The sequence below is a fragment of the Pseudophryne corroboree genome, unplaced genomic scaffold (assembly GCF_028390025.1).
Source record: "Pseudophryne corroboree isolate aPseCor3 unplaced genomic scaffold, aPseCor3.hap2 scaffold_798, whole genome shotgun sequence".
NCBI classification, from domain to species: domain Eukaryota; kingdom Metazoa; phylum Chordata; class Amphibia; order Anura; family Myobatrachidae; genus Pseudophryne; species Pseudophryne corroboree.
This window is the reverse complement of record NW_026970377.1, coordinates 3,487-146,959: the sequence shown is the minus strand read 5'-3', so window position 1 is coordinate 146,959 and position 143,473 is coordinate 3,487. Positions and strand designations below refer to the sequence as shown.

General features: G+C 36.5%; 39 non-coding genes and 1 pseudogene across 39 annotated transcripts; 23 read left to right on the top strand and 17 right to left on the bottom strand.

Moving 5' to 3' along the window:
* Window positions 1-5,167: 5,167 nt before the first annotated feature.
* On the bottom strand, window positions 5,168-5,241 carry TRNAN-AUU (transfer RNA asparagine (anticodon AUU)). The gene has a single exon. It is a non-coding gene; the product is annotated as a tRNA-Asn (tRNA).
* A 1,097-nt stretch (window positions 5,242-6,338) lies between these two features.
* TRNAN-AUU (transfer RNA asparagine (anticodon AUU)) lies at window positions 6,339-6,412 on the bottom strand. Its single transcript has one exon. It is a non-coding gene; the product is annotated as a tRNA-Asn (tRNA).
* Window positions 6,413-11,018: 4,606 nt separating this feature from the next.
* Window positions 11,019-11,092, bottom strand: TRNAN-AUU (transfer RNA asparagine (anticodon AUU)). Its single transcript has one exon. It is a non-coding gene; the product is annotated as a tRNA-Asn (tRNA).
* Window positions 11,093-12,189: 1,097 nt separating this feature from the next.
* Window positions 12,190-12,263, bottom strand: TRNAN-AUU (transfer RNA asparagine (anticodon AUU)). Its single transcript has one exon. It is a non-coding gene; the product is annotated as a tRNA-Asn (tRNA).
* A 14,074-nt stretch (window positions 12,264-26,337) lies between these two features.
* Window positions 26,338-26,411, bottom strand: TRNAN-AUU (transfer RNA asparagine (anticodon AUU)). The gene has a single exon. It is a non-coding gene; the product is annotated as a tRNA-Asn (tRNA).
* A 12,774-nt stretch (window positions 26,412-39,185) lies between these two features.
* Window positions 39,186-39,259, bottom strand: TRNAN-AUU (transfer RNA asparagine (anticodon AUU)). Its single transcript has one exon. It is a non-coding gene; the product is annotated as a tRNA-Asn (tRNA).
* Window positions 39,260-43,862: 4,603 nt separating this feature from the next.
* TRNAN-AUU (transfer RNA asparagine (anticodon AUU)) lies at window positions 43,863-43,936 on the bottom strand. The gene has a single exon. It is a non-coding gene; the product is annotated as a tRNA-Asn (tRNA).
* Window positions 43,937-46,200: 2,264 nt separating this feature from the next.
* On the bottom strand, window positions 46,201-46,274 carry TRNAN-AUU (transfer RNA asparagine (anticodon AUU)). Its single transcript has one exon. It is a non-coding gene; the product is annotated as a tRNA-Asn (tRNA).
* Window positions 46,275-47,369: 1,095 nt separating this feature from the next.
* TRNAN-AUU (transfer RNA asparagine (anticodon AUU)) lies at window positions 47,370-47,443 on the bottom strand. Its single transcript has one exon. It is a non-coding gene; the product is annotated as a tRNA-Asn (tRNA).
* A 5,783-nt stretch (window positions 47,444-53,226) lies between these two features.
* TRNAN-AUU (transfer RNA asparagine (anticodon AUU)) lies at window positions 53,227-53,300 on the bottom strand. Its single transcript has one exon. It is a non-coding gene; the product is annotated as a tRNA-Asn (tRNA).
* Window positions 53,301-57,901: 4,601 nt separating this feature from the next.
* Window positions 57,902-57,975, bottom strand: TRNAN-AUU (transfer RNA asparagine (anticodon AUU)). Its single transcript has one exon. It is a non-coding gene; the product is annotated as a tRNA-Asn (tRNA).
* Window positions 57,976-59,070: 1,095 nt separating this feature from the next.
* On the bottom strand, window positions 59,071-59,144 carry TRNAN-AUU (transfer RNA asparagine (anticodon AUU)). Its single transcript has one exon. It is a non-coding gene; the product is annotated as a tRNA-Asn (tRNA).
* Window positions 59,145-63,744: 4,600 nt separating this feature from the next.
* TRNAN-AUU (transfer RNA asparagine (anticodon AUU)) lies at window positions 63,745-63,818 on the bottom strand. The gene has a single exon. It is a non-coding gene; the product is annotated as a tRNA-Asn (tRNA).
* A 2,265-nt stretch (window positions 63,819-66,083) lies between these two features.
* Window positions 66,084-66,157, bottom strand: TRNAN-AUU (transfer RNA asparagine (anticodon AUU)). The gene has a single exon. It is a non-coding gene; the product is annotated as a tRNA-Asn (tRNA).
* A 12,787-nt stretch (window positions 66,158-78,944) lies between these two features.
* On the bottom strand, window positions 78,945-79,018 carry TRNAN-AUU (transfer RNA asparagine (anticodon AUU)). The gene has a single exon. It is a non-coding gene; the product is annotated as a tRNA-Asn (tRNA).
* A 1,085-nt stretch (window positions 79,019-80,103) lies between these two features.
* On the bottom strand, window positions 80,104-80,177 carry TRNAN-AUU (transfer RNA asparagine (anticodon AUU)). Its single transcript has one exon. It is a non-coding gene; the product is annotated as a tRNA-Asn (tRNA).
* Window positions 80,178-83,612: 3,435 nt separating this feature from the next.
* On the bottom strand, window positions 83,613-83,686 carry TRNAN-AUU (transfer RNA asparagine (anticodon AUU)). The gene has a single exon. It is a non-coding gene; the product is annotated as a tRNA-Asn (tRNA).
* A 5,152-nt stretch (window positions 83,687-88,838) lies between these two features.
* On the top strand, window positions 88,839-89,001 carry LOC135041320 (U1 spliceosomal RNA). The gene has a single exon (XR_010235018.1). It is a non-coding gene; the product is annotated as a U1 spliceosomal RNA (small nuclear RNA).
* Window positions 89,002-89,672: 671 nt separating this feature from the next.
* LOC135041307 (U1 spliceosomal RNA) lies at window positions 89,673-89,836 on the top strand. Its single transcript, XR_010235005.1, has one exon. It is a non-coding gene; the product is annotated as a U1 spliceosomal RNA (small nuclear RNA).
* A 152-nt stretch (window positions 89,837-89,988) lies between these two features.
* LOC135041330 (U1 spliceosomal RNA) lies at window positions 89,989-90,151 on the top strand. The gene has a single exon (XR_010235028.1). It is a non-coding gene; the product is annotated as a U1 spliceosomal RNA (small nuclear RNA).
* Window positions 90,152-90,797: 646 nt separating this feature from the next.
* On the top strand, window positions 90,798-90,961 carry LOC135041308 (U1 spliceosomal RNA). Its single transcript, XR_010235006.1, has one exon. It is a non-coding gene; the product is annotated as a U1 spliceosomal RNA (small nuclear RNA).
* A 152-nt stretch (window positions 90,962-91,113) lies between these two features.
* On the top strand, window positions 91,114-91,276 carry LOC135041334 (U1 spliceosomal RNA). The gene has a single exon (XR_010235032.1). It is a non-coding gene; the product is annotated as a U1 spliceosomal RNA (small nuclear RNA).
* A 671-nt stretch (window positions 91,277-91,947) lies between these two features.
* Window positions 91,948-92,111, top strand: LOC135041300 (U1 spliceosomal RNA). Its single transcript, XR_010234998.1, has one exon. It is a non-coding gene; the product is annotated as a U1 spliceosomal RNA (small nuclear RNA).
* Window positions 92,112-92,263: 152 nt separating this feature from the next.
* LOC135041324 (U1 spliceosomal RNA) lies at window positions 92,264-92,426 on the top strand. The gene has a single exon (XR_010235023.1). It is a non-coding gene; the product is annotated as a U1 spliceosomal RNA (small nuclear RNA).
* Window positions 92,427-93,097: 671 nt separating this feature from the next.
* LOC135041316 (U1 spliceosomal RNA) lies at window positions 93,098-93,261 on the top strand. Its single transcript, XR_010235013.1, has one exon. It is a non-coding gene; the product is annotated as a U1 spliceosomal RNA (small nuclear RNA).
* A 152-nt stretch (window positions 93,262-93,413) lies between these two features.
* Window positions 93,414-93,576, top strand: LOC135041322 (U1 spliceosomal RNA). The gene has a single exon (XR_010235020.1). It is a non-coding gene; the product is annotated as a U1 spliceosomal RNA (small nuclear RNA).
* Window positions 93,577-94,247: 671 nt separating this feature from the next.
* Window positions 94,248-94,411, top strand: LOC135041310 (U1 spliceosomal RNA). The gene has a single exon (XR_010235008.1). It is a non-coding gene; the product is annotated as a U1 spliceosomal RNA (small nuclear RNA).
* A 152-nt stretch (window positions 94,412-94,563) lies between these two features.
* LOC135041321 (U1 spliceosomal RNA) lies at window positions 94,564-94,726 on the top strand. The gene has a single exon (XR_010235019.1). It is a non-coding gene; the product is annotated as a U1 spliceosomal RNA (small nuclear RNA).
* Window positions 94,727-95,397: 671 nt separating this feature from the next.
* LOC135041312 (U1 spliceosomal RNA) lies at window positions 95,398-95,561 on the top strand. The gene has a single exon (XR_010235010.1). It is a non-coding gene; the product is annotated as a U1 spliceosomal RNA (small nuclear RNA).
* A 152-nt stretch (window positions 95,562-95,713) lies between these two features.
* On the top strand, window positions 95,714-95,849 carry LOC135041339 (U1 spliceosomal RNA; annotated as a pseudogene).
* A 698-nt stretch (window positions 95,850-96,547) lies between these two features.
* Window positions 96,548-96,711, top strand: LOC135041302 (U1 spliceosomal RNA). Its single transcript, XR_010235000.1, has one exon. It is a non-coding gene; the product is annotated as a U1 spliceosomal RNA (small nuclear RNA).
* Window positions 96,712-96,863: 152 nt separating this feature from the next.
* On the top strand, window positions 96,864-97,026 carry LOC135041331 (U1 spliceosomal RNA). The gene has a single exon (XR_010235029.1). It is a non-coding gene; the product is annotated as a U1 spliceosomal RNA (small nuclear RNA).
* A 673-nt stretch (window positions 97,027-97,699) lies between these two features.
* Window positions 97,700-97,863, top strand: LOC135041297 (U1 spliceosomal RNA). Its single transcript, XR_010234995.1, has one exon. It is a non-coding gene; the product is annotated as a U1 spliceosomal RNA (small nuclear RNA).
* A 152-nt stretch (window positions 97,864-98,015) lies between these two features.
* LOC135041333 (U1 spliceosomal RNA) lies at window positions 98,016-98,178 on the top strand. Its single transcript, XR_010235031.1, has one exon. It is a non-coding gene; the product is annotated as a U1 spliceosomal RNA (small nuclear RNA).
* Window positions 98,179-98,849: 671 nt separating this feature from the next.
* On the top strand, window positions 98,850-99,013 carry LOC135041309 (U1 spliceosomal RNA). The gene has a single exon (XR_010235007.1). It is a non-coding gene; the product is annotated as a U1 spliceosomal RNA (small nuclear RNA).
* A 152-nt stretch (window positions 99,014-99,165) lies between these two features.
* Window positions 99,166-99,328, top strand: LOC135041328 (U1 spliceosomal RNA). The gene has a single exon (XR_010235027.1). It is a non-coding gene; the product is annotated as a U1 spliceosomal RNA (small nuclear RNA).
* Window positions 99,329-99,998: 670 nt separating this feature from the next.
* Window positions 99,999-100,162, top strand: LOC135041299 (U1 spliceosomal RNA). Its single transcript, XR_010234997.1, has one exon. It is a non-coding gene; the product is annotated as a U1 spliceosomal RNA (small nuclear RNA).
* Window positions 100,163-100,314: 152 nt separating this feature from the next.
* Window positions 100,315-100,477, top strand: LOC135041318 (U1 spliceosomal RNA). The gene has a single exon (XR_010235016.1). It is a non-coding gene; the product is annotated as a U1 spliceosomal RNA (small nuclear RNA).
* A 671-nt stretch (window positions 100,478-101,148) lies between these two features.
* Window positions 101,149-101,312, top strand: LOC135041298 (U1 spliceosomal RNA). The gene has a single exon (XR_010234996.1). It is a non-coding gene; the product is annotated as a U1 spliceosomal RNA (small nuclear RNA).
* A 152-nt stretch (window positions 101,313-101,464) lies between these two features.
* LOC135041332 (U1 spliceosomal RNA) lies at window positions 101,465-101,627 on the top strand. The gene has a single exon (XR_010235030.1). It is a non-coding gene; the product is annotated as a U1 spliceosomal RNA (small nuclear RNA).
* The last annotated feature ends 41,846 nt before the right edge of the window (window positions 101,628-143,473 follow it).

The following is a 143,473-nucleotide window of genomic DNA, read 5'->3' as shown; positions in this document are numbered from 1 at the left end:
TTAGATATCACCTTGTTTTCACATTAAACAGACTTCCACATGAGAAAGCAGCAAGGATGCAGTGGCGTTAATGTTTCCTGGTGTCAACCTGTATTATTTCAGTAGACATTGAAATGAGGATACATCTTGCTGCCTTTCCAATGAAGCAAGTTTAATTTAGTAATAGGTGAAAAACCATCCCTACAAAGGTGTTAATCAGAGACTTGGCTTTGTGGACACTTTTCAGAGAACAAATTTGTTAGCATAAAAATAAAGCCAGAAAATGAAGAGCTCTTTAATCACGCAATTTGATTTTTTTGCCAGCATATTTCTTTTTCTCTGCAACCCACTGCTAAATTGTGCTTCCTAGATGTTTTTTATAAAATCACTGAATCAAATCTAACTCTGATTACATCAGAGAAGGCCAGGTACCCTACACCATAACAGGGGGTTTGAAATTTTGACTTGTCTACTTAAAGATCACCAAAATCTGATAACAAGGTCAATTAGGTCCCTGGATGGGATTGAACCACCAACCTTATGGTTAATAGCCGTACATACTAACTGATTGCGCCACAGAGACACTTTGCAAAAGTCCATACTGACAAAGGCTAATAAGCATTCATCTAAAACGTTTCCTAGAAAAACTTTAAAAAGTCAATAATCTGGAGAGTTTTTGTAAGATGTTTCTTCCATCAACCAACGAAGAAACACATTGGTACTTTCCCATGATGAGTGAGTGCTTCAGGATCTCTTGCACTTACATGTGCAGCAGAGTACTGCAATGGAAGCATGCTGGGCCCATAACCCAGAGGTAGGCAGATTGAAACTATCCTCTGCTATATGCATTTTTTTTGTTAATTAAAGTAATCCAAAACTGGGATTGATATTTTGTCTCTTTTATTTTTACTTAAAGTACAATAACTTTTACCACTTTAATTTGTTTTAATAGTATATTGACAGTATTGTTTTCTTTCAAAAATCCACTTCATTTTCTTTACCCTATTATTAAAATGGTAATTGACAAAAACAAACTACATTGTCACCAGAAGAGCAATACAAAATGTACAAGTGATATATTAAAATCATATTTCCAGCTTGAATTTCAATGATGCATTGGGGCAACGATTTTGTGAGAAACATCTTCACCCTTAAATAAAGATTTTCTTAATTCCTTACCTGTGTGCTAATTAGATATCACCTTGTTTTCATATTAAACAGACTTCCACATGAGAAAGCAGCAAGGATGCAGTGGCGTTAATGTTTCCTGGTGTCAACTTGTATTATTTCAGTAGACATTGAAATGAGGATGCATCTTGCTGCCTTTCCAATGAAGCAAGTTTAATTTAGTAATAGGTGAAAAACCATCCTTACAAAGGTGTTAATCAGAGACTTGGCTTTGTGGACACTTTTCAGAGAACAAATTTGTTAGCATAAAAATAAAGCCAGAAAATGAAGAGCTGTTTAATCACTCAATTGGATTTTTCTGCCAGCATATTTTTTTTCTCTGCAACCCACTGCTAAATTGTGCTTCCTAGCTGTTTTTATAAAATCACTGAATCAAATCTAACTCTGATTACATCAGAGAAGGCCAGGTACCCTACACCATAACAGGGGGTTTGAAATTTTGACTTGTCTACTTAAAGATCACCAAAATCTGATAACAAGGTCAATTAGGTCCCTGGGTGGGATTGAACCACCAACCTTATAGTTAATAGCCATACATACTAACTGATTGCGCCACAGAAACACTTTGCAAAAGTCCATACTGACAAAGGCTAATAAGCATTCATCTAAAACGTTTCCTAGAAAAACTTTAAAAAGTCAATAATCTGGAGAGTTTTTGTAAGATGTTTCTTCCATCAACCAACGAAGAAACACATTGGTACTTTCCCATGATGAGTGAGTGCTTCAGGATCTCTTGCACTTACATGTGCAGCAGAGTACTGCAATGGAAGCATGCTGGGCCCATAACCCAGAGGTAGGCAGATTGAAACTATCCTCTGCTATATGCATTTTTTTGTTTGTTAATTAAAGTAATCCAAAACTGGGATTGATATTTTGTCTCTTTTATTTTTACTTTAAGTACAATAACTTTTACCATTTTAATTTGTTTTAATAGTATATTGACAGTATTGTTTTCTTTCAAAAATCCACTTCATTTTCTTTACCCTATTATTAAAATGGTAATTGACAAAAACAAACTACATTGTCACCAGAAGAGCAATACAAAATGTACAAGTGATATATTAAAATCATCTTTCCAGCTTGAATTTCAATGATGCATTGGGGCAACGATTTTGTGAGAAACATCTTCACCCTTAAATAAAGATTTTCTTAATTCCTTACCTGTGTGCTAATTAGATATCACCTTGTTTTCACATTAAACAGACTTCCACATGAGAAAGCAGCAAGGATGCAGTGGCGTTAATGTTTCCTGGTGTCAACCTGTATTATTTCAGTAGACATTGAAATGAGGATACATCTTGCTGCCTTTCCAATGAAGCAAGTTTAATTTAGTAATAGGTGAAAAACCATCCCTACAAAGGTGTTAATCAGAGACTTGGCTTTGTGGACACTTTTCAGAGAACAAATTTGTTAGCATAAAAATAAAGCCAGAAAATGAAGAGCTGTTTAATCACGCAATTTGGTTTTTTTGCCAGCATATTTCTTTTTCTCTTCAACCCACTCCTAAATTGTGCTTCCTAGATGTTTTTATAAAATCACTGAATCAAATCTAACTCTGATTACATCAGAGAAGGCCAGGTACCCTACACCATAACAGGGGGTATGAAATTTGACTTGTCTACTTAAAGATCACCAAAATCTGATAACAATGTCAATTACGTCCCTGGGTGGGATTGAACCACCAACCTTTTGGTTAATAGCCGTACACACTAACTGATTGCGCCACAGAGACACTTTGCAAAAAGTACTTACTGACAAATGCTAATAAGCATTCATCTAAAACGTTTCCTAGAAAAACTTAAAAAAGTCAATAATCTGGAGAGTTTTTGTAAGATGTTTCTTCTATCAACCAACGAAGAAACACATTGGTACTTTCCCATGATGAGTGAGTGCTTCAGGATCTCTTGCACTTACATGTGCAGCAGAGTACAGCAATGGAAGCATGCTGGGCCCATAACCCAGAGGTAGGCAGATTGAAACTATCCTCTGCTATATGCATTTTTTTGTTTGTTAATTAAAGTAATCCAAAACTGGGATTGATATTTTGGCTCTTTTATTTTTACTTAAAGTACAATAACTTTTACCATTTTAATTTGTTTTAATAGTATATTGACAGTATTGTTTTCTTTCAAAAATCCACTTCATTTTCTTTACCCTATTATTAAAATGGTAATTGACAAAAACAAACTACATTGTCACCAGAAGAGCAATACAAAATGTACAAGTGATATATTAAAATCATCTTTCCAGCTTGAATTTCAATGATGCATTGGGTCAACAATTTTGTGAGAAACATCTTCACCCTTAAATAAAGATTTTCTTAATTCCTTACCTGTGTGCTAATTAGATATCACCTTGTTTTCACATTAAACAGACTTCCACATGAGAAAGCAGCAAGGATGCAGTGGCGTTAATGTTTCCTGGTGTCAACCTGTATTATTTCAGTAGACATTGAAATGAGGATGCATCTTGCTGCCTTTCCAATGAAGCAAGTTTAATTTAGTAATAGGTGAAAAACCATCCTTACAAAGGTGTTAATCAGAGACTTGGCTTTGTGGACACTTTTCAGAGAACAAATTTGTTAGCATAAAAATAAAGCCAGAAAATAAAGAGCTGTTTAATCACTCAATTGGATTTTTCTGCCAGCATATTTTTTTTCTCTGCAACCCACTGCTAAATTGTGCTTCCTAGCTGTTTTTATAAAATCACTGAATCAAATCTAACTCTGATTACATCAGAGAAGGCCAGGTACCCTACACCATAACAGGGGGTTTGAAATTATGACTTGTCTACTTAAAGATCACCAAAATCTGATAACAAGGTCAATTAGGTCCCTAGGTGGGATTGAACCACCAACCTTTTGGTTAATAGCCGTACACACTAACTGATTGCGCCACAGAGACACTTTGCAAAAAGCCCATACTGACAAAGGCTAATAAGCATTCATCTAAAACGTTTCCTAGAAAAACTTTAAAAAGTCAATAATCTGGAGAGTTTTTGTAAGATGTTTCTTCCATCAACCAACGAAGAAACACATTGGTACTTTCCCATGATGAGTGAGTGCTTCAGGATCTCTTGAACTTACATGTGCAGCAGAGTACTGCAATGGAAGCATGCTGGGCTCATAACCGAGAGGTAGGCAGATTGAAACTATCCTCTGCTATATGCATTTTTTTTTTGTTAATTAAAGTAATCCAAAACTGGGATTGATATTTTGTCTCTTTTATTTTTACTTAAAGTACAATAACTTTTACCATTTTAATTTGTTTTAATAGTGTATTGACAGTATTGTTTTCTTTCAAAAATCCACTTCATTTTCTTTACCCTATTATTAAAATGGTAATTGACAAAAACAAACTACATTGTCACCAGAAGAGCAATACAAAATGTACAAGTGATATATTAAAATCATCTTTCCAGCTTGAATTTCAATGTTGCATTGGGTCAACAATTTTGTGAGAAACATCTTCACCCTTAAATAAAGATTTTCTTAATTCCTTACCTGTGTGCTAATTAGATATCACCTTGTTTTCACATTAAACAGACTTCCACATGAGAAAGCAGCAAGGATGCAGTGGCGTTAATGTTTCCTGGTGTCAACTTGTATTATTTCAGTAGACATTGAAATGAGGATGCATATTGCTGCCTTTCCAATGAAGCAAGTTTAATTTAGTAATAGGTGATAAACCATCCTTACAAAGGTGTTAATCAGAGACTTGGCTTTGTGGACACTTTTCAGAGAACAAATTTGTTAGCATAAAAATAAAGCCAGAAAATGAAGAGCTGTTTAATCACTCGATTGGATTTTTCTGCCAGCATATTTTTTTTCTCTGCAACCCACTGCTAAATTGTGCTTCCTAGCTGTTTTTTATAAAATCACTGAATCAAATCTAACTCTGATTACATCAGAGAAGGCCATGTACCCTACACCATAAGAGGAGGTTTGAAATTTTGACTTGTCTACTTAAATATCACCAAAATCTGATCACAAGGTTAATTACGTCCCTGGGTGGGATTGAACCACCAACCTTTTGGTTAATAGCCAAACACACTAACCGATTGCGCCACAGAGACACTTTGCAAAAGTCCATACTGACAAAGGCTAATAAGCATTCATCTAAAACGTTTCCTAGAAAAACTTTAAAAAGTCAATAATCTGGAGAGTTTTTGTAAGATGTTTCTTCCATCAACCAACGAAGAAACACATTGGTACTTTCCCATGATGAGTGAGTGCTTCATGATCTCTTGCACTTACATGTGCAGCAGAGTACAGCAATGGAAGCATGCTGGGCCCATAACCCAGAGGTAGGCAGATTGAAACTATCCTCTGCTATATGCATTTTTTTGTTTGTTAATTAAAGTAATCCAAAACTGGGATTGATATTTTGGCTCTTTTATTTTTACTTAAAGTACAATAACTTTTACCATTTTAATTTGTTTTAATAGTATATTGACAGTATTGTTTTCTTTCAAAAATCCACTTCATTTTCTTTACCCTATTATTAAAATGGTAATTGACAAAAACAAACTACATTGTCACCAGAAGAGCAATACAAAATGTACAAGTGATATATTAAAATCATCTTTCCAGCTTGAATTTCAATGATGCATTGGGTCAACAATTTTGTGAGAAACATCTTCACCCTTAAATAAAGATTTTCTTAATTCCTTACCTGTGTGCTAATTAGATATCACCTTGTTTTCACATTAAACAGACTTCCACATGAGAAAGCAGCAAGGATGCAGTGGCGTTAATGTTTCCTGGTGTCAACCTGTATTATTTCAGTAGACATTGAAATGAGGATACATCTTGCTGCCTTTCCAATGAAGCAAGTTTAATTTAGTAATAGGTGAAAAACCATCCCTACAAAGGTGTTAATCCGAGACTTGGCTTTGTGGACACTTTTCAGAGAACAAATTTGTTAGCATAAAAATAAAGCCAGAAAATGAAGAGCTGTTTAATCACTCAATTGGATTTTTCTGCCAGCATATTTTTTTTCTCTGCAACCCACTGCTAAATTGTGCTTCCTAGCTGTTTTTTATAAAATCACTGAATCAAATCTAACTCTGATTACATCAGAGAAGGCCATGTACCCTACACCATAAGAGGAGGTTTGAAATTTTGACTTGTCTACTTAAATATCACCAAAATCTGATCACAAGGTTAATTACGTCCCTGGGTGGGATTGAACCACCAACCTTTTGGTTAATAGCCAAACACACTAACCGATTGCGCCACAGAGACACTTTGCAAAAGTCCATACTGACAAAGGCTAATAAGCATTCATCTAAAACGTTTCCTAGAAAAACTTTAAAAAGTCAATAATCTGGAGAGTTTTTGTAAGATGTTTCTTCCATCAACCAACGAAGAAACACATTGGTACTTTCCCATGATGAGTGAGTGCTTCATGATCTCTTGCACTTACATGTGCAGGAGAGTACTGCAATGGAAGCATGCTGGGCTCATAACCCAGAGGTAGGCAGATTGAAACTATCCTCTGCTATATGCATTTTTTTTTGTTAATTAAAGTAATCCAAAACTGGGATTGATATTTTGTCTCTTTTATTTTTACTTAAAGTACAATAACTTTTACCATTTTAATTTGTTTTAATAGTATATTGACAGTATTGTTTTCTTTCAAAAATCCACTTCATTTTCTTTACCCTATTATTAAAATGGTAATTGACAAAAACAAACTACATTGTCACCAGAAGAGCAATACAAAATGTACAAGTGATATATTAAAATCATCTTTCCAGCTTGAATTTCAATGATGCATTGGGTCAACAATTTTGTGAGAAACATCTTCACCCTTAAATAAAGATTTTCTTAATTCCTTACCTGTGTGCTAATTAGATATCACCTTGTTTTCACATTAAACAGACTTCCACATGAGAAAGCAGCAAGGATGCAGTGGCGTTAATGTTTCCTGGTGTCAACCTGTATTATTTCAGTAGACATTGAAATGAGGATACATCTTGCTGCCTTTCCAATGAAGCAAGTTTAATTTAGTAATAGGTGAAAAACCATCCCTACAAAGGTGTTAATCAGAGACTTGGCTTTGTGGACACTTTTCAGAGAACAAATTTGTTAGCATAAAAATAAAGCCAGAAAATGAAGAGCTCTTTAATCACGCAATTTGATTTTTTTGCCAGCATATTTCTTTTTCTCTGCAACCCACTGCTAAATTGTGCTTCCTAGATGTTTTTTATAAAATCACTGAATCAAATCTAACTCTGATTACATCAGAGAAGGCCAGGTACCCTACACCATAACAGGGGGTTTGAAATTTTGACTTGTCTACTTAAAGATCACCAAAATCTGATAACAAGGTCAATTAGGTCCCTGGATGGGATTGAACCAACAACCTTATGGTTAATAGCCGTACATACTAACTGATTGCGCCACAGAGACACTTTGCAAAAGTCCATACTGACAAAGGCTAATAAGCATTCATCTAAAACGTTTCCTAGAAAAACTTTAAAAAGTCAATAATCTGGAGAGTTTTTGTAAGATGTTTCTTCCATCAACCAACGAAGAAACACATTGGTACTTTCCCATGATGAGTGAGTGCTTCAGGATCTCTTGCACTTACATGTGCAGCAGAGTACTGCAATGGAAGCATGCTGGGCCCATAACCCAGAGGTAGGCAGATTGAAACTATCCTCTGCTATATGCATTTTTTTTGTTAATTAAAGTAATCCAAAACTGGGATTGATATTTTGTCTCTTTTATTTTTACTTTAAGTACAATAACTTTTACCATTTTAATTTGTTTTAATAGTATATTGACAGTATTGTTTTCTTTCAAAAATCCACTTCATTTTCTTTACCCTATTATTAAAATGGTAATTGACAAAAACAAACTACATTGTCACCAGAAGAGCAATACAAAATGTACAAGTGATATATTAAAATCATCTTTCCAGCTTGAATTTCAATGATGCATTGGGGCAACGATTTTGTGAGAAACATCTTCACCCTTAAATAAAGATTTTCTTAATTCCTTACCTGTGTGCTAATTAGATATCACCTTGTTTTCACATTAAACAGACTTCCACATGAGAAAGCAGCAAGGATGCAGTGGCGTTAATGTTTCCTGGTGTCAACCTGTATTATTTCAGTAGACATTGAAATGAGGATACATCTTGCTGCCTTTCCAATGAAGCAAGTTTAATTTAGTAATAGGTGAAAAACCATCCCTACAAAGGTGTTAATCAGAGACTTGGCTTTGTGGACACTTTTCAGAGAACAAATTTGTTAGCATAAAAATAAAGCCAGAAAATGAAGAGCTGTTTAATCACGCAATTTGGTTTTTTTGCCAGCATATTTCTTTTTCTCTTCAACCCACTCCTAAATTGTGCTTCCTAGATGTTTTTATAAAATCACTGAATCAAATCTAACTCTGATTACATCAGAGAAGGCCAGGTACCCTACACCATAACAGGGGGTATGAAATTTGACTTGTCTACTTAAAGATCACCAAAATCTGATAACAATGTCAATTACGTCCCTGGGTGGGATTGAACCACCAACCTTTTGGTTAATAGCCGTACACACTAACTGATTGCGCCACAGAGACACTTTGCAAAAAGTACTTACTGACAAATGCTAATAAGCATTCATCTAAAACGTTTCCTAGAAAAACTTAAAAAAGTCAATAATCTGGAGAGTTTTTGTAAGATGTTTCTTCTATCAACCAACGAAGAAACACATTGGTACTTTCCCATGATGAGTGAGTGCTTCAGGATCTCTTGCACTTACATGTGCAGCAGAGTACAGCAATGGAAGCATGCTGGGCCCATAACCCAGAGGTAGGCAGATTGAAACTATCCTCTGCTATATGCATTTTTTTGTTTGTTAATTAAAGTAATCCAAAACTGGGATTGATATTTTGTCTCTTTTATTTTTACTTAAAGTACAATAACTTTTACCATTTTAATTTGTTTTAATAGTATATTGACAGTATTGTTTTCTTTCAAAAATCCACTTCATTTTCTTTACCCTATTATTAAAATGGTAATTGACAAAAACAAACTACATTGTCACCAGAAGAGCAATACAAAATGTACAAGTGATATATTAAAATCATCTTTCCAGCTTGAATTTCAATGATGCATTGGGGCAACGATTTTGTGAGAAACATCTTCACCCTTAAATAAAGATTTTCTTAATTCCTTACCTGTGTGCTAATTAGATATCACCTTGTTTTCACATTAAACAGACTTCCACATGAGAAAGCAGCAAGGATGCAGTGGCGTTAATGTTTCCTGGTGTCAACCTGTATTATTTCAGTAGACATTGAAATGAGGATGCATCTTGCTGCCTTTCCAATGAAGCAAGTTTAATTTAGTAATAGGTGAAAAACCATCCTTACAAAGGTGTTAATCAGAGACTTGGCTTTGTGGACACTTTTCAGAGAACAAATTTGTTAGCATAAAAATAAAGCCAGAAAATAAAGAGCTGTTTAATCACTCAATTGGATTTTTCTGCCAGCATATTTTTTTTCTCTGCAACCCACTGCTAAATTGTGCTTCCTAGCTGTTTTTATAAAATCACTGAATCAAATCTAACTCTGATTACATCAGAGAAGGCCAGGTACCCTACACCATAACAGGGGGTTTGAAATTATGACTTGTCTACTTAAAGATCACCAAAATCTGATAACAAGGTCAATTAGGTCCCTAGGTGGGATTGAACCACCAACCTTTTGGTTAATAGCCGTACACACTAACTGATTGCGCCACAGAGACACTTTGCAAAAAGTCCATACTGACAAAGGCTAATAAGCATTCATCTAAAACGTTTCCTAGAAAAACTTTAAAAAGTCAATAATCTGGAGAGTTTTTGTAAGATGTTTCTTCCATCAACCAACGAAGAAACACATTGGTACTTTCCCATGATGAGTGAGTGCTTCAGGATCTCTTGAACTTACATGTGCAGCAGAGTACTGCAATGGAAGCATGCTGGGCTCATAACCGAGAGGTAGGCAGATTGAAACTATCCTCTGCTATATGCATTTTTTTTTTTGTTAATTAAAGTAATCCAAAACTGGGATTGATATTTTGTCTCTTTTATTTTTACTTAAAGTACAATAACTTTTACCATTTTAATTTGTTTTAATAGTGTATTGACAGTATTGTTTTCTTTCAAAAATCCACTTCATTTTCTTTACCCTATTATTAAAATGGTAATTGACAAAAACAAACTACATTGTCACCAGAAGAGCAATACAAAATGTACAAGTGATATATTAAAATCATCTTTCCAGCTTGAATTTCAATGTTGCATTGGGTCAACAATTTTGTGAGAAACATCTTCACCCTTAAATAAAGATTTTCTTAATTCCTTACCTGTGTGCTAATTAGATATCACCTTGTTTTCACATTAAACAGACTTCCACATGAGAAAGCAGCAAGGATGCAGTGGCGTTAATGTTTCCTGGTGTCAACTTGTATTATTTCAGTAGACATTGAAATGAGGATGCATATTGCTGCCTTTCCAATGAAGCAAGTTTAATTTAGTAATAGGTGATAAACCATCCTTACAAAGGTGTTAATCAGAGACTTGGCTTTGTGGACACTTTTCAGAGAACAAATTTGTTAGCATAAAAATAAAGCCAGAAAATGAAGAGCTGTTTAATCACTCGATTGGATTTTTCTGCCAGCATATTTTTTTTCTCTGCAACCCACTGCTAAATTGTGCTTCCTAGCTGTTTTTTATAAAATCACTGAATCAAATCTAACTTTGATTACATCAGAGAAGGCCATGTACCCTACACCATAAGAGGAGGTTTGAAATTTTGACTTGTCTACTTAAATATCACCAAAATCTGATCACAAGGTTAATTACGTCCCTGGGTGGGATTGAACCACCAACCTTTTGGTTAATAGCCAAACACACTAACCGATTGCGCCACAGAGACACTTTGCAAAAGTCCATACTGACAAAGGCTAATAAGCATTCATCTAAAACGTTTCCTAGAAAAACTTTAAAAAGTCAATAATCTGGAGAGTTTTTGTAAGATGTTTCTTCCATCAACCAACGAAGAAACACATTGGTACTTTCCCATGATGAGTGAGTGCTTCATGATCTCTTGCACTTACATGTGCAGCAGAGTACAGCAATGGAAGCATGCTGGGCCCATAACCCAGAGGTAGGCAGATTGAAACTATCCTCTGCTATATGCATTTTTTTGTTTGTTAATTAAAGTAATCCAAAACTGGGATTGATATTTTGGCTCTTTTATTTTTACTTAAAGTACAATAACTTTTACCATTTTAATTTGTTTTAATAGTATATTGACAGTATTGTTTTCTTTCAAAAATCCACTTCATTTTCTTTACCCTATTATTAAAATGGTAATTGACAAAAACAAACTACATTGTCACCAGAAGAGCAATACAAAATGTACAAGTGATATATTAAAATCAACTTTCCAGCTTGAATTTCAATGATGCATTGGGTCAACAATTTTGTGAGAAACATCTTCACCCTTAAATAAAGATTTTCTTAATTCCTTACCTGTGTGCTAATTAGATATCACCTTGTTTTCACATTAAACAGACTTCCACATGAGAAAGCAGCAAGGATGCAGTGGCGTTAATGTTTCCTGGTGTCAACCTGTATTATTTCAGTAGACATTGAAATGAGGATACATCTTGCTGCCTTTCCAATGAAGCAAGTTTAATTTAGTAATAGGTGAAAAACCATCCCTACAAAGGTGTTAATCCGAGACTTGGCTTTGTGGACACTTTTCAGAGAACAAATTTGTTAGCATAAAAATAAAGCCAGAAAATGAAGAGCTGTTTAATCACTCAATTGGATTTTTCTGCCAGCATATTTTTTTTCTCTGCAACCCACTGCTAAATTGTGCTTCCTAGCTGTTTTTTATAAAATCACTGAATCAAATCTAACTCTGATTACATCAGAGAAGGCCATGTACCCTACACCATAAGAGGAGGTTTGAAATTTTGACTTGTCTACTTAAATATCACCAAAATCTGATCACAAGGTTAATTACGTCCCTGGGTGGGATTGAACCACCAACCTTTTGGTTAATAGCCAAACACACTAACCGATTGCGCCACAGAGACACTTTGCAAAAGTCCATACTGACAAAGGCTAATAAGCATTCATCTAAAACGTTTCCTAGAAAAACTTTAAAAAGTCAATAATCTGGAGAGTTTTTGTAAGATGTTTCTTCCATCAACCAACGAAGAAACACATTGGTACTTTCCCATGATGAGTGAGTGCTTCATGATCTCTTGCACTTACATGTGCAGGAGAGTACTGCAATGGAAGCATGCTGGGCTCATAACCCAGAGGTAGGCAGATTGAAACTATCCTCTGCTATATGCATTTTTTTTGTTAATTAAAGTAATCCAAAACTGGGATTGATATTTTGTCTCTTTTATTTTTACTTAAAGTACAATAACTTTTACCATTTTAATTTGTGTTAATAGTATATTGACAGTATTGTTTTCTTTCAAAAATCCACTTCATTTTCTTTACCCTATTATTAAAATGGTAATTGACAAAAACAAACTACATTGTCACCAGAAGAGCAATACAAAATGTACAAGTGATATATTAAAATCATCTTTCCAGCTTGAATTTCAATGATGCATTGGGGCAACGATTTTGTGAGAAACATCTTCACCCTTAAATAAAGATTTTCTTGATTCCTTACCTGTGTGCTAATTAGATATCACCTTGTTTTCACATTTAACAGACTTCCACATGAGAAAGCAGCAAGGATGCAGTGGCGTTAATGTTTCCTGGTGTCAACCTGTATTATTTCAGTAGACATTGAAATGAGGATGCATCTTGCTGCCTTTCCAATGAAGCAAGTTTAATTTAGTAATAGGTGAAAAACCATCCTTACAAAGGTGTTAATCAGAGACTTGGCTTTGTGGACACTTTTCAGAGAACAAATTTGTTAGCATAAAAATAAAGCCAGAAAATAAAGAGCTGTTTAATCACTCAATTGGATTTTTCTGCCAGCATATTTTTTTTCTCTGCAACCCACTGCTAAATTGTGCTTCCTAGCTGTTTTTATAAAATCACTGAATCAAATCTAACTCTGATTACATCAGAGAAGGCCAGGTACCCTACACCATAACAGGGGGTTTGAAATTTTGACTTGTCTACTTAAAGATCACCAAAATCTGATAACAAGGTCAATTAGGTCCCTGGGTGGGATTGAACCACCAACCTTTTGGTTAATAGCCGTACATACTAACTGATTGCGCCACAGAGACACTTTGCAAAAGTCCATACTGACAAAGGCTAATAAGCATTCATCTAAAACGTTTCCTAGAAAAACTTTAAAAAGTCAATAATCTGGAGAGTTTTTGTAAGATGTTTCTTCCATCAACCAACGAAGAAACACATTGGTACTTTCCCATGATGAGTGAGTGCTTCAGGATCTCTTGAACTTACATGTGCAGCAGAGTACTGCAATGGAAGCATGCTGGGCTCATAACCGAGAGGTAGGCAGATTGAAACTATCCTCTGCTATATGCATTTTTTTTTTTGTTAATTAAAGTAATCCAAAACTGGGACTTCCGGTTCCGGCATGGGAGAGTGAGCAGCTTCTCCTCGCGGCTCCGCTCTCAACACTGACCCCTTACCGCAAACACGCTGTCAGCATCGGGGAAACACCGCTCCCGGTCCCCTCGACGGACAGAGGAGACTATGGAGAAATTTTTAGCGTCACCAGCCGCCCCGAAGACGCTCCTTCCGCCACAGCCACCGAGACAGGAGAAGCGCAGGGGGGAACACAACATGGCGCCGGACGCCGATACAGCCCCTGGAACTCCGGTCAGTAAAAAACCCATTGCAGCGGCGGCTAGCACGGGGGACTCTAAATCTAGTATACCTACACACTCCTCTGCACATGAGGACATGGTACTGGCGTTGCAGGAGGCAATGGCGCCATTATTGCAAAAAGCTGTGGTGGACATAACAACACAGATAAAAAACTTGGCTGGCAGGATGACTGAAGCTGAGCAGCGCATTAGTGACAACACTGACAATGTAACAGGGCTACAGAAAACTATCTCCGCTCTGGTTCTAGATAATAAACGTCTATCAGAGAAGATAGATAGCATCGAAAACAGAACCAGAAGAAATAATTTAAGAATCATTGGCCTGCCTGAAACACTTAAAGGGGCCGCCTTAGAGCACTTTGTCCATACTACACTCCCCGCTCTGTTAAAGATAGACAGGGACTGTGCTGACATGGTGATTGAAAGAGTGCACCGTTTGGGAGATCTGGCCAGAGACTCTTCTCAACGTCCAAGAGTGGTGATCTTTAAGACATTGAACTATCTGCATACATTGGCGATTTGGAAGGCGTCCCGCAAATATAACCCTATTTTATGGGAAGGGCATTCTCTACGTATTTTCCAAGACTTTTCTGTCGAGCTATCGAGACTGCGACGTGCCTTTTCCCCAATCTGTTCCATGCTTGCTAAATCTAACCGAAGATTCATGATGCTATTCCCGGCGCGCCTACGCATCTACACTGGTGCAGAATTTTCCGAGTTTACCACACCTGCTGACGCGGAGGCATTTCTCAAAGAGGAAGCTGAGGGGAGAAATAATATGGATCTGTCCCAGGCCCCAGATGACTGAGTCAAGTCAGGCTGCATTTGTCTATAAGGGGCGATAACGAGAAATCAAACAAACCAACAAACAAACTGTCCCCTGAGTAATAACGCACCAGTAAAATTTACTGCTCATATGCTGACACATTATTGTTCCTTTACGTTGTTATCTAAAGCAATATGTTGTATCCCTGAGTTTCAATGTGCTTAAGTCCGTGCCCTGAGTAGATAGGGACAAATGGTTAATAGTTACAAGGGGTGGTGTTCTGAGCGGAGACCGAGCCGTAGGGTCTTATTTTCATTGTCGTTACTACAGAATTCAGCCCTCGGAGCACTGGCTGCACGAGGCCTGGATTCCCACTGGAAGTCTAAGTGGAAGATGAATAGTTGCTGCTCATGGTGGCTTGTATCTGTTTTTCTTATGTTCTTTATCGGTTTATATGTTTTTATTTTTAATGTCTGCTTGTCCCTCATGTGTGATCCCTCCCCATCCCTTCCTAGACTAGGTTTAAAAGTGCTGGTGTTTAGAGTGATGATTCCCTACCTGTGTTATGATGTCTCTTAAGGTTGGGTCTCTTAATGTACGGGGTATACACACTCCTGCCAAAAGGCGGCGTCTCTTGACATATTTAAATAAACATATGATAGATGTAATCTGCCTGCAAGAAACACATCTACAGCCCGAAGAGGTTAAAAAATTGAACATGATGGGCTGGGGAGTATTGGGTTCTTCATCCTATAATAATAAATCACGGGGTGTGGTGATATTAGCTAAGAAATCCCTAAATATTAATGTGTCTAATATGGATTCTGATACGGAGGGCAGGGTTTTAATAGTGAAGCTAGATTTCCGAGGTGTGGTCTTTCATATATGCAATATCTATGCACCAAATGTATATAGCAAAACCTTCTTCACCTCCCTGATAGCAAGATTGCATGTTTTGGATCCTGCCACATTGGTAGTCTGCGGTGACTTTAACTTACTCTCATCTTCCTTCCTGGACAGGACTCCCCCTCCGAAACGAGAAATGACACTGCCTAAAATTGGTATACCTTTTTTTCTTAAGACACTTAACTTAATAGACACTTGGAGGGCTACGCACCCTATAGAGAGGGAATATTCATGCCTCTCTCTGACTCATAACACGTGGTCAAGAATTGATTATATCCTGGTAGCGGAACAGTTTTTTCCGAGAATAGAATCGGTGGAAATGGAGCCCCCTGTTGTAGCGGATCATGGTTTGGTTCACATGGTGGTGAGTTTTGGAAAGACGGGGAGCTCTGTTCCCACTTGGAGATTCCCTTCCCACTTAGTGCAATCTCAATATCTGAAGTCTCAACTGGAGACTTGGTGGGGGGAGTATCTGAGTGAGAATGAGGCATATGCGAGTTCCAATCCCACAGTCTTCTGGCAGGCTGCCAAGACTGTAATTAGGGGTAAATTGATTGCCTATGTGTCTTCCCTTAAAAAACAACGTAATGCCTCCTACCTAGAACTGCAAGCTAATCTATCTAATGCCTTTCAGACCTATAAATTATCCCCTTCCCCAGAACATAAAACTTCCTACCTATCAGCCAAATTGCATTTCAGTGAATTATTACAAAAAAGTGGTGATCACCACCACTTTCAAGTTAACGCTAAGTTTTATAAATTTGGTAATAAAACAGGACGGCTTTTGACCAACCTGTTACAGGGTTCAAGGGGCCAGTCTGTGGTCCACCCGCTGTTACAAGCGGATGGATCTCTCACCACTTCAGATAAACAAATTGCAGAAGTCATGAAGTCCTTCTATGAAACCCTCTATTCTGTACCAGCAGAGAATCCTGATCTAACCTCCTCTCCTACTACTACTGACCCCCCTCTTCCCTCCCCCTCTTCTCAATTTCCCTTTGCCTATTGGGACTCGCTCTCACTTCCTCAGCTCCCTGACTCTCTTTGTTCATCCTTAACTGCACCCATTACCACTGCAGAAATCTTATTAGCTATAAAACAATTGAAACTTGCCAAGTCCCCAGGACCTGACGGCTATACTAACGAATTTTACAAGATGTTGGACTCACAGGTTGCCCAACCCTTAGCTGCATGCTTTAATCATATAATCAGTACTGGGTCTCTTCCTCTTCACTTCTCGGATGCCTTTATTAAAATTTTACCGAAAGCAGGCAGAAATCTAGCCCTCCCCGGGTCATACAGACCTATTTCGCTGCTAAATTCTGATTATAAGCTTTTTACAAAAATTTTAGCTGAAAGATTGAAACCCATTTTGCCCCTTATAATCCACAAAGACCAAACGGGGTTTATAACTGGGAGGCATTCAGTAGTGAACGTGCGAAGAGTCCTAGCTGCAATACATCAAGCTACTGTCGTAACCCCATCTTCTTCCCCTTCAATTCTAATCACGTTAGATGCGGAAAAGGCCTTCGATCTTGTATTATGGCCTCACCTGTTCCGCACTTTAGAAAAATTTGGCTTCCCTACTCAATTCATTGATATTATCCGCCTGTTCTACTCTACTCCTAACTCCCAGGTAGTCTGCAATGGACTCTTTTCTCCTGCATTCACTCTACAAAGAGGCACGAGACAAGGATGCCCTTTATCGCCCCTTTTGTTTGCCATTGCAATAGAACCATTAGCAGTGGCAATAAGATCGTCCCCTTTAATAACTGGTATAGGAGTAGGAGCTGAGGAACTGAGGGTGAGCTTGTTTGCAGATGACACTCTTATCTTTCTATCTAATCCTCAACGCTCTTTGCCAGCTCTACTACATCTGCTACACTCTTTTGGCTTGGTTTCAGGATACCGAGTCAATTTGTCCAAATCAGAGATACTACCTCTGGGTAAGATACCCCCTGACTTGCAGACCGATCCTTCCTTCCCCTTTTCAATTGCATTGTCACAGATTAAATATTTGGGCATACAAATTTGTTCTGATTTAAAAAAGCTATACTCGGCTAATTTTCACCCTATAATAGCAAAATTAGCAACGAAAATGGAGGCATGGAGAGACCTTCCTCTATCCCTTCTGGGCCGTCTAACTGTTATACATTCAATTCTCTTCCCTAAGCTGTTCTATTGTATGCAGATGTTGCCTACTGTGTTGGTAAAGTCTGACATGCAAAAAATAGATGCCTTATTTTCCAAATTTCTCTGGCAGGGCAAGCGCCCCAGGATTTCGAAGGCCAAACTTATACTGCCCAGGAAGGAGGGGGGGATGGGTTATCCCGATTTAAAGATGTATTCACACGCTGTTATCTTTAGATACATCCAAGATTGGATATTATCCAAATCTCATTACACTGACCTATCTCTCGATATGGAAGTTTTCGCACCCTATTCACCTAGTGCCCTTCTACAATCACCACCCTCCCTTATACCCACAGAAATACGCACTCATATCTTATTTGCAGATACACACAAGACTTGGATCGCAGTTAATAAACATTGCAACAGTGACTCATACACTACGTCCTTCATCCCCTTATGGGGTAATCCCTCCTTTTCCCCATCGCTAACAAATCCTTGGTTTAAAATGTGGCGTTCCAAGGGGCTGGATCTATCTTACAAGGTCTTTGACCCGGGAGGCCATCTGGCTTCTTTTGAAACGTTAGCTAATCACTTCTCGTTACCTAACTCACATCTATTCATGTTCCTACAAGTCCGCCATTTCTTGATGAAAAAGAAAGTAACCCCCTTCCTACTACATACAACACAAATCACAATAGCCCAGATCGATTCTTTGGAGAAATTGTTCTACTTTCTTTTAAACACTAACTATAAAGTGAAACATTTATACGCCCTGCTTATTACCTTTAATAGCCGTAAACAATGGGAGATATTGGTATCAAAATGGAAAACAGATATTCCTCTACTGACCACATTACAAGATTTGACAGCTTCCTCCTCCCTCTCTCTGAAAATATTAAAATCTGCTTATTTGCAAGAGGTACATATTCGCACTATACATAGGGCATATATCACCCCATATCAACGTAGACATATGGTCAAGGGAGAACTTGGTGAATGTGGAAAATGTACAGCTGTTAAAGCAGATTTTATGCATTGTATGTGGGATTGCTACAAACTTAGGCAGTTTTGGTGTAAAGTCATACGATTTACTAATGATATGCTTCATCTCCATCTCTGTCCAGACCCAGCTGCCTGTCTGGGTATTAATTTCTCCAATTGGGACCTGGGCAGGAATAAGAAAAATATCTTACCTTTATTAATCACTCTACTAGCGGTGTGTAAGAAATGTATATTGCTCCACTGGATTAAAAAAACTGCTCCTAGACTGGGAGACGTTAAATGCAAACTTTTACAATTATTGTATTATGAAAGGAAATATGTTTGCCAGGACCTTGCGCATGGAGTCAGATCATTCTTTACTAAATGGGCTCCATTCATAAATACTCTTGACTTGGAGACTCAGCAACATATAACTAAAGTTTTCAACGACTATGAGCCTATCCAACCAAAAAGGCGACAAAAGTAGATTAATACGCTTGCACTGGTATAGACTGTACCTTACAACATAAGTCTAGGATACCTCTCTCCCCCCTCCCTCCCCTCCCTTTCCCCTTTGTCTTACCATCACCCTTCTGTCTTTTTTTTTTTTTTTTTTTTTTTTTTCTGTCCAATTGGTATATTATGTTTTATACTGTAACATTTCAACTGTTATGGATGGTCAGACGATGGAGCGATCACAATTCAGGCTCCTGCTAAACCACATGGGAACATATAATGATACGCGGAATGACGGTGTCCTACGCATATATTTCCTTTATTAATGGTTACCTTTATTGTGATCTCACGCCCACCAGGGCTGTAATGGTTATTGTACAATGTCTGATTGTTCTGCAATGTTTACTCTCTGATGTATATGGAAAATTCGAATAAATAAATATTAAAAAAAAAAAAAAAGTAATCCAAAACTGGGATTGATATTTTGTCTCTTTTATTTTTACTTAAAGTACAATAACTTTTACCATTTTAATTTGTTTTAATAGTATATTGACAGTATTGTTTTCTTTCAAAAATCCACTTCATTTTCTTTACCCTATTATTAAAATGGTAATTGACAAAAACAAACTACATTGTCACCAGAAGAGCAATACAAAATGTACAAGTGATATATTAAAATCATCTTTCCAGCTTGAATTTCAATGTTGCATTGGGTCAACAATTTTGTGAGAAACATCTTCACCCTTAAATAAAGATTTTCTTAATTCCTTACCTGTGTGCTAATTAGATATCACCTTGTTTTCACATTAAACAGACTTCCACATGAGAAAGCAGCAAGGATGCAGTGGCGTTAATGTTTCCTGGTGTCAACTTGTATTATTTCAGTAGACATTGAAATGAGGATGCATCTTGCTGCCTTTCCAATGAAGCAAGTTTAATTTAGTAATAGGTGAAAAACCATCCTTACAAAGGTGTTAATCAGAGACTTGGCTTTGTGGACACTTTTCAGAGAACAAATTTGTTAGCATAAAAATAAAGCCAGAAAATGAAGAGCTGTTTAATCACTCGATTGGATTTTTCTGCCAGCATATTTTTTTTCTCTGCAACCCACTGCTAAATTGTGCTTCCTAGCTGTTTTTTATAAAATCACTGAATCAAATCTAACTCTGATTACATCAGAGAAGGCCAGGTACCCTACACCATAAGAGGAGGTTTGAAATTTTGACTTGTCTACTTAAATATCACCAAAATTTGATCACAAGGTTAATTACATCCCTGGGTGAGATTGAACCACCAACCTTTTGGTTAATAGCCAAACACACTAACCGATTGCGCCACAGAGACACTTTGCAAAAGTCCATACTGACAAAGGCTAATAAGCATTCATCTAAAACGTTTCCTAGAAAAACTTTAAAAAGTCAATAATCTGGAGAGTTTTTGTAAGATGTTTCTTCCATCAACCAACGAAGAAACACATTGGTACTTTCCCATGATGAGTGAGTGCTTCAGGATCTCTTGCACTTACATGTGCAGCAGAATACTGCAATGGAAGCATGCTGGGCCCATAACCCAGAGGTAGGCAGATTGAAACTATCCTCTGCTATATGCATTTTTTTTGTTAATTAAAGTAATCCAAAACTGGGATTGATATTTTGTCTCTTTTATTTTTACTTAAAGTACAATAACTTTTACCATTTTAATTTGTTTTAATAGTATATTGACAGTATTGTTTTCTTTCAAAAATCCACTTCATTTTCTTTACCCTATTATTAAAATGGTAATTGACAAAAACAAACTACATTGTCACCAGAAGAGCAATACAAAATGTACAAGTGATATATTAAAATCATCTTTCCAGCTTGAATTTCAATGATGCATTGGGTCAACAATTTTGTGAGAAACATCTTCACCCTTAAATAAAGATTTTCTTAATTCCTTACCTGTGTGCTAATTAGATATCACCTTGTTTTCACATTAAACAGACTTCCACATGAGAAAGCAGCAAGGATGCAGTGGCGTTAATGTTTCCTGGTGTCAACCTGTATTATTTCAGTAGACATTGAAATGAGGATACATCTTGCTGCCTTTCCAATGAAGCAAGTTTAATTTAGTAATAGGTGAAAAACCATCCCTACAAAGGTGTTAATCAGAGACTTGGCTTTGTGGACACTTTTCAGAGAACAAATTTGTTAGCATAAAAATAAAGCCAGAAAATGAAGAGCTGTTTAATCACGCAATTTGATTTTTTTGCCAGCATATTTCTTTTTCTCTGCAACCCACTGCTAAATTGTGCTTCCTAGATGTTTTTATAAAATCACTGAATCAAATCTAACTCTGATTACATCAGAGAAGGCCAGGTACCCTACACCATAACAGGGGGTATGAAATTTGACTTGTCTACTTAAAGATCACCAAAATCTGATAACAAGGTCAATTACGTCCCTGGGTGGGATTGAACCACCAACCTTTTGGTTAATAGCCGTACACACTAACTGATTGCGCCACAGAGACACTTTGCAAAAGTACATACTGACAAATGCTAATAAGCATTCATCTAAAACGTTTCCTAGAAAAACTTAAAAAAGTCAATAATCTGGAGAGTTCTTGTAAGATGTTTCTTCTATCAACCAACGAAGAAACACATTGGTACTTTCCCATGATGAGTGAGTGCTTCAGGATCTCTTGCACTTACATGTGCAGCAGAGTACAGCAATGGAAGCATGCTGGGCCCATAACCCAGAGGTAGGCAGGTTGAAACTATCCTCTGCTATATGCATTTTTTTGTTTGTTAATTAAAGTAATCCAAAACTGGGATTGATATTTTGGCTCTTTTATTTTTACTTAAAGTACAATAACTTTTACCATTTTAATTTGTTTTAATAGTATATTGACAGTATTGTTTTCTTTCAAAAATCCACTTCATTTTCTTTACCCTATTATTAAAATGGTAATTGACAAAAACAAACTACATTGTCACCAGAAGAGCAATACAAAATGTACAAGTGATATATTAAAATCATATTTCCAGCTTGAATTTCAATGATGCATTGGGGCAACGATTTTGTGAGAAACATCTTCACCCTTAAATAAAGATTTTCTTAATTCCTTACCTGTGTGCTAATTAGATATCACCTTGTTTTCATATAAAACAGACTTCCACATGAGAAAGCAGCAAGGATGCAGTGGCGTTAATGTTTCCTGGTGTCAACTTGTATTATTTTAGTAGACATTGAAATGAGGATGCATCTTGCTGCCTTTCCAATGAAGCAAGTTTAATTTAGTAATAGGTGAAAAACCATCCTTACAAAGGTGTTAATCAGAGACTTGGCTTTGTGGACACTTTTCAGAGAACAAATTTGTTAGCATAAAAATAAAGCCAGAAAATGAAGAGCTGTTTAATCACTCAATTGGATTTTTCTGCCAGCATATTTTTTTTCTCTGCAACCCACTGCTAAATTGTGCTTCCTAGCTGTTTTTATAAAATCACTGAATCAAATCTAACTCTGATTACATCAGAGAAGGCCAGGTACCCTACACCATAACAGGGTGTTTGAAATTTTGACTTGTCTACTTAAAGATCACCAAAATCTGATAACAAGGTCAATTAGGTCCCTGGATGGGATTGAACCACCAGCCTTATGGTTAATAGCTGTACATACTAACTGATTGCGCCACAGAGACACTTTGCAAAAGTCCATACTGACAAAGGCTAATAAGCATTCATCTAAAACGTTTCCTAGAAAAACTTTAAAAAGTCAATAATCTGGAGAGTTTTTGTAAGATGTTTCTTCCATCAACCAACGAAGAAACACATTGGTACTTTCCCATGATGAGTGAGTGCTTCAGGATCTCTTGCACTTACATGTGCAGCAGAGTACTGCAATGGAAGCATGCTGGGCCCATAACCCAGAGGTAGGCAGATTGAAACTATCCTCTGCTATATGCATTTTTTTTGTTAATTAAAGTAATCCAAAACTGGGATTGATATTTTGTCTCTTTTATTTTTACTTAAAGTACAATAACTTTTACCATTTTAATTTGTTTTAATAGTATATTGACAGTATTGTTTTCTTTCAAAAATCCAATTCATTTTCTTTACCCTATTATTAAAATGGTAATTGACAAAAACAAACTACATTGTCACCAGAAGAGCAATACAAAATGTACAAGTGATATATTAAAATCATATTTCCAGCTTGAATTTCAATGATGCATTGGGGCAACGATTTTGTGAGAAACATCTTCACCCTTAAATAAAGATTTTCTTAATTCCTTACCTGTGTGCTAATTAGATATCACCTTGTTTTCATATTAAACAGACTTCCACATGAGAAAGCAGCAAGGATGCAGTGGCGTTAATGTTTCCTGGTGTCAACTTGTATTATTTCAGTAGACATTGAAATGAGGATGCATCTTGCTGCCTTTCCAATGAAGCAAGTTTAATTTAGTAATAGGTGAAAAACCATCCTTACAAAGGTGTTAATCAGAGACTTGGCTTTGTGGACACTTTTCAGAGAACAAATTTGTTAGCATAAAAATAAAGCCAGAAAATGAAGAGCTGTTTAATCACTCAATTGGATTTTTCTGCCAGCATATTTTTTTTCTCTGCAACCCACTGCTAAATTGTGCTTCCTAGCTGTTTTTATAAAATCACTGAATCAAATCTAACTCTGATTACATCAGAGAAGGCCAGGTACCCTACACCATAACAGGGGGTTTGAAATTTTGACTTGTCTACTTAAAGATCACCAAAATCTGATAACAAGGTCAATTAGGTCCCTGGGTGGGATTGAACCACCAACCTTATGGTTAATAGCCGTACATACTAACTGATTGCGCCACAGAAACACTTTGCAAAAGTCCATACTGACAAAGGCTAATAAGCATTCATCTAAAACGTTTCCTAGAAAAACTTTAAAAAGTCAATAATCTGGAGAGTTTTTGTAAGATGTTTCTTCCATCAACCAACGAAGAAACACATTGGTACTTTCCCATGATGAGTGAGTGCTTCAGGATCTCTTGCACTTACATGTGCAGCAGAGTACTGTAATGGAAGCATGCTGGGCCCATAACCCAGAGGTAGGCAGATTGAAACTATCCTCTGCTATATGCATTTTTTTGTTTGTTAATTAAAGTAATCCAAAACTGGGATTGATATTTTGGCTCTTTTATTTTTACTTAAAGTACAATAACTTTTACCATTTTAATTTGTTTTAATAGTATATTGACAGTATTGTTTTCTTTCAAAAATCCACTTCATTTTCTTTACCCTATTATTAAAATGGTAATTGACAAAAACAAACTACATTGTCACCAGAAGAGCAATACAAAATGTACAAGTGATATATTAAAATCATCTTTCCAGCTTGAATTTCAATGTTGCATTGGGTCAACAATTTTGTGAGAAACATCTTCACCCTTAAATAAAGATTTTCTTAATTCCTTACCTGTGTGCTAATTAGATATCACCTTGTTTTCACATTAAACAGACTTCCACATGAGAAAGCAGCAAGGATGCAGTGGCGTTAATGTTTCCTGGTGTCAACCTGTATTATTTCAGTAGACATTGAAATGAGGATGCATCTTGCTGCCTTTCCAATGAAGCAAGTTTAATTTAGTAATAGGTGAAAAACCATCCTTACAAAGGTGTTAATCAGAGACTTGGCTTTGTGGACACTTTTCAGAGAACAAATTTGTTAGCATAAAAATAAAGCCAGAAAATAAAGAGCTGTTTAATCACTCAATTGGATTTTTCTGCCAGCATATTTTTTTTCTCTGCTTCCTAGCTGTTTTTATAAAATCACTGAATCAAATCTAACTCTGATTACATCAGAGAAGGCCAGGTACCCTACACCATAACAGGGGGTTTGAAATTTTGACTTGTCTACTTAAAGATCACCAAAATCTGATAACAAGGTCAATTAGGTCCCTGGGTGGGATTGAACCACCAACCTTTTGGTTAATAGCCGTACACACTAACTGATTGCGCCACAGAGACACTTTGCAAAAAGTCCATACTGACAAAGGCTAATAAGCATTCATCTAAAACGTTTCCTAGAAAAACTTTAAAAAGTCAATAATCTGGAGAGTTTTTGTAAGATGTTTCTTCCATCAACCAACGAAGAAACACATTGGTACTTTCCCATGATGAGTGAGTGCTTCAGGATCTCTTGAACTTACATGTGCAGCAGAGTACTGCAATGGAAGCATGCTGGGCCCATAACCGAGAGGTAGGCAGATTGAAACTATCCTCTGCTATATGCATTTTTTTTTTGTTAATTAAAGTAATCCAAAACTGGGATTGATATTTTGTCTCTTTTATTTTTACTTAAAGTACAATAACTTTTACCATTTTAATTTGTTTTAATAGTATATTGACAGTATTGTTTTCTTTCAAAAATCCACTTCATTTTCTTTACCCTATTATTAAAATGGTAATTGACAAAAACAAACTACATTGTCACCAGAAGAGCAATACAAAATGTACAAGTGATATATTAAAATCATCTTTCCAGCTTGAATTTCAATGTTGCATTGGGTCAACAATTTTGTGAGAAACATCTTCACCCTTAAATAAAGATTTTCTTAATTCCTTACCTGTGTGCTAATTAGATATCACCTTGTTTTCACATTAAACAGACTTCCACATGAGAAAGCAGCAAGGATGCAGTGGCGTTAATGTTTCCTGGTGTCAACTTGTATTATTTCAGTAGACATTGAAATGAGGATGCATCTTGCTGCCTTTCCAATGAAGCAAGTTTAATTTAGTAATAGGTGATAAACCATCCTTACAAAGGTGTTAATCAGAGACTTGGCTTTGTGGACACTTTTCAGAGAACAAATTTGTTAGCATAAAAATAAAGCCAGAAAATGAAGAGCTGTTTAATCACTCGATTGGATTTTTCTGCCAGCATATTTTTTTTCTCTGCAACCCACTGCTAAATTGTGCTTCCTAGCTGTTTTTTATAAAATCACTGAATCAAATCTAACTCTGATTACATCAGAGAAGGCCATGTACCCTACACCATAAGAGGAGGTTTGAAATTTTGACTTGTCTACTTAAATATCACCAAAATCTGATCACAAGGTTAATTACGTCCCTGGGTGGGATTGAACCACCAACCTTTTGGTTAATAGCCAAACACACTAACCGATTGCGCCACAGAGACACTTTGCAAAAGTCCATACTGACAAAGGCTAATAAGCATTCATCTAAAACGTTTCCTAGAAAAACTTTAAAAAGTCAATAATCTGGAGAGTTTTTGTAAGATGTTTCTTCCATCAACCAACGAAGAAACACATTGGTACTTTCCCATGATGAGTGAGTGCTTCATGATCTCTTGCACTTACATGTGCAGGAGAGTACTGCAATGGAAGCATGCTGGGCTCATAACCCAGAGGTAGGCAGATTGAAACTATCCTCTGCTATATGCATTTTTTTTTGTTAATTAAAGTAATCCAAAACTGGGATTGATATTTTGTCTCTTTTATTTTTACTTAAAGTACAATAACTTTTACCATTTTAATTTGTGTTAATAGTATATTGACAGTATTGTTTTCTTTCAAAAATCCACTTCATTTTCTTTACCCTATTATTAAAATGGTAATTGACAAAAACAAACTACATTGTCACCAGAAGAGCAATACAAAATGTACAAGTGATATATTAAAATCATCTTTCCAGCTTGAATTTCAATGATGCATTGGGTCAACAATTTTGTGAGAAACATCTTCACCCTTAAATAAAGATTTTCTTAATATCTTACCTGTGTGCTAATTAGATATCACCTTGTTTTCACATTAAACAGACTTCCACATGAGAAAGCAGCAAGGATGCAGTGGCGTTAATGTTTCCTGGTGTCAACCTGTATTATTTCAGTAGACATTGAAATGAGGATACATCTTGCTGCCTTTCCAATGAAGCAAGTTTAATTTAGTAATAGGTGAAAAACCATCCCTACAAAGGTGTTAATCAGAGACTTGGCTTTGTGGACACTTTTCAGAGAACAAATTTGTTAGCATAAAAATAAAGCCAGAAAATGAAGAGCTGTTTAATCACGCAATTTGATTTTTTTGCCAGCATATTTCTTTTTCTCTGCAACCCACTGCTAAATTGTGCTTCCTAGATGTTTTTATAAAATCACTGAATCAAATCTAACTCTGATTACATCAGAGAAGGCCAGGTACCCTGCACCATAACAGGGGGTATGAAATTTAACTTGTCTACTTAAAGATCACCAAAATCTGATAACAAGGTCAATTACGTCCCTGGGTGGGATTGAACCACCAACCTTTTGGTTAATAGCCGTACACACTAACTGATTGCGCCACAGAGACACTTTGCAAAAGCACATACTGACAAATGCTAATAAGCATTCATCTAAAACGTTTCCTAGAAAAACTTAAAAAAATCAATAATCTGGAGAGTTTTTGTAAGATGTTTCTTCTATCAACCAACGAAGAAACACATTGGTACTTTCCCATGATGAGTGAGTGCTTCAGGATCTCTTGCACTTACATGTGCAGCAGAGTACAGCAATGGATGCATGCTGGGCCCATAACCCAGAGGTAGGCAGATTGAAACTATCCTCTGCTATATGCATTTTTTTGTTTGTTAATTAAAGTAATCCAAAACTGGGATTGATATTTTGGCTCTTTTATTTTTACTTAAAGTACAATAACTTTTACCATTTTAATTTGTTTTAATAGTATATTGACAGTATTGTTTTCTTTCAAAAATCCACTTAATTTTCTTTACCCTATTATTAAAATGGTAATTGACAAAAACAAACTACATTGTCACCAGAAGAGCAATACAAAATGTACAAGTGATATATTAAAATCATCTTTCCAGCTTGAATTTCAATGATGCATTGGGGCAACGATTTTGTGAGAAACATCTTCACCCTTAAATAAAGATTTTCTTAATTCCTTACCTGTGTGCTAATTAGATATCACCTTGTTTTCACATTTAACAGACTTCCACATGAGAAAGCAGCAAGGATGCAGTGGCGTTAATGTTTCCTGGTGTCAACCTGTATTATTTCAGTAGACATTGAAATGAGGATGCATCTTGCTGCCTTTCCAATGAAGCAAGTTTAATTTAGTAATAGGTGAAAAACCATCCTTACAAAGGTGTTAATCAGAGACTTGGCTTTGTGGACACTTTTCAGAGAACAAATTTGTTAGCATAAAAATAAAGCCAGAAAATAAAGAGCTGTTTAATCACTCAATTGGATTTTTCTGCCAGCATATTTTTTTTCTCTGCAACCCACTGCTAAATTGTGCTTCCTAGCTGTTTTTATAAAATCACTGAATCAAATCTAACTCTGATTACATCAGAGAAGGCCAGGTACCCTACACCATAACAGGGGGTTTGAAATTTTGACTTGTCTACTTAAAGATCACCAAAATCTGATAACAAGGTCAATGAGGTCCCTGGGTGGGATTGAACCACCAACCTTTTGGTTAATAGCCGTACATACTAACTGATTGCGCCACAGAGACACTTTGCAAAAGTCCATACTGACAAAGGCTAATAAGCATTCATCTAAAACGTTTCCTAGAAAAACTTTAAAAAGTCAATAATCTGGAGAGTTTTTGTAAGATGTTTCTTCCATCAACCAACGAAGAAACACATTGGTACTTTCCCATGATGAGTGAGTGCTTCAGGATCTCTTGAACTTACATGTGCAGCAGAGTACTGCAATGGAAGCATGCTGGGCTCATAACCGAGAGGTAGGCAGATTGAAACTATCCTCTGCTATATGCATTTTTTTTTTTGTTAAAGTAATCCAAAACTGGGATTGATATTTTGTCTCTTTTATTTTTACTTAAAGTACAATAACTTTTACCATTTTAATTTGTTTTAATAGTATATTGACAGTATTGTTTTCTTTCAAAAATCCACTTCATTTTCTTTACCCTATTATTAAAATGGTAATTGACAAAAACAAACTACATTGTCACCAGAAGAGCAATACAAAATGTACAAGTGATATATTAAAATCATCTTTCCAGCTTGAATTTCAATGTTGCATTGGGTCAACAATTTTGTGAGAAACATCTTCACCCTTAAATAAAGATTTTCTTAATTCCTTACCTGTGTGCTAATTAGATATCACCTTGTTTTCACATTAAACAGACTTCCACATGAGAAAGCAGCAAGGATGCAGTGGCGTTAATGTTTCCTGGTGTCAACTTGTATTATTTCAGTAGACATTGAAATGAGGATGCATCTTGCTGCCTTTCCAATGAAGCAAGTTTAATTTAGTAATAGGTGAAAAACCATCCTTACAAAGGTGTTAATCAGAGACTTGGCTTTGTGGACACTTTTCAGAGAACAAATTTGTTAGCATAAAAATAAAGCCAGAAAATGAAGAGCTGTTTAATCACTCGATTGGATTTTTCTGCCAGCATATTTTTTTTCTCTGCAACCCACTGCTAAATTGTGCTTCCTAGCTGTTTTTTATAAAATCACTGAATCAAATCTAACTCTGATTACATCAGAGAAGGCCAGGTACCCTACACCATAAGAGGAGGTTTGAAATTTTGACTTGTCTACTTAAATATCACCAAAATCTGATCACAAGGTTAATTACGTCCCTTGGTGGGATTTGAACCACCAACCTTTTGGTTAATAGCCAAACACACTAACCGATTGCGCCACAGAGACACTTTGCAAAAGTCCATACTGACAAAGGCTAATAAGCATTCATCTAAAACGTTTCCTAGAAAAACTTTAAAAAGTCAATAATCTGGAGAGTTTTTGTAAGATGTTTCTTCCATCAACCAACGAAGAAACACATTGGTACTTTCCCATGATGAGTGAGTGCTTCAGGATCTCTTGCACTTACATGTGCAGCAGAATACTGCAATGGAAGCATGCTGGGCCCATAACCCAGAGGTAGGCAGATTGAAACTATCCTCTGCTATATGCATTTTTTTTGTTAATTAAAGTAATCCAAAACTGGGATTGATATTTTGTCTCTTTTATTTTTACTTAAAGTACAATAACTTTTACCATTTTAATTTGTTTTAATAGTATATTGACAGTATTGTTTTCTTTCAAAAATCCACTTCATTTTCTTTACCCTATTATTAAAATGGTAATTGACAAAAACAAACTACATTGTCACCAGAAGAGCAATACAAAATGTACAAGTGATATATTAAAATCATCTTTCCAGCTTGAATTTCAATGTTGCATTGGGTCAACAATTTTGTGAGAAACATCTTCACCCTTAAATAAAGATTTTCTTAATTCCTTACCTGTGTGCTAATTAGATATCACCTTGTTTTCACATTAAACAGACTTCCACATGAGAAAGCAGCAAGGATGCAGTGGCGTTAATGTTTCCTGGTGTCAACCTGTATTATTTCAGTAGACATTGAAATGAGGATGCATCTTGCTGCCTTTCCAATGAAGCAAGTTTAATTTAGTAATAGGTGAAAAACCATCCTTACAAAGGTGTTAATCAGAGACTTGGCTTTGTGGACACTTTTCAGAGAACAAATTTGTTAGCATAAAAATAAAGCCAGAAAATAAAGAGCTGTTTAATCACTCAATTGGATTTTTCTGCAATGCATATTTTTTTTCTCTGCAACCCACTGCTAAATTGTGCTTCCTAGCTGTTTTTATAAAATCACTGAATCAAATCTAACTCTGATTACATCAGAGAAGGCCAGGTACCCTACACCATAACAGGGGGTTTGAAATTTTGACTTGTCTACTTAAAGATCACCAAAATCTGATAACAAGGTCAATTAGGTCCCTGGGTGGGATTGAACCACCAACCTTTTGGTTAATAGCCGTACATACTAACTGATTGCGCCACAGAGACACTTTGCAAAAGTCCATACTGACAAAGGCTAATAAGCATTCATCTAAAACGTTTCCTAGAAAAACTTTAAAAAGTCAATAATCTGGAGAGTTTTTGTAAGATGTTTCTTCCATCAACCAACGAAGAAACACATTGGTACTTTCCCATGATGAGTGAGTGCTTCAGGATCTCTTGAACTTACATGTGCAGCAGAGTACTGCAATGGAAGCATGCTGGGCTCATAACCGAGAGGTAGGCAGATTGAAACTATCCTCTGCTATATGCATTTTTTTTTTTGTTAATTAAAGTAATCCAAAACTGGGATTGATATTTTGTCTCTTTTATTTTTACTTAAAGTACAATAACTTTTACCATTTTAATTTGTTTTAATAGTATATTGACAGTATTGTTTTCTTTCAAAAATCCACTTCATTTTCTTTACCCTATTATTAAAATGGTAATTGACAAAAACAAACTACATTGTCACCAGAAGAGCAATACAAAATGTACAAGTGATATATTAAAATCATCTTTCCAGCTTGAATTTCAATGTTGCATTGGGTCAACAATTTTGTGAGAAACATCTTCACCCTTAAATAAAGATTTTCTTAATTCCTTACCTGTGTGCTAATTAGATATCACCTTGTTTTCATATAAAACAGACTTCCACATGAGAAAGCAGCAAGGATGCAGTGGCGTTAATGTTTCCTGGTGTCAACTTGTATTATTTCAGTAGACATTGAAATGAGGATGCATCTTGCTGCCTTTCCAATGAAGCAAGTTTAATTTAGTAATAGGTGAAAAACCATCCTTACAAAGGTGTTAATCAGAGACTTGGCTTTGTGGACACTTTTCAGAGAACAAATTTGTTAGCATAAAAATAAAGCCAGAAAATGAAGAGCTGTTTAATCACTCGATTGGATTTTTCTGCCAGCATATTTTTTTTCTCTGCAACCCACTGCTAAATTGTGCTTCCTAGCTGTTTTTTATAAAATCACTGAATCAAATCTAACTCTGATTACATCAGAGAAGGCCAGGTACCCTACACCATAAGAGGAGGTTTGAAATTTTGACTTGTCTACTTAAATATCACCAAAATTTGATCACAAGGTTAATTACATCCCTGGGTGAGATTGAACCACCAACCTTTTGGTTAATAGCCAAACACACTAACCGATTGCGCCACAGAGACACTTTGCAAAAGTCCATACTGACAAAGGCTAATAAGCATTCATCTAAAACGTTTCCTAGAAAAACTTTAAAAAGTCAATAATCTGGAGAGTTTTTGTAAGATGTTTCTTCCATCAACCAACGAAGAAACACATTGGTACTTTCCCATGATGAGTGAGTGCTTCAGGATCTCTTGCACTTACATGTGCAGCAGAATACTGCAATGGAAGCATGCTGGGCCCATAACCCAGAGGTAGGCAGATTGAAACTATCCTCTGCTATATGCATTTTTTTTGTTAATTAAAGTAATCCAAAACTGGGATTGATATTTTGTCTCTTTTATTTTTACTTAAAGTACAATAACTTTTACCATTTTAATTTGTTTTAATAGTATATTGACAGTATTGTTTTCTTTCAAAAATCCACTTCATTTTCTTTACCCTATTATTAAAATGGTAATTGACAAAAACAAACTACATTGTCACCAGAAGAGCAATACAAAATGTACAAGTGATATATTAAAATCATCTTTCCAGCTTGAATTTCAATGATGCATTGGGTCAACAATTTTGTGAGAAACATCTTCACCCTTAAATAAAGATTTTCTTAATTCCTTACCTGTGTGCTAATTAGATATCACCTTGTTTTCACATTAAACAGACTTCCACATGAGAAAGCAGCAAGGATGCAGTGGCGTTAATGTTTCCTGGTGTCAACCTGTATTATTTCAGTAGACATTGAAATGAGGATACATCTTGCTGCCTTTCCAATGAAGCAAGTTTAATTTAGTAATAGGTGAAAAACCATCCCTACAAAGGTGTTAATCAGAGACTTGGCTTTGTGGACACTTTTCAGAGAACAAATTTGTTAGCATAAAAATAAAGCCAGAAAATGAAGAGCTGTTTAATCACGCAATTTGATTTTTTTGCCAGCATATTTCTTTTTCTCTGCAACCCACTGCTAAATTGTGCTTCCTAGATGTTTTTATAAAATCACTGAATCAAATCTAACTCTGATTACATCAGAGAAGGCCAGGTACCCTACACCATAACAGGGGGTATGAAATTTGACTTGTCTACTTAAAGATCACCAAAATCTGATAACAAGGTCAATTACGTCCCTGGGTGGGATTGAACCACCAACCTTTTGGTTAATAGCCGTACACACTAACTGATTGCGCCACAGAGACACTTTGCAAAAGTACATACTGACAAATGCTAATAAGCATTCATCTAAAACGTTTCCTAGAAAAACTTAAAAAGTCAATAATCTGGAGAGTTCTTGTAAGATGTTTCTTCTATCAACCAACGAAGAAACACATTGGTACTTTCCCATGATGAGTGAGTGCTTCAGGATCTCTTGCACTTACATGTGCAGCAGAGTACAGCAATGGAAGCATGCTGGGCCCATAACCCAGAGGTAGGCAGGTTGAAACTATCCTCTGCTATATGCATTTTTTTGTTTGTTAATTAAAGTAATCCAAAACTGGGATTGATATTTTGGCTCTTTTATTTTTACTTAAAGTACAATAACTTTTACCATTTTAATTTGTTTTAATAGTATATTGACAGTATTGTTTTCTTTCAAAAATCCACTTCATTTTCTTTACCCTATTATTAAAATGGTAATTGACAAAAACAAACTACATTGTCACCAGAAGAGCAATACAAAATGTACAAGTGATATATTAAAATCATATTTCCAGCTTGAATTTCAATGATGCATTGGGGCAACGATTTTGTGAGAAACATCTTCACCCTTAAATAAAGATTTTCTTAATTCCTTACCTGTGTGCTAATTAGATATCACCTTGTTTTCATATAAAACAGACTTCCACATGAGAAAGCAGCAAGGATGCAGTGGCGTTAATGTTTCCTGGTGTCAACTTGTATTATTTTAGTAGACATTGAAATGAGGATGCATCTTGCTGCCTTTCCAATGAAGCAAGTTTAATTTAGTAATAGGTGAAAAACCATCCTTACAAAGGTGTTAATCAGAGACTTGGCTTTGTGGACACTTTTCAGAGAACAAATTTGTTAGCATAAAAATAAAGCCAGAAAATGAAGAGCTGTTTAATCTTTCTGCCAGCATATTTTTTTTCTCTGCAACCCACTGCTAAATTGTGCTTCCTAGCTGTTTTTATAAAATCACTGAATCAAATCTAACTCTGATTACATCAGAGAAGGCCAGGTACCCTACACCATAACAGGGTGTTTGAAATTTTGACTTGTCTACTTAAAGATCACCAAAATCTGATAACAAGGTCAATTAGGTGCCTGGATGGGATTGAACCACCAGCCTTATGGTTAATAGCCGTACATACTAACTGATTGCGCCACATAGACACTTTGCAAAAGTCCATACTGACAAAGGCTAATAAGCATTCATCTAAAACGTTTCCTAGAAAAACTTTAAAAAGTCAATAATCTGGAGAGTTTTTGTAAGATGTTTCTTCCATCAACCAACGAAGAAACACATTGGTACTTTCCCATGATGAGTGAGTGCTTCAGGATCTCTTGCACTTACATGTGCAGCAGAGTACTGCAATGGAAGCATGCTGGGCCCATAACCCAGAGGTAGGCAGATTGAAACTATCCTCTGCTATATGCATTTTTTTTGTTAATTAAAGTAATCCAAAACTGGGATTGATATTTTGTCTCTTTTATTTTTACTTAAAGTACAATAACTTTTACCATTTTAATTTGTTTTAATAGTATATTGACAGTATTGTTTTCTTTCAAAAATCCAATTCATTTTCTTTACCCTATTATTAAAATGGTAATTGACAAAAACAAACTACATTGTCACCAGAAGAGCAATACAAAATGTACAAGTGATATATTAAAATCATATTTCCAGCTTGAATTTCAATGATGCATTGGGGCAACGATTTTGTGAGAAACATCTTCACCCTTAAATAAAGATTTTCTTAATTCCTTACCTGTGTGCTAATTAGATATCACCTTGTTTTCATATTAAACAGACTTCCACATGAGAAAGCAGCAAGGATGCAGTGGCGTTAATGTTTCCTGGTGTCAACTTGTATTATTTCAGTAGACATTGAAATGAGGATGCATCTTGCTGCCTTTCCAATGAAGCAAGTTTAATTTAGTAATAGGTGAAAAACCATCCTTACAAAGGTGTTAATCAGAGACTTGGCTTTGTGGACACTTTTCAGAGAACAAATTTGTTAGCATAAAAATAAAGCCAGAAAATGAAGAGCTGTTTAATCACTCAATTGGATTTTTCTGCCAGCATATTTTTTTTCTCTGCAACCCACTGCTAAATTGTGCTTCCTAGCTGTTTTTATAAAATCACTGAATCAAATCTAACTCTGATTACATCAGAGAAGGCCAGGTACCCTACACCATAACAGGGGGTTTGAAATTTTGACTTGTCTACTTAAAGATCACCAAAATCTGATAACAAGGTCAATTAGGTCCCTGGGTGGGATTGAACCACCAACCTTATGGTTAATAGCCGTACATACTAACTGATTGCGCCACAGAAACACTTTGCAAAAGTCCATACTGACAAAGGCTAATAAGCATTCATCTAAAACGTTTCCTAGAAAAACTTTAAAAAGTCAATAATCTGGAGAGTTTTTGTAAGATGTTTCTTCCATCAACCAACGAAGAAACACATTGGTACTTTCCCATGATGAGTGAGTGCTTCAGGATCTCTTGCACTTACATGTGCAGCAGAGTACTGTAATGGAAGCATGCTGGGCCCATAACCCAGAGGTAGGCAGATTGAAACTATCCTCTGCTATATGCATTTTTTTGTTTGTTAATTAAAGTAATCCAAAACTGGGATTGATATTTTGTCTCTTTTATTTTTACTTTAAGTACAATAACTTTTACCATTTTAATTTGTTTTAATAGTATATTGACAGTATTGTTTTCTTTCAAAAATCCACTTCATTTTCTTTACCCTATTATTAAAATGGTAATTGACAAAAACAAACTACATTGTCACCAGAAGAGCAATACAAAATGTACAAGTGATATATTAAAATCATCTTTCCAGCTTGAATTTCAATGATGCATTGGGGCAACGATTTTGTGAGAAACATCTTCACCCTTAAATAAAGATTTTCTTAATTCCTTACCTGTGTGCTAATTAGATATCACCTTGTTTTCACATTAAACAGACTTCCACATGAGAAAGCAGCAAGGATGCAGTGGCGTTAATGTTTCCTGGTGTCAACCTGTATTATTTCAGTAGACATTGAAATGAGGATACATCTTGCTGCCTTTCCAATGAAGCAAGTTTAATTTAGTAATAGGTGAAAAACCATCCCTACAAAGGTGTTAATCAGAGACTTGGCTTTGTGGACACTATTCAGAGAACAAATTTGTTAGCATAAAAATAAAGCCAGAAAATGAAGAGCTGTTTAATCACGCAATTTGGTTTTTTTGCCAGCATATTTCTTTTTCTCTGCAACCCACTCCTAAATTGTGCTTCCTAGATGTTTTTATAAAATCACTGAATCAAATCTAACTCTGATTACATCAGAGAAGGCCTGGTACCCTACACCATAACAGGGGGTATGAAATTTGACTTGTCTACTTAAAGATCACCAAAATCTGATAACAATGTCAATTACGTCCCTGGGTGGGATTGAACCACCAACCTTTTGGTTAATAGCCGTACACACTAACTGATTGCGCCACAGAGACACTTTGCAAAAAGTACTTACTGACAAATGCTAATAAGCATTCATCTAAAACGTTTCCTAGAAAAACTTAAAAAAGTCAATAATCTGGAGAGTTTTTGTAAGATGTTTCTTCTATCAACCAACGAAGAAACACATTGGTACTTTCCCATGATGAGTGAGTGCTTCAGGATCTCTTGCACTTACATGTGCAGCAGAGTACAGCAATGGAAGCATGCTGGGCCCATAACCCAGAGGTAGGCAGATTGAAACTATCCTCTGCTATATGCATTTTTTTGTTTGTTAATTAAAGTAATCCAAAACTGGGATTGATATTTTGGCTCTTTTATTTTTACTTAAAGTACAATAACTTTTACCATTTTAATTTGTTTTAATAGTATATTGACAGTATTGTTTTCTTTCAAAAATCCACTTAATTTTCTTTACCCTATTATTAAAATGGTAATTGACAAAAACAAACTACATTGTCACCAGAAGAGCAATACAAAATGTACAAGTGATATATTAAAATCATCTTTCCAGCTTGAATTTCAATGATGCATTGGGGCAACGATTTTGTGAGAAACATCTTCACCCTTAAATAAAGATTTTCTTAATTCCTTACCTGTGTGCTAATTAGATATCACCTTGTTTTCACATTAAACAGACTTCCACATGAGAAAGCAGCAAGGATGCAGTGGCGTTAATGTTTCCTGGTGTCAACCTGTATTATTTCAGTAGACATTGAAATGAGGATGCATCTTGCTGCCTTTCCAATGAAGCAAGTTTAATTTAGTAATAGGTGAAAAACCATCCTTACAAAGGTGTTAATCAGAGACTTGGCTTTGTGGACACTTTTCAGAGAACAAATTTGTTAGCATAAAAATAAAGCCAGAAAATAAAGAGCTGTTTAATCACTCAATTGGATTTTTCTGCCAGCATATTTTTTTTCTCTGCAACCCACTGCTAAATTGTGCTTCCTAGCTGTTTTTATAAAATCACTGAATCAAATCTAACTCTGATTACATCAGAGAAGGCCAGGTACCCTACACCATAACAGGGGGTTTGAAATTTTGACTTGTCTACTTAAAGATCACCAAAATCTGATAACAAGGTCAATTAGGTCCCTGGGTGGGATTGAACCACCAACCTTTTGGTTAATAACCGTACACACTAACTGATTGCGCCACAGAGACACTTTGCAAAAAGTCCATACTGACAAAGGCTAATAAGCATTCATCTAAAACGTTTCCTAGAAAAACTTTAAAAAGTCAATAATCTGGAGAGTTTTTGTAAGATGTTTCTTCCATCAACCAACGAAGAAACACATTGGTACTTTCCCATGATGAGTGAGTGCTTCAGGATCTCTTGAACTTACATGTGCAGCAGAGTACTGCAATGGAAGCATGCTGGGCCCATAACCGAGAGGTAGGCAGATTGAAACTATCCTCTGCTATATGCATTTTTTTTTTTGTTAATTAAAGTAATCCAAAACTGGGATTGATATTTTGTCTCTTTTATTTTTACTTAAAGTACAATAACTTTTACCATTTTAATTTGTTTTAATAGTATATTGACAGTATTGTTTTCTTTCAAAAATCCACTTCATTTTCTTTACCCTATTATTAAAATGGTAATTGACAAAAACAAACTACATTGTCACCAGAAGAGCAATACAAAATGTACAAGTGATATATTAAAATCATCTTTCCAGCTTGAATTTCAATGTTGCATTGGGTCAACAATTTTGTGAGAAACATCTTCACCCTTAAATAAAGATTTTCTTAATTCCTTACCTGTGTGCTAATTAGATATCACCTTGTTTTCACATTAAACAGACTTCCACATGAGAAAGCAGCAAGGATGCAGTGGCGTTAATGTTTCCTGGTGTCAACTTGTATTATTTCAGTAGACATTGAAATGAGGATGCATCTTGCTGCCTTTCCAATGAAGCAAGTTTAATTTAGTAATAGGTGATAAACCATCCTTACAAAGGTGTTAATCAGAGACTTGGCTTTGTGGACACTTTTCAGAGAACAAATTTGTTAGCATAAAAATAAAGCCAGAAAATGAAGAGCTGTTTAATCACTCGATTGGATTTTTCTGCCAGCATATTTTTTTTCTCTGCAACCCACTGCTAAATTGTGCTTCCTAGCTGTTTTTTATAAAATCACTGAATCAAATCTAACTCTGATTACATCAGAGAAGGCCATGTACCCTACACCATAAGAGGAGGTTTGAAATTTTGACTTGTCTACTTAAATATCACCAAAATCTGATCACAAGGTTAATTACGTCCCTGGGTGGGATTGAACCACCAACCTTTTGGTTAATAGCCAAACACACTAACCGATTGCGCCACAGAGACACTTTGCAAAAGTCCATACTGACAAAGGCTAATAAGCATTCATCTAAAACGTTTCCTAGAAAAACTTTAAAAAGTCAATAATCTGGAGAGTTTTTGTAAGATGTTTCTTCCATCAACCAACGAAGAAACACATTGGTACTTTCCCATGATGAGTGAGTGCTTCATGATCTCTTGCACTTACATGTGCAGGAGAGTACTGCAATGGAAGCATGCTGGGCTCATAACCCAGAGGTAGGCAGATTGAAACTATCCTCTGCTATATGCATTTTTTTTGTTAATTAAAGTAATCCAAAACTGGGATTGATATTTTGTCTCTTTTATTTTTACTTAAAGTACAATAACTTTTACCATTTTAATTTGTGTTAATAGTATATTGACAGTATTGTTTTCTTTCAAAAATCCACTTCATTTTCTTTACCCTATTATTAAAATGGTAATTGACAAAAACAAACTACATTGTCACCAGAAGAGCAATACAAAATGTACAAGTGATATATTAAAATCATCTTTCCAGCTTGAATTTCAATGATGCATTGGGTCAACAATTTTGTGAGAAACATCTTCACCCTTAAATAAAGATTTTCTTAATATCTTACCTGTGTGCTAATTAGATATCACCTTGTTTTCACATTAAACAGACTTCCACATGAGAAAGCAGCAAGGATGCAGTGGCGTTAATGTTTCCTGGTGTCAACCTGTATTATTTCAGTAGACATTGAAATGAGGATACATCTTGCTGCCTTTCCAATGAAGCAAGTTTAATTTAGTAATAGGTGAAAAACCATCCCTACAAAGGTGTTAATCAGAGACTTAGCTTTGTGGACACTTTTCAGAGAACAAATTTGTTAGCATAAAAATAAAGCCAGAAAATGAAGAGCTGTTTAATCACGCAATTTGATTTTTTTGCCAGCATATTTCTTTTTCTCTGCAACCCACTGCTAAATTGTGCTTCCTAGATGTTTTTATAAAATCACTGAATCAAATCTAACTCTGATTACATCAGAGAAGGCCAGGTACCCTGCACCATAACAGGGGGTATGAAATTTGACTTGTCTACTTAAAGATCACCAAAATCTGATCACAAGGTCAATTACGTCCCTGGGTGGGATTGAACCACCAACCTTTTGGTTAATAGCCGTACACACTAACTGATTGCGCCACAGAGACACTTTGCAAAAGTACATACTGACAAATGCTAATAAGCATTCATCTAAAACGTTTCCTAGAAAAACTTAAAAAAATCAATAATCTGGAGAGTTTTTGTAAGATGTTTCTTCTATCAACCAACGAAGAAACACATTGGTACTTTCCCATGATGAGTGAGTGCTTCAGGATCTCTTGCACTTACATGTGCAGCAGAGTACAGCAATGGAAGCATGCTGGGCCCATAACCCAGAGGTAGGCAGATTGAAACTATCCTCTGCTATATGCATTTTTTTGTTTGTTAATTAAAGTAATCCAAAACTGGGATTGATATTTTGGCTCTTTTATTTTTACTTAAAGTACAATAACTTTTACCATTTTAATTTGTTTTAATAGTATATTGACAGTATTGTTTTCTTTCAAAAATCCACTTAATTTTCTTTACCCTATTATTAAAATGGTAATTGACAAAAACAAACTACATTGTCACCAGAAGAGCAATACAAAATGTACAAGTGATATATTAAAATCATCTTTCCAGCTTGAATTTCAATGATGCATTGAGGCAACGATTTTGTGAGAAACATCTTCACCCTTAAATAAAGATTTTCTTAATTCCTTACCTGTGTGCTAATTAGATATCACCTTGTTTTCACATTTAACAGACTTCCACATGAGAAAGCAGCAAGGATGCAGTGGCGTTAATGTTTCCTGGTGTCAACCTGTATTATTTCAGTAGACATTGAAATGAGGATGCATCTTGCTGCCTTTCCAATGAAGCAAGTTTAATTTAGTAATAGGTGAAAAACCATCCTTACAAAGGTGTTAATCAGAGACTTGGCTTTGTGGACACTTTTCAGAGAACAAATTTGTTAGCATAAAAATAAAGCCAGAAAATAAAGAGCTGTTTAATCACTCAATTGGATTTTTCTGCCAGCATATTTTTTTTCTCTGCAACCCACTGCTAAATTGTGCTTCCTAGCTGTTTTTATAAAATCACTGAATCAAATCTAACTCTGATTACATCAGAGAAGGCCAGGTACCCTACACCATAACAGGGGGTTTGAAATTTTGACTTGTCTACTTAAAGATCACCAAAATCTGATAACAAGGTCAATTAGGTCCCTGGGTGGGATTGAACCACCAACCTTTTGGTTAATAGCCGTACATACTAACTGATTGCGCCACAGAGACACTTTGCAAAAGTCCATACTGACAAAGGCTAATAAGCATTCATCTAAAACGTTTCCTAGAAAAACTTTAAAAAGTCAATAATCTGGAGAGTTTTTGTAAGATGTTTCTTCCATCAACCAACGAAGAAACACATTGGTACTTTCCCATGATGAGTGAGTGCTTCAGGATCTCTTGAACTTACATGTGCAGCAGAGTACTGCAATGGAAGCATGCTGGGCTCATAACCGAGAGGTAGGCAGATTGAAACTATCCTCTGCTATATGCATTTTTTTTTTTGTTAATTAAAGTAATCCAAAACTGGGATTGATATTTTGTCTCTTTTATTTTTACTTAAAGTACAATAACTTTTACCATTTTAATTTGTTTTAATAGTATATTGACAGTATTGTTTTCTTTCAAAAATCCACTTCATTTTCTTTACCCTATTATTAAAATGGTAATTGACAAAAACAAACTACATTGTCACCAGAAGAGCAATACAAAATGTACAAGTGATATATTAAAATCATCTTTCCAGCTTGAATTTCAATGTTGCATTGGGTCAACAATTTTGTGAGAAACATCTTCACCCTTAAATAAAGATTTTCTTAATTCCTTACCTGTGTGCTAATTAGATATCACCTTGTTTTCACATTAAACAGACTTCCACATGAGAAAGCAGCAAGGATGCAGTGGCGTTAATGTTTCCTGGTGTCAACTTGTATTATTTCAGTAGACATTGAAATGAGGATGCATCTTGCTGCCTTTCCAATGAAGCAAGTTTAATTTAGTAATAGGTGAAAAACCATCCTTACAAAGGTGTTAATCAGAGACTTGGCTTTGTGGACACTTTTCAGAGAACAAATTTGTTAGCATAAAAATAAAGCCAGAAAATGAAGAGCTGTTTAATCACTCGATTGGATTTTTCTGCAAGCATATTTTTTTTCTCTGCAACCCACTGCTAAATTGTGCTTCCTAGCTGTTTTTTATAAAATCACTGAATCAAATCTAACTCTGATTACATCAGAGAAGGCCAGGTACCCTACACCATAAGAGGAGGTTTGAAATTTTGACTTGTCTACTTAAATATCACCAAAATCTGATCACAAGGTTAATTACGTCCCTTGGTGGGATTGAACCACCAACCTTTTGGTTAATAGCCAAACACACTAACCGATTGCGCCACAGAGACACTTTGCAAAAGTCCATACTGACAAAGGCTAATAAGCATTCATCTAAAACGTTTCCTAGAAAAACTTTAAAAAGTCAATAATCTGGAGAGTTTTTGTAAGATGTTTCTTCCATCAACCAACGAAGAAACACATTGGTACTTTCCCATGATGAGTGAGTGCTTCAGGATCTCTTGCACTTACATGTGCAGCAGAATACTGCAATGGAAGCATGCTGGGCCCATAACCCAGAGGTAGGCAGATTGAAACTATCCTCTGCTATATGCATTTTTTTTGTTAATTAAAGTAATCCAAAACTGGGATTGATATTTTGTCTCTTTTATTTTTACTTAAAGTACAATAACTTTTACCATTTTAATTTGTTTTAATAGTATATTGACAGTATTGTTTTCTTTCAAAAATCCACTTCATTTTCTTTACCCTATTATTAAAATGGTAATTGACAAAAACAAACTACATTGTCACCAGAAGAGCAATACAAAATGTACAAGTGATATATTAAAATCATCTTTCCAGCTTGAATTTCAATGTTGCATTGGGTCAACAATTTTGTGAGAAACATCTTCACCCTTAAATAAAGATTTTCTTAATTCCTTACCTGTGTGCTAATTAGATATCACCTTGTTTTCACATTAAACAGACTTCCACATGAGAAAGCAGCAAGGATGCAGTGGCGTTAATGTTTCCTGGTGTCAACTTGTATTATTTCAGTACACATTGAAATGAGGATGCATCTTGCTGCCTTTCCAATGAAGCAAGTTTAATTTAGTAATAGGTGAAAAACCATCCTTACAAAGGTGTTAATCAGAGACTTGGCTTTGTGGACACTTTTCAGAGAACAAATTTGTTAGCATAAAAATAAAGCCAGAAAATGAAGAGCTGTTTAATCACTCAATTGGATTTTTTTGCCAGCATATTTCTTTTTCTCTGCAACCCACTGCTAAATTGTGCTTCCTAGCTGTTTTTTATAAAATCACTGAATCAAATCTAACTCTGATTACATCAAAGAAGGCCATGTACCCTACACCATAAGAGGAGGTTTGAAATTTTGACTTGTCTACTTAAATATCACCAAAATCTGATCACAAGGTTAATTACGTCCCTGGGTGGGATTGAACCACCAACCTTTTGGTTAATAGCCAAACACACTAACCGATTGCGCCACAGAGACACTTTGCAAAAGTCCATACTGACAAAGGCTAATAAGCATTCATCTAAAACGTTTCCTAGAAAAACTTTAAAAAGTCAATAATCTGGAGAGTTTTTGTAAGATGTTTCTTCCATCAACCAACGAAGAAACACATTGGTACTTTCCCATGATGAGTGAGTGCTTCAGGATCTCTTGCACTTACATGTGCAGCAGAGTACTGCAATGGAAGCATGCTGGGCCCATAACCCAGAGGTAGGCAGATTGAAACTATCCTCTGCTATATGCATTTTTTTTGTTAATTAAAGTAATCCAAAACTGGGATTGATATTTTGTCTCTTTTATTTTTACTTAAAGTACAATAACTTTTACCATTTTAATTTGTTTTAATAGTATATTGACAGTATTGTTTTCTTTCAAAAATCCACTTCATTTTCTTTACCCTATTATTAAAATGGTAATTGACAAAAACAAACTACATTGTCACCAGAAGAGCAATACAAAATGTACAAGTGATATATTAAAATCATCTTTCCAGCTTGAATTTCAATGATGCATTGGGGCAACGATTTTGTGAGAAACATCTTCACCCTTAAATAAAGATTTTCTTAATTCCTTACCTGTGTGCTAATTAGATATCACCTTGTTTTCACATTAAACAGACTTCCACATGAGAAAGCAGCAAGGATGCAGTGGCGTTAATGTTTCCTGGTGTCAACCTGTATTATTTCAGTAGACATTGAAATGAGGATGCATCTTGCTGCCTTTCCAATGAAGCAAGTTTAATTTAGTAATAGGTGAAAAACCATCCTTACAAAGGTGTTAATCAGAGACTTGGCTTTGTGGACACTTTTCAGAGAACAAATTTGTTAGCATAAAAATAAAGCCAGAAAATAAAGAGCTGTTTAATCACTCAATTGGATTTTTCTGCCAGCATATTTTTTTTCTCTGCAACCCACTGCTAAATTGTGCTTCCTAGCTGTTTTTATAAAATCACTGAATCAAATCTAACTCTGATTACATCAGAGAAGGCCAGGTACCCTACACCATAACAGGGGGTTTGAAATTTTGACTTGTCTACTTAAAGATCACCAAAATCTGATAACAAGGTCAATTAGGTCCCTGGGTGGGATTGAACCACCAACCTTTTGGTTAATAACCATACACACTAACTGATTGCGCCACAGAGACACTTTGCAAAAAGTCCATACTGACAAAGGCTAATAAGCATTCATCTAAAACGTTTCCTAGAAAAACTTTAAAAAGTCAATAATCTGGAGAGTTTTTGTAAGATGTTTCTTCCATCAACCAACGAAGAAACACATTGGTACTTTCCCATGATGAGTGAGTGCTTCAGGATCTCTTGAACTTACATGTGCAGCAGAGTACTGCAATGGAAGCATGCTGGGCCCATAACCGAGAGGTAGGCAGATTGAAACTATCCTCTGCTATATGCATTTTTTTTTTGTTAATTAAAGTAATCCAAAACTGGGATTGATATTTTGTCTCTTTTATTTTTACTTAAAGTACAATAACTTTTACCATTTTAATTTGTTTTAATAGTATATTGACAGTATTGTTTTCTTTCAAAAATCCACTTCATTTTCTTTACCCTATTATTAAAATGGTAATTGACAAAAACAAACTACATTGTCACCAGAAGAGCAATACAAAATGTACAAGTGATATATTAAAATCATCTTTCCAGCTTGAATTTCAATGTTGCATTGGGTCAACAATTTTGTGAGAAACATCTTCACCCTTAAATAAAGATTTTCTTAATTCCTTACCTGTGTGCTAATTAGATATCACCTTGTTTTCACATTAAACAGACTTCCACATGAGAAAGCAGCAAGGATGCAGTGGCGTTAATGTTTCCTGGTGTCAACTTGTATTATTTCAGTAGACATTGAAATGAGGATGCATCTTGCTGCCTTTCCAATGAAGCAAGTTTAATTTAGTAATAGGTGATAAACCATCCTTACAAAGGTGTTAATCAGAGACTTGGCTTTGTGGACACTTTTCAGAGAACAAATTTGTTAGCATAAAAATAAAGCCAGAAAATGAAGAGCTGTTTAATCACTCGATTGGATTTTTCTGCCAGCATATTTTTTTTCTCTGCAACCCACTGCTAAATTGTGCTTCCTAGCTGTTTTTTATAAAATCACTGAATCAAATCTAACTCTGATTACATCAGAGAAGGCCATGTACCCTACACCATAAGAGGAGGTTTGAAATTTTGACTTGTCTACTTAAATATCACCAAAATCTGATCACAAGGTTAATTACATCCCTGGGTGGGATTGAACCACCAACCTTTTGGTTAATAGCCAAACACACTAACCGATTGCGCCACAGAGACACTTTGCAAAAGTCCATACTGACAAAGGCTAATAAGCATTCATCTAAAACGTTTCCTAGAAAAACTTTAAAAAGTCAATAATCTGGAGAGTTTTTGTAAGATGTTTCTTCCATCAACCAACGATGAAACACATTGGTACTTTCCCATGATGAGTGAGTGCTTCATGATCTCTTGCACTTACATGTGCAGGAGAGTACTGCAATGGAAGCATGCTGGGCTCATAACCCAGAGGTAGGCAGATTGAAACTATCCTCTGCTATATGCATTTTTTTTGTTAATTAAAGTAATCCAAAACTGGGATTGATATTTTGTCTCTTTTATTTTTACTTAAAGTACAATAACTTTTACCATTTTAATTTGTGTTAATAGTATATTGACAGTATTGTTTTCTTTCAAAAATCCACTTCATTTTCTTTACCCTATTATTAAAATGGTAATTGACAAAAACAAACTACATTGTCACCAGAAGAGCAATACAAAATGTACAAGTGATATATTAAAATCATCTTTCCAGCTTGAATTTTAATGATGCATTGGGTCAACAATTTTGTGAGAAACATCTTCACCCTTAAATAAAGATTTTCTTAATATCTTACCTGTGTGCTAATTAGATATCACCTTGTTTTCACATTAAACAGACTTCCACATGAGAAAGCAGCAAGGATGCAGTGGCGTTAATGTTTCCTGGTGTCAACCTGTATTATTTCAGTAGACATTGAAATGAGGATACATCTTGCTGCCTTTCCAATGAAGCAAGTTTAATTTAGTAATAGGTGAAAAACCATCCCTACAAAGGTGTTAATCAGAGACTTGGCTTTGTGGACACTTTTCAGAGAACAAATTTGTTAGCATAAAAATAAAGCCAGAAAATGAAGAGCTGTTTAATCACTCAATTGGATTTTTTTGCCAGCATATTTCTTTTTCTCTGCAACCCACTGCTAAATTGTGCTTCCTAGCTGTTTTTTATAAAATCACTGAATCAAATCTAACTCTGATTACATCAAAGAAGGCCATGTACCCTACACCATAAGAGGAGGTTTGAAATTTTGACTTGTCTACTTAAATATCACCAAAATCTGATCACAAGGTTAATTACGTCCCTGGGTGGGATTGAACCACCAACCTTTTGGTTAATAGCCAAACACACTAACCGATTGCGCCACAGAGACACTTTGCAAAAGTCCATACTGACAAAGGCTAATAAGCATTCATCTAAAACGTTTCCTAGAAAAACTTTAAAAAGTCAATAATCTGGAGAGTTTTTGTAAGATGTTTCTTCCATCAACCAACGAAGAAACACATTGGTACTTTCCCATGATGAGTGAGTGCTTCAGGATCTCTTGCACTTACATGTGCAGCAGAGTACTGCAATGGAAGCATGCTGGGCCCATAACCCAGAGGTAGGCAGATTGAAACTATCCTCTGCTATATGCATTTTTTTTGTTAATTAAAGTAATCCAAAACTGGGATTGATATTTTGTCTCTTTTATTTTTACTTAAAGTACAATAACTTTTACCATTTTAATTTGTTTTAATAGTATATTGACAGTATTGTTTTCTTTCAAAAATCCACTTCATTTTCTTTACCCTATTATTAAAATGGTAATTGACAAAAACAAACTACATTGTCACCAGAAGAGCAATACAAAATGTACAAGTGATATATTAAAATCATCTTTCCAGCTTGAATTTCAATGATGCATTGGGTCAACAATTTTGTGAGAAACATCTTCACCCTTAAATAAAGATTTTCTTAATTCCTTACCTGTGTGCTAATTAGATATCACCTTGTTTTCACATTAAACAGACTTCCACATGAGAAAGCAGCAAGGATGCAGTGGCGTTAATGTTTCCTGGTGTCAACCTGTATTATTTCAGTAGACATTGAAATGAGGATACATCTTGCTGCCTTTCCAATGAAGCAAGTTTAATTTAGTAATAGGTGAAAAACCATCCCTACAAAGGTGTTAATCAGAGACTTGGCTTTGTGGACACTTTTCAGAGAACAAATTTGTTAGCATAAAAATAAAGCCAGAAAATGAAGAGCTGTTTAATCACGCAATTTGATTTTTTTGCCAGCATATTTCTTTTTCTCTGCAACCCAATGCTAAATTGTGCTTCCTAGATGTTTTTATAAAATCACTGAATCAAATCTAACTCTGATTACATCAGAGAAGGCCAGGTACCCTACACCATAACAGGGGGTATGAAATTTGACTTGTCTACTTAAAGATCACAAAAATCTGATAACAAGGTCAATTAGGTCCCTGGGTGGGATTGAACCACCAACCTTTTGGTTAATAGCCGTACATACTAACTGATTGCACCACAGAGACACTTTGCAAAAGTCCATACTGACAAAGGCTAATAAGCATTCATCTAAAACGTTTCCTAGAAAAACTTTAAAAAGTCAATAATCTGGAGAGTTTTTGTAAGATGTTTCTTCCATCAACCAACGAAGAAACACATTGGTACTTTCCCATGATGAGTGAGTGCTTCAGGATCTCTTGAACTTACATGTGCAGCAGAGTACTGCAATGGAAGCATGCTGGGCTCATAACCGAGAGGTAGGCAGATTGAAACTATCCTCTGCTATATGCATTTTTTTTTTGTTAATTAAAGTAATCCAAAACTGGGATTGATATTTTGTCTCTTTTATTTTTACTTAAAGTACAATAACTTTTACCATTTTAATTTGTTTTAATAGTATATTGACAGTATTGTTTTCTTTCAAAAATCCACTTCATTTTCTTTACCCTATTATTAAAATGGTAATTGACAAAAACAAACTACATTGTCACCAGAAGAGCAATACAAAATGTACAAGTGATATATTAAAATCATCTTTCCAGCTTGAATTTCAATGTTGCATTGGGTCAACAATTTTGTGAGAAACATCTTCACCCTTAAATAAAGATTTTCTTAATTCCTTACCTGTGTGCTAATTAGATATCACCTTGTTTTCACATTAAACAGACTTCCACATGACCACATGAGAAAGCAGCAAGGATGCAGTGGCGTTAATGTTTCCTGGTGTCAACTTGTATTATTTCAGTACACATTGAAATGAGGATGCATCTTGCTGCCTTTCCAATGAAGCAAGTTTAATTTAGTAATAGGTGAAAAACCATCCTTACAAAGGTGTTAATCAGAGACTTGGCTTTGTGGACACTTTTCAGAGAACAAATTTGTTAGCATAAAAATAAAGCCAGAAAATGAAGAGCTGTTTAATCACTCAATTGGATTTTTTTGCCAGCATATTTCTTTTTCTCTGCAACCCACTGCTAAATTGTGCTTCCTAGCTGTTTTTTATAAAATCACTGAATCAAATCTAACTCTGATTACATCAAAGAAGGCCATGTACCCTACACCATAACAGGGGGTATGAAATTTGACTTGTCTACTTAAAGATCACCAAAATCTGATAACAAGGTCAATTACGTCCCTGGGTGGGATTGAACCACCAACCTTTTGGTTAATAGCCGTACACACTAACTGATTGCGCCACAGAGACACTTTGCAAAAGTACATACTGACAAATGCTAATAAGCATTCATCTAAAACGTTTCCTAGAAAAACTTAAAAAAATCAATAATCTGGAGAGTTTTTGTAAGATGTTTCTTCTATCAACCAACGAAGAAACACATTGGTACTTTCCCATGATGAGTGAGTGCTTCAGGATCTCTTGCACTTACATGTGCAGCAGAGTACAGCAATGGAAGCATGCTGGGCCCATAACCCAGAGGTAGGCAGATTGAAACTATCCTCTGCTATATGCATTTTTTTGTTTGTTAATTAAAGTAATCCAAAACTGGGATTGATATTTTGGCTCTTTTATTTTTACTTAAAGTACAATAACTTTTACCATTTTAATTTGTTTTAATAGTATATTGACAGTATTGTTTTCTTTCAAAAATCCACTTAATTTTCTTTACCCTATTATTAAAATGGTAATTGACAAAAACAAACTACATTGTCACCAGAAGAGCAATACAAAATGTACAAGTGATATATTAAAATCATCTTTCCAGCTTGAATTTCAATGATGCATTGGGGCAACGATTTTGTGAGAAACATCTTCACCCTTAAATAAAGATTTTCTTAATTCCTTACCTGTGTGCTAATTAGATATCACCTTGTTTTCACATTAAACAGACTTCCACATGAGAAAGCAGCAAGGATGCAGTGGCGTTAATGTTTCCTGGTGTCAACCTGTATTATTTCAGTAGACATTGAAATGAGGATGCATCTTGCTGCCTTTCCAATGAAGCAAGTTTAATTTAGTAATAGGTGAAAAACCATCCTTACAAAGGTGTTAATCAGAGACTTGGCTTTGTGGACACTTTTCAGAGAACAAATTTGTTAGCATAAAAATAAAGCCAGAAAATAAAGAGCTGTTTAATCACTCTATTGGATTTTTCTGGCAGCATATTTTTTTTTTCTGCAACCCACTGCTAAATTGTGCTTCCTAGCTGTTTTTATAAAATCACTGAATCAAATCTAACTCTGATTACATCAGAGAAGGCCAGGTACCCTACACCATAACAGGGGGTTTGAAATTTTGACTTGTCTACTTAAAGATCACCAAAATCTGATAACAAGGTCAATTAGGTCCCTCGGTGGGATTGAACCACCAACCTTTTGGTTAATAGCCGTACATACTAACTGATTGCGCCACAGAGACACTTTGCGAAAGTCCATACTGACAAAGGCTAATAAGCATTCATCTAAAACGTTTCCTAGAAAAACTTTAAAAAGTCAATAATCTGGAGAGTTTTTGTAAGATGTTTCTTCCATCAACCAACGAAGAAACACATTGGTACTTTCCCATGATGAGTGAGTGCTTCAGGATCTCTTGAACTTACATGTGCAGCAGAGTACTGCAATGGAAGCATGCTGGGCCCATAACCCAGAGGTAGGCAGATTGAAACTATCCTCTGCTATATGCATTTTTTTTTTTGTTAATTAAAGTAATCCAAAACTGGGATTGATATTTTATCTCTTTTATTTTTACTTAAAGTACAATAACTTTTACCATTTTAATTTGTTTTAATAGTATATTGACAGTATTGTTTTCTTTCAAAAATCCACTTCATTTTCTTTACCCTATTATTAAAATGGTAATTGACAAAAACAAACTACATTGTCACCAGAAGAGCAATACAAAATGTACAAGTGATATATTAAAATCATCTTTCCAGCTTGAATTTCAATGATGCATTGGGTCAACAATTTTGTGAGAAACATCTTCACCCTTAAATAAAGATTTTCTTAATTCCTTACCTGTGTGCTAATTATATATCACCTTGTTTTCACATTAAACAGACTTCCACATGAGAAAGCAGCAAGGATGCAGTGGCGTTAATGTTTCCTGGTGTCAACTTGTATTATTTCAGTAGACATTGAAATGAGGATGCATCTTGCTGCCTTTCCAATGAAGCAAGTTTAATTTAGTAATAGGTGAAAAACCATCCATACAAAGGTGTTAATCAGAGACTTGGCTTTGTGGACACTTTTCAGAGAACAAATTTGTTAGCATAAAAATAAAGCCAGAAAATAAAGAGCTGTTTAATCACTCAATTGGATTTTTCTGCCAGCATATATTTTTTCTCTGCAACCCACTGCTAAATTGTGCTTCCTAGCTGTTTTTATAAAATCACTGAATCAAATCTAACTCTGATTACATCAGAGAAGGCCAGGTACCCTACACCATAACAGGGGGTTTGAAATTTTGACTTGTCTACTTAAAGATCACCAAAATCTGATAACAAGGTCAATTAGGTCCCTGGGTGGGATTGAACCACCAACCTTTTGGTTAATAGCCGTACATACTAACTGATTGCGCCACAGAGACACTTTGCAAAAAGTACATACTGACAAATGCTAATAAGCATTCATCTAAAACGTTTCCTAGAAAAACTTAAAAAAGTCAATAATCTGGAGAGTTTTTGTAAGATGTTTCTTCTATCAACCAACGAAGGAACACATTGGTACTTTCCCATGATGAGTGAGTGCTTCAGGATCTCTTGCACTTACATGTGCAGCAGAGTACAGCAATGGAAGCATGCTGGGCCCATAACCCAGAGGTAGGCAGATTAAAACTATCCTCTGCTATATGCATTTTTTTGTTTGTTAATTAAAGTAATCCAAAACTGGGATTGATATTTTGGCTCTTTTATTTTTACTTAAAGTACAATAACTTTTACCATTTTAATTTGTTTTAATAGTATATTGACAGTATTGTTTTCTTTCAAAAATCCACTTAATTTTCTTTACCCTATTATTAAAATGGTAATTGACAAAAACAAACTACATTGTCACCAGAAGAGCAATACAAAATGTACAAGTGATATATTAAAATCATCTTTCCAGCTTGAATTTCAATGATGCATTGGGGCAACGATTTTGTGAGAAACATCTTCACCCTTAAATAAAGATTTTCTTAATTCCTTACCTGTGTGCTAATTAGATATCACCTTGTTTTCACATTAAACAGACTTCCACATGAGAAAGCAGCAAGGATGCAGTGGCGTTAATGTTTCCTGGTGTCAACCTGTATTATTTCAGTAGACATTGAAATGAGGATGCATCTTGCTGCCTTTCCAATGAAGCAAGTTTAATTTAGTAATAGGTGAAAAACCATCCTTACAAAGGTGTTAATCAGAGACTTGGCTTTGTGGACACTTTTCAGAGAACAAATTTGTTAGCATAAAAATAAAGCCAGAAAATGAAGAGCTGTTTAATCACTCGATTGGATTTTTCTGCCAGCATATTTTTTTTCTCTGCAACCCACTGCTAAATTGTGCTTCCTAGCTGTTTTTTATAAAATCACTGAATCAAATCTAACTCTGATTACATCAGAGAAGGCCATGTACCCTACACCATAAGAGGAGGTTTGAAATTTTGACTTGTCTACTTAAATATCACCAAAATCTGATCACAAGGTTAATTACGTCCCTGGGTGGGATTGAACCACCAACCTTTTGGTTAATAGCCAAACACACTAACCGATTGCGCCACAGAGACACTTTGCAAAAGTCCATACTGACAAAGGCTAATAAGCATTCATCTAAAACGTTTCCTAGAAAAACTTTAAAAAGTCAATAATCTGGAGAGTTTTTGTAAGATGTTTCTTCCATCAACCAACGAAGAAACACATTGGTACTTTCCCATGATGAGTGAGTGCTTCAGGATCTCTTGCACTTACATGTGCAGCAGAGTACTGCAATGGAAGCATGCTGGGCCCATAACCCAGAGGTAGGCAGATTGAAACTATCCTCTGCTATATGCATTTTTTTTGTTAATTAAAGTAATCCAAAACTGGGATTGATATTTTGTCTCTTTTATTTTTACTTAAAGTACAATAACTTTTACCATTTTAATTTGTTTTAATAGTATATTGACAGTATTGTTTTCTTTCAAAAATCCACTTCATTTTCTTTACCCTATTATTAAAATGGTAATTGACAAAAACAAACTACATTGTCACCAGAAGAGCAATACAAAATGTACAAGTGATATATTAAAATCATCTTTCCAGCTTGAATTTCAATGATGCATTGGGTCAACAATTTTGTGAGAAACATCTTCACCCTTAAATAAAGATTTTCTTAATTCCTTACCTGTGTGCTAATTAGATATCACCTTGTTTTCACATTAAACAGACTTCCACATGAGAAAGCAGCAAGGATGCAGTGGCGTTAATGTTTCCTGGTGTCAACCTGTATTATTTCAGTAGACATTGAAATGAGGATACATCTTGCTGCCTTTCCAATGAAGCAAGTTTAATTTAGTAATAGGTGAAAAACCATCCCTACAAAGGTGTTAATCAGAGACTTGGCTTTGTGGACACTTTTCAGAGAACAAATTTGTTAGCATAAAAATAAAGCCAGAAAATGAAGAGCTGTTTAATCACGCAATTTGATTTTTTTGCCAGCATATTTCTTTTTCTCTGCAACCCACTGCTAAATTGTGCTTCCTAGATGTTTTTATAAAATCACTGAATCAAATCTAACTCTGATTACATCAGAGAAGGCCAGGTACCCTACACCATAACAGGGGGTATGAAATTTGACTTGTCTACTTAAAGATCACCAAAATCTGATAACAAGGTCAATTACGTCCCTGGGTGGGATTGAACCACCAACCTTTTGGTTAATAGCCGTACACACTAACTGATTGCGCCACAGAGACACTTTGCAAAAGTCCATACTGACAAATGCTAATAAGCATTCATCTAAAACGTTTCCTAGAAAAACTTAAAAAAATCAATAATCTGGAGAGTTTTTGTAAGATGTTTCTTCTATCAACCAACGAAGAAACACATTGGTACTTTCCCATGATGAGTGAGTGCTTCAGGATCTCTTGCACTTACATGTGCAGCAGAGTACAGCAATGGAAGCATGCTGGGCCCATAACCCAGAGGTAGGCAGATTGAAACTATCCTCTGCTATATGCATTTTTTTGTTTGTTAATTAAAGTAATCCAAAACTGGCATTGATATTTTGGCTCTTTTATTTTTACTTAAAGTACAATAACTTTTACCATTTTAATTTGTTTTAATAGTATATTGACAGTATTGTTTTCTTTCAAAAATCCACTTCATTTTCTTTACCCTATTATTAAAATGGTAATTGACAAAAACAAACTACATTGTCACCAGAAGAGCAAAACAAAATGTACAAGTGATATATTAAAATCATCTTTCCAGCTTGAATTTCAATGTTGCATTGGGTCATCAATTTTGTGAGAAACATCTTCACCCTTAAATAAAGATTTTCTTAATTCCTTACCTGTGTGCTAATTAGATATCACCTTGTTTTCACATTAAACAGACTTCCACATGAGAAAGCAGCAAGGATGCAGTGGCGTTAATGTTTCCTGGTGTCAACCTGTATTATTTCAGTAGACATTGAAATGAGGATACATCTTGCTGCCTTTCCAATGAAGCAAGTTTAATTTAGTAATAGGTGAAAAACCATCCCTACAAAGGTGTTAATCAGAGACTTGGCTTTGTGGACACTTTTCAGAGAACAAATTTGTTAGCATTAAAATAAAGCCAGAAAATGAAGAGCTGTTTAATCACGCAATTTGGTTTTTTTGCCAGCATATTTCTTTTTCTCTGCAACCCACTGCTAAATTGTGCTTCCTAGATGTTTTTATAAAATCACTGAATCAAATCTAACTCTGATTACATCAGAGAAGGCCAGGTACCCTACACCATAACAGGGGGTATGAAATTTGACTTGTCTACTTAAAGATCACCAAAATCTGATAACAAGGTCAATTACGTCCCTGGGTGGGATTGAACCACCAACCTTTTGGTTAATAGCCGTACACACTAACTGATTGCGCCACAGAGACACTTTGCAAAAAGTACATACTGACAAATGCTAATAAGCATTCATCTAAAACGTTTCCTAGAAAAACTTAAAAAAGTCAATTATCTGGAGAGTTTTTGTAAGATGTTTCTTCTATCAACCAACGAAGAAACACATTGGTACTTTCCCATGATGAATGAGTGCTTCAGGATCTCTTGCACTTACATGTGCAGCAGAGTACAGCAATGGAAGCATGCTGGGCCCATAACCCAGAGGTAGGCAGATTGAAACTATCCTCTGCTATATGCATTTTTTTGTTTGTTAATTAAAGTAATCCAAAACTGGGATTGATATTTTGGCTCTTTTATTTTTACTTAAAGTACAATAACTTTTACCATTTTAATTTGTTTTAATAGTATATTGACAGTATTGTTTTCTTTCAAAAATCCACTTCATTTTCTTTACCCTATTATTAAAATGGTAATTGACAAAAACAAACTACATTGTCACCAGAAGAGCAAAACAAAATGTACAAGTGATATATTAAAATCATCTTTCCAGCTTGAATTTCAATGATGCATTGGGGCAACGATTTTGTGAGAAACATCTTCACCCTTAAATAAAGATTTTCTTAATTCCTTACCTGTGTGCTAATTAGATATCACCTTGTTTTCACATTTAACAGACTTCCACATGAGAAAGCAGCAAGGATGCAGTGGCGTTAATGTTTCCTGGTGTCAACCTGTATTATTTCAGTAGACATTGAAATGAGGATGCATCTTGCTGCCTTTCCAATGAAGCAAGTTTAATTTAGTAATAGGTGAAAAACCATCCTTACAAAGGTGTTAATCAGAGACTTGGCTTTGTGGACACTTTTCAGAGAACAAATTTGTTAGCATAAAAATAAAGCCAGAAAATAAAGAGCTGTTTAATCACGCAATTGGATTTTTCTGCCAGCATATTTTTTTTCTCTGCAACCCACTGCTAAATTGTGCTTCCTAGCTGTTTTTATAAAATCACTGAATCAAATCTAACTCTGATTACATCAGAGAAGGCCAGGTACCCTACACCATAACAGGGGGTTTGAAATTTTGACTTGTCTACTTAAAGATCACCAAAATCTGATAACAAGGTCAATTAGGTCCCTGGGTGGGATTGAACCACCAACCTTTTGGTTAATAGCCGTACATACTAACTGATTGCGCCACAGAGACACTTTGCAAAAGTCTATACTGACAAAGGCTAATAAGCATTCATCTAAAACGTTTCCTAGAAAAACTTTAAAAAGTCAATAATCTGGAGAGTTTTTGTAAGATGTTTCTTCCATCAACCAACGAAGAAACACATTGGTACTTTCCCATGATGAGTGAGTGCTTCAGGATCTCTTGAACTTACATGTGCAGCAGAGTACTGCAATGGAAGCATGCTGGGCTCATAACCGAGAGGTAGGCAGATTGAAACTATCCTCTGCTATATGCATTTTTTTTTTTGTTAAAGTAATCCAAAACTGGGATTGATATTTTGTCTCTTTTATTTTTACTTAAAGTACAATAACGTTTACCATTTTAATTTGTTTTAATAGTATATTGACAGTATTGTTTTCTTTCAAAAATCCACTTCATTTTCTTTACCCTATTATTAAAATGGTAATTGACAAAAACAAACTACATTGTCACCAGAAGAGCAATACAAAATGTACAAGTGATATATTAAAATCATCTTTCCAGCTTGAATTTCAATGTTGCATTGGGTCAACAATTTTGTGAGAAACATCTTCACCCTTAAATAAAGATTTTCTTAATTCCTTACCTGTGTGCTAATTAGATATCACCTTGTTTTCACATTAAACAGACTTCCACATGAGAAAGCAGCAAGGATGCAGTGGCGTTAATGTTTCCTGGTGTCAACTTGTATTATTTCAGTAGACATTGAAATGAGGATGCATCTTGCTGCCTTTCCAATGAAGCAAGTTTAATTTAGTAATAGGTGAAAAACCATCCTTACAAAGGTGTTAATCAGAGACTTGGCTTTGTGGACACTTTTCAGAGAACAAATTTGTTAGCATAAAAATAAAGCCAGAAAATGAAGAGCTGTTTAATCACTCGATTGGATTTTTCTGCCAGCATATTTTTTTTCTCTGCAACCCACTGCTAAATTGTGCTTCCTAGCTGTTTTTTATAAAATCACTGAATCAAATCTAACTCTGATTACATCAGAGAAGGCCATGTACCCTACACCATAAGAGGAGGTTTGAAATTTTGACTTGTCTCCTTAAATATCACCAAAATCTGATCACAAGGTTAATTACATCCCTGGGTGGGATTGAACCACCAACCTTTTGGTTAATAGCCAAACACACTAACCGATTGCGCCACAGAGACACTTTGCAAAAGTCCATACTGACAAAGGCTAATAAGCATTCATCTAAAACGTTTCCTAGAAAAACTTTAAAAAGTCAATAATCTGGAGAGTTTTTGTAAGATGTTTCTTCCATCAACCAACGAAGAAACACATTGGTACTTTCCCATGATGAGTGAGTGCTTCAGGATCTCTTGCACTTACATGTGCAGCAGAGTACTGCAATGGAAGCATGCTGGGCCCATAACCCAGAGGTAGGCAGATTTAAACTATCCTCTGCTATATGCGTTTTTTTTTGTTAATTAAAGTAATCCAAAACTGGGATTGATATTTTGTCTCTTTTATTTTTACTTAAAGTACAATAACTTTTACCATTTTAATTTGTTTTAATAGTATATTGACAGTATTGTTTTCTTTCAAAAATCCACTTCATTTTCTTTACCCTATTATTAAAATGGTAATTGACAAAAACAAACTACATTGTCACCAGAAGAGCAATACAAAATGTACAAGTGATATATTAAAATCATCTTTCCAGCTTGAATTTCAATGATGCATTGGGGCAACGATTTTGTGAGAAACATCTTCACCCTTAAATAAAGATTTTCTTAATTCCTTACCTGTGTGCTAATTAGATATCACCTTGTTTTCACATTAAACAGACTTCCACATGAGAAAGCAGCAAGGATGCAGTGGCGTTAATGTTTCCTGGTGTCAACCTGTATTATTTCAGTAGACATTGAAATGAGGATGCATCTTGCTGCCTTTCCAATGAAGCAAGTTTAATTTAGTAATAGGTGAAAAACCATCCTTACAAAGGTGTTAATCAGAGACTTGGCTTTGTGGACACTTTTCAGAGAACAAATTTGTTAGCATAAAAATAAAGCCAGAAAATGAAGAGCTGTTTAATCACTCGATTGGATTTTTCTGCCAGCATATTTTTTTTCTCTGCAACCCACTGCTAAATTGTGCTTCCTAGCTGTTTTTTATAAAATCACTGAATCAAATCTAACTCTGATTACATCAGAGAAGGCCATGTACCCTACACCATAAGAGGAGGTTTGAAATTTTGACTTGTCTACTTAAATATCACCAAAATCTGATCACAAGGTTAATTACGTCCCTGGGTGGGATTGAACCACCAACCTTTTGGTTAATAGCCAAACACACTAACCGATTGCGCCACAGAGACACTTTGCAAAAGTCCATACTGACAAAGGCTAATAAGCATTCATCTAAAACGTTTCCTAGAAAAACTTTAAAAAGTCAATAATCTGGAGAGTTTTTGTAAGATGTTTCTTCCATCAACCAACGAAGAAACACATTGGTACTTTCCCATGATGAGTGAGTGCTTCAGGATCTCTTGCACTTACATGTGCAGCAGAGTACTGCAATGGAAGCATGCTGGGCCCATAACCCAGAGGTAGGCAGATTGAAACTATCCTCTGCTATATGCATTTTTTTTGTTAATTAAAGTAATCCAAAACTGGGATTGATATTTTGTCTCTTTTATTTTTACTTAAAGTACAATAACTTTTACCATTTTAATTTGTTTTAATAGTATATTGACAGTATTGTTTTCTTTCAAAAATCCACTTCATTTTCTTTACCCTATTATTAAAATGGTAATTGACAAAAACAAACTACATTGTCACCAGAAGAGCAATACAAAATGTACAAGTGATATATTAAAATCATCTTTCCAGCTTGAATTTCAATGATGCATTGGGTCAACAATTTTGTGAGAAACATCTTCACCCTTAAATAAAGATTTTCTTAATTCCTTACCTGTGTGCTAATTAGATATCACCTTGTTTTCACATTAAACAGACTTCCACATGAGAAAGCAGCAAGGATGCAGTGGCGTTAATGTTTCCTGGTGTCAACCTGTATTATTTCAGTAGACATTGAAATGAGGATACATCTTGCTGCCTTTCCAATGAAGCAAGTTTAATTTAGTAATAGGTGAAAAACCATCCCTACAAAGGTGTTAATCAGAGACTTGGCTTTGTGGACACTTTTCAGAGAACAAATTTGTTAGCATAAAAATAAAGCCAGAAAATGAAGAGCTGTTTAATCACGCAATTTGATTTTTTTGCCAGCATATTTCTTTTTCTCTGCAACCCACTGCTAAATTGTGCTTCCTAGATGTTTTTATAAAATCACTGAATCAAATCTAACTCTGATTACATCAGAGAAGGCCAGGTACCCTACACCATAACAGGGGGTATGAAATTTGACTTGTCTACTTAAAGATCACCAAAATCTGATAACAAGGTCAATTACGTCCCTGGGTGGGATTGAACCACCAACCTTTTGGTTAATAGCCGTACACACTAACTGATTGCGCCACAGAGACACTTTGCAAAAGTCCATACTGACAAATGCTAATAAGCATTCATCTAAAACGTTTCCTAGAAAAACTTAAAAAAATCAATAATCTGGAGAGTTTTTGTAAGATGTTTCTTCTATCAACCAACGAAGAAACACATTGGTACTTTCCCATGATGAGTGAGTGCTTCAGGATCTCTTGCACTTACATGTGCAGCAGAGTACAGCAATGGAAGCATGCTGGGCCCATAACCCAGAGGTAGGCAGATTGAAACTATCCTCTGCTATATGCATTTTTTTGTTTGTTAATTAAAGTAATCCAAAACTGGGATTGATATTTTGGCTCTTTTATTTTTACTTAAAGTACAATAACTTTTACCATTTTAATTTGTTTTAATAGTATATTGACAGTATTGTTTTCTTTCAAAAATCCACTTCATTTTCTTTACCCTATTATTAAAATGGTAATTGACAAAAACAAACTACATTGTCACCAGAAGAGCAAAACAAAATGTACAAGTGATATATTAAAATCATCTTTCCAGCTTGAATTTCAATGTTGCATTGGGTCATCAATTTTGTGAGAAACATCTTCACCCTTAAATAAAGATTTTCTTAATTCCTTACCTGTGTGCTAATTAGATATCACCTTGTTTTCACATTAAACAGACTTCCACATGAGAAAGCAGCAAGGATGCAGTGGCGTTAATGTTTCCTGGTGTCAACCTGTATTATTTCAGTAGACATTGAAATGAGGATACATCTTGCTGCCTTTCCAATGAAGCAAGTTTAATTTAGTAATAGGTGAAAAACCATCCCTACAAAGGTGTTAATCAGAGACTTGGCTTTGTGGACACTTTTCAGAGAACAAATTTGTTAGCATTAAAATAAAGCCAGAAAATGAAGAGCTGTTTAATCACGCAATTTGGTTTTTTTGCCAGCATATTTCTTTTTCTCTGCAACCCACTGCTAAATTGTGCTTCCTAGATGTTTTTATAAAATCACTGAATCAAATCTAACTCTGATTACATCAGAGAAGGCCAGGTACCCTACACCATAACAGGGGGTATGAAATTTGACTTGTCTACTTAAAGATCACCAAAATCTGATAACAAGGTCAATTACGTCCCTGGGTGGGATTGAACCACCAACCTTTTGGTTAATAGCCGTACACACTAACTGATTGCGCCACAGAGACACTTTGCAAAAAGTACATACTGACAAATGCTAATAAGCATTCATCTAAAACGTTTCCTAGAAAAACTTAAAAAAGTCAATTATCTGGAGAGTTTTTGTAAGATGTTTCTTCTATCAACCAACGAAGAAACACATTGGTACTTTCCCATGATGAGTGAGTGCTTCAGGATCTCTTGCACTTACATGTGCAGCAGAGTACAGCAATGGAAGCATGCTGGGCCCATAACCCAGAGGTAGGCAGATTGAAACTATCCTCTGCTATATGCATTTTTTTGTTTGTTAATTAAAGTAATCCAAAACTGGGATTGATATTTTGGCTCTTTTATTTTTACTTAAAGTACAATAACTTTTACCATTTTAATTTGTTTTAATAGTATATTGACAGTATTGTTTTCTTTCAAAAATCCACTTCATTTTCTTTACCCTATTATTAAAATGGTAATTGACAAAAACAAACTACATTGTCACCAGAAGAGCAAAACAAAATGTACAAGTGATATATTAAAATCATCTTTCCAGCTTGAATTTCAATGATGCATTGGGGCAACGATTTTGTGAGAAACATCTTCACCCTTAAATAAAGATTTTCTTAATTCCTTACCTGTGTGCTAATTAGATATCACCTTGTTTTCACATTTAACAGACTTCCACATGAGAAAGCAGCAAGGATGCAGTGGCGTTAATGTTTCCTGGTGTCAACCTGTATTATTTCAGTAGACATTGAAATGAGGATGCATCTTGCTGCCTTTCCAATGAAGCAAGTTTAATTTAGTAATAGGTGAAAAACCATCCTTACAAAGGTGTTAATCAGAGACTTGGCTTTGTGGACACTTTTCAGAGAACAAATTTGTTAGCATAAAAATAAAGCCAGAAAATAAAGAGCTGTTTAATCACGCAATTGGATTTTTCTGCCAGCATATTTTTTTTCTCTGCAACCCACTGCTAAATTGTGCTTCCTAGCTGTTTTTATAAAATCACTGAATCAAATCTAACTCTGATTACATCAGAGAAGGCCAGGTACCCTACACCATAACAGGGGGTATGAAATTTGACTTGTCTACTTAAAGATCACCAAAATCTGATAACAAGGTCAATTAGGTCCCTGGGTGGGATTGAACCACCAACCTTTTGGTTAATAGCCGTACATACTAACTGATTGCGCCACAGAGACACTTTGCAAAAGTCCATACTGACAAAGGCTAATAAGCATTCATCTAAAACGTTTCCTAGAAAAACTTTAAAAAGTCAATAATCTGGAGAGTTTTTGTAAGATGTTTCTTCCATCAACCAACGAAGAAACACATTGGTACTTTCCCATGATGAGTGAGTGCTTCAGGATCTCTTGAACTTACATGTGCAGCAGAGTACTGCAATGGAAGCATGCTGGGCTCATAACCGAGAGGTAGGCAGATTGAAACTATCCTCTGCTATATGCATTTTTTTTTTTGTTAAAGTAATCCAAAACTGGGATTGATATTTTGTCTCTTTTATTTTTACTTAAAGTACAATAACGTTTACCATTTTAATTTGTTTTAATAGTATATTGACAGTATTGTTTTCTTTCAAAAATCCACTTCATTTTCTTTACCCTATTATTAAAATGGTAATTGACAAAAACAAACTACATTGTCACCAGAAGAGCAATACAAAATGTACAAGTGATATATTAAAATCATCTTTCCAGCTTGAATTTCAATGTTGCATTGGGTCAACAATTTTGTGAGAAACATCTTCACCCTTAAATAAAGATTTTCTTAATTCCTTACCTGTGTGCTAATTAGATATCACCTTGTTTTCACATTAAACAGACTTCCACATGAGAAAGCAGCAAGGATGCAGTGGCGTTAATGTTTCCTGGTGTCAACTTGTATTATTTCAGTAGACATTGAAATGAGGATGCATCTTGCTGCCTTTCCAATGAAGCAAGTTTAATTTAGTAATAGGTGAAAAACCATCCTTACAAAGGTGTTAATCAGAGACTTGGCTTTGTGGACACTTTTCAGAGAACAAATTTGTTAGCATAAAAATAAAGCCAGAAAATGAAGAGCTGTTTAATCACTCGATTGGATTTTTCTGCCAGCATATTTTTTTTCTCTGCAACCCACTGCTAAATTGTGCTTCCTAGCTGTTTTTTATAAAATCACTGAATCAAATCTAACTCTGATTACATCAGAGAAGGCCATGTACCCTACACCATAAGAGGAGGTTTGAAATTTTGACTTGTCTCCTTAAATATCACCAAAATCTGATCACAAGGTTAATTACATCCCTGGGTGGGATTGAACCACCAACCTTTTGGTTAATAGCCAAACACACTAACCGATTGCGCCACAGAGACACTTTGCAAAAGTCCATACTGACAAAGGCTAATAAGCATTCATCTAAAACGTTTCCTAGAAAAACTTTAAAAAGTCAATAATCTGGAGAGTTTTTGTAAGATGTTTCTTCCATCAACCAACGAAGAAACACATTGGTACTTTCCCATGATGAGTGAGTGCTTCAGGATCTCTTGCACTTACATGTGCAGCAGAGTACTGCAATGGAAGCATGCTGGGCCCATAACCCAGAGGTAGGCAGATTTAAACTATCCTCTGCTATATGCGTTTTTTTTTGTTAATTAAAGTAATCCAAAACTGGGATTGATATTTTGTCTCTTTTATTTTTACTTAAAGTACAATAACTTTTACCATTTTAATTTGTTTTAATAGTATATTGACAGTATTGTTTTCTTTCAAAAATCCACTTCATTTTCTTTTCCCTATTATTAAAATGGTAATTGACAAAAACAAACTACATTGTCACCAGAAGAGCAATACAAAATGTACAAGTGATATATTAAAATCATCTTTCCAGCTTGAATTTCAATGATGCATTGGGGCAACGATTTTGTGAGAAACATCTTCACCCTTAAATAAAGATTTTCTTAATTCCTTACCTGTGTGCTAATTAGATATCACCTTGTTTTCACATTAAACAGACTTCCACATGAGAAAGCAGCAAGGATGCAGTGGCGTTATTGTTTCCAGGTGTCAACCTGTATTATTTCAGTAGACATTGAAATGAGGATGCATCTTGCTGCCTTTCCAATGAAGCAAGTTTAATTTAGTAATAGGTGAAAAACCATCCTTACAAAGGTGTTAATCAGAGACTTGGCTTTGTGGACACTTTTCAGAGAACAAATTTGTTAGCATAAAAATAAAGCCAGAAAATAAAGAGCTGTTTAATCACTCAATTGGATTTTTCTGCCAGCATATTTTTTTTCTCTGCAACCCACTGCTAAATTGTGCTTCCTAGCTGTTTTTATAAAATCACTGAATCAAATCTAACTCTGATTACATCAGAGAAGGCCAGGTACCCTACACCATAACAGGGGGTTTGAAATTTTGACTTGTCTACTTAAAGATCACCAAAATCTGATAACAAGGTCAATTAGGTCCCTGGGTGGGATTGAACCACCAACCTTTTGGTTAATAGCCGTACATACTAACTGATTGCACCACAGAGACACTTTGCAAAAGTCCATACTGACAAAGGCTAATAAGCATTCATCTAAAACGTTTCCTAGAAAAACTTTAAAAAGTCAATAATCTGGAGAGTTTTTGTAAGATGTTTCTTCCATCAACCAACGAAGAAACACATTGGTACTTTCCCATGATGAGTGAGTGCTTCAGGATCTCTTGAACTTACATGTGCAGCAGAGTACTGCAATGGAAGCATGCTGGGCTCATAACCGAGAGGTAGGCAGATTGAAACTATCCTCTGCTATATGCATTTTTTTTTTGTTAATTAAAGTAATCCAAAACTGGGATTGATATTTTGTCTCTTTTATTTTTACTTAAAGTACAATAACTTTTACCATTTTAATTTGTTTTAATAGTATATTGACAGTATTGTTTTCTTTCAAAAATCCACTTCATTTTCTTTACCCTATTATTAAAATGGTAATTGACAAAAACAAACTACATTGTCACCAGAAGAGCAATACAAAATGTACAAGTGATATATTAAAATCATCTTTCCAGCTTGAATTTCAATGTTGCATTGGGTCAACAATTTTGTGAGAAACATCTTCACCCTTAAATAAAGATTTTCTTAATTCCTTACCTGTGTGCTAATTAGATATCACCTTGTTTTCACATTAAACAGACTTCCACATGAGAAAGCAGCAAGGATGCAGTGGCGTTAATGTTTCCTGGTGTCAACTTGTATTATTTCAGTACACATTGAAATGAGGATGCATCTTGCTGCCTTTCCAATGAAGCAAGTTTAATTTAGTAATAGGTGAAAAACCATCCTTACAAAGGTGTTAATCAGAGACTTGGCTTTGTGGACACTTTTCAGAGAACAAATTTGTTAGCATAAAAATAAAGCCAGAAAATGAAGAGCTGTTTAATCACTCAATTGGATTTTTTTGCCAGCATATTTCTTTTTCTCTGCAACCCACTGCTAAATTGTGCTTCCTAGCTGTTTTTTATAAAATCACTGAATCAAATCTAACTCTGATTACATCAGGGAAGGCCATGTACCCTACACCATAAGAGGAGGTTTGAAATTTTGACTTGTCTACTTAAATATCACCAAAATCTGATCACAAGGTTAATTACGTCCCTGGGTGGGATTGAACCACCAACCTTTTGGTTAATAGCCAAACACACTAACCGATTGCGCCACAGAGACACTTTGCAAAAGTCCATACTGACAAAGGCTAATAAGCATTCATCTAAAACGTTTCCTAGAAAAACTTTAAAAAGTCAATAATCTGGAGAGTTTTTGTAAGATGTTTCTTCCATCAACCAACGAAGAAACACATTGGTACTTTCCCATGATGAGTGAGTGCTTCAGGATCTCTTGCACTTACATGTGCAGCAGAGTACTGCAATGGAAGCATGCTGGGCCCATAACCCAGAGGTAGGCAGATTGAAACTATCCTCTGCTATATGCATTTTTTTTGTTAAAGTAATCCAAAACTGGGATTGATATTTTGTCTCTTTTATTTTTACTTAAAGTACAATAACTTTTACCATTTTAATTTGTTTTAATAGTATATTGACAGTATTGTTTTCTTTCAAAAATCCACTTCATTTTCTTTACCCTATTATTAAAATGGTAATTGACAAAAACAAACTACATTGTCACCAGAAGAGCAATACAAAATGTACAAGTGATATATTAAAATCATCTTTCCAGCTTGAATTTCAATGATGCATTGGGTCAACAATTTTGTGAGAAACATCTTCACCCTTAAATAAAGATTTTCTTAATTCCTTACCTGTGTGCTAATTAGATATCACCTTGTTTTCACATTAAACAGACTTCCACATGAGAAAGCAGCTAGGATGCAGTGGCGTTAATGTTTCCTGGTGTCAACCTGTATTATTTCAGTAGACATTGAAATGAGGATACATCTTGCTGCCTTTCCAATGAAGCAAGTTTAATTTAGTAATAGGTGAAAAACCATCCCTACAAAGGTGTTAATCAGAGACTTGGCTTTGTGGACACTTTTCAGAGAACAAATTTGTTAGCATAAAAATAAAGCCAGAAAATGAAGAGCTGTTTAATCACGCAATTTGATTTTTTTGCCAGCATATTTCTTTTTCTCTGCAACCCAATGCTAAATTGTGCTTCCTAGATGTTTTTATAAAATCACTGAATCAAATCTAACTCTGATTACATCAGAGAAGGCCAGGTACCCTACACCATAACAGGGGGTATGAAATTTGACTTGTCTACTTAAAGATCACCAAAATCTGATAACAAGGTCAATTAGGTCCCTGGGTGGGATTGAACCACCAACCTTTTGGTTAATAGCCGTACATACTAACTGATTGCACCACAGAGACACTTTGCAAAAGTCCATACTGACAAAGGCTAATAAGCATTCATCTAAAACGTTTCCTAGAAAAACTTTAAAAAGTCAATAATCTGGAGAGTTTTTGTAAGATGTTTCTTCCATCAACCAACGAAGAAACACATTGGTACTTTCCCATGATGAGTGAGTGCTTCAGGATCTCTTGAACTTACATGTGCAGCAGAGTACTGCAATGGAAGCATGCTGGGCTCATAACCGAGAGGTAGGCAGATTGAAACTATCCTCTGCTATATGCATTTTTTTTTGTTAATTAAAGTAATCCAAAACTGGGATTGATATTTTGTCTCTTTTATTTTTACTTAAAGTACAATAACTTTTACCATTTTAATTTGTTTTAATAGTATATTGACAGTATTGTTTTCTTTCAAAAATCCACTTCATTTTCTTTACCCTATTATTAAAATGGTAATTGACAAAAACAAACTACATTGTCACCAGAAGAGCAATACAAAATGTACAAGTGATATATTAAAATCATCTTTCCAGCTTGAATTTCAATGTTGCATTGGGTCAACAATTTTGTGAGAAACATCTTCACCCTTAAATAAAGATTTTCTTAATTCCTTACCTGTGTGCTAATTAGATATCACCTTGTTTTCACATTAAACAGACTTCCACATGACCACATGAGAAAGCAGCAAGGATGCAGTGGCGTTAATGTTTCCTGGTGTCAACTTGTATTATTTCAGTACACATTGAAATGAGGATGCATCTTGCTGCCTTTCCAATGAAGCAAGTTTAATTTAGTAATAGGTGAAAAACCATCCTTACAAAGGTGTTAATCAGAGACTTGGCTTTGTGGACACTTTTCAGAGAACAAATTTGTTAGCATAAAAATAAAGCCAGAAAATGAAGAGCTGTTTAATCACTCAATTGGATTTTTTTGCCAGCATATTTCTTTTTCTCTGCAACCCACTGCTAAATTGTGCTTCCTAGCTGTTTTTTATAAAATCACTGAATCAAATCTAACTCTGATTACATCAAAGAAGGCCATGTACCCTACACCATAAGAGGAGGTTTGAAATTTTGACTTGTCTACTTAAATATCACCAAAATCTGATCACAAGGTTAATTACGTCCCTGGGTGGGATTGAACCACCAACCTTTTGGTTAATAGCCAAACACACTAATCGATTGCGCCACAGAGACACTTTGCAAAAGTCCATACTGACAAAGGCTAATAAGCATTCATCTAAAACGTTTCCTAGAAAAACTTTAAAAAGTCAATAATCTGGAGAGTTTTTGTAAGATGTTTCTTCCATCAACCAACGAAGAAACACATTGGTACTTTCCCATGATGAGTGAGTGCTTCAGGATCTCTTGCACTTACATGTGCAGCAGAGTACTGCAATGGAAGCATGCTGGGCCCATAACCCAGAGGTAGGCAGATTGAAACTATCCTCTGCTATATGCATTTTTTTTGTTAATTAAAGTAATCCAAAACTGGGATTGATATTTTGTCTCTTTTATTTTTACTTAAAGTACAATAACTTTTACCATTTTAATTTGTTTTAATAGTATATTGACAGTATTGTTTTCTTTCAAAAATCCACTTCATTTTCTTTACCCTATTATTAAAATGGTAATTGATAAAAACAAACTACATTGTCACCAGAAGAGCAATACAAAATGTACAAGTGATATATTAAAATCATCTTTCCAGCTTGAATTTCAATGATGCATTGGGTCAACAATTTTGTGAGAAACATCTTCACCCTTAAATAAAGATTTTCTTAATTCCTTACCTGTGTGCTAATTAGATATCACCTTGTTTTCACATTAAACAGACTTCCACATGAGAAAGCAGCTAGGATGCAGTGGCGTTTATGTTTCCTGGTGTCAACCTGTATTATTTCAGTAGACATTGAAATGAGGATACATCTTGCTGCCTTTCCAATGAAGCAAGTTTAATTTAGTAATAGGTGAAAAACCATCCCTACAAAGGTGTTAATCAGAGACTTGGCTTTGTGGACACTTTTCAGAGAACAAATTTGTTAGCATAAAAATAAAGCCAGAAAATGAAGAGCTGTTTAATCACGCAATTTGATTTTTTTGCCAGCATATTTCTTTTTCTCTGCAACCCAATGCTAAATTGTGCTTCCTAGATGTTTTTATAAAATCACTGAATCAAATCTAACTCTGATTACATCAGAGAAGGCCAGGTACCCTACACCATAACAGGGGGTATGAAATTTGGCTTGTCTACTTAAAGATCACCAAAATCTGATAACAAGGTCAATTAGGTCCCTGGGTGGGATTGAACCACCAACCTTTTGGTTAATAGCCGTACATACTAACTGATTGCACCACAGAGACACTTTGCAAAAGTCCATACTGACAAAGGCTAATAAGCATTCATCTAAAACGTTTCCTAGAAAAACTTTAAAAAGTCAATAATCTGGAGAGTTTTTGTAAGATGTTTCTTCCATCAACCAACGAAGAAACACATTGGTACTTTCCCATGATGAGTGAGTGCTTCAGGATCTCTTGAACTTACATGTGCAGCAGAGTACTGCAATGGAAGCATGCTGGGCTCATAACCGAGAGGTAGGCAGATTGAAACTATCCTCTGCTATATGCATTTTTTTTTGTTAATTAAAGTAATCCAAAACTGGGATTGATATTTTGTCTCTTTTATTTTTACTTAAAGTACAATAACTTTTACCATTTTAATTTGTTTTAATAGTATATTGACAGTATTGTTTTCTTTCAAAAATCCACTTCATTTTCTTTACCCTATTATTAAAATGGTAATTGACAAAAACAAACTACATTGTCACCAGAAGAGCAATACAAAATGTACAAGTGATATATTAAAATCATATTTCCAGCTTGAATTTCAATGATGCATTGGGGCAACGATTTTGTGAGAAACATCTTCACCCTTAAATAAAGATTTTCTTAATTCCTTACCTGTGTGCTAATTAGATATCACCTTGTTTTCACATTAAACAGACTTCCACATGAGAAAGCAGCAAGGATGCAGTGGCGTTAATGTTTCCTGGTGTCAACTTGTATTATTTCAGTAGACATTGAAATGAGGATGCATCTTGCTGCCTTTCCAATGAATCAAGTTTAATTTAGTAATAGGTGAAAAACCATCCTTACAAAGGTGTTAATCAGAGACTTGGCTTTGTGGACACTTTTCAGAGAACAAATTTGTTAGCATAAAAATAAAGCCAGAAAATGAAGAGCTGTTTAATCACTCAATTGGATTTTTCTGCCAGCATATTTTTTTTCTCTGCAACCCACTGCTAAATTGTGCTTCCTAGCTGTTTTTATAAAATCACTGAATCAAATCTAACTCTGATTACATCAGAGAAGGCCAGGTGCCCTACACCATAACAGGGGGTTTGAAATTTTGACTTGTCTACTTAAAGATCACCAAAATCTGATAACAAGGCCAATTAGGTCCCTGGGTGGGATTGAACCACCAACCTTATGGTTAATAGCCGTACATACTAACCGATTGCGCCACAGAGACACTTTGCGAAAGTCCATACTGACAAAGGCTAATAAGCATTCATCTAAAACGTTTCCTAGAAAAACTTTAAAAAGTCAATAATCTGGAGAGTTTTTGTAAGATGTTTCTTCCATCAACCAACGAAGAAACACATTGGTACTTTCCCATGATGAGTGAGTGCTTCAGGATCTCCTGCACTTACATGTGCAGCAGAGTACTGCAATGGAAGCATGCTGGGCCCATAACCCAGAGGTAGGCAGATTGAAACTATCCTCTGCTATATGCATTTTTTTTTGTTAATTAAAGTAATCCAAAACTGGGATTGATATTTTGTCTCTTTTATTTTTACTTAAAGTACAATAACTTTTACTATTTTAATTTGTTTTAATAGTATATTGACAGTATTGTTTTCTTTCAAAAATCCACTTCATTTTCTTTACCCTATTATTAAAATGGTGATTGACAAAAACAAACTACATTGTCACCAGAAGAGCAATACAAAATGTACAAGTGATATATTAAAATCATCTTTCCAGCTTGAATTTCAATGATGCATTGGGGCAACGATTTTGTGAGAAACATCTTCACCCTTAAATAAAGATTTTCTTAATTCCTTACCTGTGTGCTAATTAGATATCACCTTGTTTTCACATTAAACAGACTTCCACATGAGAAAGCAGCAAGGATGCAGTGGCGTTAATGTTTCCTGGTGTCAACCTGTATTATTTCAGTAGACATTGAAATGAGGATACATCTTGCTGCCTTTCCAATGAAGCAAGTTTAATTTAGTAATAGGTGAAAAACCATCCCTACAAAGGTGTTAATCAGAGACTTGGCTTTGTGGACACTTTTCAGAGAACAAATTTGTTAGCATAAAAATAAAGCTAGAAAATGAAGAGCTGTTTAATCACGCAATTTGGTTTTTTTGCCAGCATATTTCTTTTTCTCTGCAACCCACTGCTAAATTGTGCTTCCTAGATGTTTTTATAAAATCACTGAATCAAATCTAACTCTGATTACATCAGAGAAGGCCAGGTACCCTACACCATAACAGGGGGTATGAAATTTGACTTGTCTACTTAAAGATCACCAAAATCTGATAACAATGTCAATTACGTCCCTGGGTGGGATTGAACCACCAACCTTTTGGTTAACAGCCGTACACACTAACTGATTGCGCCACAGAGACACTTTGCAAAAAGTACATACTGACAAATGCTAATAAGCATTCATCTAAAACGTTTCCTAGAAAAACTTAAAAAAGTCAATAATCTGGAGAGTTTTTGTAAGATGTTTCTTCTATCAACCAACGAAGAAACACATTGGTACTTTCCCATGATGAGTGAGTGCTTCAGGATCTCTTGCACTTACATGTGCAGCAGAGTACAGCAATGGAAGCATGCTGGGCCCATAACCCAGAGGTAGGCAGATTGAAACTATCCTCTGCTATATGCATTTTTTTGTTTGTTAATTAAAGTAATCCAAAACTGGGATTGATATTTTGGCTCTTTTATTTTTACTTAAAGTACAATAACTTTTACCATTTTAATTTGTTTTAATAGTATATTGACAGTATTGTTTTCTTTAAAAAATCCACTTAATTTTCTTTACCCTATTATTAAAATGGTAATTGACAAAAACAAACTACATTGTCACCAGAAGAGCAATACAAAATGTTCAAGTGATATATTAAAATCATCTTTCCAGCTTGAATTTCAATGATGCATTGGGGCAACGATTTTGTGAGAAACATCTTCACCCTTAAATAAAGATTTTCTTAATTCCTTACCTGTGTGCTAATTAGATATCACCTTGTTTTCACATTAAACAGACTTCCACATGAGAAAGCAGCAAGGATGCAGTGGCGTTAATGTTTCCTGGTGTCAACCTGTATTATTTCAGTAGACATTGAAATGAGGATGCATCTTGCTGCCTTTCCAATGAAGCAAGTTTAATTTAGTAATAGGTGAAAAACCATCCCTACAAAGGTGTTAATCAGAGACTTGGCTTTGTGGACACTTTTCAGAGAACAAATTTGTTAGCATAAAAATAAAGCCAGAAAATGAAGAGCTGTTTAATCACGCAATTTGATTTTTTTGCCAGCATATTTCTTTTTCTCTGCAACCCACTGCTAAATTGTGCTTCCTAGATGTTTTTATAAAATCACTGAATCAAATCTAACTCTGATTACATCAGAGAAGGCCAGGTACCCTACACCATAACAGGGGGTATGAAATTTGACTTGTCTACTTAAAGATCACCAAAATCTGATAACAAGGTCAATTAGGTCCCTGGGTGGGATTGAACCACCAACCTTTTGGTTAATAGCCATACATACTAACTGATTGCGCCACAGAGACACTTTGCAAAAGTTCATACTGACAAAGGCTAATAAGCATTCATCTAAAACGTTTCCTAGAAAAACTTAAAAAAGTCAATAATCTGGAGAGTTTTTGTAAGATGTTTCTTCTATCAACCAACGAAGAAACACATTGGTACTTTCCCATGATGAGTGAGTGCTTCAGGATCTCTTGCACTTACATGTGCAGCAGAGTACAGCAATGGAAGCATGCTGGGCCCATAACCCAGAGGTAGGCAGATTGAAACTATCCTCTGCTATATGCATTTTTTGTTTGTTAATTAAAGTAATCCAAAACTGGGATTGATATTTTGTCTCTTTTATTTTTACTTAAAGTACAATAACTTTTACCATTTTAATTTGTTTTAATAGTATATTGACAGTATTGTTTTCTTTCAAAAATCCACTTCATTTTCTTTACCCTATTATTAAAATGGTAATTGACAAAAACAAACTACATTGTCACCAGAAGAGCAATACAAAATGTACAAGTGATATATTAAAATCATCTTTCCAGCTTGAATTTCAATGATGCATTGGGGCAACGATTTTGTGAGAAACATCTTCACCCTTAAATAAAGATTTTCTTAATTCCTTACCTGTGTGCTAATTAGATATCACCTTGTTTTCACATTAAACAGACTTCCACATGAGAAAGCAGCAAGGATGCAGTGGCGTTAATGTTTCCTGGTGTCAACCTGTATTATTTCAGTAGACATTGAAATGAGGATGCATCTTGCTGCCTTTCCAATGAAGCAAGTTTAATTTAGTAATAGGTGAAAAACCATCCTTACAAAGGTGTTAATCAGAGACTTGGCTTTGTGGACACTTTTCAGAGAACAAATTTGTTAGCATAAAAATAAAGCCAGAAAATGAAGAGCTGTTTAATCACGCAATTTGATTTTTTTGCCAGCATATTTCTTTTTCTCTGCAACCCACTGCTAAATTGTGCTTCCTAGATGTTTTTATAAAATCACTGAATCAAATCTAACTCTGATTACATCAGAGAAGGCCAGGTACCCTACACCATAACAGGGGGTATGAAATTTGACTTGTCTACTTAAAGATCACCAAAATCTGATAACAATGTCAATTACGTCCCTGGGTGGGATTGAACCACCAACCTTTTGGTTAATAGCCGTACACACTAACTGATTGCGCCACAGAGACACTTTGCAAAAAGTACATACTGACAAATGCTAATAAGCATTCATCTAAAACGTTTCCTAGAAAAACTTAAAAAAGTCAATAATCTGGAGAGTTTTTGTAAGATGTTTCTTCCATCAACCAACGAAGAAACACATTGGTACTTTCCCATGATGAGTGAGTGCTTCAGGATCTCTTGCACTTACATGTGCAGCAGAGTACTGCAATGGAAGCATGCTGGGCCAATAACCCAGAGGTAGGCAGATTGAAACTATCCTCTGCTATATGCATTTTTTTTTGTTAATTAAAGTAATCCAAAACTGGGATTGATATTTTGGCTCTTTTATTTTTACTTAAAGTACAATAACTTTTACCATTTTAATTTGTTTTAATAGTATATTGACAGTATTGTTTTCTTTCAAAAATCCACTTCATTTTCTTTACCCTATTATTAAAATGGTAATTGACAAAAACAAACTACATTGTCACCAGAAGAGCAATACAAAATGTACAAGTGATATATTAAAATCATCTTTCCAGCTTGAATTTCAATGATGCATTGGGGCAACGATTTTGTGAGAAACATCTTCACCCTTAAATAAAGATTTTCTTAATTCCTTACCTGTGTGCTAATTAGATATCACCTTGTTTTCACATTAAACAGACTTCCACATGAGAAAGCAGCAAGGATGCAGTGGCGTTAATGTTTCCTGGTGTCAACCTGTATTATTTCAGTAGACATTGAAATGAGGATGCATCTTGCTGCCTTTCCAATGAAGCAAGTTTAATTTAGTAATAGGTGAAAAACCATCCTTACAAAGGTGTTAATCAGAGACTTGGCTTTGTGGACACTTTTCAGAGAACAAATTTGTTAGCATAAAAATAAAGCCAGAAAATAAAGAGCTGTTTAATCACTCAATTGGATTTTTCTGCCAGCATATTTTTTTTCTCTGCAACCCACTGCTAAATTGTGCTTCCTAGCTGTTTTTATAAAATCACTGAATCAAATCTAACTCTGATTACATCAGAGAAGGCCAGGTACCCTACACCATAACAGGGGATTTGAAATTTTGACTTGTCTACTTAAAGATCACCAAAATCTGATAACAAGGTCAATTAGGTCCCTGGGTGCGATTGAACCACCAACCTTTTGGTTAATAGCCGTACATACTAACTGATTGCGCCACAGAGACACTTTGCGAAAGTCCATACTGACAAAGGCTAATAAGCATTCATCTAAAACGTTTCCTAGAAAAACTTTAAAAAGTCAATAATCTGGAGAGTTTTTGTAAGATGTTTCTTCCATCAACCAACGAAGAAACACATTGGTACTTTCCCATGATGAGTGAGTGCTTCAGGATCTCTTGCACTTACATGTGCAGCAGAGTACTGCAATGGAAGCATGCTGGGCCCATAACCCAGAGGTAGGCAGATTGAAACTATCCTCTGCTATATGCATTTTTTTTTGTTAATTAAAGTAATCCAAAACTGGGATTGATATTTTGTCTCTTTTATTTTTACTTAAAGTACAATAACTTTTACCATTTTAATTTGTTTTAATAGTATATTGACAGTATTGTTTTCTTTCAAAAATCCACTTCATTTTCTTTACCCTATTATTAAAATGGTAATTGACAAAAACAAACTACATTGTCACCAGAAGAGCAATACAAAATGTACAAGTGATATATTAAAATCATCTTTCCAGCTTGAATTTCAATGATGCATTGGGGCAACGATTTTGTGAGAAACATCTTCACCCTTAAATAAAGATTTTCTTAATTCCTTACCTGTGTGCTAATTAGATATCACCTTGTTTTCACATTAAACAGACTTCCACATGAGAAAGCAGCAAGGATGCAGTGGCGTTAATGTTTCCTGGTGTCAACCTGTATTATTTCAGTAGACATTGAAATGAGGATGCATCTTGCTGCCTTTCCAATGAAGCAAGTTTAATTTAGTAATAGGTGAAAAACCATCCTTACAAAGGTGTTAATCAGAGACTTGGCTTTGTGGACACTTTTCAGAGAACAAATTTGTTAGCATAAAAATAAAGCCAGAAAATGAAGAGCTGTTTAATCACGCAATTTGATTTTTTTGCCAGCATATTTCTTTTTCTCTGCAACCCACTGCTAAATTGTGCTTCCTAGATGTTTTTATAAAATCACTGAATCAAATCTAACTCTGATTACATCAGAGAAGGCCAGGTACCCTACACCATAACAGGGGGTATGAAATTTGACTTGTCTACTTAAAGATCACCAAAATCTGATAACAATGTCAATTACGTCCCTGGGTGGGATTGAACCACCAACCTTTTGGTTAATAGCCGTACACACTAACTGATTGCGCCACAGAGACACTTTGCAAAAAGTACATACTGACAAATGCTAATAAGCATTCATCTAAAACGTTTCCTAGAAAAACTTAAAAAAGTCAATAATCTGGAGAGTTTTTGTAAGATGTTTCTTCCATCAACCAACAAAGAAACACATTGGTACTTTCCCATGATGAGTGAGTGCTTCAGGATCTCTTGCACTTACATGTGCAGCAGAGTACTGCAATGGAAGCATGCTGGGCCAATAACCCAGAGGTAGGCAGATTGAAACTATCCTCTGCTATATGCATTTTTTTTTGTTAATTAAAGTAATCCAAAACTGGGATTGATATTTTGGCTCTTTTATTTTTACTTAAAGTACAATAACTTTTACCATTTTAATTTGTTTTAATAGTATATTGACAGTATTGTTTTCTTTCAAAAATCCACTTCATTTTCTTTACCCTATTATTAAAATGGTAATTGACAAAAACAAACTACATTGTCACCAGAAGAGCAATACAAAATGTACAAGTGATATATTAAAATCATCTTTCCAGCTTGAATTTCAATGATGCATTGGGGCAACGATTTTGTGAGAAACATCTTCACCCTTAAATAAAGATTTTCTTAATTCCTTACCTGTGTGCTAATTAGATATCACCTTGTTTTCACATTAAACAGACTTCCACATGAGAAAGCAGCAAGGATGCAGTGGCGTTAATGTTTCCTGGTGTCAACCTGTATTATTTCAGTAGACATTGAAATGAGGATGCATCTTGCTGCCTTTCCAATGAAGCAAGTTTAATTTAGTAATAGGTGAAAAACCATCCTTACAAAGGTGTTAATCAGAGACTTGGCTTTGTGGACACTTTTCAGAGAACAAATTTGTTAGCATAAAAATAAAGCCAGAAAATGAAGAGCTGTTTAATCACGCAATTTGATTTTTTTGCCAGCATATTTCTTTTTCTCTGCAACCCACTGCTAAATTGTGCTTCCTAGATGTTTTTATAAAATCACTGAATCAAATCTAACTCTGATTACATCAGAGAAGGCCAGGTACCCTACACCATAACAGAGGGTATGAAATTTGACTTGTCTACTTAAAGATCACCAAAATCTGATAACAAGGTCAATTACGTCCCTGGGTGGGATTGAACCACCAACCTTTTGGTTAATAGCCGTACACACTAACTGATTGCGCCACAGAGACACTTTGCAAAAGTACATACTGACAAATGCTAATAAGCATTCATCTAAAACGTTTCCTAGAAAAACTTAAAAAAGTCAATAATCTGGAGAGTTTTTGTAAGATGTTTCTTCCATCAACCAACGAAGAAACACATTGGTACTTTCCCATGATGAGTGAGTGCTTCAGGATCTCTTGCACTTACATGTGCAGCAGAGTACAGCAATGGAAGCATGCTGGGCCCATAACCCAGAGGTAGGCAGATTGAAACTATCCTCTGCTATATGCATTTTTTTGTTTGTTAATTAAAGTAATCCAAAACTGGGATTGATATTTTGGCTCTTTTATTTTTACTTAAAGTACAATAACTTTTACCATTTTAATTTGTTTTAATAGTATATTGACAGTATTGTTTTCTTTCAAAAATCCACTTAATTTTCTTTACCCTATTATTAAAATGGTAATTGACAAAAACAAACTACATTGTCACCAGAAGAGCAATACAAAATGTACAAGTGATATATTAAAATCATCTTTCCAGCTTGAATTTCAATGATGCATTGGGGCAACGATTTTGTGAGAAACATCTTCACCCTTAAATAAAGATTTTCTTAATTCCTTACCTGTGTGCTAATTAGATATCACCTTGTTTTCACATTAAACAGACTTCCACATGAGAAAGCAGCAAGGATGCAGTGGCGTTAATGTTTCCTGGTGTCAACTTGTATTATTTCAGTAGACATTGAAATGAGGATGCATCTTGCTGCCTTTCCAATGAAGCAAGTTTAATTTAGTAATAGGTGAAAAACCATCCTTACAAAGGTGTTAATCAGAGACTTGGCTTTGTGGACACTTTTCAGAGAACAAATTTGTTAGCATAAAAATAAAGCCAGAAAATGAAGAGCTGTTTAATCACTCGATTTGATTTTTCTGCCAGCATATTTTTTTTCTCTGCAACCCACTGCTAAATTGTGCTTCCTAGCTGTTTTTTATAAAATCACTGAATCAAATCTAACTCTGATTACATCAGAGAAGGCCATGTACCCTACACCATAAGAGGAGGTTTGACATTTTGACTTGTCTACTTAAATATCACCAAAATCTGATCACAAGGTTAATTACGTCCCTGGGTGGGATTGAACCACCAACCTTTTGGTTAATAGCCAAACACACTAACCGATTGCGCCACAGAGACACTTTGCAAAAAGTACATACTGACAAAGGCTAATAAGCATACATCTAGAACGTTTCCTAGAAAAACATAAAAAAATCAATAATCTGGAGAGTTTTTGTAAGATGTTTCTTCCATCAACCAACGAATAAACACATTGGTACTTTCCCATGATGAGTGAGTGCTTCAGGATCTCTTGCACTTACATGGGCAGCAGAGTACTGCAATGGAAGCATGCTGGACCCATAACCCAGAGGTAGGCAGATTGAAACTATCCTTTGCTATATGCATTTTTTTTGTTAATTTAAGTAATCAAAACTGGGATTGATATTTTTGCTCTTTTATTTTTACTTAAAGTACAATAACTTTTACCATTTTAATTTGTTTTAATAGTATATTGACAGTATAGTTTTCTTTCAAAAATCCACTTAATTTTCTTTACCCTGTTATTAAAATGGTAATTGACAAAAAAACTACATTGTCACCAGAAGAGCAATACAAAATGTACAAGTGATATATTAAAATCATCTTTCCAGCTTGAATTTCAATGATGCATTGGGGCAACAATTTTGTGAGAAACATCTTCACCCTTAAATAAAGATTTTCGTAATTCCTTACCTGTGTGCTAATTAGATATCACCTTGTTTTCACATTAAACAGACTTCCACATGAGAAAGCAGCAAGGATGCAGTGGCGTTAATGTTTCCTGGTGTCAACCTGTATTATTTCAGTAGACATTGAAATGAGGATGCATCTTGCTGCCTTTCCAATGAAGCAAGTTTAATTTAGTAATAGGTGAAAAACCATCCTTACAAAGGTGTTAATCAGAGACTTGGCTTTGTGGACACTTTTCAGAGAACAAATTTGTTAGCATAAAAATAAAGCCAGAAAATGAAGAGCTGTTTAATCACGCAATTTGATTTTTTTGCCAGCATATTTCTTTTTCTCTGCAACCCACTGCTAAATTGTGCTTCCTAGATGTTTTTATAAAATCACTGAATCAAATCTAATTACATCAGAGAAGGCCAGGTACCCTACACCATAACAGGGGGTATGAAATTTGACTTATCTACTTAAAGATCACCAAAATCTGATAACAAGGTCAATTTGGTCCCTGGGTGGGATTGAACCACCAACCTTTTGGTTAATAGCCAAACACACTAACCGATTGCGCCACAGAGACACTTTGCAAAAGTCCATACTGACAAAGGCTAATAAGCATTCATCTAAAACGTTTCCTAGAAAAACTTTAAAAAGTCAATAATCTGGAGAGTTTTTGTAAGATGTTTCTTCCATCAACCAACGAAGAAACACATTGGTACTTTCCCATGATGAGTGAGTGCTTCAGGATCTCTTGCACTTACATGTGCAGCAGAGTACTGCAATGGAAGCATGCTGGGCCCATAACCCAGAGGTAGGCAGATTGAAACTATCCTCTGCTATATGCATTTTTTTTTTGTTAATTAAAGTAATCCAAAACTGGGATTGATATTTTGTCTCTTTTATTTTTACTTAAAGTACAATAACTTTTACCATTTTAATTTGTTTTAATAGTATATTGACAGTATTGTTTTCTTTCAAAAATCCACTTCATTTTCTTTACCCTATTATTAAAATGGTAATTGACAAAAACAAACTACATTGTCACCAGAAGAGCAATACAAAATGTACAAGTGATATATTAAAATCATCTTTCCAGCTTGAATTTCAATGATGCATTGGGTCAACGATTTTGTGAGAAACATCTTCACCCTTAAATAAAGATTTTCTTAATTCCTTACCTGTGTGCTAATTAGATATCACCTTGTTTTCACATTAAACAGACTTCCACATGAGAAAGCAGCAAGGATGCAGTGGCGTTAATGTTTCCTGGTGTCAACCTGTATTATTTCAGTAGACATTGAAATGAGGATGCATCTTGCTGCCTTTCCAATGAAGCAAGTTTAATTTAGTAATAGGTGAAAAACCATCCCTACAAAGGTGTTAATCAGAGACTTGGCTTTGTGGACACTTTTCAGAGAACAAATTTGTTAGCATAAAAACAAAGCCAGAAAATGAAGAGCTGTTTAATCACGCAATTTGATTTTTTTGCCAGCATATTTCTTTTTCTCTGCAACCCACTGCTAAATTGTGCTTCCTAGATGTTTTTATAAAATCACTGAATCAAATCTAACTCTGATTACATCAGAGAAGGCCAGGTACCCTACACCATAACAGGGGGTATGAAATTTGACTTGTCTACTTAAAGATCACCAAAATCTGATAACAAGGTCAATTAGGTCCCTGGGTGGGATTGAACCACCAACCTTTTGGTTAATAGCCATACATACTAACTGATTGCACCACAGAGACACTTTGCAAAAGTTCATACTGACAAAGGCTAATAAGCATTCATCTAAAACGTTTCCTAGAAAAACTTTAAAAAGTCAATAATCTGGAGAGTTTTTGTAAGATGTTTCTTCCATCAACCAACGAAGAAACACATTGGTACTTTCCCATGATGAGTGAGTGCTTCAGGATCTCTTGCACTTACATGTGCAGCAGAGTACAGCAATGGAAGCATGCTGGGCCCATAACCCAGAGGTAGGCAGATTGAAACTATCCTCTGCTATATGCATTTTTTTGTTTGTTAATTAAAGTAATCCAAAACTGGGATTGATATTTTGGCTCTTTTATTTTTACTTAAAGTACAATAACTTTTACCATTTTAATTTGTTTTAATAGTATATTGACAGTATTGTTTTCTTTCAAAAATCCACTTAAATTTCTTTACCCTATTATTAAAATGGTAATTGACAAAAACAAACTACATTGTCACCAGAAGAGCAATACAAAATGTACAAGTGATATATTAAAATCATCTTTCCAGCTTAAATTTCAATGATGCATTGGGGCAACGATTTTGTGAGAAACATCTTCACCCTTAAATAAAGATTTTCTTAATTCCTTACCTGTGTGCTAATTAGATATCACCTTGTTTTCACATTAAACAGACTTCCACATGAGAAAGCAGCAAGGATGCAGTGGCGTTAATGTTTCCTGGTGTCAACCTGTATTATTTCAGTAGACATTGAAATGAGGATGCATCTTGCTGCCTTTCCAATGAAGCAAGTTTAATTTAGTAATAGGTGAAAAACCATCCTTACAAAGGTGTTAATCAGAGACTTGGCTTTGTGGACACTTTTCAGAGAACAAATTTGTTAGCATAAAAATAAAGCCAGAAAATAAAGAGCTGTTTAATCACTCAATTGGATTTTTCTGCCAGCATATTTTTTTTCTCTGCAACCCACTGCTAAATTGTGCTTCCTAGCTGTTTTTATAAAATCACTGAATCAAATCTAACTCTGATTACATCAGAGAAGGCCAGGTACCCTACACCATAACAGGGGGTTTGAAATTTTGACTTGTCTACTTAAAGATCACCAAAATCTGATAACAAGGTCAATTAGGTCCCTGGGTGGGATTGAACCACCAACCTTTTGGTTAATAGCCATACATACTAACTGATTGCGCCACAGAGACACTTTGCAAAAGTCCATACTGACAAAGGCTAATAAGCATTCATCTAAAACGTTTCCTAGAAAAACTTTAAAAAGTCAATAATCTGGAGAGTTTTTGTAAGATGTTTCTTCCATCAACCAACGAAGAAACACATTGGTACTTTCCCATGATGAGTGAGTGCTTCAGGATCTCTTGAACTTACATGTGCAGCAGAGTACTGCAATGGAAGCATGCTGGGCCCATAACCCAGAGGTAGGCAGATTGAAACTATCCTCTGCTATATGCATTTTTTTTTTGTTAATTAAAGTAATCCAAAACTGGGATTGATATTTTGTCTCTTTTATTTTTACTTAAAGTACAATAACTGTTACCATTTTAATTTGTTTTAATAGTATATTGACAGTATTGTTTTCTTTCAAAAATCCACTTCATTTTCTTTACCCTATTATTAAAATGGTAATTGACAAAAACAAACTACATTGTCACCAGAAGAGCAATACAAAATGTACAAGTGATATATTAAAATCATCTTTCCAGCTTGAATTTCAATGATGCATTGGGTCAACAATTTTGTGAGAAACATCTTCACCCTTAAATAAAGATTTTCTTAATTCCTTACCTGTGTGCTAATTAGATATCACCTTGTTTTCACATTAAACAGACTTCCACATGAGAAAGCAGCAAGGATGCAGTGGCGTTTATGTTTCCTGGTGTCAACTTGTATTATTTCAGTAGACATTGAAATGAGGATGCATCTTGCTGCCTTTCCAATGAAGCAAGTTTAATTTAGTAATAGGTGAAAAACCATCCTTACAAAGGTGTTAATCAGAGACTTGGCTTTGTGGACACTTTTCAGAGAACAAATTTGTTAGCATAAAAATAAAGCCAGAAAATGAAGAGCTGTTTAATCACTCGATTGGATTTTTCTGCCAGCATATTTTTTTTCTCTGCAACCCACTGCTAAATTGTGCTTCCTAGCTGTTTTTTATAAAATCACTGAATCAAATCTAACTCTGATTACATCAGAGAAGGCCATGTACCCTACACCATAAGAGGAGGTTTGAAATTTTGACTTGTCTACTTAAATATCACCAAAATCTGATCACAAGGTTAATTACGTCCCTGGGTGGGATTGAACCACCAACCTTTTGGTTAATAACCAAACACACTAACCGATTGCGCCACAGAGACACTTTGCAAAAAGTACATACTGACAAAGGCTAATAAGCATACATCTAGAACGTTTCCTAGAAAAACATTAAAAAATCAATAATCTGGAGAGTTTTTGTAAGATGTTTCTTCCATCAACCAACGAATAAACACATTGGTACTTTCCCATGATGAGTGAGTGCTTCAGGATCTCTTGCACTTACATGTGCAGCAGAGTACTGCAATGGAAGCATGCTGGACCCATAACCCAGAGGTAGGCAGATTGAAACTATCCTTTGCTATATGCATTTTTTTTGTTAATTTAAGTAATCAAAACTGGGATTGATATTTTTGCTCTTTTATTTTTACTTAAAGTACAATAACTTTTACCATTTTAATTTGTTTTAATAGTATATTGACAGTATACTTTTCTTTCAAAAATCCACTTAATTTTCTTTACCCTATTATTAAAATGGTAATTGACAAAAAAAACTACATTGTCACCAGAAGAGCAATACAAAATGTACAAGTGATATATTAAAATCATCTTTCCAGCTTGAATTTCCATGATGCATTGGGGCAACAATTTTGTGAGAAACATCTTCACCCTTAAATAAAGATTTTCGTAATTTCTTACCTGTGTGCTAATTAGATATCACCTTGTTTTCACATTAAACAGACTTCCACATGAGAAAGCAGCAAGGATGCAGTGGCGTTAATGTTTCCTGGTGTCAACCTGTATTATTTCAGTAGACATTGAAATGAGGATGCATCTTGCTGCCTTTCCAATGAAGCAAGTTTAATTTAGTAATAGGTGAAAAACCATCCCTACAAAGGTGTTAATCAGAGACTTGGCTTTGTGGACACTTTTCAGAGAACAAATTTGTTAGCATAAAAATAAAGCCAGAAAATGAAGAGCTGTTTAATCACGCAATTTGATTTTTTTGCCAGCATATTTCTTTTTCTCTGCAACCCACTGCTAAATTGTGCTTCCTATATGTTTTTATAAAATCACTGAATCAAATCTAACTCTGATTACATCAGAGAAGGCCAGGTACCCTACACCATAACAGGGGGTATGAAATTTGACTTGTCTACTTAAAGATCACCAAAATCTGATAACAAGGTCAATTAGGTCCCTGGGTGGGATTGAACCACCAACCTTTTGGTTAATAGCCATACATACTAACTGATTGCGCCACAGAGACACTTTGCAAAAGTTCATACTGAAAAAGGCTAATAAGCATTCATCTAAAACGTTTCCTAGAAAAACTTTAAAAAGTCAATAATCTGGAGAGTTTTTGTAAGATGTTTCTTCCATCAACCAACGAAGAAACACATTGGTACTTTCCCATGATGAGTGAGTGCTTCAGGATCTCTTGCACTTACATGTGCAGCAGAGTACTGCAATGGAAGCATGCTGGGCCCATAACCCAGAGGTAGGCAGATTGAAACTATCCTCTGCTATATGCATTTTTTTTTGTTAATTAAAGTAATCCAAAACTGGGATTGATATTTTGGCTCTTTTATTTTTACTTAAAGTACAATAACTTTTACCATTTTAATTTGTTTTAATAGTATATTGACAGTATTGTTTTCTTTCAAAAATCCACTTCATTTTCTTTACCCTATTATTAAAATGGTAATTGACAAAAACAAACTACATTGTCACCAGAAGAGCAATACAAAATGTACAAGTGATATATTAAAATCATCTTTCCAGCTTGAATTTCAATGATGCATTGGGGCAACGATTTTGTGAGAAACATCTTCACCCTTAAATAAAGATTTTCTTAATTCCTTACCTGTGTGCTAATTAGATATCACCTTGTTTTCATATTAAACAGACTTCCACATGAGAAAGCAGCAAGGATGCAGTGGCGTTAATGTTTCCTGGTGTCAACCTGTATTATTTCAGTAGACATTGAAATGAGGATGCATCTTGCTGCCTTTCCAATGAAGCAAGTTTAATTTAGTAATAGGTGAAAAACCATCCTTACAAAGGTGTTAATCAGAGACTTGGCTTTGTGGACACTTTTCAGAGAACAAATTTGTTAGCATAAAAATAAAGCCAGAAAATAAAGAGCTGTTTAATCACTCAATTGGATTTTTCTGCCAGCATATTTTTTTTCTCTGCAACCCACTGCTAAATTGTGCTTCCTAGCTGTTTTTATAAAATCACTGAATCAAATCTAACTCTAATTACATCAGAGAAGGCCAAGTACCCTACACCATAACAGGGGGTTTGAAATTTTGACTTGTCTACTTAAAGATCACCAAAATCTGATAACAAGGTCAATTAGGTCCCTGGGTGGGATTGAACCACCAACCTTTTGGTTAATAGCCGTACATACTAACTGATTGCGCCACAGAGACACTTTGCAAAAGTCCATACTGACAAAGGCTAATAAGCATTCATCTAAAACGTTTCCTAGCAAAACTTTAAAAAGTCAATAAACGGGAGAGTTTTTGTAAGATGTTTCTTCCATCAACCAACGAAGAAACACATTGGTACTTTCCCATGATGAGTGAGTGCTTCAGGATCTCTTGCACTTACATGTGCAGCAGAGTACTGCAATGGAAGCATGCTGGGCCCATAACCCAGAGGTAGGCAGATTGAAACTATCCTCTGCTATATGCATTTTTTTTTGTTAATTAAAGTAATCCAAAACTGGGATTGATATTTTGTCTCTTTTATTTTTACTTAAAGTACAATAACGTTTACCATTTTAATTTGTTTTAATAGTATATTGACAGTATTGTTTTCTTTCAAAAATCCACTTCATTTTCTTTACCCTATTATTAAAATGGTAATTGACAAAAACAAACTACATTGTCACCAGAAGAGCAATACAAAATGTACAAGTGATATATTAAATTCATCTTTCCAGCTTGAATTTCAATGATGCATTGGGTCAACAATTTTGTGAGAAACATCTTCACCCTTAAATAAAGATTTTCTTAATTCCTTACCTGTGTGCTAATTAGATATCACCTTGTTTTCACATTAAACAGACTTCCACATGAGAAAGCAGCAAGGATGCAGTGGCGTTAATGTTTCCTGGTGTCAACTTGTATTATTTCAGTAGACATTGAAATGAGGATGCATCTTGCTGCCTTTCCAATGAAGCAAGTTTAATTTAGTAATAGGTGAAAAACCATCCTTACAAAGGTGTTAATCAGAGACTTGGCTTTGTGGACACTTTTCAGAGAACAAATTTGTTAGCATAAAAATAAAGCCAGAAAATGAGGAGCTGTTTAATCACTCAATTGGATTTTTCTGCCAGCATATTTTTTTTCTCTGCAACCCACTGCTAAATTGTGCTTCCTAGCTCTTTTTTATAAAATCACTGAATCAAATCTAACTCTGATTACATCAGAGAAGGCCAGGTACCCTACACAATAAGAGGGGGTTTGAAATTTTGACTTGTCTACTTAAATATCACCAAAATCTGATCACAAGGTCAATTACGTCCCTGGGTGGGATTGAACCACCAACCTTTTGGTTAATAGCCGAACACACTAACCGATTGCGCCACAGAGACACTTTGCAAACAGTACATACTGACAAAGGCTAATAAGCATACATCTAGAACGTTTCCTAGAAAAACATTAAAAAATCAATAATCTGGAGAGTTTTTGTAAGATGTTTCTTCCATCAACCAATGAATAAACACATTGGTACTTTCCCATGATGAGTGAGTGCTTCAGGATCTCTTGCACTTACATGTGCAGCAGAGTACTGCAATGGAAGCATGCTGGACCCATAACCCAGAGGTAGGCAGATTGAAACTATCCTTTGCTATATGCATTTTTTTTTGTTAATTTAAGTAATCAAAACTGGGATTGATATTTTTGCTCTTTTATTTTTACTTAAAGTACAATAACTTTTACCATTTTAATTTGTTTTAATAGTATATTGACAGTATACTTTTCTTTCAAAAATCCACTTAATTTTCTTTACCCTATTATTAAAATGGTAATTGACAAAAAAAACTACATTGTCACCAGAAGAGCAATACAAAATGTACAAGTGATATATTAAAATCAACTTTCCAGCTTGAATTTCAATGATGCATTGGGGCAACAATTTTGTGAGAAACATCTTCACCCTTAAATAAAGATTTTCGTAATTTCTTACCTGTGTGCTAATTAGATATCACCTTGTTTTCACATTAAACAGACTTCCACATGAGAAAGCAGCAAGGATGCAGTGGCGTTAATGTTTCCTGGTGTCAACCTGTATTATTTCAGTAGACATTGAAATGAGGATGCATCTTGCTGCCTTTCCAATGAAGCAAGTTTAATTTAGTAATAGGTGAAAAACCATCCCTACAAAGGTGTTAATCAGAGACTTGGCTTTGTGGACACTTTTCAGAGAACAAATTTGTTAGCATAAAAATAAAGCCAGAAAATGAAGAGCTGTTTAATCACGCAATTTGATTTTTTTGCCAGCATATTTCTTTTTCTCTGCAACCCACTGCTAAATAGTGCTTCCTACATGTTTTTATAAAATCACTGAATCAAATCTAACTCTGATTACATCAGAGAAGGCCAGGTACCCTACACCATAACAGGGGGTATGAAATTTGACTTGTCTACTTAAAGATCACCAAAATCTGATAACAAGGTCAATTAGGTCCCTGGGTGGGATTGAACCACCAACCTTTTGGTTAATAGCCGTACATACTAACTGATTGCGCCACATAGACCCTTTTACTTGCCTTATAGAGCAGCTCTGGAGCTGTTACAGTGCCCGGCTGCTGCAAGAAATCAGCTTGAATGCTTAAGCGGCTGGGGCATAGCCAACATGAGCCCCACACCGAAGGAGGGTGGAGGTGTTTAATGCGAACTAGGGGTCATCCAAGCGCCGCATAAGGCCGCCATGCCCTGCACGCCCCTTTTCTCTTTTCATATGCAGACGAGGGTTGATGTGATGACATCACCATATGCAAATCCATCTGCTGCAGGCCTTCCCCCAGGAATGCTTGCACTAGTTGTTGCATTTGGTTTGTTGTTTGGGGGTGCTTCAGTATTAGGCAGCCTTCTGCCCTCCCATGTTCATCTGAAAATATGTGTTCTCCCTGCAGTTGTTGTCCCCAGATGAGAGTTCCCTTGTGCTGCCTCAGTTGGATCTCCTTCACTTGACAGGGGGGTACCCGAGCAGCAACCCTCCCCAGCTCTAGCCCAACTCCTACTTACCTGCCAGGTGAGATACTATGATCATGAAGGTGCTTCTCCCAGGGCAAGGCTCACCCATTGCACTCTGGGTGTGCTGCTCCTGCGATTTCCCCAAATGTGGGAAACTTGACTGCATAATTTGTGTTTCCCCTGGTCGGCTCTCGTATAATTCAGATCTCTTTGTCTCAGGTCTCTCTCCAGCCTAGTTTGCTGTCTGTTTCCACTTCTCTTTTCTTGAGCCGCTCCCTTCTATGCCCTTGCGCACTATCCTGACTTCTCCCGTCTGCTTACTTTGTGCTTTCCAATGCACAATGCAAACTACAGGTAGTACTGCAGGGCCCACACCCTTTTACTTGCCTTACAGAGCAGCTCTGGGGCTGTTACAGTGCCCAGCTGCTGCAAGAAATCAGCTTGAATGCTTCAGGGGCTGGGGCATAGCCAACATGAGCCCCACACCGAAGAAGGGTGGAGGTGTTTAATGCGAACTAGGGGTCATCCAAGCGCCGCAAAAGGCCGCCATGCCCTGCACGCCCCTTTTCTCTTTTCATATGCAGACGAGGGTTGAAGCCAACTTTGACCCACTGCTTGGATGGCATTACCATATGCAAATCAATCTGCTGCAGGCCTTCCCCCAGGAATGCTTGTACTAGTTGTTGCATTTGGTTTGTTGTTTGGGGGTGCTTCAGTATTAGGCAGCCTTCTGCCCTCCCATGTTCATCTGAAAATATGTGTTCTCCCTGCAGTTGTTGTCCCCAGATGAGAGTTCCCTTGTGCTGCCTCAGTTGAATCTCCTTTACTTGACAGAGATGTGCCTGAGCAGCGGCCCTCCCCAGCCCTATCTCAAATCATACTTATTTTGCATAGGAGATACCATGGTCATGAAGATTGTTCTCCCAGGGTGAGGTTCATTCATTGCATTCTGGGGATGCTGACCCCTGTGATTTCCCCAAATGTGGGAAACTCGACTGCATTATTTGTGGTAGTGGGGGACTGTGTTTGTGCTTTCCTCTGGTCAGCTCTGGTAAAAGTCAGATTTCTTTGTCTCAGATCTTCCTCTAACCTTGTTCTTCTTTCGAGAGTTCCCTTGTGCTGCCTCAGTTGGATCTCCTTCACTTGACAGGGGGGTGCACGAGCAGCGACCCTCCCCAGCTCTAGCCCAACTCCTATTTACCTGCCAGGTGAGATACTATGATCAGGAAGGTGCTTCTCCCAGGGTAAGGCTCACCCATTGCACTCTGGGTGTGCTGCTCCTGCGATTTCCCCAAATGTGGGACACTTGACTGCATAATTTGTGTTTCTTCTGGTCGGCTCTCATATAATTCAGATCTCTTTGTCTCAGGTCTTTCTCCAGCCTAGTTTGCTGTCTGTTTCCACTTCTCTTTTCTTGAGCCGCTCCCTTCTATGCAGTTGCGCACTATCCTGACCTCTCCCGTCTGCTTACTTTGTGCCTTCCAACGCACAATGCATACTACAGGTAGTGCTGCAGGGCCCACACCCTTTTACATGCTTTACAGAGCAACTCTGGAGCTGTTACAGTTCCCAGCTGCTGCAAGAAATCATCTTGAATGCTTCAGGGGCTGGGGCATAGCCAACATGAGCCCCACACCGAAGGAGGGGTCATCCAAGCGCCACAAAAGGACACCATGCCCTGCACATCCCTTTTTTCTTTTCATATGCAGACGAGGGTTGAAGCCAACTTTGACCCACTGCTTGGATGACATCACCATATACAAATCCATCTGCTGCAGGCCTTCCCCCAGGAATGCTTGCACTAGTTGTTGCATTTGGTTTGTTGTTTGGGGGTGCTTCAGTATTAGGCAGCCTTCTGCCCTCCCATGTTCATCTGAAAATATGTGTTCTCCCTGCAGTTGTTGTCCCCAGATGAGAGTTCCCTTGTGCTGCCTCAGTTGAATCTCCTTTACTTGACAGAGATGTGCCTGAGCAGCGGCCCTCCCCAGCCCTATCCCAAATCATACTTATTTTGCATAGGAGATACCATGGTCATGAAGATTGTTCTCCCAGGGTGAGGTTCATTCATTGCATTCTGGGTATGCTGACCCCTGTGATTTCCCCAAATGTGGGAAACTCGACTGCATTATTTGTGGTAGTGGGGGACTGTGTTTGTGCTTTCTTCTGGTCAACTCTGGTAAAAATCAGATTTCTTTGTCTCAGATCTTCCTCTAGCCTTGTTCCTCTTTCGAGAGTTCCCTTGTGCTGCCTCAGTTGGATCTCCTTCACTTGACAGGGGGGTACCCGAGCAGCGACCCTCCCCAGCTCTAGCCCAACTCCTACTTACCTGCCAGGTGAGATACTATGATCATGTTGGTGCTTCTCCCAGGGCAAGGCTCACCCATTGCACTCTGGGTGTGCTGCCCCTGTGATTTCCCCAAATGTGGGAAACTTGACTGCATAATTTGTGTTTCCCCTGGTCGTCTCTCGTATAATTCAGATCTCTTTGTCTCAGGTCTCTCTCCAGCCTAGTTTGCTGTCTGTTTCCACTTCTCTTTTCTTGAGCCGCTCCCTTCTATGCCCTTGCGCACTATCCTGACTTCTCCCGTCTGCTTACTTTGTGCCTTCCAACACACAATGCAAACTACAGGTAGTGCTGCAGGGCCCACACCCTTTTACTTGCCTCACAGAGCAGCTCTGGAGCTGTTACAGTACCCAGCTGCTGCAAGAAATCAGCTTGAATGCTTCAGGGGCTGGGGCATTGCCAACATGAGCCCCACACCGAAGGAGGGTGGGGGTGTTTAATGCGAACTAAGGGTCACCCAAGCGCCGCAAAAGGCCGCCATGCCCTGCACGCCCCTTTTCTCTTTTCATATGCAGACGAGGGTTGAAGCCAACTTTGACCCACTGCTTGGATGGCATTACCATATGCAAATCAATCTGCTGCAGGCCTTCCCCCAGGAATGCTTGCACTAGTTGTTGCATTTGGTTTGTTGTTTGGGGGTGCTTCAGTATTAGGCAGCCTTCTGCCCTCCCATGTTCATCTGAAAATATGTGTTCTCCCTGCAGTTGTTGTCCCCAGATGAGAGTTCCCTTGTGCTGCCTCAGTTGAATCTCCTTTACTTGACAGAGATGTGCCTGAGCAGCGGCCCTCCCCTGCCCTATCCCAAATCATACTTATTTTGCATAGGAGATACCATGGTCATGAAGATTGTTCTCCCAGGGTGAGGTTCATTCATTGCATTCTGGGTATGCTGACCCCTGTGATTTCCCCAAATGTGGGAAACTCGACTGCATTATTTGTGGTAGTGGGGGACTGTGTTTGTGCTTTCCTCTGCTCAGCTCTGGTAAAAGTCAGATTTCTTTGTCTCAGATCTTCCTCTAGCCTTGTTCTTCTTTCGAGAGTTCCCTTGTGCTGCCTCAGTTGGATCTCCTTCACTTGACAGGGGGGTGCCCGAGCAGCGACCCTCCCCAGCTCTAGCCCAACTCCTACTTACCTGCCAGGTGAGATACTATGATCATGTAGGTGCTTCTCCCAGGGCAAGGCTCACCCATTGCACTCTGGGTGTGCTGCTCCTGCGATTTCCCCCAATGTGGGAAACTTGACTGCATAATTTGTGTTTCCTCTGGTCGGCTCTCGTATAATTCAGATCTCTTTGTCTCAGGTCTTTCTCCAGCCTAGTTTGCTGTCTGTTTCCACTTCTCTTTTCTTGAGCCGCTCCCTTCTATGCCCTTGCGCACTATCCTGACCTCTCCCGTCTGCTTACTTTGTGCCTTCCAACGCACAATGCATACTACAGGTAGTGCTGCAGGGCCCACACCCTTTTACATGCTTTACAGAACAGCTCTGGAGCTGTTACAGTGCCCAGCTGCTGCAAGAAATCATCTTGAATGCTTCAGGGGCTGGGGCATAGCCAACATGAGCCCCACACCGAAGGAGGGTGGAGATGTTTAATGCGAATTAAGGGTCATCCAAGCGCCACAAAAGGACGCCATGCCCTGCACATCCCTTTTTTCTTTTCATATGCAGACGAGGGTTGAAGCCAACTTTGACCCACTGCTTGGATGACATCACCATATGCAAATCCATCTGCTGCAGGCCTTCCCCCAGGAATGCTTGTACTAGTTGTTGCATTTGGTTTGTTGTTTGGGGGTGCTTCAGTATTAGGCAGCCTTCTGCCCTCCCATGTTCATCTGAAAATATGTGTTCTCCCTGCAGTTGTTGTCCCCAGATGAGAGTTCCCTTGTGCTGCCTCAGTTGAATCGCCTTTACTTGACAGAGATGTGCCTGAGCAGCGGCCCTCCCCAGCCCTATCCCAAATCATACTTATTTTGCATAGGAGATATCATGGTCATGAAGATTGTTCTCCCAGGGTGAGGTTCATTCATTGCATTCTGGGTATGATGACCCCTGTGATTTCCCCAAATGTGGGAAACTCGACTGCATTATTTGTGGTAGAGGTGGACTGTGTTTGTGCTTTCCTCTGGTCAGCTCTGGTAAAAGTCAGATTTCTTTGTCTCAGATCTTCCTCTAGCCTTGTTCTTCTTTCGAGAGTTCCCTTGTGCTGCCTCAGTTGGATCTCCTTCACTTGACAGGGGGGTGCCCGAGCAGCGACCCTCCCCAGCTCTAGCTCAACTCCTACTTACCTGCCAGGTGAGATACTATGATCAGGAAGGTGCTTCTCCCAGGGCAAGGCTCACCCATTGCACTCTGGGTGTGCTGCTCCTGCGATTTCCCCAAATGTGGGACACTTGACTGCATAATTTGTGTTTCCTCTGGTCGGCTCTCGTATAATTCAGATCTCTTTGTCTCAGGTCTCTCTCCAGCCTAGTTTGCTGTCTGTTTCCACTTCTCTTTTCTTGAACCGCTCCCTTCTATGCCCTTGCGCACTATCCTGACTTCTCCCGTCTGCTTACTTTGTGCCTTCCAACGCACAATGCGAACTACAGGCAGTGCTGCAGGGCCCACACCCTTTTAGATGCCTTACAGAGCAGCTCTGGAGCTGTTACAGTGCCCAGCTGCTGCAAGAAATCAGCTTGAATGCTTCAGGTACTGGGGCATAGCCAACATGAGCCCCACACCGAAGGAGGGTGGAGGTGTTTAATGCGAATTAGGGGTCATGCAAGCGCCGCAAAAGGCCGCCATGCCCTGCACATCCCTTTTTTCTTTTCATATGCAGACGAGGGTTGAAGCCAACTTTGACCCACTGCTTGGATGACATCACCATATGCAAATCCATCTGCTGCAGGCCTTCCCCCAGGAATGCTTGTACTAGTTGTTGCATTTGGTTTGTTGTTTGGGGGTGCTTCAGTATTAGGCAGCCTTCTGCCCTCCCATGTTCATCTGAAAATATGTGTTCTCCCTGCAGTTGTTGTCCCCAGATGAGAGTTCCCTTGTGCTGCCTCAGTTGAATCGCCTTTACTTGACAGAGATGTGCCTGAGCAGCGGCCCTCCCCAGCCCTATCCCAAATCATACTTATTTTGCATAGGAGATATCATGGTCATGAAGATTGTTCTCCCAGGGTGAGGTTCATTCATTGCATTCTGGGTATGATGACCCCTGTGATTTCCCCAAATGTGGGAAACTCGACTGCATTATTTGTGGTAGAGGGGGACTGTGTTTGTGCTTTCCTCTGGTCAGCTCTGGCAAAAGTCAGATTTCTTTGTCTCAGATCTTCCTCTAGCCTTGTTCTTCTTTCGAGAGTTCCCTTGTGCTGCCTCAGTTGGATCTCCTTCACTTGACAGGGGGGTGCCCGAGCAGCGACCCTCCCCAGCTCTAGCTCAACTCCTACTTACCTGCCAGGTGAGATACTATGATCAGGAAGGTGCTTCTCCCAGGGCAAGGCTCACCCATTGCACTCTGGGTGTGCTGCTCCTGCGATTTCCCCAAATGTGGGACACTTGACTGCATAATTTGTGTTTCCTCTGGTCGGCTCTCGTATAATTCAGATCTCTTTGTCTCAGGTCTCTCTCCAGCCTAGTTTGCTGTCTGTTTCCACTTCTCTTTTCTTGAACCGCTCCCTTCTATGCCCTTGCGCACTATCCTGACTTCTCCCGTCTGCTTACTTTGTGCCTTCCAACGCACAATACGAACTACAGGTAGTGCTGCAGGGCCCACACCCTTTTAGTTGCCTTACAGAGCAGCTCTGGAGCTGTTACAGTGCCCAGCTGCTGCAAGAAATCAGCTTGAATGCTTCAGGTGCTGGGGCATAGCCAACATGAGCCCCACACCAAAGGAGGGTGGAGGTGTTTAATGCGAATTAGGGGTCATGCAAGCGCCGCAAAAGGCCGCCATGCCCTGCACATCCCTTTTTTCTTTTCATATGCAGACGAGGGTTGAAGCCAACTTTGACCCACTGCTTGGATGACATCACCATATGCAAATCCATCTGCTGCAGGCCTTCCCCCAGGAATGCTTGCACTAGTTGTTGCATTTGGTTTGTTGTTTGGGGGTGCTTCAGTATTAGGCAGCCTTCTGCCCTCCCATGTTCATCTGAAAATATGTGTTCTCCCTGCAGTTGTTGTCCCCAGATGAGAGTTCCCTTGTGCTGCCTCAGTTGAATCGCCTTTACTTGACAGAGATGTGCCTGAGCAGCGGCCCTCCCCAGCCCTATCCCAAATCATACTTATTTTGCATAGGAGATTTCATGGTCATGAAGATTGTTCTCCCAGGGTGAGGTTCATTCATTGCATTCTGGGTATGATGACCCCTGTGATTTCCCCAAATGTGGGAAACTCGACTGCATTATTTGTGGTAGTGGGGGACTGTGTTTGTGCTTTCCTCTGGTCAGCTCTGGTAAAAGTCAGATTTCTTTGTCTCAGATCTTCCTCTAGCCTTGTTCTTCTTTCGAGAGTTCCCTTGTGCTGCCTCAGTTGGATCTCCTTCACTTGACAGGGGGGTGCCCAAGCAGCGACCCTCCCCAGCTCTAGCCCAACTCCTACTTACCTGCCAGGTGAGATACTATGATCATGTAGGTGCTTCTCCCAGGGCAAGGCTCACCTATTGCACTCTGGGTGTGCTGCCCCTTTGATTTCCCCAAATGTGGGAAACTTGACTGCATAATTTGTGTTTCCCTTGGTCGGCTCTCATATAATTCAGATCTGTTTGTCTCAGGTCTCTCTCCAGCCTAGTTTGCTGTCTGTTTCCACTTCTCTTTTCTTGAGCCGCTCCCTTCTATGCCCTTGCGCACTATCCTGACTTCTCCCGTCTGCTTACTTTGTGCCTTCCAACGCACAATGCGAACTACAGGTAGTGCTGCAGGGCCCACACCCTTTTACTTGCCTTACAGAGCAGCTCTGGAGCTGTTACAGTGCCCAGCTGCTGCAAGAAATCAGCTTGAATGCTTCAGGGGCTGGGGCATAGCCAACATGAGCCCCACACCGAATGAGGGTGGAAGTGTTTAATGCGAACTAGGGGTCATCCAAGCGCCGCAAAAGGCCGCCATGCCCTGCACGCCCCTTTTCTCTTTTCATATGCAGATGAGGGTTGAAGCCAACTTTGACCCACTGCTTGGATGACATCACCCTATACAAATCCATCTGCTGCAGGCCTTCCCCCAGGAATGCTTGTACTAGTTGTTGCATTTGGTTTGTTGTTTGGGGGTGCTTCAGTATTAGGCAGCCTTCTGCCCTCCCATGTTCATCTGAAAATATGTGTTCTCCCTGCAGTTGTTGTCCCCAGATGAGAGTTCCCTTGTGCTGCCTCAGTTGAATCTCCTTTACTTGACAGAGATGTGCCTGAGCAGCGGCCCTCCCCAGCCCTATCCCAAATCATACTTATTTTGCATAGGAGATACCATGGTCATGAAGATTGTTCTCCCAGGGTGAGGTTCATTCATTGCATTCTGGGTATGCTGACCCCTGTGATTTCCCCAAATGTGGGAAACTCGACTGCATTATTTGTGGTAGAGGGGGACTGTGTTTGTGCTTTCCTCTGGTCAGCTCTGGTAAAAGTCAGATTTCTTTGTCTCAGATCTTCCTCTAGCCTTGTTCCTCTTTCAAGAGTTCCCTTGTGCTGCCTCAGTTGGATCTCCTTCACTTGACAGGGGGGTGCCCGAGCAGCGACCCTCCCCAGCTCTAGCCCAACTCCTACTTACCTGCCAGGTGAGATACTATGATCATGAAGGTGCTACTCCCAGGGCAAGGCTCACCCATTGCACTCTGGGTGTGCTGCTCCTGCAATTTCCCCAAATGTGGGACACTTGACTGCATAATTTGTGTTTCCCCTGGTCGGCTCTCGTATAATTCAGATCTCTTTGTCTCAGGTCTCTCTCCAGCCTAGTTTGTTGTCTGTTTCCACTTCTCTTTTCTTGAGCCGCTCCCTTCTATGCCCTTGCGCACTATCCTGACTTCTCCCGTCTGCTTACTTTGTGCCTTCCAATGCACAATGCAAACTACAGGTAGTGCTGCAGGGCCCACACCCTTTTACTTGCCTTACAGAGCAGCTCTTGAGCTGTTACAGTGCCCAGCTGCTGCAAGAAATCAGCTTGAATGCTTCAGGGGCTGGGGCATAGCCAACATGAGCCCCACACCGAAGGAGGGTGGAGGTGTTTAATGCAAACTAGGGGTCATCCAAGCGCCGCAAAAGGCCGCCATGCCCTGCACGCCCCTTTTCTCTTTTTTGATATGCAGACGAGGGTTGAAGCCAACTTTGACCCACTGCTTGGATGGCATTACCATATGCAAATCAATCTGCTGCAGGCCTTCCCCCAGGATTGCTTGCACTAGTTGTTGCATTTGGTTTGTTGTTTGGGGGTGCTTCAGTATTAGGCAGCCTTCTGCCCTCCCATGTTCATCTGAAAATATGTGTTCTCCCTGCAGTTGTTGTCCCCAGATGAGTGTTCCCTTGTGCTGCCTCAGTTGAATCTCCTTTACTTGACAGAGATGTGCCTGAGCAGCGGCCCTCCCCAGCCCTATCCCAAATCATACTTATTTTGCATAGGAGATACCATGGTCATGAAGATTGTTCTCCCAGGGTGAGGTTCATTCATTGCATTCTGGGTATGCTGACCCCTGTGATTTCCCCAAATGTGGGAAACTCAACTGCATTATTTGTGGTAGTGGGGGACTGTGTTTGTGCTTTCCTCTGGTCAGCTCTGGTAAAAGTCAGATTTCTTTGTCTCAGATCTTCCTCTAGCCTTGTTCTTCTTTCGAGAGTTCCCTTGTGCTGCCTCAGTTGGATCTCCTTCACTTGACAGGGGGGTGCATGAGCAGCGACCCTCCCCAGCTCTAGCCCAACTCCTATTTACCTGCCAGGTGAGATACTATGATCAGGAAGGTGCTTCTCCCAGGGCAAGGCTCACCCATTGCACTCTGGGTGTGCTGCTCCTGCGATTTCCCCAAATGTGGGACACTTGACTGCATAATTTGTGTTTCCTCTGGTCGGCTCTCATATAATTCAGATCTCTTTGTCTCAGGTCTTTCTCCAGCCTAGTTTGCTGTCTGTTTCCACTTCTCTTTTCTTGAGCCGCTCCCTTCTATGCCCTTGCGCACTATCCTGACCTCTCCCGTCTGCTTACTTTGTGCCTTCCAACGCACAATGCATACTACAGGTAGTGCTACAGGGCCCACACCCTTTTACATGCTTTACAGAGCAGCTCTGGAGCTGCTACAGTGCCCAGCTGCTGCAAGAAATCATCTTGAATGCTTCAGGGGCTGGGGCATAGCCAACATGAGCCCCACACCGAAGGAGGGTGGAGATGTTTAATGCGAATTAGGGGTCATCCAAGCGCCACAAAAGGACGCCATGCCCTGCACATCCCTTTTTTCTTTTCATATGCAGACGAGGGTTGAAGCCAACTTTGACCCACTGCTTGGATGACATCACCATATGCAAATCCATCTGCTGCAGGCCTTCCCCCAGGAATGCTTGCACTAGTTGTTGCATTTGGTTTGTTGTTTGGGGGTGCTTCAGTATTAGGCAGCCTTCTGCCCTCCCATGTTCATCTGAAAATATGTGTTCTCCCTGCAGTTGTTGTCCCCAGATGAGAGTTCCCTTGTGCTGCCTCAGTTGAATCTCCTTTACTTGACAGAGATGTGCCTGAGCAGCGGCCCTCCCCAGCCCTATCCCAAATCATACTTATTTTGCATAGGAGATACCATGGTCATGAAGATTGTTCTCCCAGGGTGAGGTTCATTCATTGCATTCTGGGTATGCTGACCCCTGTGATTTCCCCAAATGTGGGAAACTCAACTGCATTATTTGTGGTAGTGTGGGACTGTGTTTGTGCTTTCTTCTGGTCAACTCTGGTAAAAATCAGATTTCTTTGTCTCAGATCTTCCTCTAGCCTTGTTCCTCTTTCGAGAGTTCCCTTATGCTGCCTCAGTTGGATCTCCTTCACTTGACAGGGGGGTACCCGAGCAGCGACCCTTCGCAGCTCTAGCCCAACTCCTACTTACCTGCCAGGTGAGATACTATGATCATGTAGGTGCTTCTCCCAGGGCAAGGCTCACCCATTGCACTCTGGGTGTGCTGCCCCTGTGATTTCCCCAAATGTGGGAAACTTGACTGCATAATTTGTGTTTCCTCTGGTCGGCTCTCGTATAATTCAGATCTCTTTGTCTCAGGTCTCTCTCCAGCCTAGTTTGCTGTCTGTTTCCACTTCTCTTTTCTTGAGCCGCTCCCTTCTATGCCCTTGCGCACTATCCTGACTTCTCCCGTCTGCTTACTTTGTGCCTTCCAACACACAATGCAAACTACAGGTAGTGCTGCAGGGCCCACACCCTTTTACTTGCCTCACAGAGCAGCTCTGGAGCTGTTACAGTGCCCAGCTGCTGCAAGAAATCAGCTTGAATGCTTCAGGGGCTGGGGCATTGCCAACATGAGCCCCACACCGAAGGAGGGTGGGGGTGTTTATGCGAACTAAGGGTCACCCAAGCGCCGCAAAAGGCCGCCATGCCCTGCACGCCCCTTTTCTCTTTTCATATGCAGACGAGGGTTGAAGCCAACTTTGACCCACTGCTTGGATGGCATTACCATATGCAAATCAATCTGCTGCAGGCCTTCCCCCAGGAATGCTTGCACTAGTTGTTGCATTTGGTTTGTTGTTTGGGGGTGCTTCAGTATTAGGCAGCCTTCTGCCCTCCCATGTTCATCTGAAAATATGTGTTCTCCCTGCAGTTGTTGTCCCCAGATGAGAGTTCCCTTGTGCTGCCTCAGTTGAATCTCCTTTACTTGACAGAGATGTGCCTGAGCAGCGGCCCTCCCCAGCCCTATCCCAAATCATACTTATTTTGCATAGGAGATACCATGGTCATGAAGATTGTTCTCCCAGGGTGAGGTTCATTCATTGCATTCTGGGTATGCTGACCCCTGTGATTTCCCCAAATGTGGGAAACTCGACTGCATTATTTGTGGTAGTGGGGGACTGTGTTTGTGCTTTCCTCTGCTCAGCTCTGGTAAAAGTCAGATTTCTTTGTCTCAGATCTTCCTCTAGCCTTGTTCTTCTTTCGAGAGTTCCCTTGTGCTGCCTCAGTTGGATCTCCTTCACTTGACAGGGGGGTGCACGAGCAGCGACCCTCCCTAGCTCTAGCCCAACTCCTACTTACCTGCCAGGTGAGATATTATGATCAGGAAGGTGCTTCTCCCAGGGAAAGGCTCACCCATTGCACTCTGGGTGTGCTGCTCCTGCGATTTCCCCAAATGTGGGAAACTTGACTGCATAATTTGTGTTTCCTCTGGTCGGCTCTCGTATAATTCAGATCTCCTTGTCTCAGGTCTTTCTCCAGCCTAGTTTGCTGTCTGTTTCCACTTCTCTTTTCTTGAGCCGCTCCCTTCTATGCCCTTGCGCACTATCCTGACCTCTCCCGTCTGCTTACTTTGTGCCTTCCAACGCACAATGCATACTACAGGTAGTGCTGCAGGGCCCACACCCTTTTACATGCTTTACAGAACAGCTCTGGAGCTGTTACAGTGCCCAGCTGCTGCAAGAAATCATCTTGAATGCTTCAGGGGCTGGGGCATAGCCAACATGAGCCCCACACCGAAGGAGGGTGGAGATGTTTAATGCGAATTAAGGGTCATCCAAGCGCCACAAAAGGATGCCATGCCCTGCACATCCCTTTTTTCTTTTCATATGCAGACGAGGGTTGAAGCCAACTTTGACCCACTGCTTGGATGACATCACCATATGCAAATCCATCTGCTGCAGGCCTTCCCCCAGGAATGCTTGTACTAGTTGTTGCATTTGGTTTGTTGTTTGGGGGTGCTTCAGTATTAGGCAGCCTTCTGCCCTCCCATGTTCATCTGAAAATATGTGTTCTACCTGCAGTTGTTGTCCCCAGATGAGAGTTCCCTTGTGCTGCCTCAGTTGAATCTCCTTTACTTGACAGAGATGTGCCTGAGCAGCGGCCCTCCCCAGCCCTATCCCAAATCATACTTATTTTGCATAGGAGATACCATGGTCATGAAGATTGTTCTCCCAGGGTGAGGTTCATTCATTGCATTCTGGGTATGCTGACCCCTGTGATTTCCCCAAATGTGGGAAACTCGACTGCATTATTTGTGGTAGTGGGGGACTGTGTTTGTGCTTTCCTCTGGTCAGCTCTGGTAAAAGCCAGATTTCTGTGTCTCAGATCTTCCTCTAGCCTTGTTCTTCTTTCAAGAGTTCTCTTGTGCTGCCTCAGTTGGATCTCCTTCACTTGACAGGGGGTTGCCCGAGCAGCGACCCTCCTCAGCTCTTGCCCAACTCCTACTTACCTGCCAGGTGAGATACTATGATCATGAAGGTGCTTCTCCCAGGGCAAGGCTCACCCATTGCACTCTGTGTGTGCTGCTCCAGCGATTTCCCCAAATGTGGGAAACTCGACTGCATAATTTGTGTTTCCCCTGGTCGGCTCTCGTATAATTCAGATCTCTTTGTCTCAGGTCTTTCTCCAGCCTAGTTTGCTGTCTGTTTCCACTTCTCTTTTCTTGAGCCGCTCCCTTCTATGCCCTTGCGCACTATCCTGACTTCTCCCGTCTGCTTACTTTGTGCCTTCCAACGCACAATGCGAACTACAGGTAGTGCTGCAGGGCCCACACCCTTTTAGTTGCCTTACAGAGCAGATCTGGAGCTGTTACAGTGCCCAGCTGCTGCAAGAAATCAGCTTGAATGTTCTTCGTTGATTGATGGAAGAAACATCTTACAAAAACTCTCCAGATTATTGACTTTTTAAAGTTTTTCTAGGAAACGTTCTAGATGAATGCTTATTAGCGTTTGTCAGAATGTACGTTTGCAAAGTGTCACTGTGGCGCAATCAGTTAGTGTGTTCGGTTATTATCCAAAAGGTTGGTGGTTCAATCCCACCCAGGGACGTAATTTACCTTGTTATCAGATTTTGGTGATCTTTAAGTAGACAAGTCAAAATTTCAAACCCCCTCTTGTGGTGTAGGGTACCTGGCCTTCTCTGATGTAATCAGAGTTAGATTTGATTTTATAAAAAAAACAGCTAGGAAGCACAATTTAGCAGTGGGTTGCAGAGAAAAAGAAATATGCTGGCAAAAAAATCCAATTGAGTGATTAAACAGCTCTTCATTTTCTGGCTTTATTTTTATGCTAACAAATTTGTTCTCTGAAAAGTGTCCACAAAGCCAAGTATCTGATTAACACCTTTGTAGGGATGGTTTTTCACCTATTACTAAATTAAACTTGCTTCATTGGAAAGGCAGCAAGATGCATCGTCATTTCAATATCTACTGAAATAATACAGGTTGACACCAGGAAACATTAACGCCACTGCATCCTTGCTGCTTTCTCATGTGGAAGTCTGTTTAATGTGAAAACAAGGTGATATCTAATTAGCACACAGGTAAGGAATTAAGAAAATCATTATTTAAGGGTGAAGATGTTTCTCACAAAATCGTTGCCCCAATGCATCATTGAAATTCAAGCTGGAAAGATGATTTTAATATATCACTTGTACATTTTGTATTGCTCTTCTGGTGACAATGTAGTTTGTTTTTGTCAATTACCATTTTAATAATAGGGTAAAGAAAATTAAGTGGATTTTTGAAAGAAAACAATACTGTCAATATACTATTAAACAAATTAAAATGGTAAAAGTTATTGTACTTTAAGTAAAAATAAAAGAGCTAAAATATCAATCCCAATTTTGGATTACTTTAATAAAAAAAAAATGCATATAGCAGAGGATAGTTTCAATCTGCCTACCTCTTGGTTATCGGCCCAGCATGCTTCCATTGCAGTACTCTGCTGCACATGTAAGTGCAAGAGATCCTGAAGCACTCACTCATCATGGGAAAGTACCAATGTGTTTCTTCGTTGGTTGATGGAAGAAACATCTTACAAAAACTCTCCAGATTATTGACTTTTTAAAGTTTTTCTAGGAAACGTTCTAGATGAATGCTTATTAGCCTTTGTCAGTATGAACTTTTTGCAAAGTGTCTCTGTGGCGCAATCGGTTAGTGTGTTCGGCTATTAACCAAAAGGTAGGTGGTTCAATCCCACCCAGGGATGTAATTGACCTTGTGATCAGATTTTGGTGATATTTAAGTAGACAAGTCAAAATTTCAAACCCCCTGTTATGGTGTGGGTACCTGGCCTTCTCTGATGTAATCAGAGTTAGATTTGATTCAGTGATTTTATAAAAACAGATAGGAAGCACAATTTAGCAGTGGGTTGCAGAGAAAAAGAAATATGCTGGCAAAAAAATCCAATTGAGTGATTAAACAGCTCTTCATTTTCTGGCTTTATTTTTATGCTAACAAATTTGTTCTCTGAAAAGTGTCCACAAAGCCAAGTCTCTGTTTAACACCTTTGTAGGGATGGTTTTTCACCTATTACTAAATTAAACTTGCTTCATTGGAAAGGCAGCAAGATGCATCGTCATTTCAATATCTACTGAAATAATACAGGTTGACACCAGGAAACATTAACGCCACTGCATCCTTGCTGCTTTCTCATGTGGAAGTCTGTTTAATGTGAAAACAAGGTGATATCTAATTAGCACACAGGTAAGGAATTAAGAAAATCATTATTTAAGGGTGAAGATGTTTCTCACAAAATCGTTGCCCCAATGCATCATTGAAATTCAAGCTGGAAAGATGATTTTAATATATCACTTGTACATTTTGTATTGCTCTTCTGGTGACAATGTAGTTTGTTTTTGTCAATTACCATTTTAATAATAGGGTAAAGAAAATTAAGTGGATTTTTGAAAGAAAACAATACTGTCAATATACTATTAAACAAATTAAAATGGTAAAAGTTATTGTACTTTAAGTAAAAATAAAAGAGCTAAAATATCAATCCCAATTTTGAATTACTTTAATTAAAAAAAAATGCATATAGCAGAGGATAGTTTCAATCTGCCTACCTCTGGGTTATCGGCCCAGCATGCTTCCATTGCAGTACTCTGCTGCACATGTAAGTGCAAGAGATCCTGAAGCACTCACTCATCATGGGAAAGTACCAATGTGTTTCTTCGTTGGTTGATGGAAGAAACATCTTACAAAAACTCTCCAGATTATTGACTTTTTAAAGTTTTTCTAGGAAACGTTCTAGATGAATGCTTATTAGCCTTTGTCAGTATGAACTTTTTGCAAAGTGTCTCTGTGGCGCAATCGGTTAGTGTGTTCGGCTATTAACCAAAAGGTAGGTGGTTCAATCCCACCCAGGGATGTAATTGACCTTGTGATCAGATTTTGGTGATCTTTAAGTAGACAAGTCAAAATTTCAAACCCCCTGTTATGGTGTAGGGTACCTGGCCTTCTCTGATGTAATCAGAGTTAGATTTGATTCAGTGATTTTATAAAAACAGCTAGGAAGCACAATTTAGCAGTGGGTTGCAGAGAAAAAGAAATATGCTGGCAAAAAAATCCAATTGAGTGATTAAACAGCTCTTCATTTTCTGGCTTTATTTTTATGCTAACAAATTTGTTCTCTGAAAAGTGTCCACAAAGCCAAGTCTCTGATTAACACCTTTGTAGGGATGGTTTTTCACCTATTACTAAATTAAACTTGCTTCATTGGAAAGGCAGCAAGATGCATCCTCATTTCAATGTCTACTGAAATAATACAGGTTGACACCAGGAAACATTAACGCCACTGCATCCTTGCTGCTTTCTCATGTGGAAGTCTGTTTAATGTGAAAACAAGGTGATATCTAATTAGCACACAGGTAAGGAATTAAGAAAATCTTTATTTAAGGGTGAAGATGTTTCTCACAAAATCGTTGCCCCAATGCATCATTGAAATTCAAGCTGGAAAGATGATTTTAATATATCACTTGTACATTTTGTATTGCTCTTCTGGTGACAATGTAGTTTGTTTTTGTCAATTACCATTTTAATAATAGGGTAAAGAAAATTAAGTGGATTTTTGAAAGAAAACAATACTGTCAATATACTATCAAAACAAATTAAAATGGTAAAAGTTATTGTACTTTAAGTAAAAATAAAAGAGCAAAAATATCAATCCCAGTTTTGGATTACTTTAATTAACAAAAAAAAAATGCATATAGCAAAGGATAGTTTCAATCTGCCTACCTCTGGGTTATGGGCCCAGCATGCTTCCATTGCAGTACTCTGCTGCACATGTAAGTGCAAGAGATCCTGAAGCACTCACTCATCATGGGAAAGTACCAATGTGTTTCTTCATTGGTTGATGGAAGAAACATCTTACAAAAACTCTCCAGATTATTGACTTTTTAAAGTTTTTCTAGGAAACGTTCTAGATGAATGCTTATTAGCCTTTGTCAGTATGTACTTTTGCAAAGTGTCTCTGTGGTGCAATTGGTTAGTGTGTAAGGCTATTAACCAAAAGGTTGGTGGTTCAATCCCACCCAGGGACGTAATTGACCTTGTGATCAGATTTTGGTGATATTTAAGTAGACAAGTCAAAATTTCAAACCCCCTCTTATTGTGTAGGGTACCTGGCCTTCTCTGATGTTATCAGAGTTAGATTTGATTCAGTGATTTTATAAAAAAACAGCTAGGAAGCACAATTTAGCAGTGGGTTGCAGAGAAAAAAAATATGCTGGCAAAAAAATCCAATTGAGTGATTAAACAGCTCTTCATTTTCTGGTTTATTTTTATGCTAACAAATTTGTTCTCTGAAAAGTGTCCACAAAGCCAAGTCTCTGATTAACACCTTTGTAGGGATGGTTTTTCACCTATTACTAAATTAAACTTGCTTCATTGGAAAGGCAGCAAGATGCATCCTCATTTCAATGTCTACTGAAATAATACAGGTTGACACCAGGAAACATTAACGCCACTGCATCCTTGCTGCTTTCTCATGTGGAAGTCTGTTTAATGTGAAAACAAGGTGATATCTAATTAGCACACAGGTAAGGAATTACGAAAATCTTTATTTAAGGGTGAAGATGTTTCTCACAAAATCGTTGCCCCAATGCATCATTGAAATTCAAGCTGGAAAGATGATTTTAATATATCACTTGTACATTTTGTATTGCTCTTCTGGTGACAATGTAGTTTGTTTTTGTCAATTACCATTTTAATAATAGGGTAAAGAAAATTAAGTGGATTTTTGAAAGAAAACAATACTGTCAATATACTATTAAAACAAATTAAAATGGTAAAAGTTATTGTACTTTAAGTAAAAATAAAAGAGCAAAAATATCAATCCCAGTTTTGGATTACTTTAATTAACAAAAAAAATGCATATAGCAAAGGATAGTTTCAATCTGCCTATCTCTGGGTTATGGGCCCAGCATGCTTCCATTGCAGTACTCTGCTGCACATGTAAGTGCAAGAGATCCTGAAGCACTCACTCATCATGGGAAAGTACCAATGTGTTTCTTCATTGGTTGATGGAAGAAACATCTTACAAAAACTCTCCAGATTATTGACTTTTTAAAGTTTTTCTAGGAAACGTTCTTGATGAATGCTTATTAGCCTTTGTCAGTATGTACTTTTTGCAAAGTGTCTCTGTGGTGCAATTGGTTAGTGTGTAAGGCTATTAACCAAAAGGTTGGTGGTTTAATCCCACCCAGGAACGTAATTGACCTTGTGATCAGATTTTGGTGATATTTAAGTAGACAAGTCAAAATTTCAAACCCCCTCTTATTGTGTAGGGTACCTGGCCTTCTCTGATGTAATCAGAGTTAGATTTGATTCAGTGATTTTATAAAAAAACAGCTAGGAAGCACAATTTAGCAGTGGGTTGCAGAGAAAAAAAATATGCTGGCAAAAAAAATCCAATTGAGTGATTAAACAGCTCTTCATTTTCTGGCTTTATTTTTATGCTAACAAATTTGTTCTCTGAAAAGTGTCCACAAAGCCAAGTCTCTGATTAACACCTTTGTAGGGATGGTTTTTCACCTATTACTAAATTAAACTTGCTTCATTGGAAAGGCAGCAAGATGCATCCTCATTTCAATGTCTACTGAAATAATACAAGTTGACACCAGGAAACATTAACGCCACTGCATCCTTGCTGCTTTCTCATGTGGAAGTCTGTTTAATGCGAAAACAAGGTGATATCTAATTAGCACACAGGTAAGGAATTAAGAAAATCTTTATTTTAGGGTGAAGATGTTTCTCACAAAATCGTTGCCCCAATGCATCATTGAAATTCAAGCTGGAAAGATGATTTTAATATATCACTTGTACATTTTGTATTGCTCTTCTGGTGACAATGTAGTTTGTTTTTGTCAATTACCATTTTAATAATAGGGTAAAGAAAATGAAGTGGATTTTTGAAAGAAAACAATACTGTCAATATACTATTAAAACAAATTAAAATGGTAAAAGTTATTGTACTTTAAGTAAAAATAAAAGAGCCAAAATATCAATCCCAGTTTTGGATTACTTTAATTAACAAACAAAAAAATGCATATAGCAGAGGATAGTTTCAATCTGCCTACCTCTGGGTTATGGGCCCAGCATGCTTCCATTGCAGTACTCTGCTGCACATGTAAGTGCAAGAGATCCTGAAGCACTCACTCATCATGGGAAAGTACCAATGTGTTTCTTCGTTGGTTGATGGAAGAAACATCTTACAAAAACTCTCCAGATTATTGACTTTTTAAAGTTTTTCTAGGAAACGTTTTAGATGAATGCTTATTAGCCCTTGTCGGTATATACTTTTGCAATGTGTCTCTGTGGCGCAATTAGTTAGTGTGTACGGCTATTAACCAAAAGGTTGGTGGTTCAATCCCACCCAGGTACGTAATTGACCTTGTTATCAGATTTTGGTGATCTTTAAGTAGACAAGTCAAAATTTCAAACCCCCTGTTATGGTGTAGGGTACCTGGCCTTCTCTGATGTAATCAGAGTTAGATTTGATTCAGTGATTTTATAAAAACAGCTAGGAAGCACAATTTAGCAGTGGGTTGCAGAGAAAAAGAAATATGCTGGCAGAAAAATCCAATTGAGTGATTAAACAGCTCTTCATTTTCTGGCTTTATTTTTATGCTAACAAATTTGTTCTCTGAAAAGTGTCCACAAAGCAAAGTCTCTGATTAACACCTTTGTAGGGATGGTTTTTCACCTATTACTAAATTAAACTTGCTTCATTGGAAAGGCAGCAAGATGCATCCTCATTTCAATGTCTACTGAAATAATACAGGTTGACACCAGGAAACATTAACGCCACTGCATCCTTGCTGCTTTCTCATGTGGAAGTCTGTTTAATGTGAAAACAAGGTGATATCTAATTAGCACACAGGTAAGGAATTAAGAAAATCTTTATTTAAGGGTGAAGATGTTTCTCACAAAATCGTTGCCCCAATGCATCATTGAAATTCAAGCTGGAAAGATGATTTTAATATATCACTTGTACATTTTGTATTGCTCTTCTGGTGACAATGTAGTTTGTTTTTGTCAATTACCATTTTAATAATAGGGTAAAGAAAATGAAGTGGATTTTTGAAAGAAAACAATACTGTCAATATACTATTAAAACAAATTAAAATGGTAAAAGTTATTGTACTTTAAGTAAAAATAAAAGAGCCAAAATATCAATCCCAGTTTTGGATTACTTTAATTAACAAAAAAAAATGCATATAGCAGAGGATAGTTTCAATCTGCCTACCTCTGGGTTATGGGCCCAGCATGCTTCCATTGCTGTACTCTGCTGCACATGTAAGTGCAAGAGATCCTGAAGCACTCACTCATCATGGGAAAGTACCAATGTGTTTCTTCGTTGGTTGATAGAAGAAACATCTTACAAAAACTCTCCAGATTGTTGACTTTATTAATTTTTTCTAGGAAACGTTTTAGATGAATGCTTATTAGCCTTTGTCAGTATGTACTTTTGCAAAGTGTCTCTGTGGCGCAATCAGTTAGTATGTATGGCTATTAACCAAAAGGTTGGTGGTTCAATCCCACCCAGGGACCTAATTGACCTTGTTATCAGATTTTGGTGATCTTTAAGTAGACAAGTCAAAATTTCAAACCCCCTGTTATGGTGTAGGGTACCTGGCCTTCTCTGATGTAATCAGAGTTAGATTTGATTCAGTGATTTTATAAAAACAGCTAGGAAGCACAATTTAGCAGTGGGTTGCAGAGAAAAAAAATATGCTGGCAGAAAATTCCAATTGAGTGATTAAACAGCTCTTTATTTTCTGGCTTTATTTTTATGCTAACAAATTTGTTCTCTGAAAGGTGTCCACAAAGCCAAGTCTCTGATTAACACCTTTGTAAGGATGGTTTTTCACCTATTACTAAATTAAATTGCTTCATTGGAAAGGCAGCAAGATGCATCCTCATTTCAATGTCTACTGAAATAATACAGGTTGACACCAGGAAACATTAACGCCACTGCATCCTTGCTGCTTTCTCATGTGGAAGTCTGTTTAATGTGAAAACAAGGTGATATCTAATTAGCACACAGGTAAGGAATTAAGAAAATCTTTATTTAAGGGTGAAGATGTTTCTCACAAAATCGTTGCCCCAATGCATCATTGAAATTCAAGCTGGAAAGATGATTTTAATATATCACTTGTACATTTTGTATTGCTCTTCTGGTGACAATGTAGTTTGTTTTTGTCAATTACCATTTTAATAATAGGGTAAAGAAAATTAAGTGGATTTTTGAAAGAAAACAATACTGTCAATATACTATTAAAACAAATTAAAATGGTAAAAGTTATTGTACTTTAAGTAAAAATAAAAGAGCCAAAATATCAATCCCAGTTTTGGATTACTTTAATTAACAAACAAAAAAATGCATATAGCAGAGGATAGTTTCAATCTGCCTACCTCTGGGTTATGGGCCCAGCATGCTTCCATTGCTGTACTCTGCTGCACATGTAAGTGCAAGAGATCCTGAAGCACTCACTCATCATGGGAAAGTACCAATGTGTTTATTCGTTGGTTGATGGAAGAAACATCTTGCAAAAACTCTCCAGATTATTGATTTTTTTATGTTTTTCTAGGAAATGTTCTAGATGTATGCTTATTAGCCTTTGTCAGTATGTACTTTTTGCAAAGTGTCTCTGTGGCGCAATCGGTTAGTGTGTTCGGCTATTAACCAAAAGGTTGGTGGTTCAATCCCACCCAGGGACGTAATTGACCTTGTGATCAGATTTTGGTGATATTTAAGTAGACAAGTCAAAATTTCAAACCCCCTCTTATTGTGTAGGGTACCTGGCCTTCTCTGATGTAATCAGAGTTAGATTTGATTCAGTGATTTTATAAAAAACAGCTAGGAAGCACAATTTAGCAGTGGGTTGCAGAGAAAAAAAATATGCTGGCAGAAAAATCCAATTGAGTGATTAAACAGCTCTTCATTTTCTGGCTTTATTTTTATGCTAACAAATTTGTTCTCTGAAAAGTGTCCACAAAGCCAAGTCTCTGATTAACACCTTTGTAAGGATGGTTTTTCACCTATTACTAAATTAAACTTGCTTCATTGGAAAGGCAGCAAGATGCATCCTCATTTCAATGTCTACTGAAATAATACAAGTTGACACCAGGAAACATTAACGCCACTGCATCCTTGCTGCTTTCTCATGTGGAAGTCTGTTTAATGTAAAAAAAACAAGGTGATATCTAATTAGCACACAGGCAAGGAATTAAGAAAATCTTTATTTAAGGGTGAAGATGTTTCTCACAAAATTGTTGACCCAATGCATCATTGAAATTCAAGCTGGAAAGATGAATTTAATATATCACTTGTACATTTTGTATTGCTCTTCTGGTGACAATGTAGTTTGTTTTTGTCAATTACCATTTTAATAATAGGGTAAAGAAAATGAAGTGGATTTTTGAAAGAAAACAATACTGTCAATATACAATTAAAACAAATTAAAATGGTAAAAGTTATTGTACTTTAAGTAAAAATAAAAGAGCCAAAATATCAATCCCAGTTTTGGATTACTTTAATTAACAAACAAACAAATGCATATAGCAGAGGATAGTTTCAATCTGCCTACCTCTGGGTTATGGGCCCAGCATGCTTCCATTGCTGTACTCTGCTGCACATGTAAGTGCAAGAGATCCTGAAGCACTCACTCATCATGGGAAAGTACCAATGTGTTTCTTCGTTGGTTGATAGAAGAAACATTTTACAAAAACTCTCCAGATTATTGACTTTATTAATTTTTTCTAGGAAACGTTTTAGATGAATGCTTATTAGCCTTTGTCAGTATGTACTTTTGCAAAGTGTCTCTGTGGCGCAATCAGTTAGTATGTACGGCTATTAACCAAAAGGTTGGTGGTTCAATCCCACCCAGGGACCTAATTGACCTTGTTATCAGATTTTGGTGATCTTTAAGTAGACAAGTCAAAATTTCAAACCCCCTGTTATGGTGTAGGGTACCTGGCCTTCTCTGATGTAATCAGAGTTAGATTTGATTCAGTGATTTTATAAAAACAGCTAGGAAGCACAATTTAGCAGTGGGTTGCAGAGAAAAAAAATATGCTGGCAGAAAAATCCAATTGAGTGATTAAACAGCTCTTTATTTTCTGGCTTTATTTTTATGCTAACAAATTTGTTCTCTGAAAGGTGTCCACAAAGCCAAGTCTCTGATTAACACCTTTGTAAGGATGGTTTTTCACCTATTACTAAATTAAACTTGCTTCATTGGAAAGGCAGCAAGATGCATCCTCATTTCAATGTCTACTGAAATAATACAGGTTGACACCAGGAAACATTAACGCCACTGCATCCTTGCTGCTTTCTCATGTGGAAGTCTGTTTAATGTGAAAACAAGGTGATATCTAATTAGCACACAGGTAAGGAATTAAGAAAATCTTTATTTAAGGGTGAAGATGTTTCTCACAAAATCGTTGCCCCAATGCATCATTGAAATTCAAGCTGGAAAGATGATTTTAATATATCACTTGTACATTTTGTATTGCTCTTCTGGTGACAATGTAGTTTGTTTTTGTCAATTACCATTTTAATAATAGGGTAAAGAAAATTAAGTGGATTTTTGAAAGAAAACAATACTGTCAATATACTATTAAAACAAATTAAAATGGTAAAAGTTATTGTACTTTAAGTAAAAATAAAAGAGACAAAATATCAATCCCAGTTTTGGATTACTTTAATTAACAAACAAAAAAATGCATATAGCAGAGGATAGTTTCAATCTGCCTACCTCTGGGTTATGGGCCCAGCATGCTTCCATTGCTGTACTCTGCTGCACATGTAAGTGCAAGAGATCCTGAAGCACTCACTCATCATGGGAAAGTACCAATGTGTTTATTCGGTGGTTGATGGAAGAAACATCTTACAAAAACTCTCCAGATTATTGATTTTTTAATGTTTTTCTAGGAAATATTCTAGATGTATGCTTATTAGCCTTTGTCAGTATGTACTTTTTGCAAAGTGTCTCTGTGGCGCAATCGGTTAGTGTGTTCGGCTATTAACCAAAAGGTTGGTGGTTCAATCCCACCCAGGAACGTAATTGACCTTGTGATCAGATTTTGGTGATATTTAAGTAGACAAGTCAAAATTTCAAACCCCCTCTTATTGTGTAGGGTACCTGGCCTTCTCTGATGTAATCAGAGTTAGATTTGATTCAGTGATTTTATAAAAAACAGCTAGGAAGCACAATTTAGCAGTGGGTTGCAGAGAAAAAAAATATGCTGGCAGAAAAATCCAATTGAGTGATTAAACAGCTCTTCATTTTCTGGCTTTATTTTTATGCTAACAAATTTGTTCTCTGAAAAGTGTCCACAAAGCCAAGTCTCTGATTAACACCTTTGTAAGGATGGTTTTTCACCTATTACTAAATTAAACTTGCTTCATTGGAAAGGCAGCAAGATGCATCCTCATTTCAATGTCTACTGAAATAATACAAGTTGACACCAGGAAACATTAACGCCACTGCATCCTTGCTGCTTTCTCATGTGGAAGTCTGTTTAATGTAAAAAAAACAAGGTGATATCTAATTAGCACACAGGCAAGGAATTAAGAAAATCTTTATTTAAGGGTGAAGATGTTTCTCACAAAATTGTTGACCCAATGCATCATTGAAATTCAAGCTGGAAAGATGAATTTAATATATCACTTGTACATTTTGTATTGCTCTTCTGGTGACAATGTAGTTTGTTTTTGTCAATTACCATTTTAATAATAGGGTAAAGAAAATGAAGTGGATTTTTGAAAGAAAACAATACTGTCAATATACAATTAAAACAAATTAAAATGGTAAAAGTTATTGTACTTTAAGTAAAAATAAAAGAGCCAAAATATCAATCCCAGTTTTGGATTACTTTAATTAACAAACAAAAAAATGCATATAGCAGAGGATAGTTTCAATCTGCCTACCTCTGGGTTATGGGCCCAGCATGCTTCCTTTGCTGTACTCTGCTGCACATGTAAGTGCAAGAGATCCTGAAGCACTCACTCATCATGGGAAAGTACCAATGTGTTTCTTCGTTGGTTGATAGAAGAAACATCTTACAAAAACTCTCCAGATTATTGACTTTATTAATTTTTTCTAGGAAACGTTTTAGATGAATGCTTATTAGCCTTTGTCAGTATGTACTTTTGCAAAGTGTCTCTGTGGCGCAATCAGTTAGTATGTACGGCTATTAACCAAAAGGTTGGTGGTTCAATCCCACCCAGGGACCTAATTGACCTTGTTATCAGATTTTGGTGATCTTTAAGTAGACAAGTCAAAATTTCAAACCCCCTGTTATGGTGTAGGGTACCTGGCCTTCTCTGATGTAATCAGAGTTAGATTTGATTCAGTGATTTTATAAAAACAGCTAGGAAGCACAATTTAGCAGTGGGTTGCAGAGAAAAAAAATATGCTGGCAGAAAAATCCAATTGAGTGATTAAACAGCTCTTTATTTTCTGGCTTTATTTTTATGCTAACAAATTTGTTCTCTGAAAGGTGTCCACAAAGCCAAGTCTCTGATTAACACCTTTGTAAGGATGGTTTTTCACCTATTACTAAATTAAACTTGCCTCATTGGAAAGGCAGCAAGATGCATCCTCATTTCAATGTCTACTGAAATAATACAGGTTGACAGCAGGAAACATTAACGCCACTGCATCCTTGCTGCTTTCTCATGTGGAAGTCTGTTTAATGTGAAAACAAGGTGATATCTAATTAGCACACAGGTAAGGAATTAAGAAAATCTTTATTTAAGGGTGAAGATGTTTCTCACAAAATCGTTGCCCCAATGCATCATTGAAATTCAAGCTGGAAAGATGATTTTAATATATCACTTGTACATTTTGTATTGCTCTTCTGGTGACAATGTAGTTTGTTTTTGTCAATTACCATTTTAATAATAGGGTAAAGAAAATGAAGTGGATTTTTGAAAGAAAACAATACTGTCAATATACTATTAAAACAAATTAAAATGGTAAAAGTTATTGTACTTTAAGTAAAAATAAAAGAGCCAAAATATCAATCCCAGTTTTGGATTACTTTAATTAACAAACAAAAAAATGCATATAGCAGAGGATAGTTTCAATCTGCCTACCTCTGGGTTATGGGCCCAGCATGCTTCCATTGCTGTACTCTGCTGCACATGTAAGTGCAAGAGATCCTGAAGCACTCACTCATCATGGGAAAGTACCAATGTGTTTCTTCGTTGGTTGATAGAAGAAACATCTTACAAAAACTCTCCAGATTATTGACTTTATTAAGTTTTTCTAGGAAACGTTTTAGATGAATGCTTATTAGCCTTTGTCAGTATGTACTTTTGCAAAGTGTCTCTGTGGCGCAATCAGTTAGTGTGTACGGCTATTAACCAAAAGGTTGGTGGTTCAATCCCACCCAGGGACGTAATTGACCTTGTTATCAGATTTTGGTGATCTTTAAGTAGACAAGTCAAATTTCATACCCCCTGTTATGGTGTAGGGTACCTGGCCTTCTCTGATGTAATCAGAGTTAGATTTGATACAGTGATTTTATAAAAACATCTAGGAAGCACTATTTAGCAGTGGGTTGCAGAGAAAAAGAAATATGCTGGCAAAAAAATCAAATTGTGTGATTTAACAGCTCTTAATTTTCTTGCTTTATTTTTTATGCTAACAAATTTGTTCTCTGAAAAGTGTCCACAAAGCCAAGTCTCTGATTAACACCTTTGTAGGGATGGTTTTTCACCTATTACTAAATTAAACTTGCTTCATTGGAAAGGCAGCAAGATGCATCCTCATTTCAATGTCTACTGAAATAATACAGGTTGACACCAGGAAACATTAACGCCACTGCATCCTTGCTGCTTTCTCATGTGGAAGTCTGTTTAATGTGAAAACAAGGTGATATCTAATTAGCACACAGGTAAGGAATTACGAAAATCTTTATTTAAGGGTGAAGATGTTTCTCACAAAATTGTTGCCCCAATGCATCATTGAAATTCAAGCTGGAAAAATGATTTTAATATATCACTTGTACATTTTGTATTGCTCTTCTGGTGACAATGTAGTTTTTTTTGTCAATTACCATTTTAATAACAGGGTAAAGAAAATTAAGTGGATTTTTGAAAGAAAACTATACTGTCAATATACTATTAAAACAAATTAAAATGGTAAAAGTTATTGTACTTTAAGTAAAAATAAAAGAGCAAAAATATCAATCCCAGTTTGATTACTTAAATTAACAAAAAAAATGCATATAGCAAAGGATAGTTTCAATCTGCCTACCTCTGGGTTATGGGTCCAGCATGCTTCCATTGCAGTACTCTGCTGCACATGTAAGTGCAAGAGATCCTGAAGCACTCACTCATCATGGGAAAGTACCAATGTGTTTATTCGTTGGTTGATGGAAGAAACATCTTACAAAAACTCTCCAGATTATTGATTTTTTAATGTTTTTCTAGGAAACGTTCTAGATGTATGCTTATTAGCCTTTGTCAGTATGCACTTTTTGCAAAGTGTCTCTGTGGCGCAATCGGTTAGTGAGTTCGGCTATTAACCAAAAGGTTGGTGGTTCAATCCCACCCAGGGACGTAATTAAACTTGTGGTCAGATTTTGGTGATATTTAAGTAGACAAGTCAAAATTTCAAACCCCCTCTTATGGTGTAGGGTACATGGCCTTCTCTGATGTAATCAGAGTTAGATTTGATTCAGTGATTTTATAAAAAACAGCTAGGAAGCACAATTTAGCAGTGGGTTGCAGAGAAAAAAAATATGCTGGCAAAAAAAATCCAATTGAGTGATTAAACAGCTCTTCATTTTCTGGCTTTATTTTTATGCTAACAAATTTGTTCTCTGAAAAGTGTCCACAAAGCCAAGTCTCTGATTAACACCTTTGTAGGGATGGTTTTTCACCTATTACTAAATTAAACTTGCTTCATTGGAAAGGCAGCAAGATGCATCCTCATTTCAATGTCTACTGAAATAATACAAGTTGACACCAGGAAACATTAACGCCACTGCATCCTTGCTGCTTTCTCATGTGGAAGTCTGTTTAATGCGAAAACAAGGTGATATCTAATTAGCACACAGGTAAGGAATTAAGAAAATCTTTATTTAAGGGTGAAGATGTTTCTCACAAAATCGTTGCCCCAATGCATCATTGAAATTCAAGCTGGAAAGATGATTTTAATATATCACTTGTACATTTTGTATTGCTCTTCTGGTGACAATGTAGTTTGTTTTTGTCAATTACCATTTTAATAATAGGGTAAAGAAAATGAAGTGGATTTTTGAAAGAAAACAATACTGTCAATATACTATTAAAACAAATTAAAATGGTAAAAGTTATTGTACTTTAAGTAAAAATAAAAGAGCCAAAATATCAATCCCAGTTTTGGATTACTTTAATTAACAAAAAAAAAGCATATAGCAAAGGATAGTTTCAATCTGCCTACCTCTGGGTTATGGGCCCAGCATGCTTCCATTGCTGTACTCTGCTGCACATGTAAGTGCAAGAGATCCTGAAGCACTCACTCATCATGGGAAAGTACCAATGTGTTTATTCGGTGGTTGATGGAAGAAACATCTTACAAAAACTCTCCAGATTATTGATTTTTTAATGTTTTTCTAGGAAATATTCTAGATGTATGCTTATTAGCCTTTGTCAGTATGTACTTTTTGCAAAGTGTCTCTGTGGCGCAATCGGTTAGTGTGTTCGGCTATTAACCAAAAGGTTGGTGGTTCAATCCCACCCAGGAACGTAATTGACCTTGTGATCAGATTTTGGTGATATTTAAGTAGACAAGTCAAAATTTCAAACCCCCTCTTATTGTGTAGGGTACCTGGCCTTCTCTGATGTAATCAGAGTTAGATTTGATTCAGTGATTTTATAAAAAACAGCTAGGAAGCACAATTTAGCAGTGGGTTGCAGAGAAAAAAAATATGCTGGCAGAAAAATCCAATTGAGTGATTAAACAGCTCTTCATTTTCTGGCTTTATTTTTATGCTAACAAATTTGTTCTCTGAAAAGTGTCCACAAAGCCAAGTCTCTGATTAACACCTTTGTAAGGATGGTTTTTCACCTATTACTAAATTAAACTTGCTTCATTGGAAAGGCAGCAAGATGCATCCTCATTTCAATGTCTACTGAAATAATACAAGTTGACACCAGGAAACATTAACGCCACTGCATCCTTGCTGCTTTCTCATGTGGAAGTCTGTTTAATGTAAAAAAAACAAGGTGATATCTAATTAGCACACAGGCAAGGAATTAAGAAAATCTTTATTTAAGGGTGAAGATGTTTCTCACAAAATTGTTGACCCAATGCATCATTGAAATTCAAGCTGGAAAGATGAATTTAATATATCACTTGTACATTTTGTATTGCTCTTCTGGTGACAATGTAGTTTGTTTTTGTCAATTACCATTTTAATAATAGGGTAAAGAAAATGAAGTGGATTTTTGAAAGAAAACAATACTGTCAATATACAATTAAAACAAATTAAAATGGTAAAAGTTATTGTACTTTAAGTAAAAATAAAAGAGCCAAAATATCAATCCCAGTTTTGGATTACTTTAATTAACAAACAAAAAAATGCATATAGCAGAGGATAGTTTCAATCTGCCTACCTCTGGGTTATGGGCCCAGCATGCTTCCTTTGCTGTACTCTGCTGCACATGTAAGTGCAAGAGATCCTGAAGCACTCACTCATCATGGGAAAGTACCAATGTGTTTCTTCGTTGGTTGATAGAAGAAACATCTTACAAAAACTCTCCAGATTATTGACTTTATTAATTTTTTCTAGGAAACGTTTTAGATGAATGCTTATTAGCCTTTGTCAGTATGTACTTTTGCAAAGTGTCTCTGTGGCGCAATCAGTTAGTATGTACGGCTATTAACCAAAAGGTTGGTGGTTCAATCCCACCCAGGGACCTAATTGACCTTGTTATCAGATTTTGGTGATCTTTAAGTAGACAAGTCAAAATTTCAAACCCCCTGTTATGGTGTAGGGTACCTGGCCTTCTCTGATGTAATCAGAGTTAGATTTGATTCAGTGATTTTATAAAAACAGCTAGGAAGCACAATTTAGCAGTGGGTTGCAGAGAAAAAAAATATGCTGGCAGAAAAATCCAATTGAGTGATTAAACAGCTCTTTATTTTCTGTCTTTATTTTTATGCTAACAAATTTGTTCTCTGAAAGGTGTCCACAAAGCCAAGTCTCTGATTAACACCTTTGTAAGGATGGTTTTTCACCTATTACTAAATTAAACTTGCCTCATTGGAAAGGCAGCAAGATGCATCCTCATTTCAATGTCTACTGAAATAATACAGGTTGACAGCAGGAAACATTAACGCCACTGCATCCTTGCTGCTTTCTCATGTGGAAGTCTGTTTAATGTGAAAACAAGGTGATATCTAATTAGCACACAGGTAAGGAATTAAGAAAATCTTTATTTAAGGGTGAAGATGTTTCTCACAAAATCGTTGCCCCAATGCATCATTGAAATTCAAGCTGGAAAGATGATTTTAATATATCACTTGTACATTTTGTATTGCTCTTCTGGTGACAATGTAGTTTGTTTTTGTCAATTACCATTTTAATAATAGGGTAAAGAAAATGAAGTGGATTTTTGAAAGAAAACAATACTGTCAATATACTATTAAAACAAATTAAAATGGTAAAAGTTATTGTACTTTAAGTAAAAATAAAAGAGCCAAAATATCAATCCCAGTTTTGGATTACTTTAATTAACAAACAAAAAAATGCATATAGCAGAGGATAGTTTCAATCTGCCTACCTCTGGGTTATGGGCCCAGCATGCTTCCATTGCTGTACTCTGCTGCACATGTAAGTGCAAGAGATCCTGAAGCACTCACTCATCATGGGAAAGTACCAATGTGTTTCTTCGTTGGTTGATAGAAGAAACATCTTACAAAAACTCTCCAGATTATTGACTTTATTAAGTTTTTCTAGGAAACGTTTTAGATGAATGCTTATTAGCCTTTGTCAGGATGTACTTTTGCAAAGTGTCTCTGTGGCGCAATCAGTTAGTGTGTACGGCTATTAACCAAAAGGTTGGTGGTTCAATCCCACCCAGGGACGTAATTGACCTTGTTATCAGATTTTGGTGATCTTTAAGTAGACAAGTCAAATTTCATACCCCCTGTTATGGTGTAGGGTACCTGGCCTTCTCTGATGTAATCAGAGTTAGATTTGATACAGTGATTTTATAAAAACATCTAGGAAGCACTATTTAGCAGTGGGTTGCAGAGAAAAAGAAATATGCTGGCAAAAAAATCAAATTGTGTGATTTAACAGCTCTTAATTTTCTTGCTTTATTTTTTATGCTAACAAATTTGTTCTCTGAAAAGTGTCCACAAAGCCAAGTCTCTGATTAACACCTTTGTAGGGATGGTTTTTCACCTATTACTAAATTAAACTTGCTTCATTGGAAAGGCAGCAAGATGCATCCTCATTTCAATGTCTACTGAAATAATACAGGTTGACACCAGGAAACATTAACGCCACTGCATCCTTGCTGCTTTCTCATGTGGAAGTCTGTTTAATGTGAAAACAAGGTGATATCTAATTAGCACACAGGTAAGGAATTACGAAAATCTTTATTTAAGGGTGAAGATGTTTCTCACAAAATTGTTGCCCCAATGCATCATTGAAATTCAAGCTGGAAAAATGATTTTAATATATCACTTGTACATTTTGTATTGCTCTTCTGGTGACAATGTAGTTTTTTTTGTCAATTACCATTTTAATAACAGGGTAAAGAAAATTAAGTGGATTTTTGAAAGAAAACTATACTGTCAATATACTATTAAAACAAATTAAAATGGTAAAAGTTATTGTACTTTAAGTAAAAATAAAAGAGCAAAAATATCAATCCCAGTTTGATTACTTAAATTAACAAAAAAAATGCATATAGCAAAGGATAGTTTCAATCTGCCTACCTCTGGGTTATGGGTCCAGCATGCTTCCATTGCAGTACTCTGCTGCACATGTAAGTGCAAGAGATCCTGAAGCACTCACTCATCATGGGAAAGTACCAATGTGTTTATTCGTTGGTTGATGGAAGAAACATCTTACAAAAACTCTCCAGATTATTGATTTTTTAATGTTTTTCTAGGAAACGTTCTAGATGTATGCTTATTAGCCTTTGTCAGTATGCACTTTTTGCAAAGTGTCTCTGTGGCGCAATCGGTTAGTGAGTTCGGCTATTAACCAAAAGGTTGGTGGTTCAATCCCACCCAGGGACGTAATTAAACTTGTGGTCAGATTTTGGTGATATTTAAGTAGACAAGTCAAAATTTCAAACCCCCTCTTATGGTGTAGGGTACATGGCCTTCTCTGATGTAATCAGAGTTAGATTTGATTCAGTGATTTTATAAAAAACAGCTAGGAAGCACAATTTAGCAGTGGGTTGCAGAGAAAAAAAATATGCTGGCAAAAAAAATCCAATTGAGTGATTAAACAGCTCTTCATTTTCTGGCTTTATTTTTATGCTAACAAATTTGTTCTCTGAAAAGTGTCCACAAAGCCAAGTCTCTGATTAACACCTTTGTAGGGATGGTTTTTCACCTATTACTAAATTAAACTTGCTTCATTGGAAAGGCAGCAAGATGCATCCTCATTTCAATGTCTACTGAAATAATACAAGTTGACACCAGGAAACATTAACGCCACTGCATCCTTGCTGCTTTCTCATGTGGAAGTCTGTTTAATGCGAAAACAAGGTGATATCTAATTAGCACACAGGTAAGGAATTAAGAAAATCTTTATTTAAGGGTGAAGATGTTTCTCACAAAATCGTTGCCCCAATGCATCATTGAAATTCAAGCTGGAAAGATGATTTTAATATATCACTTGTACATTTTGTATTGCTCTTCTGGTGACAATGTAGTTTGTTTTTGTCAATTACCATTTTAATAATAGGGTAAAGAAAATGAAGTGGATTTTTGAAAGAAAACAATACTGTCAATATACTATTAAAACAAATTAAAATGGTAAAAGTTATTGTACTTTAAGTAAAAATAAAAGAGCCAAAATATCAATCCCAGTTTTGGATTACTTTAATTAACAAAAAAAAAGCATATAGCAAAGGATAGTTTCAATCTGCCTACCTCTGGGTTATGGGCCCAGCATGCTTCCATTGCTGTACTCTGCTGCACATGTAAGTGCAAGAGATCCTGAAGCACTCACTCATCATGGGAAAGTATCAATGTGTTTCTTCGTTGGTTGATAGAAGAAACATCTTACAAAAACTCTCCAGATTATTGACTTTTTTAAGTTTTTCTAGGAAACGTTTTAGATGAATGCTTATTAGCATTTGTCAGTATGTACTTTTGCAAAGTGTCTCTGTGGCGCAATCAGTTAGTGTGTACGGCTATTAACCAAAAGGTTGGTGGTTCAATCCCACCCAGGGACGTAATTGACCTTGTTATCAGATTTTGGTGATCTTTAAGTAGACAAGTCAAATGTCATACCCCCTCTTATTGTGTAGGGTACCTGGCCTTCTCTGATGTAATCAGAGTTAGATTTGATTCAATGATTTTATAAAAACATCTAGGAAGCACAATTTAGCAGTGGGTTGCAGAGAAAAAGAAATATGCTGGCAGAAAAATCCAATTGAGTGATTAAACAGCTCTTCATTTTCTGGCTTTATTTTTATGCTAACAAATTTGTTCTCTGAAAAGTGTCCACAAAGCAAAGTCTCTGATTAACACCTTTGTAGGGATGGTTTTTCACCTATTACTAAATTAAACTTGCTTCATTGGAAAGGCAGCAAGATGCATCCTCATTTCAATGTCTACTGAAATAATACAGGTTGACACCAGGAAACATTAACGCCACTGCATCCTTGCTGCTTTCTCATGTGGAAGTCTGTTTAATGTGAAAACAAGGTGATATCTAATTAGCACACAGGTAAGGAATTAAGAAAATCTTTATTTAAGGGTGAAGATGTTTCTCACAAAATCGTTGCCCCAATGCATCATTGAAATTCAAGCTGGAAAGATGATTTTAATATATCACTTGTACATTTTGTATTGCTCTTCTGGTGACAATGTAGTTTGTTTTTGTCAATTACCATTTTAATAATAGGGTAAAGAAAATGAAGTGGATTTTTGAAAGAAAACAATACTGTCAATATACTATTAAAACAAATTAAAATGGTAAAAGTTATTGTACTTTAAGTAAAAATAAAAGAGCAAAAATATCAATCCCAGTTTTGGATTACTTTAATTAACAAAAAAAATTCATATAGCAAAGGATAGTTTCAATCTGCCTATCTCTGGGTTATGGGCCCAGCATGCTTCCATTGCAGTACTCTGCTGCACATGTAAGTGCAAGAGATCCTGAAGCACTCACTCATCATGGGAAAGTACCAATGTGTTTCTTCATTGGTTGATGGAAAAAACATCTTACAAAAACTCTCCAGATTATTGACTTTTTAAAGTTTTTCTAGGAAACGTTCTTGATGAATGCTTATTAGCCTTTGTCAGTATGTACTTTTTGCAAAGTGTCTCTGTGGTGCAATTGGTTAGTGTGTAAGGCTATTAACCAAAAGGTTGGTGGTTCAATCCCACCCAGGAACGTATTTGACCTTGTGATCAGATTTTGGTGATATTTAAGTAGACAAGTCAAAATTTCAAACCCCCTCTTATTGTGTAGGGTACCTGGCCTTCTCTGATGTAATCAGAGTTAGATTTGATTCAGTGATTTTATAAAAAAACAGCTAGGAAGCACAATATAGCAGTGGGTTGCAGAGAAAAAAAATATGCTGGCAAAAAAAATCCAATTGAGTGATTAAACAGCTCTTCATTTTCTGGCTTTATTTTTATGCTAACAAATTTGTTCTCTGAAAAGTGTCCACAAAGCCAAGTCTCTGATTAACACCTTTGTAGGGATGGTTTTTCATCTATTACTAAATTAAACTTGCTTCATTGGAAAGGCAGCAAGATGCATCCTCATTTCAATGTCTACTGAAATAATACAAGTTGACACCAGGAAACATTAACGCCACTGCATCCTTGCTGCTTTCTCATGTGGAAGTCTGTTTAATGCGAAAACAAGGTGATATCTAATTAGCACACAGGTAAGGAATTAAGAAAATCTTTATTTAAGGGTGAAGATGTTTCTCACAAAATCGTTGCCCCAATGCATCATTGAAATTCAAGCTGGAAAGATGATTTTAATATATCACTTGTACATTTTGTATTGCTCTTCTGGTGACAATGTAGTTTGTTTTTGTCAATTACCATTTTAATAATAGGGTAAAGAAAATTAAGTGGATTTTTGAAAGAAAACAATACTGTCAATATACTATTAAAACAAATTAAAATGGTAAAAGTTATTGTACTTTAAGTAAAAATAAAAGAGACAAAATATCAATCCCAGTTTTGGATTACTTTAATTAACAAAAAAAAAATGCATATAGCAGAGGATAGTTTCAATCTGCCTACCTCTGGGTTATGGGCCCAGCATGCTTCCATTGCAGTACTCTGCTGCACATGTAAGTGCATGAGATCCTGAAGCACTCACTCATCATGGGAAAGTACCAATGTGTTTCTTCGTTGGTTGATGGAAGAAACATCTTACAAAAACTCTCCAGATTATTGACTTTTTAAAGTTTTTCTAGGAAACGTTTTAGATGAATGCTTATTAGCCCTTGTCAGTATATACTTTTGCAATGTGTCTCTGTGGCGCAATCAGTTAGTGTGTACGGCTATTAACCAAAAGGTTGGTGGTTCAATCCCACCCAGGTACGTAATTGATATTGTTATCAGATTTTGGTGATCTTTAAGTAGACAAGTCAAAATTTCAAACCCCCTGTTATGGTGTAGGGTACCTGGCCTTCTCTGATGTAATCAGAGTTAGATTTGATTCAGTGATTTTATAAAAACAGCTAGGAAGCACAATTTAGCAGTGGGTTGCAGAGAAAAAGAAATATGCTGGCAGAAAAATCCAATTGAGTGATTAAACAGCTCTTCATTTTCTGGCTTTATTTTTATGCTAACAAATTTGTTCTCTGAAAAGTGTCCACAAAGCAAAGTCTCTGATTAACACCTTTGTAGGGATGGTTTTTCACCTATTACTAAATTAAACTTGCTTCATTGGAAAGGCAGCAAGATGCATCCTCATTTCAATGTCTACTGAAATAATACAGGTTGACACCAGGAAACATTAACGCCACTGCATCCTTGCTGCTTTCTCATGTGGAAGTCTGTTTAATGTGAAAACAAGGTGATATCTAATTAGCACACAGGTAAGGAATTAAGAAAATCTTTATTTAAGGGTGAAGATGTTTCTCACAAAATCGTTGCCCCAATGCATCATTGAAATTCAAGCTGGAAAGATGATTTTAATATATCACTTGTACATTTTGTATTGCTCTTCTGGTGACAATGTAGTTTGTTTTTGTCAATTACCATTTTAATAATAGGGTAAAGAAAATGAAGTGGATTTTTGAAAGAAAACAATACTGTCAATATACTATTAAAACAAATTAAAATGGTAAAAGTTATTGTACTTTAAGTAAAAATAAAAGAGCCAAAATATCAATCCCAGTTTTGGATTACTTTAATTAACAAAAAAAAATGCATATAGCAGAGGATAGTTTCAATCTGCCTACCTCTGGGTTATGGGCCCAGCATGCTTCCATTGCTGTACTCTGCTGCACATGTAAGTGCAAGAGATCCTGAAGCACTCACTCATCATGGGAAAGTACCAATGTGTTTCTTCATTGGTTGATGGAAAAAACATCTTACAAAAACTCTCCAGATTATTGACTTTTTAAAGTTTTTCTAGGAAACGTTCTTGATGAATGCTTATTAGCCTTTGTCAGTATGTACTTTTTGCAAAGTGTCTCTGTGGTGCAATTGGTTAGTGTGTAAGGCTATTAACCAAAAGGTTGGTGGTTCAATCCCACCCAGGAACGTATTTGACCTTGTGATCAGATTTTGGTGATATTTAAGTAGACAAGTCAAAATTTCAAACCCCCTCTTATTGTGTAGGGTACCTGGCCTTCTCTGATGTAATCAGAGTTAGATTTGATTCAGTGATTTTATAAAAAAACAGCTAGGAAGCACAATTTAGCAGTGGGTTGCAGAGAAAAAAAATATGCTGGCAAAAAAAATCCAATTGAGTGATTAAACAGCTCTTCATTTTCTGGCTTTATTTTTATGCTAACAAATTTGTTCTCTGAAAAGTGTCCACAAAGCCAAGTCTCTGATTAACACCTTTGTAGGGATGGTTTTTCATCTATTACTAAATTAAACTTGCTTCATTGGAAAGGCAGCAAGATGCATCCTCATTTCAATGTCTACTGAAATAATACAAGTTGACACCAGGAAACATTAACGCCACTGCATCCTTGCTGCTTTCTCATGTGGAAGTCTGTTTAATGCGAAAACAAGGTGATATCTAATTAGCACACAGGTAAGGAATTAAGAAAATCTTTATTTAAGGGTGAAGATGTTTCTCACAAAATCGTTGCCCCAATGCATCATTGAAATTCAAGCTGGAAAGATGATTTTAATATATCACTTGTACATTTTGTATTGCTCTTCTGGTGACAATGTAGTTTGTTTTTGTCAATTACCATTTTAATAATAGGGTAAAGAAAATTAAGTGGATTTTTGAAAGAAAACAATACTGTCAATATACTATTAAAACAAATTAAAATGGTAAAAGTTATTGTACTTTAAGTAAAAATAAAAGAGACAAAATATCAATCCCAGTTTTGGATTACTTTAATTAACAAAAAAAAAATGCATATAGCAGAGGATAGTTTCAATCTGCCTACCTCTGGGTTATGGGCCCAGCATGCTTCCATTGCAGTACTCTGCTGCACATGTAAGTGCATGAGATCCTGAAGCACTCACTCATCATGGGAAAGTACCAATGTGTTTCTTCGTTGGTTGATGGAAGAAACATCTTACAAAAACTCTCCAGATTATTGACTTTTTAAAGTTTTTCTAGGAAACGTTTTAGATGAATGCTTATTAGCCCTTGTCAGTATATACTTTTGCAATGTGTCTCTGTGGCGCAATCAGTTAGTGTGTACGGCTATTAACCAAAAGGTTGGTGGTTCAATCCCACCCAGGTACGTAATTGATATTGTTATCAGATTTTGGTGATCTTTAAGTAGACAAGTCAAAATTTCAAACCCCCTGTTATGGTGTAGGGTACCTGGCCTTCTCTGATGTAATCAGAGTTAGATTTGATTCAGTGATTTTATAAAAACAGCTAGGAAGCACAATTTAGCAGTGGGTTGCAGAGAAAAAGAAATATGCTGGCAGAAAAATCCAATTGAGTGATTAAACAGCTCTTCATTTTCTGGCTTTATTTTTATGCTAACAAATTTGTTCTCTGAAAAGTGTCCACAAAGCAAAGTCTCTGATTAACACCTTTGTAGGGATGGTTTTTCACCTATTACTAAATTAAACTTGCTTCATTGGAAAGGCAGCAAGATGCATCCTCATTTCAATGTCTACTGAAATAATACAGGTTGACACCAGGAAACATTAACGCCACTGCATCCTTGCTGCTTTCTCATGTGGAAGTCTGTTTAATGTGAAAACAAGGTGATATCTAATTAGCACACAGGTAAGGAATTAAGAAAATCTTTATTTAAGGGTGAAGATGTTTCTCACAAAATCGTTGCCCCAATGCATCATTGAAATTCAAGCTGGAAAGATGATTTTAATATATCACTTGTACATTTTGTATTGCTCTTCTGGTGACAATGTAGTTTGTTTTTGTCAATTACCATTTTAATAATAGGGTAAAGAAAATGAAGTGGATTTTTGAAAGAAAACAATACTGTCAATATACTATTAAAACAAATTAAAATGGTAAAAGTTATTGTACTTTAAGTAAAAATAAAAGAGCCAAAATATCAATCCCAGTTTTGGATTACTTTAATTAACAAAAAAAAATGCATATAGCAGAGGATAGTTTCAATCTGCCTACCTCTGGGTTATGGGCCCAGCATGCTTCCATTGCTGTACTCTGCTGCACATGTAAGTGCAAGAGATCCTGAAGCACTCACTCATCATGGGAAAGTACCAATGTGTTTCTTCATTGGTTGATGGAAAAAACATCTTACAAAAACTCTCCAGATTATTGACTTTTTAAAGTTTTTCTAGGAAACGTTCTTGATGAATGCTTATTAGCCTTTGTCAGTATGTACTTTTTGCAAAGTGTCTCTGTGGTGCAATTGGTTAGTGTGTAAGGCTATTAACCAAAAGGTTGGTGGTTCAATCCCACCCAGGAACGTATTTGACCTTGTGATCAGATTTTGGTGATATTTAAGTAGACAAGTCAAAATTTCAAACCCCCTCTTATTGTGTAGGGTACCTGGCCTTCTCTGATGTAATCAGAGTTAGATTTGATTCAGTGATTTTATAAAAAAACAGCTAGGAAGCACAATTTAGCAGTGGGTTGCAGAGAAAAAAAATATGCTGGCAAAAAAAATCCAATTGAGTGATTAAACAGCTCTTCATTTTCTGGCTTTATTTTTATGCTAACAAATTTGTTCTCTGAAAAGTGTCCACAAAGCCAAGTCTCTGATTAACACCTTTGTAGGGATGGTTTTTCATCTATTACTAAATTAAACTTGCTTCATTGGAAAGGCAGCAAGATGCATCCTCATTTCAATGTCTACTGAAATAATACAAGTTGACACCAGGAAACATTAACGCCACTGCATCCTTGCTGCTTTCTCATGTGGAAGTCTGTTTAATGCGAAAACAAGGTGATATCTAATTAGCACACAGGTAAGGAATTAAGAAAATCTTTATTTAAGGGTGAAGATGTTTCTCACAAAATCGTTGCCCCAATGCATCATTGAAATTCAAGCTGGAAAGATGATTTTAATATATCACTTGTACATTTTGTATTGCTCTTCTGGTGACAATGTAGTTTGTTTTTGTCAATTACCATTTTAATAATAGGGTAAAGAAAATTAAGTGGATTTTTGAAAGAAAACAATACTGTCAATATACTATTAAAACAAATTAAAATGGTAAAAGTTATTGTACTTTAAGTAAAAATAAAAGAGCCAAAATATCAATCCCAGTTTTGGATTACTTTAATTAACAAAAAAAAAAATGCATATAGCAGAGGATAGTTTCAATCTGCCTACCTCTGGGTTATGGGCCCAGCATGCTTCCATTGCAGTACTCTGCTGCACATGTAAGTGCATGAGATCCTGAAGCACTCACTCATCATGGGAAAGTACCAATGTGTTTCTTCGTTGGTTGATGGAAGAAACATCTTACAAAAACTCTCCAGATTATTGACTTTTTAAAGTTTTTCTAGGAAACGTTTTAGATGAATGCTTATTAGCCCTTGTCAGTATATACTTTTGCAATGTGTCTCTGTGGCGCAATCAGTTAGTGTGTATGGCTATTAACCAAAAGGTTGGTGGTTCAATCCCACCCAGGTACGTAATTGACATTGTTATCAGATTTTGGTGATCTTTAAGTAGACAAGTCAAAATTTCAAACCCCCTGTTATGGTGTAGGGTACCTGGCCTTCTCTGATGTAATCAGAGTTAGATTTGATTCAGTGATTTTATAAAAACAGCTAGGAAGCACAATTTAGCAGTGGGTTGCAGAGAAAAAGAAATATGCTGGCAGAAAAATCCAATTGAGTGATTAAACAGCTCTTCATTTTCTGGCTTTATTTTTATGCTAACAAATTTGTTCTCTGAAAAGTGTCCACAAAGCAAAGTCTCTGATTAACACCTTTGTAGGGATGGTTTTTCACCTATTACTAAATTAAACTTGCTTCATTGGAAAGGCAGCAAGATGCATCCTCATTTCAATGTCTACTGAAATAATACAGGTTGACACCAGGAAACATTAACGCCACTGCATCCTTGCTGCTTTCTCAAGTGGAAGTCTGTTTAATGTGAAAACAAGGTGATATCTAATTAGCACACAGGTAAGGAATTAAGAAAATCTTTATTTAAGGGTGAAGATGTTTCTCACAAAATCGTTGCCCCAATGCATCATTGAAATTCAAGCTGGAAAGATGATTTTAATATATCACTTGTACATTTTGTATTGCTCTTCTGGTGACAATGTAGTTTGTTTTTGTCAATTACCATTTTAATAATAGGGTAAAGAAAATGAAGTGGATTTTTGAAAGAAAACAATACTGTCAATATACTATTAAAACAAATTAAAATGGTAAAAGTTATTGTACTTTAAGTAAAAATAAAAGAGCCAAAATATCAATCCCAGTTTTGGATTACTTTAATTAACAAAAAAAAAATGCATATAGCAGAGGATAGTTTCAATCTGCCTACCTCTGGGTTATGGGCCCAGCATGCTTCCATTGCTGTACTCTGCTGCACATGTAAGTGCAAGAGATCCTGAAGCACTCACTCATCATGGGAAAGTATCAATGTGTTTCTTCGTTGGTTGATAGAAGAAACATCTTACAAAAACTCTCCAGATTATTGACTTTTTTAAGTTTTTCTAGGAAACGTTTTAGATGAATGCTTATTAGCATTTGTCAGTATGGACTTTCCCAAAGTGTCTCTGTGGCGCAATCAGTTAGTGTGTACGGCTATTAACCAAAAGGTTGGTGGTTCAATCCCACCCAGGGACGTAATTGACCTTGTTATCAGATTTTGGTGATCTTTAAGTAGACAAGTCAAATGTTATACCCCCTCTTATTGTGTAGGGTACCTGGCCTTCTCTGATGTAATCAGAGTTAGATTTGATTCAATGATTTTATAAAAACATCTAGGAAGCACAATTTAGCAGTGGGTTGCAGAGAAAAAGAAATATGCTGGCAAAAAAATCAAATTGCGTGATTAAACAGCTCTTCATTTTCTGGCTTTATTTTTATGCTAACAAATTTGTTCTCTGAAAAGTGTCCACAAAGCCAAGTCTCTGATTAACACCTTTGTAGGGATGATTTTTCACCTATTACTAAATTAAACTTGCTTCATTGGAAAGGCAGCAAGATGCATCCTCATTTCAATGTCTACTGAAATAATACAGGTTGAAACCAGGAAACATTAACGCCACTGCATCCTTGCTGCTTTCTCATGTGGAAGTCTGTTTAATGTGAAAACAAGGTGATATCTAATTAGCACACAGGTAAGGAATTACGAAAATCTTTATTTAAGGGTGAAGATGTTTCTCACAAAATTGTTGCCCCAATGCATCATTGAAATTCAAGCTGGAAAGATGATTTTAATATATCACTTGTACATTTTGTATTGCTCTTCTGGTGACAATGTAGTTTTTTTTGTCAATTACCATTTTAATAATAGGGTAAAGAAAATTAAGTGGATTTTTGAAAGAAAACTATACTGTCAATATACTATTAAAACAAATTAAAATGGTAAAAAGTTATTGTACTTTAAGTAAAAATAAAAGAGCAAAAATATCAATCCCAGTTTTGATTACTTAAATTAACAAAAAAAAATGCATATAGCAAAGGATAGTTTCAATCTGCCTACCTCTGGGTTATGGGTCCAGCATGCTTCCATTGCAGTACTCTGCTGCACATGTAAGTGCAAGAGATCCTGAAGCACTCACTCATCATGGGAAAGTACCAATGTGTTTATTCGTTGGTTGATGGAAGAAACATCTTACAAAAACTCTCCAGATTATTGATTTTTTAATGTTTTTCTTGGAAATGTTCTAGATGTATGCTTATTAGCCTTTGTCAGTATGTACTTTTTGCAAAGTGTCTCTGTGGCGCAATCGGTTAGTGTGTTCGGCTATTAACCAAAAGGTTGGTGGTTCAATCCCACCCAGGGACGTAATTGACCTTGTGATCAGATTTTGGTGATATTTAAGTAGACAAGTCAAAATTTCAAGCCCCCTCTTATTGTGTAGGGTACCTGGCCTTCTCTGATGTAATCAGAGTTAGATTTGATTCAGTGATTTTATTAAAAACAGCTAGGAAGCACAATTTAGCAGTGGGTTGCAGAGAAAAAAAATATGCTGGCAGAAAAATCCAATTGAGTGATTAAACAGCTCTTCATTTTCTGGCTTTATTTTTATGCTAACAAATTTGTTCTCTGAAAAGTGTCCACAAAGCAAAGTCTCTGATTAACACCTTTGTAGGGATGGTTTTTCACCTATTACTAAATTAAACTTGCTTCATTGGAAAGGCAGCAAGATGCATCCTCATTTCAATGTCTACTGAAATAATACAGGTTGACACCAGGAAACATTAACGCCACTGCATCCTTGCTGCTTTCTCATGTGGAAGTCTGTTTAATGTGAAAACAAGGTGATATCTAATTAGCACACAGGTAAGGAATTAAGAAAATCTTTATTTAAGGGTGAAGATGTTTCTCACAAAATCGTTGCCCCAATGCATCATTGAAATTCAAGCTGGAAAGATGATTTTAATATATCACTTGTACATTTTGTATTGCTCTTCTGGTGACAATGTAGTTTGTTTTTGTCAATTACCATTTAAATAATAGGGTAAAGAAAATGAAGTGGATTTTTGAAAGAAAACAATACTGTCAATATACTATTAAAACAAATTAAAATGGTAAAAGTTATTGTACTTTAAGTAAAAATAAAAGAGCCAAAATATCAATCCCAGTTTTGGATTACTTTAATTAACAACAAAAAAATGCATATAGCAGAGGATAGTTTCAATCTGCCTACCTCTGGGTTATGGGCCCAGCATGCTTCCATTGCTGTACTCTGCTGCACATGTAAGTGCAAGAGATCCTGAAGCACTCACTCATCATGGGAAAGTATCAATGTGTTTCTTCGTTGGTTGATAGAAGAAACATCTTACAAAAACTCTCCAGATTATTGACTTTTTTAAGTTTTTCTAGGAAACGTTTTAGATGAATGCTTATTAGCATTTGTCAGTATGTACTTTTGCAAAGTGTCTCTGTGGCGCAATCAGTTAGTGTGTACGGCTATTAACCAAAAGGTTGGTGGTTCAATCCCACCCAGGGACGTAATTGACCTTGTTATCAGATTTTGGTGATCTTTAAGTAGACAAGTCAAATGTCATACCCCTTCTTATTGTGTAGGGTACCTGGCCTTCTCTGATGTAATCAGAGTTAGATTTGATTCAATGATTTTATAAAAACATCTAGGAAGCACAATTTAGCAGTGGGTTGCAGAGAAAAAGAAATATGCTGGCAGAAAAATCCAACTGAGTGATTAAACAGCTCTTCATTTTCTGGCTTTATTTTTATGCTAACAAATTTGTTCTCTGAAAAGTGTCCACAAAGCAAAGTCTCTGATTAACACCTTTGTAGGGATGGTTTTTCACCTATTACTATATTAAACTTGCTTCATTGGAAAGGCAGCAAGATGCATCCTCATTTCAATGTCTACTGAAATAATACAGGTTGACACCAGGAAACATTAACGCCACTGCATCCTTGCTGCTTTCTCATGTGGAAGTCTGTTTAATGTGAAAACAAGGTGATATCTAATTAGCACACAGGTAAGGAATTAAGAAAATCTTTATTTAAGGGTGAAGATGTTTCTCACAAAATCGTTGCCCCAATGCATCATTGAAATTCAAGCTGGAAAGATGATTTTAATATATCACTTGTACATTTTGTATTGCTCTTCTGGTGACAATGTAGTTTGTTTTTGTCAATTACCATTTTAATAATAGGGTAAAGAAAATGAAGTGGATTTTTGAAAGAAAACAATACTGTCAATATACTATTAAAACAAATTAAAATGGTAAAAGTTATTGTACTTTAAGTAAAAATAAAAGAGCAAAAATATCAATCCCAGTTTTGGATTACTTTAATTAACAAAAAAAATGCATATAGCAAAGGATAGTTTCAATCTGCCTATCTCTGGGTTATGGGCCCAGCATGCTTCCATTGCAGTACTCTGCTGCACATGTAAGTGCAAGAGATCCTGAAGCACTCACTCATCATGGGAAAGTACCAATGTGTTTCTTCATTGGTTGATGGAAAAAACATCTTACAAAAACTCTCCAGATTATTGACTTTTTAAAGTTTTTCTAGGAAACGTTCTTGATGAATGCTTATTAGCCTTTGTCAGTAAGTACTTTTTGCAAAGTGTCTCTGTGGTGCAATTGGTTAGTGTGTAAGGCTATTAACCAAAAGGTTGGTGGTTCAATCCCACCCAGGAACGTATTTGACCTTGTGATCAGATTTTGGTGATATTTAAGTAGACAAGTCAAAATTTCAAACCCCCTCTTATTGTGTAGGGTACCTGGCCTTCTCTGATGTAATCAGAGTTAGATTTGATTCAGTGATTTTATAAAAAAACAGCTAGGAAGCACAATTTAGCAGTGGGTTGCAGAGAAAAAAAATATGCTGGCAAAAAAAATCCAATTGAGTGATTAAACAGCTCTTCATTTTCTGGCTTTATTTTTATGCTAACAAATTTGTTCTCTGAAAAGTGTCCACAAAGCCAAGTCTCTGATTAACACCTTTGTAGGGATGGTTTTTCATCTATTACTAAATTAAACTTGCTTCATTGGAAAGGCAGCAAGATGCATCCTCATTTCAATGTCTACTGAAATAATACAAGTTGACACCAGGAAACATTAACGCCACTGCATCCTTGCTGCTTTCTCATGTGGAAGTCTGTTTAATGCGAAAACAAGGTGATATCTAATTAGCACACAGGTAAGGAATTAAGAAAATCTTTATTTAAGGGTGAAGATGTTTCTCACAAAATCGTTGCCCCAATGCATCATTGAAATTCAAGCTGGAAAGATGATTTTAATATATCACTTGTACATTTTGTATTGCTCTTCTGGTGACAATGTAGTTTGTTTTTGTCAATTACCATTTTAATAATAGGGTAAAGAAAATTAAGTGGATTTTTTAAAGAAAACAATACTGTCAATATACTATTAAAACAAATTAAAATGGTAAAAGTTATTGTACTTTAAGTAAAAATAAAAGAGCCAAAATATCAATCCCAGTTTTGGATTACTTTAATTAACAAAAAAAAAATGCATATAGCAGAGGATAGTTTCAATCTGCCTACCTCTGGGTTATGGGCCCAGCATGCTTCCATTGCAGTACTCTGCTGCACATGTAAGTGCATGAGATCCTGAAGCACTCACTCATCATGGGAAAGTACCAATGTGTTTCTTCGTTGGTTGATGGAAGAAACATCTTACAAAAACTCTCCAGATTATTGACTTTTTAAAGTTTTTCTAGGAAACGTTTTAGATGAATGCTTATTAGCCCTTGTCAGTATATACTTTTGCAATGTGTCTCTGTGGCGCAATCAGTTAGTGTGTACGGCTATTAACCAAAAGGTTGGTGGTTCAATCCCACCCAGGGACGTAATTGACCTTGTTATCAGATTTTGGTGATCTTTAAGTAGACAAGTCAAATGTCATACCCCCTCTTATTGTGTAGGGTACCTGGCCTTCTCTGATGTAATCAGAGTTAGATTTGATTCAATGATTTTATAAAAACATCTAGGAAGCACAATTTAGCAGTGGGTTGCAGAGAAAAAGAAATATGCTGGCAAAAAAATCAAATTGCGTGATTAAACAGCTCTTCATTTTCTGGCTTTATTTTTATGCTAACAAATTTGTTCTCTGAAAAGTGTCCACAAAGCCAGGTCTCTGATTAACACCTTTGTAGGGATGATTTTTCACCTATTACTAAATTAAACTTGCTTCATTGGAAAGGCAGCAAGATGCATCCTCATTTCAATGTCTACTGAAATAATACAGGTTGAAACCAGGAAACATTAACGCCACTGCATCCTTGCTGCTTTCTCATGTGGAAGTCTGTTTAATGTGAAAACAAGGTGATATCTAATTAGCACACAGGTAAGGAATTACGAAAATCTTTATTTAAGGGTGAAGATGTTTCTCACAAAATTGTTGCCCCAATGCATCATTGAAATTCAAGCTGGAAAGATGATTTTAATATATCACTTGTACATTTTGTATTGCTCTTCTGGTGACAATGTAGTTTTTTTTGTCAATTACCATTTTAATAATAGGGTAAAGAAAATTAAGTGGATTTTTGAAAGAAAACTATACTGTCAATATACTATTAAAACAAATTAAAATGGTAAAAAGTTATTGTACTTTAAGTAAAAATAAAAGAGCAAAAATATCAATCCCAGTTTTGATTACTTAAATTAACAAAAAAAAATGCATATAGCAAAGGATAGTTTCAATCTGCCTACCTCTGGGTTATGGGTCCAGCATGCTTCCATTGCAGTACTCTGCTGCACATGTAAGTGCAAGAGATCCTGAAGCACTCACTCATCATGGGAAAGTACCAATGTGTTTATTCGTTGGTTGATGGAAGAAACATCTTACAAAAACTCTCCAGATTATTGATTTTTTAATGTTTTTCTTGGAAATGTTCTAGATGTATGCTTATTAGCCTTTGTCAGTATGTACTTTTTGCAAACTGTCTCTGTGGCGCAATCGGTTAGTGTGTTCGGCTATTAACCAAAAGGTTGGTGGTTCAATCCCACCCAGGGACGTAATTGACCTTGTGATCAGATTTTGGTGATATTTAAGTAGACAAGTCAAAATTTCAAGCCCCCTCTTATTGTGTAGGGTACCTGGCCTTCTCTGATGTAATCAGAGTTAGATTTGATTCAGTGATTTTATTAAAAACAGCTAGGAAGCACAATTTAGCAGTGGGTTGCAGAGAAAAAAAATATGCTGGCAGAAAAATCCAATTGAGTGATTAAACAGCTCTTCATTTTCTGGCTTTATTTTTATGCTAACAAATTTGTTCTCTGAAAAGTGTCCACAAAGCAAAGTCTCTGATTAACACCTTTGTAGGGATGGTTTTTCACCTATTACTAAATTAAACTTGCTTCATTGGAAAGGCAGCAAGATGCATCCTCATTTCAATGTCTACTGAAATAATACAGGTTGACACCAGGAAACATTAACGCCACTGCATCCTTGCTGCTTTCTCATGTGGAAGTCTGTTTAATGTGAAAACAAGGTGATATCTAATTAGCACACAGGTAAGGAATTAAGAAAATCTTTATTTAAGGGTGAAGATGTTTCTCACAAAATCGTTGCCCCAATGCATCATTGAAATTCAAGCTGGAAAGATGATTTTAATATATCACTTGTACATTTTGTATTGCTCTTCTGGTGACAATGTAGTTTGTTTTTGTCAATTACCATTTTAATAATAGGGTAAAGAAAATGAAGTGGATTTTTGAAAGAAAACAATACTGTCAATATACTATTAAAACAAATTAAAATGGTAAAAGTTATTGTACTTTAAGTAAAAATAAAAGAGCCAAAATATCAATCCCAGTTTTGGATTACTTTAATTAACAACAAAAAAATGCATATAGCAGAGGATAGTTTCAATCTGCCTACCTCTGGGTTATGGGCCCAGCATGCTTCCATTGCTGTACTCTGCTGCACATGTAAGTGCAAGAGATCCTGAAGCACTCACTCATCATGGGAAAGTATCAATGTGTTTCTTCGTTGGTTGATAGAAGAAACATCTTACAAAAACTCTCCAGATTATTGACTTTTTTAAGTTTTTCTAGGAAACGTTTTAGATGAATGCTTATTAGCATTTGTCAGTATGTACTTTTGCAAAGTGTCTCTGTGGCGCAATCAGTTAGTGTGTACGGCTATTAACCAAAAGGTTGGTGGTTCAATCCCACCGAGGGACGTAATTGACCTTGTTATCAGATTTTGGTGATCTTTAAGTAGACAAGTCAAATGTCATACCCCCTCTTATTGTGTAGGGTACCTGGCCTTCTCTGATGTAATCAGAGTTAGATTTGATTCAATGATTTTATAAAAACATCTAGGAAGCACAATTTAGCAGTGGGTTGCAGAGAAAAAGAAATATGCTGGCAAAAAAATCAAATTGCGTGATTAAACAGCTCTTCATTTTCTGGCTTTATTTTTATGCTAACAAATTTGTTCTCTGAAAAGTGTCCACAAAGCCAAGTCTCTGATTAACACCTTTGTAGGGATGATTTTTCACCTATTACTAAATTAAACTTGCTTCATTGGAAAGGCAGCAAGATGCATCCTCATTTCAATGTCTACTGAAATAATACAGGTTGAAACCAGGAAACATTAACGCCACTGCATCCTTGCTGCTTTCTCATGTGGAAGTCTGTTTAATGTGAAAACAAGGTGATATCTAATTAGCACACAGGTAAGGAATTACGAAAATCTTTATTTAAGGGTGAAGATGTTTCTCACAAAATTGTTGCCCCAATGCATCATTGAAATTCAAGCTGGAAAGATGATTTTAATATATCACTTGTACATTTTGTATTGCTCTTCTGGTGACAATGTAGTTTTTTTTGTCAATTACCATTTTAATAATAGGGTAAAGAAAATTAAGTGGATTTTTGAAAGAAAACTATACTGTCAATATACTATTAAAACAAATTAAAATGGTAAAAAGTTATTGTACTTTAAGTAAAAATAAAAGAGCAAAAATATCAATCCCAGTTTTGATTACTTAAATTAACAAAAAAAAATGCATATAGCAAAGGATAGTTTCAATCTGCCTACCTCTGGGTTATGGGTCCAGCATGCTTCCATTGCAGTACTCTGCTGCACATGTAAGTGCAAGAGATCCTGAAGCACTCACTCATCATGGGAAAGTACCAATGTGTTTATTCGTTGGTTGATGGAAGAAACATCTTACAAAAACTCTCCAGATTATTGATTTTTTAATGTTTTTCTTGGAAATGTTCTAGATGTATGCTTATTAGCCTTTGTCAGTATGTACTTTTTGCAAAGTGTCTCTGTGGCGCAATCGGTTAGTGTGTTCGGCTATTAACCAAAAGGTTGGTGGTTCAATCCCACCCAGGGACGTAATTGACCTTGTGATCAGATTTTGGTGATATTTAAGTAGACAAGTCAAAATTTCAAGCCCCCTCTTATTGTGTAGGGTACCTGGCCTTCTCTGATGTAATCAGAGTTAGATTTGATTCAGTGATTTTATTAAAAACAGCTAGGAAGCACAATTTAGCAGTGGGTTGCAGAGAAAAAAAATATGCTGGCAGAAAAATCCAATTGAGTGATTAAACAGCTCTTCATTTTCTGGCTTTATTTTTATGCTAACAAATTTGTTCTCTGAAAAGTGTCCACAAAGCCAAGTCTCTGATTAACACCTTTGTAAGGATGGTTTTTCACCTATTACTAAATTAAACTTGCTTCATTGGAAAGGCAGCAATATGCATCCTCATTTCAATGTCTACTGAAATAATACAAGTTGACACCAGGAAACATTAACGCCACTGCATCCTTGCTGCTTTCTCATGTGGAAGTCTGTTTAATGTGAAAACAAGGTGATATCTAATTAGCACACAGGTAAGGAATTAAGAAAATCTTTATTTAAGGGTGAAGATGTTTCTCACAAAATTGTTGACCCAATGCATCATTGAAATTCAAGCTGGAAAGATGAATTTAATATATCACTTGTACATTTTGTATTGCTCTTCTGGTGACAATGTAGTTTGTTTTTGTCAATTACCATTTTAATAATAGGGTAAAGAAAATGAAGTGGATTTTTGAAAGAAAACAATACTGTCAATATACTATTAAAACAAATTAAAATGGTAAAAGTTATTGTACTTTAAGTAAAAATAAAAGAGACAAAATATCAATCCCAGTTTTGGATTACTTTAATTAACAAACAAAAAAATGCATATAGCAGAGGATAGTTTCAATCTGCCTACCTCTGGGTTATGGGCCCAGCATGCTTCCATTGCTGTACTCTGCTGCACATGTAAGTGCAAGAGATCCTGAAGCACTCACTCATCATGGGAAAGTACCAATGTGTTTCTTCGTTGGTTGATAGAAGAAACATCTTACAAAAACTCTCCAGATTATTGACTTTATTAATTTTTTCTAGGAAACGTTTTAGATGAATGCTTATTAGCCTTTGTCAGTATGTACTTTTGCAAAGTGTCTCTGTGGCGCAATCAGTTAGTATGTACGGCTATTAACCAAAAGGTTATTGGTTCAATCCCACCCAGGGACCTAATTGACCTTGTTATCAGATTTTGGTGATCTTTAAGTAGACAAGACAAAATTTCAAACCCCCTGTTATGGTGTAGGGTACCTGGCCTTCTCTGATGTAATCAGAGTTAGATTTGATTCAGTGATTAAATAAAAACAGCTAGGAAGCACAATTTAGCAGTGGGTTGCAGAGAAAAAAAATATGCTGGCAGAAAAATCCAATTGAGTGATTAAACAGCTCTTTATTTTCTGGCTTTATTTTTATGCTAACAAATTTGTTCTCTGAAAGGTGTCCACAAAGCCAAGTCTCTGATTAACACCTTTGTAAGGATGGTTTTTCACCTATTACTAAATTAAACTTGCTTCATTGGAAAGGCAGCAAGATGCATCCTCATTTCAATGTCTACTGAAATTATACAGGTTGACACCAGGAAACATTAACGCCACTGCATCCTTGCTGCTTTCTCATGTGGAAGTCTGTTTAATGTGAAAACAAGGTGATATCTAATTAGCACACAGGTAAGGAATTACAAAAATCTTTATTTAAGGGTGAAGATGTTTCTCACAAAATTGTTGCCCCAATGCATCATTGAAATTCAAGCTGGAAAGATGATTTTAATATATCACTTGTACATTTTGTATTGCTCTTCTGGTGACAATGTAGTTTTTTTTGTCAATTACCATTTTAATAACAGGGTAAAGAAAATTAAGTGGATTTTTGAAAGAAAACTATACTGTCAATATACTATTAAAACAAATTAAAATGGTAAAAGTTATTGTACTTTAAGTAAAAATAAAAGAGCAAAAATATCAATCCCAGTTTTGATTACTTAAATTAACAAAAAAAATGCATATAGCAAAGGATAGTTTCAATCTGCCTACCTCTGGGTTATGGGTCCAGCATGCTTCCATTGCAGTACTCTGCTGCACATGTAAGTGCAAGAGATCCTGAAGCACTCACTCATCATGGGAAAGTACCAATGTGTTTATTCGTTGGTTGATGGAAGAAACATCTTACAAAAACTCTCCAGATTATTGCTTTTTTAATGTTTTTCTAGGAAACGTTCTAGATGTATGCTTATTAGCCTTTGTCAGTAGGCACTTTTTGCAAAGTGTCTCTGTGGCGCAATCGGTTAGTGTGTTCGGTTATTAACCAAAAGGTTGGTGGTTCAATCCCACCCAGGGACGTAATTAAACTTGTGGTCAGATTTTGGTGATATTTAAGTAGACAAGTCAAAATTTCAAACCCCCTCTTAGGGTGTAGGGTACATGGCCTTCTCTGATGTAATCAGAGTTAGATTTGATTCAGTGATTTTATAAAAAACAGCTAGGAAGCACAATTTAGCAGTGGGTTGCAGAGAAAAAAAATATGCTGGCAGAAAAATCCAATCGAGTGATTAAACAGCTCTTCATTTTCTGGCTTTATTTTTATGCTAACAAATTTGTTCTCTGAAAAGTGTCCACAAAGCCAAGTCTCTGATTAACACCTTTGTAAGGATGTTTTTTCACCTATTACTAAATTAAACTTGCTTCATTGGAAAGGCAGCAAGATGCATCCTCATTTCAATATCTACTGAAATAATACAGGTTGACACCAGGAAACATTAACGCCACTGCTTCCTTGCTGCTTTCTCATGTGGAAGTCTGTTTAATGTGAAAACAAGGTGATATCTAATTAGCACACAGGTAAGGAATTAAGAAAATCTTTATTTAAGGGTGAAGATGTTTCTCACAAATTTGTTGACCCAATGCATCATTGAAATTCAAGCTGGAAAGATGATTTTAATATATCACTTGTACATTTTGTATTGCTCTTCTGGTGACAATGTAGTTTGTTTTTGTCAATTACCATTTTAATAATAGGGTAAAGAAAATGAAGTGGATTTTTGAAAGAAAACAATACTGTCAATATACTATTAAAACAAATTAAAATGGTAAAAGTTATTGTACTTTAAGTAAAAATAAAAGAGACAAAATATCAATCCCAGTTTTGGATTACTTTAATTAACAAAAAAAAATGCATATAGCAGAGGATAGTTTCAATCTGCCTACCTCTGGGTTATGGGCCCAGCATGCTTCCATTGCAGTACTCTGCTGCACATGTAAGTGCAAGAGATCCTGAAGCACTCACTCATCATGGGAAAGTACCAATGTGTTTCTTCGTTGGTTGATGGAAGAAACATCTTACAAAAACTCTCCAGATTATTGACTTTTTAAAGTTTTTCTAGGAAACGTTCTTGATGAATGCTTATTAGCCTTTGTCAGTATGTACTTTTTGCAAAGTGTCTCTGTGGTGCAATTGGTTAGTGTGTAAGGCTATTAACCAAAAGGTTGGTGGTTCAATCCCACCCAGGAACGTATTTGACCTTGTGATCAGATTTTGGTGATATTTAAGTAGACAAGTCAAAATTTCAAACCCCCTCTTATTGTGTAGGGTACCTGGCCTTCTCTGATGTAATCAGAGTTAGATTTGATTCAGTGATTTTATAAAAAAACAGCTAGGAAGCACAATTTAGCAGTGGGTTGCAGAGAAAAAAATATGCTGGCAAAAAAAATCCAATTGAGTGATTAAACAGCTCTTCATTTTCTGGCTTTATTTTTATGCTAACAAATTTGTTCTCTGAAAAGTGTCCACAAAGCCAAGTCTCTGATTAACACCTTTGTAAGGATGGTTTTTCACCTATTACTAAATTAAACTTGCTTCATTGGAAAGGCAGCAAGATGCATCCTCATTTCAATGTCTACTGAAATAATACAGGTTGACACCAGGAAACATTAACGCCACTGCATCCTTGCTGCTTTCTCATGTGGAAGTCTGTTTAATGTGAAAACAAGGTGATATCTATTTAGCACACAGGTAAGGAATTAAGAAAATCTTTATTTAAGGGTGAAGATGTTTCTCACAAAATCGTTGCCCCAATGCATCATTGAAATTCAAGCTGGAAAGATGATTTTAATATATCACTTGTACATTTTGTATTGCTCTTCTGGTGACAATGTAGTTTGTTTTTGTCAATTACCATTTTAATAATAGGGTAAAGAAAATGAAGTGGATTTTTGAAAGAAAACAATACTGTCAATATACTATTAAAACAAATTAAAATGGTAAAAGTTATTGTACTTTAAGTAAAAATAAAAGAGCCAAAATATCAATCCCAGTTTTGGATTACTTTAATTAACAAACAAAAAAATGCATATAGCAGAGGATAGTTTCAATCTGCCTACCTCTGGGTTATGGGCCCAGCATGCTTCCATTGCTGTACTCTGCTGCACATGTAAGTGCAAGAGATCCTGAAGCACTCACTCATCATGGGAAAGTACCAATGTGTTTCTTCGTTGGTTGATAGAAGAAACATCTTACAAAAACGCTCCAGATTATTGACTTTTTTAAGTTTTTCTAGGAAACGTTTTAGATGAATGCTTATTAGCATTTGTCAGTATGTACTTTTGCAAAGTGTCTCTGTGGCGCAATCAGTTAGTGTGTACGGCTATTAACCAAAAGGTTGGTGGTTCAATTCCACCCAGGGACGTAATTGACCTTGTTATCAGATTTTGGTGATCTTTAAGTAGACAAGTCAAATTTCATACCCCCTGTTATGGTGTAGGGTACCTGGCCTTCTCTGATGTAATCAGAGTTAGATTTGATTCAGTGATTTTATAAAAACATCTAGGAAGCACAATTTAGCAGTGGGTTGCAGAGAAAAAGAAATATGCTGGCAAAAAAATCAAATTGCGTGATTAAACAGCTCTTCATTTTCTGGCTTTATTTTTATGCTAACAAATTTGTTCTCTGAAAAGTGTCCACAAAGCCAAGTCTCTGATTAACACCTTTGTAGGGATGGTTTTTCACCTATTACTAAATTAAACTTGCTTCATTGGAAAGGCAGCAAGATGTATCCTCATTTCAATGTCTACTGAAATAATACAGGTTGACACCAGGAAACATTAACGCCACTGCATCCTTGCTGCTTTCTCATGTGGAAGTCTGTTTAAT